The sequence below is a fragment of the Hypanus sabinus genome, chromosome 14, assembly GCF_030144855.1.
Source record: "Hypanus sabinus isolate sHypSab1 chromosome 14, sHypSab1.hap1, whole genome shotgun sequence".
NCBI lineage: Eukaryota > Metazoa > Chordata > Chondrichthyes > Myliobatiformes > Dasyatidae > Hypanus > Hypanus sabinus.
The window spans coordinates 54,333,660-54,445,054 of record NC_082719.1 but is presented as its reverse complement, the minus strand read 5'-3'; the positions used below and the strand labels follow the sequence as shown (position 1 = coordinate 54,445,054).

The window sequence follows — 111,395 nt, the reverse complement described above, 5'->3', positions numbered from 1 at the left end:
AACAAAGAATTGGGAAAAAAAAAACTTCTGATTGTCGTAGCAAATATGAGGAAATCTGCAGATGCTGGAAATTCAAGCAACACACACAAAATGCTGGTGGAACGCAGCAGGCCAGGCAGCATCTATAGGGAGAAGCGCTGTCAACGTTTCAGGCCGAGACTCTTCCTCCAGACTAACTGAAAGGAAAGATAGTAAGAGAAAGTAGGAGGGGGAAATGTGAAATGATAGAAGACCGGAGGGGGTGGGGTGAAGCTGAGAGCCGGAAAGGTGATTGGCAAAAGGGATACAGAGCTACAGAAGGGAAAGGATCATGGGATGGGAGGCCTAGGGAGAAAGGGGGAGGAGAGCACCAGAGGGAGATGGAGAACAGGCAGAGAGAAAGAAAAAAAAAGGAGGGGGGAGAAAAGTTAAATATATCAGGGATGGGGAAAGAAGGGGAGGAGGGGCATTAACAGAAGTTAGAAGTCAATGTTCATGCCATCAGGTTGGAGGCTACCCAGCCGGTATATAAGGTGTTGTTCCTCCAACCTGAGTGTGGCTTCATCTTGACAGTAGAGGAGGCCATGGATAGACATACCAGAATGGGAATGGGACGTGGAATTAAAATGTGTGGCCACTGGGAGATCCTGCTTTCTCTGGCAGACAGAACATAGGTTCAGCGAAACGTTCTCCCAGTCTGCGTCGGGTCTCACCAATATATAAAAGGTCACACCAGGAGCACCCAACACAGTATACCACACCAGCCGACTCACAGGTGAAGTGTTGCCTCACCTGGAAGGACTGTCTGGGGCCCTGAATGGTGGTGAGGGAGGAAGTGTAAGGGCAGGTGTAGCACTTGTTCCGCTTACAAGAGTAAGTGCCAGGAGGGAGATCGGTGGGAAGGGATGGGGTGGGGGGGAACGAATGGATAAGGGAGTCACGTAGGGATGGTACAAACCCAGTGCAGGCTTGTGTTCCCACCATAAATGTAGAAGGCTAGCAGGAACCTGGTGCTCTGCTGCCACGAAGATTGGAATCTCCATCTTCCTGATAGTCACAGATACCACAGCCTGCAGTTCCATACAGAACTGCTGGTAATTCTCAGGAAAATCTGCGTCAGTGTTTCCATTCTGATAAATGCCTGGGAAGTTGAATTGAATGCATTCTGGCACTGATGTGGACAATTCCAGCATTTTCTGTGTCAAATTTCAGTCCTATGCTCACTGGTGTACAAAAAACAATGCAGTAAAACAGGCTGAGGTTACACAAGTTCGTTTTATTTTACTGATAGTGTTTTAAATGGTGATATATTAAGAGATCATTAGAATCACATTTTTATTCCCACAGAATTTTACTGTTTACAGTGTAAATGATTAATTCCCATTATAAAAATTGACAACATAATGCAAATCAATGAAGAAAGCTATCAGTAGTACATCTTGAAAGCCTAAACAAGGTAGGAGGTTTGCATCAACAAAATACAAAATGTGTTTTATATTCTAAGGCATACCTACATGATAAAGGGACTTGCAGTAACAAAATTGTTTGCGCCTTAATATTCTCAGTGTTACTAAATGTATTTGCATCGTCATTCATAATGCTGATATGTGGATATTTTCAGAATGCGTGATAAAATAGACCAATAAATCACCTTTAACCAATATTTATAACCTTGCTGTTCTGCTGAAGTGGTTATGAGATTAGGTAATGTCTACATACAAAAAGTTATCAAATTATTTAATTTAATGTTGTTTATATTAAAAAAGTGACTCAAGTTGCATTTATGTCCTGAACAAATAAATCATCTTCTTACTTGCAGAAGCCCTCAAAAGATATAATATTGAAAGAATTCCAGTGGCCAGGTTTAAAGAAATAAATCTGTCAAGAGTTTTGCACTAAAATTTAGTGGCCAAATTCTAATAAATGGTCTACATTATAGATTACTACCTCAAATTACTTGAGTTTATTGTAATTAAGGAACCTGCATTGTTTTGACATCAATGTGCAATACATTAATGTTTACGTGTTTAAAATGCTAATTTACTGTTGTCACTTATATGCAGATGCATATAGAGAAATGCAAATCATTTTGCATACTTTGCAATTAGTGTTTTAATGAGTTAGTGCATATTCCTACCAGAAGCATCACAGAATAAATCTAAATATTAGATAATTATTTGATTATTAGTTAATGATTATATCCTTTTGTATTACCAAGTATGACATGTGTGTTAATGCTTGTTTCCAGTATTAGTTGGGTTTGTCCTACTCTGCTTAGCATTGCATAATAAATAACAGCTCACTTGTATGAAATTCACTGGAGGTTTAATTTTCTGCCATTCCAAAGTCAAAGCTATCTTCCAACTACTCTGTGCATTCTGCTTACTGTATGGAGTAAATATTTTGAGATTCCTGTTTCAAATATTTCTAGAATTAGAACTATTTCTTGGGTGAAATATTAAAATCTGTTTGTATCGGCTCAATTTGAATCTTCAGAAAAATTAAATTTTAATAGATTTTCAAGGAAACTTGAGCTAACATGTTGGAGTTTTACATGTTGGATTGCAGTTTACTTCATTGACTTTTGGTTCTATTCTGGGTAGATATTGTTCTTAAACATGATGATAAAATAATATTAGAGAAAGTAATCTCCTTTAAAATCACCTTCTTTAAAAATGCATTTAAGCTCAGTAATTTTTCAACAGACATGAAACTTTTTTTTAAAGGCTACAGAGAGAAAAATAAAGTGGCCACAAACATCGCTTTGGTCAGAGACTGAGCTTAGATTAATTTATGTAACATTAAGCTGTTATCTGATATCAGAAGCTGTACTTTTAAAAAAACCTGTAATGAATATGAACATATTACATTTCTTTTAAACTGGAACTTCCAATCATAAAGAAGTAACACAGAGCATCACAGAACTGCATTCCAAATTGGAAATTATTTTTGCTAATGCACACACATTAATTGCAAACAGTTTCTCTAATCTGGGCTGCTAAAGTGAACATTTTTCTAAATGCAGACAACATTAAGATGACATTAAATAATAATTTCTCTGAAAGTAACAGCCTGCAGGAATTAGCAAAGGAAATTTTATGAAAATTCTACAGGACACAGTTAACATTCACACATTTCTTCAGTGAGACTGAGCAATGCTAGAGAAATATTCCAAAATGTCTTGAATGGTGAATTCCATTGTGATCCCAGATCCAGGATAACAGCGTGCTATCAGTCCCTCAAAGTGCTTGTACTGACGAATGAATTCATCCTGCATTGAATGCCACATGACCTTTTCAGAGGAAAAACAGAGTCAACAAATGATGAAAATAAAACCTTGCAAATAAAAAAACAAATATTCCATCAAGGAAATAAAGCATGTTTAAGGCCAAGACAAATTTTCTTCCATTTAGTCCAAGTACTTCACAACAATTTGAACTGCATCACCTGTACTTGTGTAGTTTACTGCACACAAACATACGCTGAAGCAGATTTTAATTTTAATATTTCTGTGACACTAACCTGCAGCAAATTTTCCTCCTCACAGAGATGTTTGTCCACTTTTTTGTACAGATTGTCTAGTCCTTTTTTCACTTCTTTTCCAGGGTATTCCTTGATAACCTTTCTTAGCTCTTGCTTGTTAAAAGCCAGCTGATAACTCACTTCCTCTTCTCGGATACCCTGTGCTACACGGGCTTCAATCCCCTCAAAGAAATGCTGCGTACACAACAAGCTAGTTAGAGACTACACCAATGTATTCTTTAAAAAAAACATTTCTCAATGAGCCTATGTCTAATCTTGTAAAATTTTGTTCTCAGAACAGGAAATTAAATTGAAGAAACCCCCAGAGGCAGGAATCCCAAGATCTGTCATGCAGCGTATAATTCATTGCACATGTGATTCAAGTAAGGCAAACTGGGAATCTATAGTTTGAATGAATAATTCATTTTTGTTTTTAGGGAATGGAAATGCATATTGTAAATTCTTCTCCTAAAGCTTGCTGCCCAAAATCGAGCTGATATTCTTCCATGTACTTTTAATTCGACTTCCTGTTCAAGATGTTTTTATTTTGCATTCTGTTTTAAATCAAAAATATGTAATATTTCCAATTATTCTAAATTTATTTTATTTACAGTAATATTTTGTCACCTTAGAAGTTCTATAAGATACGAAAACTTCAAAACACAGAACTGAGTTTAATTCAATTTTCCAAGTGTATACTTTTTCCATTAGTTTGGAAGCACAACTCTTTTCCCCTCACTGTTCACAAGCTTCAATTTATCTGTTTATTTCTGAATGGATGATTAACATCATCAAGAGTCAAAATATCTTGATTCCCTCCAACTTTTAAAGTCCCATGCAATTGATACTGCCAGATTACTCTGATGTGATCTCACGTGAAATAGGGAAAAGGTAGAATGTTAAGAATTACTGCAACCAGTTGAAGTTAACGTTCAATCAAAACTATGTTTTTAAAAAGACTGGTACTCAGCCATCACAAAAATCTCCTTCTGTGGAACTTTAAGGTCAAGTTTGTAGTTTGGAAAGTAGAAAACTTACATTAAGTTTCTCAAGAGGTTGCCCCAGAGAATATATCACATAAGATTGCAAATGCTCCGTGTATTTCTGCTTAGCTTCTCTCCTTTCTGCCTCTAGACATGCAATTTTAAGGTGAGAGAGTGTTGAAAAAATGTGGTGAAAGTTTTCCATCATCACAACGTCTCGTGGCGTTTTCTGACTTTCGTTAGCAACTTTTTCCACTGAGAATAAAGTGCATCAGAAATTATTATAAAAGGAAATCATTAGATATGCAGAAATTGAATCTGAATTCAGTTCACATTTTAACAGCTTTTCACCATTGTTGTAAACTGCCCGAATTAGTTTGGTGTAGGCTTTGTCCAGGTCACCCCTTCGTTCTGCAGCTCTGAAGATGGACTCTGCTAGTTCAGCAAATTCTTCAAACCCACTTACAAATGGTAAAATTCCAACTTTACTCTTCTTTGATATCTTCACTTCTTCCATCTGCTTAATCTGATTCCACTGAAAGAACACAAAAATCTCAAGCAAATACAGTTGATAGATTTGAAATTTAAAAGCCTAACATCTACAAGCAATATCAGTACAATAGTTATCACTTTAGTCCTTGTAATAAATGTTATTGTTCTGTTGTTCAAGAAAGGCTCTAATAGTAAGTCAGGAAATCATTGGCCAGTTGCCTGATGTCAGTAGTGGGTAAAATAACGGAAGCTGGTTCTCTATGATTCCAAATGTCAAATGGTGTTTATTTATGGTGAAGCAAATTTTATCAATTGATTTAAGATACTCGAATAATATGTTGTTCAATGAATTCTGTAACTAGCTTGTCATTCACTGAACATGAAAGTCATAGACGGGCATTAATACAGAACGCTGTCCAACCATGAACTGTAGACCAATTATTCACTAGAGCCTTTCAATATTTTGAAATTTCTTTATTAGATACAATATCTTAAATCTTAATTTCAGTCAAAACTGCCCAAGTTCCATTCCTTATTTTTCTGGGCTACAGTGTTTAATGCAAAGTTTTCTCTTCCTAGTTTTGAGAGGTAGTAATTGTGTTCTATTATTGGACATAATAGAATCTGCACATCTCAAAACCAGACAACTGACTTGCTTGCACTGAATGAAGTGCATTGAAAATCAGTGTAAAGATTTTCAAATAACAGAAAATCTAAACAAGGTAAACAGACCTGGCCCTTGCAAAGGCTCATCTGGTTATTGTATTCAATAGTGCATCCTCTTATTCTTCAATCTATGATCAGTTTACCAAGTGTCAAGATGAACCTCAGTATCCTCAAGTGAAGGGAATAAACTGATGATAGTTCCTACTCATAAACACTATCTGGTGGTTCTTGCTGGTAATATGTGTTGATGCAGGGTCACTGAGAACAGGATCAGATTGGAAGAGATTATGTGGAGGATGCCACCTTAAGTGAGATACTTGAGTATGCTTTTCACTCAGAACACATATCCACCAATGTGTCAATATTTTCTTAACAGCAAAAAAAAGTAATGGGGAACAAATAAAAATAGGACTGGTCCTGGGTACATCAGTAGGACCACTATTATTTTCCCCTCAAAGATTCTAAGAGGACTACCTATATCAAAGCTAACTTCCTTAGCAAATCCATTTAACCCAATGGAGTAACATGTTACTGGTTAATTGGTTCATATACAACTCACAAAAAAATACTTACAATGCATTTGTCAAAATTTCTCTTGACTGTCACAAGGACATTTCCTAATGTGGTGCTGAGAAAGGATGCAGGGTCCACATTCTCTGCTGTCCAAACATGATGGCTCATCTTTACCAACATGTACAATGAGTTAAAGCTGTCAATTTTATCCCCAAGTGAAATGAGGTTGTTCAGTTCTGGCTCAATACAGCGGAAAACTTTAATCATCATTGATCGAATAATGCCTGCCTCCTCTTTTCTGCAATTATAAGTGACATGGCTTTCAAACACACAATTATAATTTAAAAATCTTCCAGCCTTTTTAACATAAATTCCACCATTAGTCTACAATTCAAAGTAAAATAAAAGATACAAAACACCGCAGTGGCTGGAAGTCTTAAATAAAAAGAGAAAATGTTGGAAATGCCCAGCATATCAGATAGCATCTATGGTGGCAGCAACAATGTTAATTTGCAAATTAAATTGGAATTAGTTAATGATGATAATACACAAGTTAAAAAATGATGCACCTCTTAAAAGTTATCTTGCACTTTTAAATATTGAAATCACTGGTAGAATATAAGCTTTAAAATTTAACAAGAAAAACTGCAAATCAAAATCAAAGTATGCTAACAATTTAAAGGAATATTATGTTTGCTGATGAGAGAATTATGAAAAAAGTGTTTGGTTCAGTTTTAAAATATTTAAAAATGTATAGAAATTTAGCATTCACTTTAGATTTTGCTGACTGTGAGAGTACAGCTCAGAAAATAAAAGCTATTATAGATAATTTTACAAATTTTGTTTGCCTTTAAAAAGGGATTGTATCCATGGAAATACATTAAGTTACAAGGCTTTTTTTTGCTGAGAATTATTTTCCATTGTATTTCTTTTGTTCTTAAGAGTGATTAATTCATCTGAACAGAACTTTGGGACTGAATTATAAATGGATGTCCAATAAACATCTTGTTGTTGTTCGTCCTTCGGAGTCGAAGACGACCATGACTTCTGTCAGGTGGAGGGTTTGTGACTGTGGGTCCGGAGGTGAATGGTGAGGCCAATCTGGGCCCTGATAGCTCACCCACATGTGGGATACGAGGGTAGGTGCTGCAGTGGAAGTGGAGGTAGCTCGAGCCTTGCGTGTGGCGTCTATAAACATCTACTAAGTTGAGCATGGTAACCTTGCAGAGAAGGGCACCTGGAAACTTTATCTATTTGTTTGATTAGCTACTTTATTTGATTTTCAGGAAGGTTTTGTTTTTGTCTCCCCTTGGTTTCAGTTCTAAGGTTCAGCTAGAGGATGAAGATAGGCCAAGTCCAACAAAATCAAAGTGGATACAGATTTAGTGTGAAAAAATTAGAAAAGTACATCTGTGTTAAGAGCTATAATAAAATTAAGATTACAAGTAGAATAGATAAAGGGGATGCAGTGGACATTGTATAATTGGACTTTCAGAAGACCTTTGATAAGGTGCCACATGAAGCTGCTTACCAAGTTAAGAGCCCATGGTATTACAGGGAAGTTACAAACATGGTTAGAGCATTGGCTGATTGGTAGGAGGCAGCAAGTAGGAATAAAAGGATTCTTTTCTGGTTGGCTGCCAGAGACTAGTGGTGTTCCGCAGAGGTCAGTGTTGCACCACTTCTTTTTATGATGTATATGAATGATTTAGATGATGGAATAGATGGCTTTACTGCCAAGTTTGCAGATGATCCAAAGATTGGTGGAGGGGCAGGTAGTGTTGAGGAAACAGGTAGGATGCAGAAGGACTCAGAAAGATTAGGAGAATGGGCAAGAAAGTGGCAGATGAAATACAATGTTAGTAAAAGCATGGTTATGCACTTGGGTAGTAGAAATAAATGTGCAGACTATTTTCTAAACAGGGAGGAAATCCAGGAATCTGAGATGCAGAGGGACTTGGGAGTCCTTGCACAGAACACCCTAAAGGTTAACTTGCAGGTTGAGTCAGAGGTGAGGAAGGCAAATGCCATGTTAACACTCATTTCAAGAGGTCTAGAATACAAGAGCAAGGATGTGATGCTGAGGCTTCATAAGGCACTGGTGAGGACTCACCTTGATTATTGTGAACAGTTTTGGGCCCCTCAGATGTTGCTGGCATCGGAGAGGGTCCAGAGGAGGCTCACAAGGATGATTCCAGGAATGAAAGGGTTATCATACAAGGCATGTTTAATGGCTCTGGGTCTGTTCTTGCTGGAATTCAGAAGGATCTCATTGAAACCTTTTGAATGCTGAAAGGCCTGGACAGAGTAGATGTAGAAAGGATGTTTCCCATGGTGGGAGAATCTAGGACAAGATGGCACAGTCTCAGGACAGAGGGGCACTCTTTCAAAACTGAGATATAGAGACATTTCTTTAGCCAAAGGGTGGAGAATTTGTGGCCACATGCAGCTGTGAAGTCCAGGTCGTTGGGTGTATTTAAGGCAGAGATTGATAGGTTCTTTATTGGACATGGCATCAAAGGTTACGGGGAGAAGGCTGGGAACTGGGGTTGAAGGGGAGATAAAGAAAAAGGATCCTCCAGGATTGAATGGCGCAGCAGACTCGATGGGCCAGATGGCCTAATTCTGCTCCTATGTCTAATGGTCTAAGATAATGCAAACTGTTTTGAGTTTTGTTTACTGTTTACTTAATATTAGTGATTACATTATTTAATAACTTAAAGCCTAAGGTAATTATCCATGTATCCATCCATCATCAGGGAAGGGCACTTCTGTATACAAAAATGTAGGGACAGAAACAAGGTAACTTGTCAGTCCCTGGGCTCATTATACCACACAGGGAACAAGGACCTGGACTTGAAAAAGAAACTTTGCTACTGATAAAATGTACAATAAGTAATAAACAGAGCAGCATTTACACCTACAGGACCACATAAGGCATATCACGTTGGTTATAATGCTGATTTGTGGAATGCTTTATTTAACCTTTAGAAAGGTTATCAAGAAATGACAACCAGTGCAAGAAAGATGACAGCCGTAGCCCACAATTAGTTTCATTTTGCTAACTATTCTATTATAAATATACAGTAACATCTGATGCAGGCCTTAAACTTCTTGCAACATGTGTCGACAAAGAGAAAGTTACAACATTGGTTATGACACAAGGATATTAAAAACTAGCTCTTTGCATTGCAGTTTGTTAAACTTCAAAATAAGCAAATAGCTAACTTGCACATTACTAGCATTTCTTAGTATACTGCTGCAAATTAAAGGAAATATGTGGAAGAATCAAATTACTACAGTAACTTGTTTTAGTATTTCTGTCTTTTTAATGAAATATATGAAATATTTGTACACTGTGGCCCCTTTAAATGTTTATATATTTAGCAGTGCAAAAAAATACGCAGTCTCTGAATCAATACCTTAATACGTCACCAGTCCTGGAATGTTTTTGATAAATATTCATGACAAATGCACTACTTACTCAGATGGCACAGAGAACTTGTCTCCCAAAAGATTGACTGACCGAGACAGATGTCCTCCATCCACCTCACTGTAGTCTGTCTAGTGTAAAGAATAGAGCATAAGTAACTTCAAGATGTTAGATTCTATTCCAATTAGAGGTAGTGTATTATAAACAACTTTAATGCAATGATTGCCAATTTAACAAGTATATCTGAAATAAGGTATAAAAATAAAACTAAACAGATGCTGCAAATCGGAAAATTGAAAAATGCTGGAAACACTAAGTTATCTTAGAAAAAGAAACCACAAATATTTCAGACTGAAGTTTCTTGGGCAGAACAGGAAAAGGGGAAAATTATATTAATATCAAACTGCAAGGCTGCGGGAAACTTTGAATAGAACAAAGGGAATGAATATCTCTGAAAGGGTAAAGCCAAGGTTACTCTGAGGGTTAAGCTGTATACAAGTTCATCTGGTTGATGGGTTAATGGTGCAGTTAGGAAAATAGAACATTGCATATTGTTCATTAAAGCTATACAGCAAATTGCAATCATACTGGCTCTCCTCTCTGCTCTGCCACACCTAGAGAACCACAAGGCATACATTATAATACTGTTTATTGATCACAGCTCATCATTCTGCACCATTTTTCCAGTTGTAAATAACTAAGTTGCAAAACCTGGGCCTCTGTACCTCCCTCTGCCATCTGACCCTTGACTTCCTTATTGTGAAACCGCAGTCAGTGAGGATCAGTAATAAATTCTCCTCCTTGCTGACTGTCAGCACAGGCATACTTCAAGTATGCATGCTGAGCCCACTGATCTAGTTTATTTATATTCAAGTCTGTATGGCCAAACACAGCTCAAATGCCATCTATAAATTCACCAATGACAGAATCTCAGATGATGATGGTGGGTGAGATAGATCTGGTAGTTGAGTGGTGTCGCAACAACAAACTCAAACTCAACATCAACAAGACCAAAGAACTGAATGTGGACTTCAGGAAGGGAAAGTTGGAAGAGCATACACCAGACCTCAGTGAGGGGTCAGTGGTGGATAGGGCGAGCAGCTTCAAGTTCCTGGGTACCATCACCTCTGAGGATCCGGTCTTGGACCAACATATTGATCCAATCACAAAATTGGCATAGGAGTTTGCAAAAGTTTGGTATATCACCAAAGACTCTTGCAAATGTCTATAGATGTACAGTGGAGAGCATTCTGACTGGTTACACTGCAGCCTGGTATGGAGGCTCCAATGCATGAGATTGCAAGAGGCTCAGCCAGCTCTTTCACAGGCACAACATTTCCACCATTGAGGTTACCTTCAAGAGGCAGTGCCTTAAGAAGGCAGCATCCATCATTAGGACCCTCAGCATCCGGGACATGCCCTCTGGTTTCTATCATCAGGGAAATGGTACAGCAGCCTGAAGTTACATACTCTACAGTTTAGGAATAGCTTCTTCCCCTTCGCCATCAGATTTCTGAATGGTCCATGAACACCATTTGTTACAAATTTCTTTTGCAGAATTTATTTATTTTTGATATGTATGGTAATCTTATGTCTTTGTACTGCAAAAGAGAACACAAATCTCAAATGATTTGATAAAAAATGTCTGAACCTGGATAAGAGTAAAAGAGGGTGAGAGCAGAAACAAAAGGATACAGAAGTTGTAAAATGCAGTTACATACAGGTCATATCCAGCCGTTAACTAAAACTGAGGTAATATCACAGACGGGTAATCTGGCTTATTCTGATACAGAGGGAAAGCAAGTAACTTGAAGTTGTAAACTTTGATTGAATCTGAAAGACTGCAATGCATGAAGACAGATCACAAGGCGCTGTTCCTCAAGGTTTGCTAAAATGTGCAGGAGGCCAACACAGAAGTGATATGGAGATTTGAAGTGGGAGGAAACAGGAAGCTCAGAGTTACCACTGAACACAAATGGTCCATGATCTTCATTTGTGTTTCCAATAAAGAGGAGACCATACATGCTTACGTTGGATGTATGTAAATCTCTGATCCACCTGCACACTGTCCGGGTTTCTGGATCATCGTAAGGGAAGAGTTGAAAGGACAGGTGTTGTTTCCATTGCAGTTGCATGGGAAAGTGCTGTAAGAAAGGAAGAGATTAGCAGAGATGGAAGAGCAAAGTGGACAGTCCATATGAAATGCCGAAAGGAGAGGAAAATTTGCCTGGTGGTGGAAATTTGTTGAAGTAGAAATTGTGAAAAATGACCTGTTGACTTTGGAGACTAGTGGGGTGGAAGGAGAGTAGTAGTTTAAAATATGCTGCTTCATCAAGGAGAGGGCTGAGTAACAGATGAAATGTGATAAAGGCTTTTAGGAATGGTGGGTGGGAAGCACCAGTTCAGAAAGGAGGAAGACATTTCAGAGGCACCTATATGCAAGGATCTTGTCATTGGAATAAATATGATAGAGATAGAGGAAATGGGAGAATGAAACTGTCATCATAGGAGACAGGGCTGGAGAAAGAATGGTCAGTATTGCTGTCGTAGTCTGTGGGCTTATACTGAAGGCTTGTCACTGGCTCTCTTAGACACGGAAAGACAGAGAAGCAATGAAAGTTCCCTTGATTGGGGACAGTGAGGGGAGCTAAAAAAGCCATTCAAAGTAAGAATTTCTACAAGGTGAAAGGATGCATTGGTAAATGGGAATTGGTTGAGTCTCTGTCAACGGAGAAGTGGAGAGCATTAGACATTCTAAGTGGTATCAATATATATTGTATATCCATGTTGAAGATGGGGGGGGGGGGGGAAGGAAATGGGAACCTGTCAAAGTGTTAGATGGCATCAAAGGCACCAAGGATATATTGGGAAGGGATCTGACTTGGGGGAGATAGATAGGAGTCAAATTAACAAGAAACAAGTTCAGTGGACACCTCCCTCAAATCTTTTTTATCCAGTCCTTTTCCAAATGCCCTCATTAACCCATTGATCAAATAACCTCATTAACTTACTCCAAAGGCAAGACTGGCCTGCCCCTTTGTCTTATCCATCTCCTTCACTCCAGTTCTGACAAAAATACTTCAACTCAAAACTATTTTTCTTTTCATGGATGTTGCTTGACATGCTCAGTGTTGTCAGCATTTTCTGTTTTTAATACAACAGTGGGTTATATCATTACGGAATGAAGAGGCTACAGTGGCACATGTTGAATGAAAATCGACCAGGAAAGAATTAGATCAGTTTTTGAGTTCATCATAATGTCTCACTCCTGAGAAGTTAATATATTAACTTTCCATTTATTCAATTAAACTTCTGTATTACCATTACACAAATCAAGTCATTATTTAAAAACTCCCGACACTTTGCTTTTATCTAAAGCAAACCAATCAATTCCACTCAGATCAATGCTGGTCAGTTAGAAGAATCAGAGCAGTCAGAAACAAGAAACACATAAAATGATTTACAGTACTCCTAAGCATTTAACTCCCAAGTCATTAAATCAGAGTAATATAATTCTATGCAAGATACCAAATAAATATGAGTTAACAAACTGTAAAGGCTGCGACATGAACAGAGGATAGCTATAAATGGCTTTGCACATTATTTTATGGCCCAAATGTAATATTGCCAGGCAGTCCAGGGAAGCCTGAACCCCTTTTCAGAACAATGTATTTAAATATATAAAATAAAATATATAGGATTACAAAATAAATGAATTATATAGAAATACAGGTATCAAAATATTTTTTAACATGGGACATAGTAATATAAGTGATTAACAAAATAGCATGCTGTAAACAATATTTCGAGATATTTTAACAACTGTAATGCGATGTGCATTTTTTTTTCCATCCAAGTTCATGGACCCCAGGAATCTATCCACAGACTCCTGTGACTTTGTCACATTTTGAATGGAGAAATGTTTCATCCCCCATTCTGTTTCTAGTCTTCCAATGACACAACTCAAAGCATTTTTCAGTATCTACAGCCATACTGATGTGGTGGTGAAGAGTGGAAAATGTTGTGGGCAGGAAAAATCACAGAAAAGGATTTATAAGCCACATCATTCATATTCATGATACGAATAAACAAAGTTACTAGCATGTATTATTCTTCTTTTCATGCATTTATAACTGGTGCAACATCACTTTCAATGTCTCAGCAAAACTTCCAGTAAAGCTTTATTATTCATAGGAAAGATTGCATGGCGCTATCTTTATTGACAAGCAATGCAATTTTAATGGTTTCAAACAACTTACATAATTCTAAGGAAATACATTAAGTCCATAAATGGCTAAATCACTAAGTTCCGTTTTAAACTGGAATGGAATGTACTAACTGTTAAATAAATTCTTTACCAGATTAATCATTTAAACATGATGCACAGTGGTAAAAAAAATGTTCTCAACATTTCTTAACAACCATAGTCTGACTGGAAGATGCAATTTTCATTAAAGCTACTGTAATCACAGTCAGAAATGCATTTTTGGGTCAAATATTAAAAACATAACAATCTACTTGGATCATAAAAAATAATGCACAGATGACTTTCCTTTTACAGAATTGAGAGCCATCTTGATACAGATATTTTTGTGCATCATGTGAATCAACTTCATGAGAAAAGGAAGCAATGATACTGGAAAGTCAGAAACTGATTTTGAGTTGCGGAGCCCACTAATTTCCCTCCGGGGCTGTGTGCATGGGGCATGGTAACACACAGTTATCCAATCAGAGTGGATCACAGCAGCAGCCACTTCTCAGATTACACTACCTGATCTTGCAAATCTGGCCTAAGTAAGATCTTTAACTCAATTACTATTCCTCAGTCTCATCCTCCTACCATCACCCCCCCCCCCCCCAACTCTAGCTCAGAAACTTTGTCCATAAGCACCTCAATCACTAGTCCAGTGACTACCGATCTGCCATCTGAGCATCTCCCACAACCATTGTTCTAACTACTGAGTGTTCATTCTGACCCCTGACAATTACTAATAATGGACCGCCTTGCCCCAGCCTCCCTCACAACCAATGGCCCATCTCTTATACCTCCAATGTCCTTTCTACTCATATTTCTAAATTCCTGACAGTTATTAAGTCCATCATTAGATCCAAAAACCCTACAATATCTTAAGACCATTACAGAATTCATGCTTTATTGAATTTTAATAGTGACCCTCCAAAATGATTTTGCTTATGCCAATCAATTTCCAGGCAGTTGCAGACCAATTTATTTACTTATGTAGCCTTACCACTACTGAGCCTGGTAAAGCTGGACTTTGTTGTAGCTTGAAGAATTTGCTGATGAAATCCTGTTCAGCCAAACAGAGAGGTTCTAATTCACTTAAGACCTGTTCAAAAATCTGCAGGAAAGGGAACAGCATTTAGTTCCATATATATTCAAAACATGCTACATCTTTTCAGCTGTGTGTCATGTTACCTGAACAGAATTCAGTGATGAATGAAAAGTATTGCATATATTTACTTAATTTACTGCTTGTAGATAATACTTATATCTTGTGCTGCAAGATTTTTATCTTCAGGAAAGGATACAGTCAGCCTTCCTTATCCGCAGATTCCACATGCGCGGATTCAACCAACCGCAGATCGGGAAAACCCAGAAGTTCTCTCCAGCACTCATTGACCATGTACAGACTATTTTTTCTTGTCATTATTCCCCAAACAATACAGTATAACAACTATTTACATAGCATTTACATTGTACTAGGTATTATAAGTAATCTAGAAATGACTTAAAAGTACAGGCAGTCCCTTGGTTATGAATGAATTCCATTCCTGAGCCTGTCTTTAAATCGGATTTGAAGTCGGAACAGGTACATCTGGTATTATTTAGTGTCAGTTAGTCAAACATTTTTCTTAGTATATAGTACACATTTCACCTTTCTAAAACACTTAAGAAACATACGTATTTCAATAATTAAATCACTGCGTTGCTTAGTAATAATAGTCGTTTTCATCGGGGCAGGGCCTTTCACATACTCCATTAAAATTGTTCAGACTGTTGACCGACTGTAGTCTAACACTTTTTTAATGACCGATGGCGTTTCACCTCTTTCCAATTGCTTTATTACTTCCACTTTATTTTCAATTGCGATTGTGATTACTTTCGTGAACAGAAACACCGCGGATTCAGAGCTACTCCGGGTCCTAATGTCCACCTCACTGAACATGTTAAACAAAGTCTGGGATTCCGCTGGGTCCTAAAGACCACCTTATTGATTCAGGTTAAATAAGGGACTTGAGCATCTGCGTTTTTTGGTATCCACAGGGGGTCTCGGAACCAATCCCCCGCAGATAAGGACTGTACTTACTATTCTTCCTGACAAATTAAAGTAGAAAATTGTTTCACATGAATCGTTGAAACATATCATATATCTATCCCTGAAAGATATTATTCTTATAAAATTATGTTGGATAAATTGCATTTTCTGTATTATGGAAGTGCCAACATCTTAATGGATCTTAATTGACTATAAAATATACGGATTTGAAAGATAAATGAAAGTACATTCTGAAACCATGATCCATGATTTTAGATACCATGATGATGTATATCTTTTCAAGTGTCCTGGGATATCCCCAAGGATGAGAAAGCTGGAGCAAACTTGAGACCAACTGGCCTCCTCCAGTTCATGTTTCTCACATTCATATTTTCCACAATTACTAATTAATTTATGCTAAAGACCTGGTTAAAAGTTTGCCACTAAGCATCTTTGGTGAACTTTATGATATATTGTAAATGTATTTTCTTTCTAAACAAGCATATAATGACACTGTCACAATCAGTTGAAAATAGTTGCTCTCAAGAAAATTGATACAAAAGGAAAGCTGCATTTATATAGCACCTTTCTCAACCTCAGGAAACTCCAAGAAATTTTATTAGCTAATTAATTAAACAGCATAAACTTATTCACAAATGCCCTTCATAAACACTAGTCACTGCAAGAATGATACACGGGATAGACTCTATTGGCATATGTATTTTTAAAAAATCTGTTTATTCAAAATACCCACGGATGGAATAGTATTACTAATTTGTCACTTCCCAATATAGAAGTATTCTAAATTCATATCTTGAACAAAATTGAGAAATCCAAGAAACATGGACCAAAAATGCCATGCAATACTCAAATCTGGCAACATTTCTGGAGCAAATCTGGAACTAGGCCTCAAGCTTGCCTGGTGCTGGTGGCCAGGAGAGAGACTCGATAGCGCTTACAGCATGGCGTCTGTGCTTCGCTGGGGCCTGGCCTCTCCTGTTGGTGCTGCCTCCCGTGTTCGGCTGGTGGAATGACAGGCTGGATTGCACTGCTGAGGCACTGATCCACTGATTGCCGGACAGTGTCTTTCATGGTCTTGGGCTACAACTAGGTCCCCTCAACAACCCCCTGAGTGAACATACTACTTTACTGGCCATTTTGAATGACGTTACTCAAGGTTTGCTTGCTATTTTGAATATTTTGCACCTTGGCCCCAGAGGAACACTGTCTCGTTCAGCTGTATCTATGTATGGTTTGAGAAATTAAACTTGATTTGATCGGATTTGAACATTGTGGAGAGAAAATCATGAAAAATTTTAGATGCCTGACTTTTATTTTTTTCCAGTATATATGTTGTTTTAGAAGTTGCTATCTATGGCTACCACTATATTTTTGATAAGTCATGGACTACATTGTAGATTTTGCATTAAATGCTTTTCTCTAGTGCCTTATGGAACGCATATACACTAAGAATTTTGCTTCCCTCTCTTTTGTTGTTGTTCAGTCACTAAGTCGAATTCGACTCTTTGTGACCTCAGGGGTCCATGAGGTCACATGTCAATATACGGAAGTAGATTCTTCCGCATAGATACTGCTGCTGCCCAGGTTGGGACCTGTCTGGGTTTGAACTCAGGACCATCTGCCTTGAAGTCCAGTGCTGATGCCACTACACCACCAGCCAGCCCTCACTTACTTATTGCTATTATGAAAGGGCTACAAAAAAAAAGCCTTTTTTTAAACCAGCCACATGCACATTGCACAAAATTTCAACAAAAATATTTAATGATAGATTTGGATAACAGCATATGGATACCTCATCTAGGTTCAAACACTAAAGAAATTAAGCTCAATTTTCAAAGCATTACCGAACTAATATATGTACCTTATCAAATTTGGTTCTATCAGCCACATCAATGTCCGAAGCAGACATGTTTCCCATGTCAAGCAGCGAGGATGACTGAGAGCGACGATTTCCTGACCCCTGAACAGACAGTTTGTTTAGGCTAGAAGTAGAACCTGTAAGTTTTCCAGAACTTCCATGAAGACCTGCAGTCCAATAAATTTAAGTTAATGATAACAACATTAACTAAGGTCTCAAAATTAAACAAATGTCACATGGGCAGAACATCAAACCCTGAAATATGGTGTCTCAATTTTATTGAAGTCTTGAGGATAACTCAATATAACAATTAGTGGTCTAGGATCATTCAATATGAATGACTGCCCACCATCTGCTACTTAACACTAGTTCAGGTACATTTTATACATATTTTTAAAACTCAGAAATACAAGACATTTAAGACTACATTAACTTTTTAGTAAAGTTTCAAAATATATTAATAAAGTCACAGACCCAAAATTAAAAGCACCAAACAAGTCAGAATTGAGAAAATCCCAGACAACTGAAACTCAGCCATTATGGCATTCCATTAATTATGTTGAAAAGCATTGATTTTAAAAAAATTTACAAACCTAGTATCAAACTAATCTTAATATTTAACAGAGCAAAGAAAGATTTTCTTAGGACAATAAAGCACAAATGCAGATGCTGTAAATCTGAATTATAAACAGATATGCAGGTCAGGCAATATCCATGGAAAGAGGAAAACAGCTAATGTCTCAAGATGAAGGACCTTTGGAAGAAATGGGAAGGAGGGTCACAAGTTGGTTTTAATTTGCAGAGGGTTGTGGAGTGCTGAATATGACAAAGGAAATATTTCTGAGAGAAATGGGACCAAGATTGTTGTGGAAAAATGACATATTTGTTACTCTTTCCACAGAAGCTACCTGACCTGTTGAGCATCTCTGGCCTTTTCTATTTTTATGAAAGATTTCCAGCACCTGTGGGATTTTTTTTTAAGTCTTCAGGTTTGTTTTTGCCCAGAATTTAAAGGAGATTTGTAAGCCTCTAAATATTCACACTCCATTCACACTCAATTCTTTACAGAAGCACGGAGGCATTACCAGCTTTTTTTTTCCTAAAGAGGTATAATTTTTACATTTGAAGAGATTAAAACAGTGATAGTTCAGAATCACACTGGATGAAGCCAAGCCAAAACAATCTTTAATAGACTCACAAGGCTGATATCCATGAAATTCCAGATATTTTTGAAAAAGTCAGCTAAAGAAAAAGTTGAGCAGTGTAAATCAAAAAGAGAAACCTCAAATAAGGAAAGAATTGGAAAGATGATAGGAAGCACCTGTGTGAATGGAGATTGAGGTGTAGTCAACAATAAATCTTAAATCTGTCACTGATACAAGTCATAGTGAGTAGTGTTAACAACTTTCTTACAAGTGTGTTCACCTCTGCTTAAGATATACTGTTGGCAAACAAAGCTGACTTTACAGTAGTTAAGTTCTACAGTGTGGTCTTAATGCCCTCTTTCATTAACTGTAAGGCAGTTTAGGATTTTGTTACATTATAAATTCATGGTATTACAAATTATGTATTTATTAGTGACAAATATTTGATTTAAAAATCCATTTTCATTAATGCTTCTTTTCATTCCAGCCTGGCTACTATTAAATGCAAAACAGCAACATTAACTGCATTTATATTTAGTTAAAAAAACTTGAATGTAGCATTCACGATATTTAAAAACACTTGACAGTTTTATGAAAAAGAAAAGCAACAATTTACTTCACTCAGAAAAATCAATAAATGATAGAAATAGCTGGACAATTTGCTTTGGTGAAGCTTGCTTAAAGAGAATTTAGAAAACTAGTTTGTTTTTTTTCTTTTAAACAAGGCCTTCAGACCTTTTATGTCCATTCAAAGGGATAAATAAAGCCTTGGCTTAGCATCTCATTTTAAAGGTGACGTATTAACATTGCAGGACTCCTCAATACTGTGATTGAGTACAGATTATGTATTCAGATCTCTGCAGCAGGGCTTAAACAAGTGTCAGCTCATTCAGGAAAAGAGGGGTACCATGACTGAACCAGAACAGCCTTGCTTATATTTTGTTGAATGCATGGAAAGCTCAAGTGAAATTCTTTAAAAAAAAAGTCAAAAGAGGAAAACTAAAATTCTAAGAGTCACAGTATTGTTGGAACATTTGCCAAAAAGCCAACACAGGATTTCTACAAGAACGATTTAGTCAGTTTCAGCTCTCCATAAGCATCATTACACTCAAATGATAACATCTGGCAGACAATGGAATGTTTTCCACTTTTGAACCCATAATTGATAATATCATAATCTTTTGTGACCATATGTTAAGTTTTGATCTATAATTTGAGAGGGAGAAGGGAAAATCGGAAGTGTCAGTATTGCAGTTGAACAAAGGGGACTATGGAGCTATAAGGGAGGAACTGGCCAAAGTTGACTGGAAGGATACCTTAGGGATGACAGTGGAACAACAATGGCATGCATTTTTGGGAATAATATAGAGGGTGCAGGATCAGTTAATTCCAAAGAGGAAGAAAGATTCTAAGGGGAGTAGTGGGGTGACCGTGGCTGACAAGGGAAGTCAAGGACAGTATAAAAATAAAAGCAATATAGTATAACATAGCAAAGATGAGTGGGAAGCCAGAGGATTGGAAGACTTTTAAAGAGCAACAGAAGATAACTAAAAAGGCAATACAGGGAGAAAAGATGAGGTACGAAGGTAAGCTAGCCAAAAACAAAGGAGGATAGTAAAAGCTGCTTTAGGTATGTGAAGAGGTAAAAATTAGTTAAGACCAAAATTGGGCCCTTGAAGACAGAAATGGGTGAATTTATTATGGGGAACAAGGAAATGGCAGACGAGCTGAACAGGTACTTTGGATCTGTCTTCACTAGGGAAGGCACAGACAATCTCCCAGATGTCATAGTGGCCAGAGGACCTAGGGTCACGGAGGAACTGAAGGAAATTCACATTAGGCAGATAATGGTGTTGGGTAGACTGATGGGACTGAAGGCTGATAAATCCCCAGGGCCTGATGGTCTGCATCCCAGGGTACTTAAGGAGGTGGCTCTAGAAATCATGGACGTATTGGAAATCATTTTCCTATGTTTTATATATTGAGGATCAGTTCCTGAGGATTGGAGGGTAGCTAATGTTATCCCACTTTTTAAGAAAGGAGGGAGAGAGAAAATAGGGAATTATAAACCAGTTAGCCTGACATCAGTGGTGGGGAAGATGCTGGAGTCAATTATAAAAGATGAAGTAGCGGCACATTTGGATAGCAGTAACAGGATCGGTCCGAGTCAGCATGGATTTACGAAGGGGAAATCATGCTCAACTAATCTTCTGGAATTTTTTGAGGATGTAACTATGAAAATGGACAAGGGAGAGCCAATAGATGTAATGTACCTGGACTTTCAGAAAGCCTTTGATAAGGTCCCACATAGTGGGCAAAATTAGAGCACATGGGGGTAGGGTACTTACATTGTTAGAAAATTGGTTGGCAGACAGGAAACAAACAGCAGGGATTAACGGGTCCTTTTCAGAATGGCAGGCAGTGACAAGTGGGGTACTGCAAGGCTCGGTGCTGGGACCGCAGCTATTTACAATATACATTAATGATTTAGATGAAGGGATTAAAAGTAACATTAGCAAATTTGCAGATGACACAAAGCTGTGTGGCAGTGTGAAATGTGAGGAGAATGTTAGGAGACTGCAGGGTGACTTGGACAAGTTGGGTGAGTGGGCAGATGCAGTTTAATGTGGATAGATGTGAGGTTATCCACTTTGGTGGCAAGAACAGGAAGGCAGATTACTATCTGAATAGTGTCAAGTTAGGAAAAGGGGAAGTACAACGAGATCTAGGTGTCCTTGTTCATCAGTCACTGAAGGTAAGCATGCAGGTACAGCAGGCAGTGAAGAAAGCTAACGGCATGTTGGCCTTCATAACAAGGGGAGTTGAGTGTAGGAGCAAAGAGGTCCTTCTGCAGTTGTACAGGGCCCTGGTGAGATCAAACCTGGAGTATTGTGTTCAGTTTTGGTCTCCAAATTTGAGGAAGGACATTCTTGTTATTGAGGAAGTGCAGCGTAGGTACACGAGGTTAATTCCCCGGATGGCGGGACTGTCATGTGTTGAAAGATTGGAGCGACTGGGCTTGTATACACTGGAACTTAGAAGGATGAGAGGGGATCTGATTGAAACATATAAGATTATTAAGGGATTGGACCCGCGAGAGGCAGGAAACATGTTCCCGATGTTGGGGGAGTCCAGAACCAGAGGCCACAGTTTAAGAATAAGGGGTAGGCCATTTAGAATGGAGCTGAAGAAAATCTTTTTCACCCAGAGAGTTGTGGATCTATGGAATATTCTGCTCAGAAGGCAGTAGGGACCAATTCTCTGGATGCTTTCAAGAAAGAGTTAGATAGAGCTCTTAAAGATAGCGGAGTCAAGGGATATGGGGAGAAGGCAGGAATGGGGTTCTGATTGTGGATGATCAGCCAAGATCACATTGAATAGCAGTGCTGGTGCAAAGGGCCAAATGGCCTGCTCCTGCACCTATTGTCTATAAATATGTAAACCTACAAATTAGTAAGGCCATAGTAAACATTGCAATAAGTACCAGAAAACAAAAAGTTGTTAATGACTTAGGCAGCACACTGACAAGGAAGCCATACTCACTTTCTATATCTTGTTTGACAGCACTCTCTTTTCGAGGAAGTGTGGCTACATGGGATTAGAATGCAGGCATCAAACACAAAAGGTAGGGTAAGTTACATGCCTTTGGCACAAACAGTACAGAAGAAATCACATTTGTTAGATACTAGGCAGACAGAGATGCACATGCATATTATTCTACTTATCAGCAAAGCCCAAAACTGTGTAAATTTACTTTTTTTATGGTTCCCTTTTGCAGATATTACCTGATAAATGCAAACTAACATACACATTACTTACATAACTATCACTAGGAGAGTGCTGGGTACTAAACTTGAAGACTAAAGAGTGAGATTTTGAAGAAGATTAATATGGTTTTTGAGAAGTGAAATGTGTGAATTTGAAAAATCATCCTTATTGATTTGCTATAATATTGACCAACAATATTCACTGTATTTCCCGATAAATATAATCACTTATTAAACCTGATACCTCATTTCTGTTTCACTAACCACCAGCTTTTGTTCTTATTTCTTTTGCTACAGCCTTGCAACACCTACATTTCCTTTGACTCTTCCAGCTTAAACAAATTGCTGGCCCTGTTAAGGACAATACACTGTCTTTATTCCTTAAGATTAAAAAAAACTGCATCAGCTCTCCTTTCTGCAAAACACCCTGCACTCTACATCTTTTTTTATGATACAGGGACCAAAGTTAACACAGCAGTTATGAAGCGATGTCATTTCAAGTCAGATACAACTGCAACCTGATCTTCTTAGGATTACAACTCAGTACTTATTTGCTTCTATTGACCACCTGGAAATATTGAGTGACCTGATTGCTTTATGTTTTATTTAGGTATATTTGCAAAAATCTTTCCTGTTGTTTGGCCTCAGACATGCTTCCTTATTACAAATCCAGTGGTTTATCTCTTCCACTTGGTATCAAAGGGAATGTCACAATGTTAGTCACTAGGCTAATGCTAGGGATAAGAAATAAGTTACAAGGACAGACTTGGGGTTAATATAGCATTTTCAGCAGACCACAGAAATCGGCAATGATTTCATCTGATAATAAAAATTATACATTTCTTACAATGTGAATTTGGACCGAATTTTCAGCAAGGTTAGGACAACTAGAAGGATCATCGATTTAGAAATATCAAGAAGGTGATAACAGGAGCTTGGGAAACAAATGTTGTTCTTAGAGAATAGGATGCATTGTTCAAGTTTGAGCAGGTATACATGTAAGCAAAAATCACAATATTGCAAAAATCAAGCAGGCTATAGTGAGCAGTTTCAAACTAGCCCAGCAAAACTGGACTTAAACATATGCTAACAACTATTTCTAGCCAGTATCCCATTACCTTGGAAAGAATTCCCATTTAAATCAAAATAGCTGAAACATTCTTAATACTATTTAATCTCAAATGTTCCAATATCAATTTTCTTCAGCTTCTTGAACCAGAAAGGCATTTTGCTTGGCAAAAATAAACATACACTTTGTAATGACAGCAGTTCTCCAGCAAATTCATTCTGATTTAGAATCAGGTTGCTGAAATTGGCAAATTTTTGTTTCTAATTTCTTCTCAATAAATCTTTACAAGTTTTAACCAAGAATTAACGAACTCATATATACTACCACGCACATTCAAAGACGAAATATTTAACCATGAAATGAACCAATAGAAATCACTGCAACAGTGGCAGAATTACACTGGAGACAAAAATAATTCAAGTGTTTTCACAGTGTGCAGCAGAATATAATTGTAATGAAAAATTTTAATTTCTCATTACAATGAATGAAGCTGTTTTACAAATAGAGCAAAATATTTAATTATTAAAAGTAAACATGAAGGTTAAAATGAATGAAGTTTTGTTGCTCAACTTATACTACACTCAAAATAGATGAATCACTCATTCTAATAAAACATATGATAACTGATTAGGAAATAAATATAAAATGAGACCTTCCTGCAAAATCTAATTAAAGACTCACTGAAAACAAAATATACCTTGAAGTCTACTGTTATGCTCTTTCTCTATTTGGCTACGTTCAAAGCATGTACTCAATACTTGACAATTCAGCTTACATTTATATATTATGTTTTTTTTCAGTCAATAGATATTATAAAAACTGATAAAGAGTAATTAAAAAATAGCACAAACATCCGTTGGCATGACTAAACAATGAAATCAAACAGCACCAGTGCCTTCCTGCAAGTCTCTTCATTTTCTACAATGCTTGTTTTTACTGACAAAAGATTTCATTTATTGAGACAATGCTTTCCAAATGGAAGATCTGACCTACCAAACTTCTTTCCTTCTTTTGATGTTCCAGTCATCTTGATCTTTGCAACCTCAAAGAACTCCTTAATTTCCCTTTCATACAGTCTAGAAATATAGTCTACATAGTTCTGCAAAGACAAAAAAAATCAGAGATTTTCACTCTTTTCTACCAAGCGATGTGTAAATTTAAATGCAAGGTAAACCAAATAGAAAGGATTCCAATTAATTGAGACACATTGGGATCAGTACATTCTGGCCAATTAAGCTGAAGTTTCATGGAAATAATTAGAAAGGTATATAAAAAAAGAAAAACTACCATTTAAATCAGTAACAAATTAGGAATGAAATACAGAACAAATTAGAACACTAGCAGTGAGGTAGATAAAACTGTATTTGTTCCTAATAGTTTTCAATAGAGAAATTTATCCAGAGTACGCTGTGTTCTTTTGATTACTGTAAAATGAACAAAATCAGCACAGACACCTCATGCTGACAGTGGACTGAAAAACAATGCTTTTCATTATTGCATTCTCCAAATTGTTGATTTCATTGTAATATTCAAGATGATTATTGATACCTTCAAATTCTTTACTGATCCTAACTTGAAGTACTTTCACTCTCAGCTGTTTCTGGCATCCTCAAGCTCGAATGGTTGAAGCTGCAGTGAGCTAAACATTCTGAATGGTTTTACTGCTGATTTCTCACCAACTATCACTGATTTCTGAACACAAACACAGGCAACTGACACTATTTAAAATCTGTTCACTCTAAGTCTGCTGTAGTGTCCAAGAACCACGCTAGTGCTCATGACTGATGCTAGTTAGAAACTGTTTGGCAACAGTCCCCTGTCCTAATTGAGTGGTACAGTGTCCCAAATAAACAAAAGGAATCAACTATTTTCTCAATTAGTTCTTATTCTTTAAGAGTTGTCCCAAATAGCAGCTGCCCCTTTTAGCTGATGGCCCAATTAACCAAAATCCACTGCATCTGAAAGACATAATATTAATCTGCTGAAAACAATTGGAATCAAACAATCATGGTCAAGAACCAGCCTATACAATAAAAATGCAAATTTTCTGTTTGGTTTATATAAAATATAGATAGACACCCTGTGGTGACAAACTCCATTTAAATATACCTGGACAGCTGAAGTGTAATTTACAGTTGGAACCTTGACTTCCAATATCTGTTGAATGGCATGCAAAGAATTCCAACTCTTCGAATAACTGGCTATTACTTTAAACAACAGACACCTGATTATAAAATAATTAAAATCAGGGTTATGGATTACTAGATGAAAAAGGAAGGAGGCCTGATAAGTGATTTAATCTTGTCTTCACTCTCTCTTGGCCTTAACGATCAGAAGTCTGCAAAGATCCATCAGGTGGTAACAATCACCTTTTGGGCAATCTTAAATTGCAGAAGTGGCTATTTTGTAAGTTAATTATTTCTTCCAGTCAAGGATCCAGAATAAAATGAATGCTTGTTGAGCTAATGGTGAGATATTTTACGTCTGCTAAAATTGACTCATTTCTGACATATATTATTGCCAAGCCATAACATTTAGATAGGTACAACATGAATTCAGAACTATAAAACAATGACATTATTTAGTAACTCATACTAACATGCTGGTAAAATAAAGGAGTAGAGCATGGTGTTCACTTATGTCAAAAGGAGGCTAACTGCAGGCAATAACTAATGTACAAATAAATTTTCATTTTTTATGTCAGAGAGAATATGCTGGGAATAGGATATTAACTAAATCAGCAAGGAATGTACATGCTATTAATAATTCTACTACCTGAAGTAGAAGTCAGAGAATAATGAGGGAATTAAAAGGCCCAATTACTAAAGCAAGAACAGTGATAATATAGGAGAAAGATTCTGAACATCTCACATGACAAGTAGCTAAGCTCAAGGCGGAACAAAGCCAATACTGTATAAAATAAAAGATGTACTGTTGATTGAAGGGATAAGATAGCTTAGGAGACCATCAGCTATCACCCAGAATGAAAGAAAAAAAAATTTACGGAATCAGAAAGTACAATCAAGGAGGAAGAGAATTTGTAGTCAATACAAAAGGAGGAAGCTGCAGTCACCTGGAGGAAATGAGTTCCAGGTACTAAATGGTGATTATCAGTTTTATTAAGAATTACTACTTTGTACTGAATGTAACTTATTCAATAAACTTCTTGTGCCTGTTACCAATAATTCCTTGTTGCAGTCATCAACCTTCAGTTAAATTAAACAGAGATCGGAAAATAAAACACAGAATAAGACAGCACAGGAAAAGACCCAATGGCCCATGGTGTTGTGTCAAACTAATTAAACATTAACTAACAACATACACAAAATGCTGGAGGAACACAGCAGGCCAGGCAGCATCAATGGCCAAAAATCCTATTGAAGGGTCTCGGCCTGAAACGCCAACTGTACTTTTTTCCACAGATGATGCCCGGCCTGTTGAGTTCCTCCAATATTTTGTGTGGATTGTGTGGATACTTGGATTTCCACCACCTGCAGATTTTCTCTTGTTTGTGAAACGTTAAATAAAATCCTTTCTGCCTACACTCTATCCATATCATACCATTCTGTGCTCATTCATGTGCCTATAAATTATAACTCACACCATCGTCCATAGTTTTGCCACTAGTGTGCAAATTCCTGTTTTTGAAATTTAGGGATAAAGTAAATCACAATGAGCTATATTTGGGATATGTCCAATGATGCAAGTTTTTTTTCTTATTAACTATACAATTCACATCCTACATTCCATCCAGCTTAACTATGGAACATTTATGCATTGAGAAAGTAAATTATATTTACTTTCCATTTAAGAACCTAGAGAACGTTGCAACTAAACTTTGAAAGACAATTGGTAGTCGGGAACTAAGGGAATATAATATGGTAGATGACTGATGGGAGCAGTGAGCTCCTGTTACTCCTTTCTCACCAAATTCACATTACTTCCATTGCTAAACTGCACAATGTATCAACCATGCATGTAAATTATTCATCAGTACAACAGCACAGCCACCATCATTCATTCACAGTGCTTAGAGGCTGTCCAGAGCCCTCACGTTACACTTTAAAAAATTATACTGCATTATCTTAATATTAAATTAACAACAGCTCAATTCTTTGCTAATCCAAATCAGCAATTCTTTAGCTGCCTGTTATGTCTTTTTTGGTAGACTGCAGAGAGAAGATAGTGGTATGAGTGGGAGTCTGGCAGAAGTACTGCCACACCCTGTCCAGCAAGGTTGTTAGGTGGTACCTACCCCTTGTACATCCAAGGCAGCTGAGGACCCTCCCAATCTGACACTTCAGGGGGAACAAGAGATTTCTCTCCTTCAGTCCTGTCATGCCATTTGGTATACAAAATTATGAAGGGTATAGATACAGTAAATGCAAGCAGGCCTTTTCCACTGAGGTTGGGTGAGATTAAAGGTCACGGGTTATGGGTAAAAGGTGAGATGTTTAAGGGGAACATGAGGAAAACCTATTGTGGAACAAGCTGCCAGAGGAAGTGGTGAATATAGGTTCGATTGCAACATTTAAGAGAAGTTTGGATGGGAAGTATATGAGGGCTATGGTCCAGGTGCAGGTTGATAGGACTAGGCAGAATAATAGTTCAGCATGGACCAGAAGAGTTGTTTCTGAGCTGCAGTTCTCTAACTTTTATATAATTATTCAGAACTTAAAAGGCACAAGTTAGCTCACTGTCCAATCATTGAACGTATCACCAAGTTTAAAAGGGATTCATATTGATGCTGGCTCTATTTAGATTGCTCATCTAAAGGATGAAGCAAAAGAAACACTGCCAAATTATTGAAAGTCACATTCCAACAATCAAAATAGATTGCAATGGTTGATATGAAACCATACCTTATTCAAACCTTCATATTTTTCACGATCAGTATTCTTCAACCATTCCATAAGTTTGGCATATCTAAGTAGATCTCGATGGAACGGAAGGTGTTTGGGGAGAGTCAGCTCAATCGAGTGCTGAGCCAAAGTTGAACTTTGATCATGCCCCTAGAAACAAAATATCATGTCAATACTGTCATGTTAAAAGCTGAAAATCCTAAATAAGTTTTAAAAAAACACATGGGCAAAAATTTAAAGTGAAAATGATTCTTTTCTACCACACTATGATATCCTGAATCATGAAATCTACTCTGAAGACTATAATGGAAAAAGTAAAGTAAAAAAAAACTGTCCACTGATACAACTATTAGAAAAGCTGCACTCCAGGGTTTCAAATCATAAAGGACATCATGTAGTCAAAAATTAAAGGGAAATCTACAGAAAAGAAAACCAGTTAAAGAAAATCAGCCTCCAATGTTAATTGAAAAAAATAAATTACATACCTATAACTATATGTCATAGTATTAAGCAAATTAAGATAGACACAATTTAGTTTAAAAAAAACTGATAATCAGATCCAAAGTTACTTTTGGCAAGTTATTTCTCTAATCTCTGAAGAAAAGGCAAATTATTTGAAGCAGAGACCTTACAATGAGTTTACTATGGATTACTAATGTGAAAAGCACCGTTAGTTTTTATTCTTGATTAAAAATCAAGGCCTAGATTTTGCCCAGTGGAGTTTTTTTGCCCATTACCTCAACTGCATTTTTTTTTCTAAGTTCAGCCACAGCTATTTGTTATTTGTAGAAAACCAGAGCATCCAGAGGAACTCTAGTCACAAGGTAAAAGCGCAGACACAGTGATTCAGAGGTCGGAATTGAACCTGGGTTGATGAAAGAGCTGTGTTGCTGTGCCATCCAATTGGCAACGTCTTACTTCATCTATCACAACAATGAATTCATATGATGTCTATTTTCCTCTGTGGAAGTACTCATTCATGGAGCCAATGTACACTTTCGGAGCTAAATTAAATAACCTAAATCTGTCACCCTAATCCTGTTGTGAGTGAGTCCTGTAATTTTGAGGTGCTGTTTCTCAGATGTTTAACTAAACCATATTCTCCTTTTTGCAATGAGCAGGTCTCTGCCTCTATGGCTCAGAAAGGAAGGGGGAAGGGGAAAGAGAAGAGAAGTGCAGTAGTGATGGGGAATCCATAGTTAGGGAAGCAGACAGGAAAATTTATGGATGTGATAAAGACACTTGGATGGTACTTTGCCTCCCAAGTGCCAGGGTTAGAGATGAATTGGATCAAGTCCACAGCATTCCAAAGGGAGAGGGTGAACATCTAGAAGTTGTGGTGCATATTGGTACCAACACATAGGTAGGAAATAGAAGGAGGTCCTGAAGAGAGAATAGAGGCAGTTAAGTAAAAAGCTGAAAAGCAGGAACTCCAGGGTAGTAATCTCTGGACTGTTGCTTGTGCCACTGAAGGATGATTTGGTAGATGAATCTATGGCTGAGGAATTGGTACGGGGGCAGGGTTTCAGATTTCTGGATCATTGGGATCTCTTCTGGGGAAGGTATGACCTGTATATAAAGGTCAGATTACACCAGAGGGTGATCAATATCCTTGCAGACAGGTTTGCTAGAGATGAAAGGGAAAGTTTAAGCTAATTTGGCAGAGGGACAGGAACCTGAATGATAGGGCTGAGGATGCAGCAGATGATAAGAAAAAATTGCAGTCAGTGGGATGAGATGAAGTGTAACGGGGACAAAATCAAAAAGGCTAATGAATACAGGACTGAAGGTGTTATACTTGAATGCATGCAGTATATGAAATAAGGTATTTGATATTATGGCGTAGTTCGAGATTGGCAGGTACGATGTGGACATCACAGAAAGAAGTTTGTATTGAAAGGACAGGCAGAAAGGCAGAGGATGTGGGGTGGCTCTGTTGGAAAAAGATGAAATCAAATCCTTAGAAAGAAGTGACATATTATCAGAAGATGTAGAATCCTTGTGGACAGAATTAAGAAACTGAAAGGGTAAAAAATTTCTGATGGGAGTTGTATATAGTAGCCAGGATGTGAGATACAATTTGCAATGGGACACAGAAAAGGCATGGGGGGGGGGGGGGAGGGTTTATAATATGCAGCTAGATGGGGAAAATAAGGTTGGTGCTGGATCCTGAGTAAAATGTTTTGAGATGGATTTTCAGAGCAGCTGATGGCTGAACCCACTAGGCAATCAGCTATGCTGCATTCAGTGTAGTATAATGAACCAAATTTGATTAGCAAGCTTAAGGTAAAGGAACCCTTAGGAAACAATCTTTATAATATGATAGATTCACCTTGCAGTTTGACAGGATGAAGTTAAAGTCAGATCTATCAGTATTACAGAGGAGTAAAAGGAATTACAGAGGCATGAGAGAGGAAATGCCTAAAGCTGATTAGTAGGGGACATTAGTAGGGATGACGATAGAACAATGGCTGGAGTTTCCAGGGACAATTCAGAAGGTGCAGGGCAAATACATCCCAATGATGAAGTATTCCAAAGGGAGGATAAGGCAACTGTGGCTGACAAGGGAAGTCAAAGGCAGTGTACAATATAAGCAAAGGAGAGCACATACAATATTGCAAAAATTAATGGGCAGTTAGAGGATTAGGAAGCTTTTAAAAACTAACATTTGCCAACTAAAAAAGCCATAAGGAGAGAAAAGGTGAAATGTGAAGGGAAGCTAGCCAATAATAAAAGAAGATACTAAAAGGTTTTTCAAGTATATAAAGAGTAAAAGAGAGACAAAAGTGGGTATCAGACCACTGGAAAATAATGCTGGAGAGTTATTAATGGGGCACAGAGAAATAGTGGAGGAACTTAATAAGTTCATTGCGTCAGTCTTTACTATGGAAGACAGTAGCAGTATGCCAGAAATTTGAGAGTCTCGGGGGTTAGAAGTAAGTGCTACTGCTATCACTAACGAGGAGGTGCTTGGGAAGATGAAAGGTCTGAAGGTAGATAGGTCACCTGGACCAAATGGGCTACAACCCCAAGGTTCTGAGAGGTAGCTGAAGATTGTGGAGGCACTAGTAACAATCTTTCACGAATCACTTCAATCTGGGATATTTCCAGATGACTAGAAAATTGCAAATGTCATTCCACTCTTCAAGAAAGGAGGCAGGCAGAAAAGAGGAAATCATAGCCCATTTGTCTCACATCAGTGGTTTGGAGATGTTGGAGTCCATTACTAAGGAGACTTGGGGACTTGGAGGTACATGTTAAAAAAAGCCAAAGGCAGCATGGTTTCCTTAAGGGGGAATCTCACCCGACAAATCTGTTGAAATTCTTTGAGGAAATAGCAGGCTAGATAGACAAGGTGAGTTGTTGGATGTTGTTCGCTCAGATTTTCAGAAGGCCTTTGACAAGGTGCTGCATACGAGACTGCTTAACAAGATAAAGAGCCTATGGTATTATGGGAAAGATACCAGCATGGACAGAAGGGTGTCTGAATGGTAGGAGGCAAAGAGTGGAAATAAAGGTTGGCTTTTCTGGTTCGCTGCCGGTGACTAGTGGTGTTCCGTAGGGGTTGGTGTTGGAATCACTTCTTTTTATGTGAATAATTTGAATGACCGAATTGCACCCAGGGCATGCCCTTTTCTCACTGTTACCATCAGGTAGGAGGTACAGAAGCCTGAAGGCACACACTCAGTGATTCAGGAACAGCTTCTTTCCCTTTGCCATCCGATATCTAAATGGACATTGAAGCTTTGGACACCACCTCACTTTTTAAAAAAAATATACATTATTTCTGTTTTAGTACTTTTTTAATCTATTCAATATATGTAATTGATTTACTTGTTTGTTTATTATTATTATTTTTTTTTCTTCTCTCTGCTGGATTATGTATTGCATTGAACTGCTGCTGCTAAGTCAACAAATTTCATGGCATATGCCGGTGATAATAAACCTGATTTTGATGACTTGGGGCCAGGTTTGTGGACACTATGGAGATAGGTGGAGGGGCAAGTGGTGCTGGGGAAGCAGGGCTTCCGCAGAAGAACTTAGACAGCTTAGGAGAGAATGGGCAAATAAGTGGCAGATGGAAGTGTAGAGAAGTGTATGGTCATGACTTTAGTAGAAGAAATAAAGGCATAAACCATTTTCAAAATGGGGAGAAAACTTTAAAAAATTAGAGGTGCAAACGGACTTTGGAGTCCTTAGAAACGTGGAAACATAGAAAACCTACAGCACAATACAGGCCCTTTGGCCCACAATGCTACACCAAACATGTACTTACTTTAGAAAGTACCTAGGGTTATCCATAGCCCTCTATTTTTCTAAGTTTCTTGTACCTATCCAAGAGTCTTTTAAAAGACACTATCATATCTGCTTCCAACAGTTGCCAGCAGCCCATCCTTGTGCAGATTTCCTAAAGGTTAACTTACAATTTGAGTCAGTGGTAAGGAAGGCAAATGTAATGTTAGCATTCATTTCAAGAGGACTAGAACACAAAAGCCAGGATACGATGCTGAGGCTTTAAGGCATTGGTTAGACTGTACTTGGGAGTATTGAGAGCAGCTTTGGAGCACTTATCCAAGAAAAGATGTGCCAGCTTTGGAGCACTTATCCAAGAAAAAATGTGCCAGCATTGGAGAGGGTTCAGAGGTGCAAAAGAATTATTCCAGGCATGAAAGGGTTAATGTTTGAGAAGCACTTGATGGCTCCAAGTCTGTACTCTCTGGAGTTTAGAACAGAGAGTGTTTTTTATTGAAACATATCAAATATTGAAAACTCTAGATAAGGTAGATGTAGGGTATAGGTTTCCTATGGTGGGGGAATCTAGACCAGAGGGCAAAGCCTCAGACTTGAAGGATGTACATTTAGAACAGAGATAAGCAGGAATGTTTTTAGTCTGAAGGTAATACACCTGTAAAATTCATTGTCACAGGCAGCGGTGGAGGCCAAGTCACCGAGGATATTTCAAGCAGTGATTGATAGAATCTTGATTAGTTAGCATGTTAAAGGTTACAGAGAAGGCAGGATAATGGGATTGAGAGGGATAATAAATCAGCCACGATGGAATGGTGGAGCACACTTGATGGACTGAATGGCCTATTTCTGCTCCTATGACCTATGGTTTATGGTCTGAAGCAATTTAGATGGCAATACAATGCAAATATGGCAGAATTCTGTAGGCATTCATGCATTATTTTTGTAAATCAAATGAACATTTAAATCAGATTTCTGGACGTAATGATTTCCAAATGACCCAAGTAGTATCTCAGCAATGTGTATGCATGGACTCAGTAATTTGACAAGGAGCAACGTATCCTACTGATCCAAAATACATTGTTTATTTATTATTAAGAAAAGGAATCGACAGACAAGTGGTTTTTCAACATTAAAATTTGTTAGTTGGAAGCTGTGTCGGAGAAACTGCAGCATATAAACCGGCATTGAACTGTAGTCAGAATACACCTTTAACTTAGTAAAATTTGCAGCTGTGAAAGTCCATCAGGATGAGTTTTAAAATATTCTGTTTTTCAAAAATGACATCAATATCTCACACAAAATATTGAAATAAATACAAGGACAATTCAAAGTTTACAGAAGGGAAAGTGTAGTGAAATCTGGATTTATGATGGAAGATCACAAGTGCTAAGATTAGGAAGCCGTGCTGGAAGACAGCAAGCAGGTATCAGCAATTACTAAGCCTTGAAATTACTCCATTTAACCTTGGACAAATGCAAAGCCATTCCAATTTTTATTTGCTGAAAGGAAGAAAGTTTGTTGTTCAAAACAGGAATTACTTTATGAAGTTGCAGTAAAAAAGAACTACTCATTGAAAACACGTAGAAAGCTGCATTAGTACTGAAAAATTTAAAAGCCTAATGGGCAGCAAGAGCTGAAAAGGTATCTCATGCTTAGAGTACTCACATAAACTGAGTGGTACGAAGCTCTGCGATAGAACAGGGTGAGAGTCTGAGTAAACTGATTAAAAACAAAATAAAAATGAAACGAAAGAGTGACAGACGAGAACTAATGTAGAAATTTACCAGTACCAGGATACTGACAAAGGCACATATATATGAGCCTCTGTAAAAAACCTATGTTTAACAAATTAGTTGAAGCTGCAACATTACCAATGATACCAGTTTCTTCTAAAGTTCAGTGCCTCAGCCAAACTTAACACTGTTTACAAAGTGACGAGAATCTAGAGATTTTATTTGTAAGATAATCCAAATTCACTGAACATATGCTTGTGTTTATACCATCAATACACAAAGGTGTACACACATTGACACATTTCTCTTCAGTATTTGAGTTATTTCTTTTAGACAAAGCTCTTCATACTCTTTAGTTTTATTTCATTTATTTAAAATTTTCCATTTTAAATAAGTGATATATATTTTCAAGACACTCCCATTGAATCAACCCTTAAAAATATTTTATTAGGTGCATCAATGCAAGACCAAAATAAATGAAAATACATAAGAAAAACAAAAGTAATTGAAGAAAAATCCAGCATGTGCAAAGCATTAGATAAAAACCCTTGCTATTTCAGGAAAACATTAATTGTTGCAATTAATCTGCCATAAGAAAACAATGGAGTCTCTCCTTATCTTTGGCACGATTTCCTGCATTTCTTTTAAAGATGAGGCGCAACTGGCTTCCACTTCCAGAATTGGTTGAGCCATGACAGGCCACAAAGCCACTTCTTCAAGATAACAGCTGAAAATTCCTGACTAAATTGAAGTTTGAATCTTAATACTGATATCCTACTCTTGTTACACAGAACATAGAATAGTACAGCACAGTATAGGCCCTTCAGCCCACAATGTTGTGCCGACCCTTAAACCCTGCCTCTCATATAACCCCCCACCTTAAATTCATCCACATACCTGTCTAGTAGACTCTTAAATTTTAATAGTGTGTCTGCCTCCACCACTGAATCAGGCAGTGCATTCCACACATCAACCACTCTCTGAGTGAAAAACCTTCCTCTAATATCCCCCTTGAAATTCCCACCCCTTACCTTAAAGCCATGTCCTCTTGTATTGAGCACTGGTGCCCTGGGGAAGAGGCACTGGCTGTCCATTTTTATCTATTCCTCTTAATATCTTGTATACCTCTATCACGTCTCCTCTCATCCTCCTTCTTTCCAAAGAGTAAAGCCCTAGATCCTTTAATCTCTGATCATAATGTATACTCTCTAAACCAGGCAGCATACCTGGTAAATCTCCTCTGTACCCTTTCCAATGCTTCCACATCCTTCCTATACCAGAACTGGACACAGTACTCCAAGTGTAGCCTAACCAGAGTTTTATAGAGCTGCATCATTACCTTGCAACTCAAATTCTATCCCTCCACTTATGAAAGCTAACACCCCATAAGCTTTCTTAACTACCCTATCTACCTGTGAGGCAACTTTCAGGGATCTGTGGACCTGGGCCCCCAGATCCCTCTGCTCCTCCACACTTCCAAGTATCCTGCCATTTACTTTGTACTCTGCCTTGGAGTTTGTCCTTCCAAAGTGTACCACCTCACACTTCTCTGGGTTGAACTCCATCGGCCACTTCTCAGCCCACTTCTGCATCCTATCAATGTCTCTCTGCAATTTTCGACAATCCTCTACACTATCCACAACACCATCAACCTTTGTGTCATCTGCAAACTTGCCAACCCAACCTTCTTACCCCCACATCCAGGTCTTTAATAAAAATCACGAAAAGTAGAGGTCCCAGCACCGATCCTTGTGGGACAACACTAGTCACAACCCTCCAATCTGAATGTACTCCCTCCACCACAACCCTCTGCTTTCTGCAGGGAAGCCAATTCTGAATCCACTTGGCCAAACTTCCCTGGATCCCATGCCTTCTGACTTTCTGAATAAGCCTACCATGTGGAACCTTGTCAAATGCCTTATTAAAATCCATGTAGATCACTTCCACTGCACTCCCCTCATCTACATGCCTGGTCACCTCCTCAGAGAACTCTATCAGGCTTGTTAGGCACGATCTGCCCTTCACAAAGCAATGCTGACTGTCCCTGATCAGATTATGATTCTCTAAATCCCCTTAGATCCTATCTCTAAGAATCTTTTCCAACAACTTTCCCACCACAGACATAAGGCTCACTGGTCTATAATTACAAGGACTATCCCTACTACCTTTTTTGAACAAGGAGACAACATTCGCCTCCCTCCAATTCTTCGGTACCATTCCCGTGGTCAACAAGGATATAAAGATCCTAGCCAGAGGCTCAGCAATCTTTTCCCTCGCCTCGTGCAGCAGCCTGGGGAATATTGCATCAGGCCCTGGGGACTTACCTGTCCTAATGTATATTAACAACTCCAGCACCTCCTCTCCCTTAATATCAACATGCTCCAGAGCATCAACCTCACTCATATTGTTCTCACCGTCATCAAGTTCCCCCTCATTGGTGAATACCGAAGAGGAGTATTCATTGAGGACCTCGCTCACTTCCACAGCCTCCAGGCACATCCACTTTTATCTCTAATTGGTCCTACCTTCATCCTGTCATCCTTTTGTTCTTCACATAATTGAAGAATGCCTTTACCCTACTCACCAAGGCCTTCTCATGCCCCCTTCTTGCTCTCCTCAGCCCCTTCTTAAGCTCCTTTCTTGCTGCCCTATATTCCTCAATAGACCCTTCTGATCCTTGCTTCCAAAACCTCATGTATGCTGCCTTCTTCCACCTGACCAGATTTTCCACCTCACTTGTCACCCATGGTTCCTTCAACCTACCATTCTTTATCTTCCTCACCAGGACAAATTTATCCCCAACATCCTGCAAGACATCGACCACATGTCCATAGTACAGTTCCCTGCAAAAACATCATCCCAATTCACACCTGCAAGTTCTAGCCTTACAGCTTCATAATTTGCCCTTTCCCAATTAAAAATTTTCCTGTCCTCTCTGACTCTATCCTTTTCCATGACAATGCTAAAGGCCAGGGAGCAGTGGTGACCCGGTTCGTTACCTAATACTAGATCTAGTATGGCATTCCCCCTAGTCGGCCTGTCAACATGCTGTGACAGGAATCCATCCTGAACATACTTAACAAACTCCGCCCCATCTAAACCACTGGAACTAATCAGGTGCCAATCAATATTAGGGAAGTTAAAGTCACCCATGATAACAACCCTGTTATTTCTGCACCTTTCCAAAATCTGCCTCCCAATCTGCTCCTCGGTATCTCTGCTGCTACCAGGGAGCCTATAGAATACTCCCAATAGAGTAACTGCTCCCTTCCTGTTCCTGACTTCCACCCATACTGACTTAAAAGAGGACCCTGCTACATTACCCACCCTTTCTGTAACTGTAATAGTATCCCTGACCAGTAGTGCCACCTCTCCTCTCCTCCCCCCCTCCCCCATCCCTTCTAAAACACTGAAATCTGGGAATATTGAGAATCCATTCCTGCCCTGGTGCCAGCCAAGTCTCCGTAATGGCCACTACATCATAATTCCATGTATGTGTCCAAGCTCTCAGTTCATCACCTTTGTTCCTAATGCTTCTTGCATTGAAGTACACACACTTTAGTCCCTCTACCTTACTACCTTTACACCCTTTATTCTGCTTCTCTTTCCTCAAAGTGTTAGATCTGGCTTTACTCCATGCACTATACTTGCAGTTCTCGAATGACCTTTATCCTCCTCCACCTCAGTATCTGCTCTAACACTCTGGTTCCCCTCCCCCTGCAAATCTAGCTTAAACCCTCCCGGAACTGCACTAGCAAACCTTCCCGCAAGGTTTATCTCAGTGCTAAATCTTGGTAATTTGATGAATTTGTCTCATCTCTATCTGTGCTGCAACTATGCTAAGATTCTATGGTATCATCCTGGATTGGAAGACAAATGGAAGGTCTGAGGAATGGCTAATGGATTGCAAACTGATCCAAGTGTGAGATACTGAAATTTGGACAGTCAAACTTAGACAGAATTCACATATGTAGAGAATGGGAAGGCATTAATGAGTGTTGTGGAATACAGGGACCTGAGAACACAAGTGGAAGTGGCCACACAGGTAGATAGGGTGGTAGAGAAGGTGTTTAACATTCTAGCCTTCATCAGTCAGGGCATCAGATTTAGGAGTAGGAACATTATGTTGCAGTCATACAAGTTGCTGGTGGGGTGGTTTGGTGAATTGTGTGCAGTTTTGGAAAGACAATATCAAACTGGAGAAGAGATTTTTGAGAATGCTGCCTAGACTAGAAGGCCTGAGTTATAGGAGGAGGCTGGCCACACTGGATCTTTATTCCCTGGAGCATGGGAGAACATTAATGAAATCATGAGGCGTTTAGCTAGGTGTATGCTCATAGTCTTTTCACCAGCATTAAGGAGTCTAAAAATAAAGGGTACAGATACAAGAGATTTAAAAAGACCTGAGAAGTAACTTCTTTACATACAGAGTAGTAACTAAAATGAGCTACTGGAGTTAGTGATCAAGACAAAGTTCGAAGTTTAAACATTCAAAGGAATTTTATTATCAGAAGTACATACACGTTACCATATACTACCTCAAGATTTATTTTCTTGCAGCAACTTATGGGAAAATAACTACAATAGAATTTAAAGAAAAATTATACCTAAACAGGCAAAGACTGGTGAACAACCACTATACAAAAAACAAGGTATGCAAATAAAGCTATTACCGAGAATGTGATTTGGGTAGAGCCCCAGAAAGTGAGTCTGTAGAGAATCAGTTTAGAACAGTGGTGAATGCAGTTATCGACATAGGTAGATACAGTTACAACACTTAAGAGACATTTGAATAGGTACATAGAAGGACGGGACCCGGAGGGTCGGGGCAACAATAGCAGGGAAGATGGTGTAGTTTGCATGATCAGTTGGGCCAAAGAGCCCGTTAACTTGCTATGTTACTCGATGATAGATCATTTGTAAATAAAATAATGCTTTTAATGATTTAAATATGATCAATAAAAACAAACTAATGATGAATATTTTTGCAGCAACAAGATAGAGACCAATATTTCTTTCCCAAGAAATGTTTTCTTATAAACAATCAGCCCATGACATACCTGCTGAACAAAGACATTATTAAGATGATTGGTCAGTCTCCTAGCAAACTGTTCACGCAGATCCCTGAACTGCTGTTGCTGCTGTCTCACTGCATGAAGCTCCTCGTGTCCTGGAATACATTACACAAAAATCAAAATAAATTGTTGAAGAAACATTGCAAAATGCATAAATTAAACAATTTTACACATTTTGCAAAAGCGAAGTAAGTGACATTAGCAATATTGCAATTTTTGAATGCTTCCTTTCCCCAAACCACAGGATTAACCCTTTACAGGTGTTAAATACTCAGTGGTCACTTTATTAGGTACCTGCTGTATCTAGTAAAAAGGCCACCAAGTATGGTCATGGTCTTCTGCTGCTGTAACCCATCCACTTCAAAGTTTGACATATTCTGCATTCAGAAATACTGTTCTGCACACCACTGTTGTATTAAGTTACTGTTGGCTTCATGTCAGCTCAAACCAGTCTGGCCACTTTCCTCCAACCTCTCTCATTAACAAGCCATTTTTGCACACAGAACTGCTGCTAGCTGATGTTGTTTTATTTACTGAACCATTCTCTGTAAGCTATAGAGACTGTTGTGCTTGGAAATCCCAGGAGATCTGCAGTTTCTGAGAAACTCAAACCACCCCGTCAAGCACCAATCACAGTCAACATCACTCAGATCACATTTCTTTCCCCTTCTGATAACAAATTAACCTCTTGACCATGCTGCATGCACTGAATTGCTGCCACATGATTGGCTGATATATGCATTAACAAGGTGTACAAGTATGCTTATTAAAGTGGCCACTGAGTGTAAACTATAATTTGTTCAATGCAACCTTGATTTCATTAATTCAGTCACATTACAAGAAGCTGCTTTCAGAGTTGTGTCCCAATCTGGCTTGATACAAATGTTGTGTGGACTTGCATTTTTGCATTGAATTGTACTGGCAGCCAACATGTCAAACAAAAGTAGTATAACACAGAAATGGTCAGTTAAGAATTATTCAAGTACAAGATGCACTGAAAATTGTCAAAAGTATTCTCAGGATTACAGAACGATGACAACATCCAAGAAGGCCATTTGGCAGGATGAGTCCATTCCAGATTTATACAAGTACAATCTGCTCATCGTAACTTCCCACTCTCGCTCCAAGTCATAGAAATTCTCTTTCAGAGATTATCCAGTTTTATTTTGACCAAGACAACTGAAACTGCCTCTACTATATTCACTAGCTATTCACTTTGTGTAATATTTTTTTTCCTAATGCCACCTTTCATCCTTTTGCCACTGACAGATCTTGATCATTCTTATAGAAAATTCAAGTAAATTCAGCATTAAAGTGCAGCAACAGTACCTGGTCGAAGGGCCACATTCATACACTGTAGAAGGGCCTCGGCAGCATTGGTGCAAGCTTCAATACCTTTAGAAGAAGAAAGATCCCCATCCGTGAGGGCTTTAATATGGCCTTTGGATAGGTCCAAATAATTCTGCAAAATAAATACAGTCTAAATCCCATGGTATACAATCTCATGAAAACAAAATGCATGATTTCATCAACGATTCAGTATCTGAGTTACTGAATTTTGCAGCTGATGCTTCAGGTTTTATCATCTACATTAATAATTTAAATACAGTGAACAAGTGTAATCCATTCAGGTTAATTGATGCTACAAAATAGGTACAAATTGTGAGAAGGGTATATACCCAAAGGACGATGTGCAGGCTGAAGTTTTCTCTCTTTATGACTCTAAAGCTAGAACTTCTGTCTATAAATATTCCAAAAGCTCTGGATTTTAGTTAATTGGGCCATCGGTTAATTGGGGCAGATGTTTATTTGGGAAAACTCAAAGAACAAAAGCAACATTAAAAAAAAGAGCCAGGATTTCCTTCATTTATTTCAGACTCTATGTTGCTTAATTAGGATAGAACGCTGCTGCCGAACAGTTTCTAACTAGTGTCAGACATTATGTTCAAAAACCAGTGATTTTTGTCACTGATAGTTGGCAAGAAATAACGAAGTAGGTTCTCAAAGCTTGCAGAGAGATTTAGGCCAGTTAGAAGAGTGGGCTGAAAGATGGCAAATGAAGTTTAATGCTGATAAGTGTGAGGTGCTACATTCTGGCAGGACTAATCAAAATAGGACATACATTGTAAATGGTAGGGCATTGAGGAATGCGGTAGAACAGAGTGATCTAGGAATAATGGTGCAGAGTTCCCTGAAGGCGGAATCTCATGTGGATAGAGTGGTGAAGAAAGCTTTTGGTATGCTGGCCTTTATAAATCAGAGCACTGAGTATAGGAGTTGGGATGTAATGTTAAAGTTGTACAAGGCATTGGTGAGGCCAAATTTGGAGTATGTGTACAGTTCTGGTCACCGAATTATAGGAAAGATGTCAACAAAATAGAGAGAGTACAGAGGAGATTTACTAGAATGTTATCTGGATTTCAGCACCTAAGTTACAGGGAAAGGCTGAACAAGTTAGGTCTTTATTCTTTGGAGCATAGAAGGTTGAGGGGGGACTTGATAGAGGTATTTAAAATCATGAGGGGGATAGATAGAGTTGATGGATAGGCTTTTTCCATTGAGAGTAGGGGAGATTCGAACAAGAGGACATGAGTTGAGAGTTAGGGGACAAAAGTTTAAAGGTAACATGAGGGGGAATGTCTTTACTCAGAGAGTGGTAGCTGTGTGGAACGAGCTTCCAGTAGAAGTGGTAGAGGCAGATTTGATTTTGTCATTTAAAAAAAAATGGATAGGTATATGGACAGGAAAGGAATGGAGGGTTTTGGGCTGAGTGCAGGTAGGTGGGACTAGGTGAGAATAAGCATTCGGCATGGACTAGAAGGGCCAAGATGGCCTGTTTCCGTGCTGTAATTGTTATATGGTTATGTAAGCAGTAAGACAATTCACAACTGTTTAGCTTGAAGATGCCAGAAACAGCTGGGAGTGAAAATGAAATGATTTCACTACTTTCAAAAACTAGGAACTATAAAGAAATGAAAGTATCGACAATTATTTTGAATATTACAATGAAAAAAATTTAGAGGATACATTCGGCAAAAGTACTGTATGAAGGCAGTTTATCTGCACGAGGTGTCTATATTGATCTTGTTTATTTAATCATTTAAAAGAACACAGCTGCATATATTAGCTGAATTCCTCTATATCTATAAGGAACTAATACAGTTTTATCATATTGAAGAATTGGTAGTGTACTAATTTGGTCTGATTTCATTTAAATCTGTAATTTAACAGTGGCTTGTCTTTTTTTTAATACATTTTTACATATTCTGGTTGATTGGGGAAGCTGCTTAATTGAGCCAAGATGTACTGGTCCCAATGTGTCCCATTAACCTGAATCAACAGTATTTTCCAAATGTGCACCAAACTATAACAGAACACAATGCCACAGAAGATGAGCTTTATGTAAGAAAGACCATAATTAAGCAAGTGCACGCAGGTGCAGCTGCTAACAAACTGTGTGAAGGAGCTGGAACTGGATTTGGATGGACTTAGGATCATCCAGGATGCTGACAGCATTGTAGATAAGACTTTTACAGAGGTAGCAACACCCAAGGTTTAGGCTTTAGAAAAATAGGTGATCACCAGGAAAAGAAAGAAGATTAGGCAGACCGCGAAGGGCTCTGCTGTGGCCTAGTATAAGATGGCTGCTGGTCAACGGAATCCAAAGATGTATACCAATTATTGAAATTGGTCTATTATCATCACATGTACTGAGGTGCAGTGAAAAGTTTGTCTTGCATACTGTTCATACAGATGCATTTATTACGCAGTGGATTGAAATAGTAGAAGGTAAAAATAACAAAATGTAGTAGCTACAGAGAAAATGCTGTGCAGGTAGATAACATGGAGCAAGATCATAATTGTTAAAACAAATGAATTCCACTAGCTTGCCAATCAACAAAAAATCATTGTATGAATGCAAGGAAATGAGGAAGAACATTTCACATACCACAAGAAATTCTATTTCTTCCAAAAGCTTCATATTATTAGTATTACTAAGTTGTATGAGGTCATTGCTTTGGGAAATGTGATCCATTTGTTCCTTTACACTTTGTAGCATTTCTTCATAACTGCTCAGCTTATACTCAATCTCATCCACTTCTTTAAGAGCTTCATCCAGCAATTGCATTAGAATGTTCACCTGCTTTTCTGAAGCCATAATGGATTGGATGTTGGCCTGGTACGAAGCAGATTCTGTATTAGACAAAGTATTTTATGGTAATGTAACAATTTTATCTTTTTACACCACTTATCAGAGATCATTTTGAATAATTTCTTAAATCGTCCTAACTGACAGATTCCAATTCAAAATCTGTGAGCCATTCTTCTCTTAAGTTCTTTTATTAACTTGCTCAGAGTAACAAGAGGCAATAACTATAATTGAACTCTGTTCAGTAACTATATTTTGACATTGCCCTGTGTTAGCTTTCTGTCAGATCTAATACATGAAGGTATTAGAAAATTACATTGAATGTGATCTAACATTGTTACAGGAAGCATGCAATAAAAATAAAAGTTAGATATCTCAAAGAATTGGCCTTCTATCTCTCTGACAGAATAGGTTAAACAGTGAATAACGTTGCTTGCAAAGCTACCCCAAATCTTCCTTGATAACATCTGAAGTTCTCAAAATTAAACGTTTCTGGAAGAAAGGAACAACCTTTTTTTAAGTTGTCACTGCACTACTTTGAAACTGCAATGCTTTCCAAATGCCCCAAGTCAAATGAAGCACTCCTATAAAGTTACTATTTGCTGTTGAGATATCCTTCTGCTACCTCCATGTGTAGGAAAACTAAGTGGGTTTGCCCAAGTACCATTGGTTATGTAAATCAAATCCTCCACAGCATCATCCAGTACATTTCAATGACGGCAGGTGAACAGTGTGCTAAAGGGATACCTCTCCATCTTGGACCATTCAGTAGCAGATAGCAAAAAGCTACACAGCAGGCAGAGTACAGCAATGAACCAAGTTGTGATGAGTTATGTTGCTTAAGGCCAGATAGTAATTTTAATATCCTTGAAAGCTGATCACTAAAGTCTGTACACAATGACCTGGAGTTAAAGGGGCAGCCAGCAAAGCTTTGCAAATAATCATGTTGCTGATCACAGCTGGTAGTCATGATCTTAATATTTCCCAACAAACCATAATTATACATTTTACAATTTACCAGACAATGAATGTAATATTACTCAATAACCATTTTTGATACGTCTGAATCAAAATGGTCCAATCTAGCATTAGTTCTTTATATATTCTACACTCACCCCATCTAACACTTGTAATTCCCTAGACAATTTTTCTGCAAAGGCTTCAGCATTTGAGATAGCATATTCACAACCATCCATCATTATCTCAATATCTTGTTCTTCTCTTGCGTTCAACTCTTGGTATTCATCCAAGGATTCTTCATCCCCACCAGCCACACTTTGATTTTCGCCACTTGGAACAGACTCTTTGGAGAAATTTGGTAAAATGAAACTTGGTTAATCCTCAAGGCATTAAAATACTATTAAAAAGTTAGGTAGTGAACATATTTTACAATTAAATTTAAAAACAATGTACAGAATCATTAAACAGGTGAAGTAGTGTGATAGCCAGAAAGACATTTTATCTGTAATTTACACAAAAAACCAGTGTACCTTTGGAAGCCTTCCTTTTTCTCTAAGCAATTTGGTAACTTTGCATGTTTAATATACAGACTAGCAAACCTACAATGAATGATTTTCTTTAATATTTAAATATGTAAGGCAGATCTGGCATAGTTTACAGAGTTGCTGACTTTGCTTATCAAATTGCTCTCACAATAACCAAATTTATGCAGTGCTGTTGTGTTATGCAGCAAGTACACTTTTGGGAATTCTGGTCAGTACTGTGTTAACAAATACCAGATGGATTTACAGTTGGCAAGAAAACTACATTTGGGTCTTAAGTTAATTATAACGAAGGTTAACTAGGTTTCATGCATACCCCTGCCTTATCAAAATGTATAGGCTTATGCCCAACTGTAAAATTATCCACAATATGAATATCCTGCTAACAATTATAATCAGGATTCAGAGATCCAGGATGATTACAAAACAGACTATAAGTCACCAGAATCTGTGAACCACAATGCCAATTTCTGAGTTAAATATAAATGAATACAGCATGCCTAGTTGCTTGATTTGGCAAATTATGGAATTGCCATAGACTCAAATAGATGCAGGCATCAGGCTCCCTACTGTAATGTGTAGGTGTGGAAGGCCAAATGTGCCCATGCGTGCTGTACGTATGTGGTAATTCGCTATGGAACCTCCAGTCAGCTTGCTATTACTGCATACCAGACAATTGCTATTAGGTACACAGAGTTCTTTTGAATATAAAGCATGGTATACACAGGAGGGTTCAAATTCAAAACTGATGACAATTCAAAAGTTATTAACTGCTAATTGATCTAAGCTTAAGTAGATTTCCACATTGCTATATTATTCATGTATGCATATTATAAAAAAAAATGTGCACTATAGATTAATCACAAATGCTGGAGGAACTCAGCAGGCCGGGCAGCATCTATGGAAAAAAGTGCAGTCGACGTTTCCAGCCAAGACGCAGGAAAAATTCCCCATCATGTAAACACTTACAGGTTTAAATAAATGGCCAGATTTTAAAAGGGGCAATATGGTGAAGAAATAAAAAAAACAAAGATAACATGATAACAAATTTTGCATTTCTGTGCATTACATTCCGAGGAAACTTACAAAAAAGCAAATAACTTTTGCTCAAAAACAGAGATTATTCTTAAAATTTTTTAATTTTTTAAGTACAAGATTTACAATTCTTAACAAAACTTTTTAAAAATTAATTGATGAAAAAGCTAGTGTGATTGAATTATCTTTTGAATACATTTTTGAAAACATGTAGTTAAAATCTTTAATCTGGTTAAGAGTATTTAAAGGAATCAACCCTCCATCTTCCTACTTGTGATGAGGAAATTTGACGAGGCAAATCATGCTTTGCCCCAAAGTGACTGGTTGCTGACCCTGGACCATGCTGTTTCTTTCAGTGTGGTGTTAGACACAGTCTTCCAGTAGATTAGCTCAGTGAATTAACCAGTTATTTGCTTACTGACTAGCTAATCTGGGCAAATGCTCTATCACAGCATTCAGAGCATAAATCACAGCAAGGGATAAGAATGCCTAAAATGAGTCAATTACATTTTGCTGAAAAGCTGTTCCAAGTTACAAAGTCTAAAATGCCATAGAAAATACTAAAACCATTCAATATATTAGGAGTTAAGTTTACCATATCCTTGCACTTTTCTTTTCCTCTATAGAAATAATAGAAATTTGACCCAAGGCAATTATTGATAAAAAATTAAAGCAGGAATTTTGGCCTGGAAAATCATTTCAGTGCTGATTTTAGAAAGGAAGAATAGATTAACATTATAATTTTGAGATTTATGAAAACAGGATTTTTTTCCCACCATATGATCAGTTCTTCCAAAGAGAACATGAATTTTACATTCAAGATAATGGCTGCTGAAAGGATGTTGAATAAAGTCAGCGTTAGTTATAGGATAAATATATGTTACAAGAAACACAAGGAATTCATGTACATCAAGAATGTACATCTACCAAAGTGATTTTTGTAGGTGGGTAAATGAAAACTGAAACTTATTTAAAATGCTTATTCGGAAATGAACAAAGCTCCCAACACTTTTATAAATACATAAGCCAGTTCACATGTCAACTGGATTATCATAGGACGTTGAAGCTTTACACAGACGGGTTTAGGAGGTTTACCAGGATGCTGCCTGAATTAGAGAGCTTATTTTATGAGGATTGGTTGAGAGATCCAGGGCTTTTTCCTTTGGATGGTAGGAGGGTGAGTGGTGACTTGATAGATAAGATAGCATACAAATGATAAGAGGCATAGATCAAATTAATAGCCAGAGATTTTTCTCAGTACGTATATAGCGAATACCAGGGTCATAATTTTAAGATGATTGGAAGAATATATAAGAGGGTGGGAAGATGTCAGATGTAAGGTCTTTATACAGATTGTCGTCAGTGTGTGAAATGCCCTTCCAGGGATGCATTCAGAGCATTTAAGCAACTCTGACAGGCATATAGATTATAGAACAATGAAGGTTATATTGGAGAAAAGGGTTAGATTGACCTTTGTGGGCCATTGGGCCTGTACTCTGCTGAAATCTTCTATGTTCTATGATTATGAAGAATTCGAAAAGAAAGAACAGCCATGTCTTTTACCATGTGATGAACCAGAGAAAATGATGAGAGCAGCGTCAACCATTAGAAATGGTCTTTTCAATTATCACTAAATCCTCCGACTTCTTCACTTAAGAGTCTGAAGAGCACACTCCTTAAAGTTATCTCCCCACCGAAAATTGCCTTACACTTTGTTAATGATGACATGCAAGCCACAAATCAAACCAATGAGTCCATGATTCAACCAGTCTTGGTGAAGGCCAGAATCAGATAAGGCTGTGTTAGTAGCTTAATACTTTTCATTTCTTCAATACAGCATCTCATCTTACGCAAGCTTCTATCTAGAGTGGAATTAAGCTGCAACTCCGGAGGGAAACTGCTCAATCTGCATGGTCTCCACTTCACAGCCTAGGTCACCATAATCTCAGCAAGTGACACAGACAATGCTTCAGTAGGAGCAAGGATACCTTGTTGCAATTGTACAGGGCCTGGTGAGAATTTGTCTCGAGCATTATGTGCAATTCTGGTCTCTTTACTTGAGGAAGGATATTCGTGCTATGGAGGAAGTACAGCAAAGATTCATCATACATACACCTTAATAATAGTATTACGGTATGGAGAGAGATTGGGTGAATTAGGTTTATGAGCTGAGAAGAATGACAGGGAATCTCACAGAAACCTAAAATATTCTAACAAGTCTAGACAAATTAGATAGCAGGACAATCCAATCCTGGGATCACAGTATAATGATACCTCAAATAAGACTGAGATGAGCAGAACTACCTACTTCTGGTGAACCTGCAGAAATCTACACCACAGTGGGCAGTTGAAGTCAAATAATTGAATATTTTCAAGGTGCAGTGGGACATTGTTTTAGGGAAATAGAGATAAAGTTACAATTCATTACTGAACTTGGATGATCAACCATGATGATATTGAACAGCAGATTTGGGTAAAAGGAGTGAATATCCCACTCCTGCTTCTGTATCATACACATTTTTCAGCAGTTGAGTTCTAAGTCTCCAACTTTTTCACTAAGTACACAAGAAAATGGGCCACATTCTAAACAGCTGAAAAACAAAAACCCTCCACCAACATGCCAAACTTGACAACACAACCCTTGAACAATAAAGGTCTAAGGCAAGACCCTGGATTACATGGACTAAATGCAGAAGGAAGCCATTAAGCATATCAAGAACATACCAGCTCTCTGTAGAAAAATCCAATCTTATTTCTGCATTTCCCTGTAGCCCCGCAATTTATTCTCTATCACATTCATCAAGCTGCCATTTATTTTCACCAAGATGAATGATATTGGCAAAATAACCTATCAGCAGAAGGGAAGAAACCAAAGCACCCAGAGTAAACCCACATAGTCACACAGAGAAGATGTAATTAACACAAAAAAGACACGCAAGGTCTGGACTGTTGCTGGAGGTCTGAGGTAGCAGAGACAACTGTTGTGCCGCTATTCCATCCTTGCACAACTTGAACATAGACTCTACTGTATTAGGCAGGAGAGCGGGTAGCTTGCACTCCTCTTCTATTTATGCTGAGCTGTTGCATGCTTCCAATTCTCAAATGCCTTTCTGAATGCTCCTTTTCCAATTGGAGCAGTTGGTGGCCAGGGATCTCAAGGAGTGGGTGTGGATGTTGTATACCCCAGCCCCTCGCCCCTGAAGTTTTGAAGACATACTTGATTTTTAAAAATTTAACTGTTAGCTGATCAGTGCAGATACAGTGGGCTAAGGGTCAGTTTCCATGCTGTATAACAAGAGTCTCGACTCCTTTCATGATCCTTAAAGCAATCAGATATTCTCTATGAACCATTAAAACCATAATAGTAACTAAGTTATTCCTATTAACTACAATTTCCTTTGTACTTCCATGAAAATAGCATTCAACAGAGTTCTCTTGCTCTGTACAAATGAACAGACTGCTGAGTCATGCAAGTTCCTGATAGGTACAGAAATCAGAATATCTCCTTGTCCCGTCGTCTAAAATTGTATATGGACCCAGCTTAGTAAATAAATACCCCCAGAACCAGCATTACACATGGATTTAATTTCAAATTCAAGATGCAAAACCCAATTTTCAAGAGAAAAAAAATGCAGCCTTGGATAGCATTCTTGAAACAGAAGGGATGCAGTTGCTCATTCTCTATAGTGACCTGCAGTAAACACCTACTTGCTAGATATACACAATAGCTTCCTCAGCATCTGAAAAGGAAGGTTAAATTCCAGGTTATAAAATACTGTGGAAGTAAAAAGAGAATGCAGGAAAACTTCTTTTAAAAAACAGCTAAAACATAAACAAGAAAAAAAAGGTATATAATTCTTTAAGGATTTTTAATGAAGATCACCTTGCAGAGTCTTAATAATTAATTCCTAAAAATCCAGTGTGCTTATATTCTTAGCAGAGGAAAATGGTCAATATCATTTGAACAAAGGAAATTAGGATTATCTTAGGAGTTCTCCAAAATACAATGGTGTAGTCTCAAAAAGAAATATTTATGTTATTGGATAATGACATAATGAGATCTCTAATACTTGTGAACACTTCTAATGACATCTATACAATAAAATCATAAAGCCTCTTTTTACACCCAGAAAGAGCAGAGGTTCTGCCAATTGTGCGCAAAATGCTTTGGCATGTGCTGAAGTTATAAAGTGCAAATTTTAAAACAAGTAACACACACAAAATGTTGGAGGAACTCAGAAGGCCAGGCAGCTCTATGGAAAAGAGTAGGGTCCCAGCCACAAAACGTCAACTGTACTCTTTTCCATAGACGCTGCCTGGCCTGCTGAGTTCCTCCAGCATTCTGTGTGTTGCTTAGACTCCAGCATCTGCAGATTATTCTCTCATTTTTAAAAGTTAACAACCCATTTCTTTATTTGAACCCTTTATTAAAAAGTTGAACATCAATTATAGGTATACACCAGAACGACAAAAATAAGAAAACATTACCAACCTTCTGTGACCTTAGGAAGTTCTTTGCAGAGAAAGAATAGAGAAAGAGGATTAAAGGAAGATAAGCAAAGAAACATTATAGCAACAGGTAGCAATACAGATTAAAAAAGGCAGCATTTTACAGTGAATTCCCAAGACTGCCGCCAGGCTTGCCATATCCACCATTACAATGTGCTTTCAAGAAATGCCATCGTAACAGAAATATTTTCCAAAGATGTAAAAAACAGAAATCAAAAAATGTGTTTGCAGAAGTGAAAATGCTAGCCACTAAAATACTCATTTACAAAAAGGTTGAATTTATCTTATAGACTGACCACAATGCATACTGTAATTTTGAGGCCAAGATGAAATACACAAAGTAATATGGTGAAAAAACATAACAAGTCACTTTGATGTGAAGCAATTATTAGCATACTAATGACTATATTCTAATATTATGATAAGCCTGCAAAGAAAGCTAAAAAATTTAATTACATTCAGCATTGTTGCTTACATAAATATTTTGATTTAATTTTCATAAGAGCCATTAAAATACCGAGCAAAAAAGATAATGGGAGTTGAAAAGATAGATGGAACAGACTGAGATGTGTTATAAAGAAACTGAAAGAAAAAAAATTAATGTCTGGCAAGCTGTCATATAACTTAACAGGAGGAGGACAATTAAATCATGTGAAGACTGTCATTTCTACTAAAATGAGATGTTTATCATCACACTGAGACTCACCTTCCAATAACTGTGAACTAACATTGACAAACTCGATCTTCTTTCTAAGATATCGCTGATTAAGTTTCCAAATACAAGAAATGAAAGCATTTTTCTCTGCTGTGCTGCTAGCAAGCCACTTGTACACTTTATCAAAGTGCAAATCAAACTCTGGATTCTCCTGCAAGAATAGATAATATAAATTCATTTAGTTCAAGTATTTGATTTTAGAAAAAAATTAATATGATGACAAACACGAGAAAATCTGTTGGAGATTCCAAGAAAGACGCACAAAATGCTGGAGGAACACTGCAGACCAGGCAATGTCTATGGAAATAAATAGTCTACAATTCAGGCCAAGATCCTTCTTCAGGACTGGTATGATGAAACAGTTCATCATGAACATCAAAATATACAGAGTTTGGGACCTAACAGTATTTTCAAAGTGATAACACCCCTATAGTCAAAATACTAAAATCAGAATTTCTAATTGAACTTCAGTGTGGGAATCTGGACCAACAAGTGGTAAGGGAGCAAGGCAGATATCACATAGTAAACCAGATGCAGAACCATTGAATAGCCAGACAGCAAATTACTGGTGTTTTACTGTACATTCTTCAATCACAAAAAATAACTATTTTTGGTATGTTTCTCAATTTCTCCACCCATCAGTGAAGGTACATTCACATTATTTTTTCACATGCTGATCTAACTTCTTCAAAGTAGTCCTTCCAATTTTCCACTCTCCATAAGCATAACTCATCCAAAGTACCCTTCCCATACAGGCACTGCTCGAGTCTTCACTGAACTACACTTAAATATTGGGAGGCAAGATGTGAAATCCTTATTCTCAAAAGGTTCTGCTTTCCAGTCTTTTTATCCCCCATTCTCCACTGCTCTAACTTTTCCTTACATTCCCTCACCCAAACTCAAAATTTGTAAATACTATACTCTTGTGCACTTCTTGCCCACTATGTTGGTTTTTTCTTTCCTAACCTCCAAGTTCTTTCAGCCTTTAGTATTTTTAGCTTGCAGTAACAAAATTAATTTATAGCTATTAAAACCATCTTAAACTCTGCAAGAAAAATAACTACTGCATGTCTGAAAATCTCTAACTCCTCACTCCTTCTCTCCCACTTACACATTTTTATGCCACAACGTGCTGCAAGTTGAGACTTCTTAGGAGCACAACTGTCACATTATAGCAGAATTACCTGTTATGAGCTTTCTCTGATATTGGATTCACCTTTCACCTGGGATATTTTTATGTATTAAATTTACTGTATTCATATAAATTGTTAGTCATGGCTATAAAGTTGTCAGCATCAATTAAACATCAGAAGTGATATCCTTTTTTAATTCTTATCATTATTTAGAACATGGGGAAACTGTTCCAAATTTTTGGAGCCAAACTCATCTACTTTCTGAAAAATAAGTGATGCTCAGAGGCAACAAGAAACACTTAGCAAGATCTGAATCTGTGTTTCTGTCTGATCAACTTTGAGCTGTGGCAGTGGCTGTATTTCAGCTCTAAAGGCCAGCCTAATAGAGTTAACAATTGCTAAGTTAGAAGGACTAAAATATTTTGGTTCTATTAATTCTATCAATATAAACACTAGAAAAAAAATACAAAAGTTCTGGATTGCTCTTTTGGGAGATGGTTCCAAACTTTCAGCTCAATACCCAATAAGGAATCCTGAAAAGTAGTATACTTTCAATTCTGGATGTTAGCTCTCCGGAGGAAAACTTTCATTCCAACTAAGCCATTTGTGCACTTTCTCAAATATTATTTTGACCATGAAAGGCACCCCCTCAAATGTAATATAAAATCAGAAAAACAAGATACCCTACCAACATTTGAGATTACCCATCCCATTCCTTTGGGGTACTGACTCACCTTGAAGAATGTACAATTTAGTAGAGATCGATGGAACAGAGTGAATAGCAGCTAATAGCCTCTACAAGAGGGTTTTGATTTCTTAAAATAAAAGCTTTTGGTGGGGAGTGGCAAGAATGTACAGCTGCTTTCCATGAGAATACAAGGAAGTACTTCAACATTATTCAGATTTTGCTTCTGATCTTCCCTTCCCAATTTTAGTTTTATTTTGGATTTTTACCACATTACAATTCTACTTTTACTACAAGGATTGGTCACAGGGCTATGAACTTCTGTGCTCATCAATGCTGCTACTTCACAATTAATTGACAGGATGCACACTTTGAAATTGCAATTTGAACTCCAGCCAATCCATGATCCATAACCCTTTCCATCAACCCTTATTTTATAGCAAATGTGAATGCTCATTCAGTAGAACGCAATGAAATTACTCCGCATTGAGAGTCCACTAATGCACCTTTAAGCTCCAATTCACATTTTGATTAATTAGCATATGAAGGAAACCCAAAGCAAATTTTCTACATTTGGACAGAGAGACAATGGCTACTACAGAGAAGGACAATGTAGTGAGGGGGGTGTGGGGGAGTAAACCAGTAATGTTAATGGTCATGAAATAGAAGACATTGATGGAAAGCTGTATCTTATTGATCATGAACTTCAGGAAGGGGAGGTCAGAAGAACACATACTAACGCTTATTGAGGGGGTCAGCGGTGATCAGCTTCAAGTCCCTAGGCATCAACTTTTCAGAGGATCTATCCAGAACCCAACATATCAGTGAAATTATAAAGAAGGCACACCAGTGGCTAAACTTCCTTAGGGGTTTGAGGAGACTCGAGCAAATTTCTATACATGTACCATTGAGAGCATTCTAACTGGTTGTATCATCACCTGGTATGGAGGAGCCAATGCAAGAGGATTGTAAGAAGTTGCAGAGGGTTGTAGACTCATCCATTCCCATTATGGGTCCAGCCCTACCCATTGTTGAGGACATCTTTAAAAGACAATGCCTCCGGAAGGTGGTGTCCAACATTAAGGACCTTAAACATCCAGATGGTTCCCTCTTCTCATTACTACCATCAGGGAGGTGCTTTTGGAGTCTGAAGACACACACTCAACATTTTAGGAACAATATCTTCCCCTCTGAATGGTTCATGAACACTACTTCATTGTTCTTCTTTTGCATTCTCTAATGTTTATTGAATTTTTTATGCCTTGCACTGTATTGTCGCCACAAAACAAATTTCATGACAGATGCCATAAACCCGATTCTGATAAAAAAAAAGCAAGTAAACTAGATCAAATATAGTAACAAACAAAACCTCAAAAAATTCTCCACAATTTAAAAATATTTAGTACTTTCATTATTAGTAACAGAAACTTGCAACATTCAGAATAATATTTCATTCCTCATTATTAGTGTAATCAATCTGACCGAAACATCCAAGTTTCAGTGGCCTTTCAGACCTTTTCGTTTTACCTTGTTAGCATCTTTAGCATCGACAACAGCCAAATCTCGCAATGCCCATGCTGTCTGCCGTTTGTAGAAATCCCCCTTATCTGACTTCTTCACCTTAACAACATTTACTTGAACTGGTCGCTCTGTTGTTACTGCAAAAATCAATCAAAGTTAATAAATCAATGAGCAATAGAATAAAGAGGCTGAAAACAAAGTATTATTAACATAATAAAAGGGCTGAAATAGCGATCTTAAAGACTAGTGCAGAACTAATGTTTATTCGACCCTTTAGATAAATATTGCACAGAACCTCAAAGAGTTCAGTAAGGCTCAATTCTTCCAACAATACCCTTAATAGATATCTACCTTTTTAATTACACTTCCATACAATCTTTGACACATTTTTCTATGAAAATTATTTCGATCGCAATAAAACTTTTCATCTCAGATAGTTAAATTTCATTAGCTATGAGGACTTGATCCTCATGTTTATGAAAGTTGGTACTGTGTTTTGCACCTTGGCCCCAGAGTATGTAAAAATGCTGTTTCATTTGTCTGTATTCATGGGTATGATTGAATGACATTTAAACTTGAACCTGAACTTCATATTCATACATTTATACCAAAGACCAAAGAGAATATAATTTTGATCAAACCTGTTATGTAAAGGAGAAGCTTCCAATTCATCAACTGACAATGGTAAAAAATAAATAAATAAATGCTGACTAAATTGCACAGACAATTGAAAAGGTAGAAGCAATGCAGAAGGAATAACAGTGTCAGAGGAACTGAAATGAACAATGTCAAAAAGACAATGAAGAATAGAGGGACTCATGATTTATGGGGTAAACATGATGAGTCAGTCTACAGGGGTGAGGAAGAGCATTTGATTGAGCAGTTACAACTTCACACTCAATGTCAACAAAACCAAGTAACTAATTGTTCACTTCAAAAAAAAAATGGAAGTTGGATTCCACCTTTCAGTTCTTATTGGTGGGTCAGAGATGGTAAGAATTAGCAGCTTTAAATTCTTGGGCATTAACAGCTCAGATGACGTATGCTGGGCCCACCACAAATATCCAATCACAGAGAATATATGCCAGTACCTCTACTTTCTTATAAGCACAGGGAGATTTGGCAAGTCACCAAATACTCTATCAAGCAATCAGTAGACCATTGAAAACATCCTGACTATACATCATCTGGTACAACAAGTCCATGCGCAGGATTGTAAGAGGCTGGGGAAAGTACTGGATACAGCCCAGCCCACCATTGAAAGTATCTACAGGAGGCGTTGCATCAGTGCCAGAATCAATCACCAATGACCTCACCACCTGGGTCATGCCCTCTACTTCCTGCCCAAGTACAAAAGCCGCCCAGTTCAGCAACAGCTATTTTCTTACAGCCATCAGGTTCTTGAACTGACCTAGCCAACCCTAATCTTCTCTCTGCAAAACTCCTAAAGAACACTTCTTGCACTGCCATGGACTTGCCTCTGGTTCATTTTTGCACTTATGTCTTGCACAATCTTTTTCTTTGCTGTCACAAAAACTTTATGCATAATCTATGTACAGTACAGCAGTTTCGTGCAATATCTGAATCTTTGTGCCAGTCATGCTGTTGCAAGTTCTTCATTGTACCTATACCACAAGACAATAATCTAATTTTCAAGAACTACTTTATAGAGGTTGGGGCTATTCATGCAAGGAAATTAACAGTAAAAAAAAATAACCAAAGTTCAGTTTATTTTCTGGTATGTGACCTGCCAAATGTGCTGACTATTCAAAATTCTTATCAGCAACTAGAAAAGGTTTTCATAGAAAATTGTATTATATACTAGCATGTGAAGTGAAGTGACAGATTTTCATGGACATGGATAGTATCTGATAATAGAGATAATCATCTGGTGAGATTCTCCAGCATATACAGTCGGCCCTCCTTATCCGCGGGGGATCGGTTCCAGGACCCCCCCCCCACCCCCCGCAGATACCAAAAAATGCAGATGCTTATATAAAATGGTGTGATATTTATATATAAACTACGCACATCCTCCCGTATACTTTAAATCATCTCTACATCACTTATAATACCTAATACAATGTAAATGCTATGTAAATAGTTGTTCTACTGTATTGTTTAGGGAATAATAACAAGAAAAAAAAGTCTGTAAATGTTCAGTACAGATGCAACCTTTGTAGCTCGTCTGGAAACACTGATGCTGCCTCGGCATCAGCCGATGATTCTCCCGTGATCTTTAAGTTCTTGAGGCTGTAGCACTTTACACAGCCAGCCAGCCATCCCTTATTAGCTTTAAATTCCTTCCTCTCGCTCACAACACAAGTACTGAACGAATGAGATGCGAGGTGAACAATGCTCAAACAACAAGTAATACTTTTAATCATCTCTAGATTACAGTACTTATAATACCTACTACAATGGAAATGCTATGTAAATAGTTGTTACACTGTCTTGTTTAGGGAATAAGGATGCTTTGGAGGAGGCTCAATAACACTAAAGTCAGGAACCGTGGAGGTTGAGGGCTGAGGACCACGTTGACAAGCCACTTTGCAAAAGATCTAAGATTTCTACTTCCTTGGTGAGAGAAAGCACGTTACACTCCCTCTTAGCTTTTGAGGAATTGCTTTGACCACTTAATTGCTTTTTAGGAGCCATTTTTTTCACAGAAACAAGGTAGCGACCGAACAAGACGCGAAGCGAACAATGCTCAAACAATGAGTGTTGGAGAGAGAACTTCCAGCTTTTCCCAATCTGTGGTTGGTCAAATTTGCACATGCAGAACCCACGGATAAGGAGAGCCGACTGTAATGCATTTCACTCCATCTCAAACAGACAATGAAATGGCAAATGATAGAACAAGAATCCACTGTACAAATCAAAATTTTAAATCCTGCTGTTCGAATCATATCACAGCAAAATGCCTAATGTCAGATATAATTAGACTACAAAGCAACTGGATAAATCATAAAAATACATAAAAAATAACATAATTAAATTGCCTCTTAATAGGTTAACGTCCCAGAGTGCTTTATGGAAAGGATGTAATTTAGGACAGATAATTAGCATTAAGAAAAACAAAAAGAGGCAATACACAGCAATGAAATGGTGAACAGCATAATGACAAAGAATAGAACAGACCTACAAGTGGAAATGTTATGGTCCAGAAGAGTGGAGGAGGAATCTGTAAACAAACTCTATTCCTGAAGCAGCCCTTCATGACACAGGTGCATCTCAGCGGTGTGTGCTTAGCCCACTGCTCTACTCTCTGTGTGACTAGGCTTAGCTCAAATACCATCCATAAATTTGCTGATGATACAACCATTGTTGGTAGAATCTTAGATGGAGACGAGAGAGCGTACAGGAGTGAGATATGCCAACTATTAGAGAGGAGTCGCAGCACCAACCTGGCACTCAACGCGAGATGATAGAGCTGATTGTGGACCTCAGGAAGGGTAAGACAAAGGAACACAAACCAGTCCTCATAAGGGGATCAGAAGTGGAGAAAGTGAGCAGTTTCAAGTTCCTGGGTGTCAAGATTTCTGAAGGCCTAGCCTGATCCCAATATATCAATGCAGCTATAAAGAAGGCAAAACAACAATTATACTTCATTAGGAGTTTGGAGAGATTTGGTATGTCAATAGTAACATTCAAAGACTTCTATAGATGTACCATGTAAAGCATTCTGACAGGCTGCATCACTGTCTGGAATGGGGGGTGGGGGGTTACTGCACAGGACCAAAAGAAGCTGCAGAGAGTTGTAAATTTAGTCGGCTCCTTCTTGGGTACAAGCCTACAAGGGTACACAGGAAACCTTCAAGGAGCAGTTTCTCAGAAAGGCAACATCCATTATTAATGACACCCGGCACCCAGGGCATGCCCTTTACTCACTGTTACCATCAGGCAGGACTTACAGAAACCCGAAGGTACACTCAGCAAATCAGGAAGTTACTTCCCCTCCGCCATCTGACTCCTAAATGGACATTGAACCTGTGAACACTACCTCACTTGTTATATATTGTCTCTGTTTTTGCACGATTTTTAATCTATTCAATATACAAACCCCATTTCCAGAAAAGTTGGGATAGTTTCCAAAGTGCAATAAAAACAAAAATCTGTGATATTTTAATTCACGTGAACTTTTATTTAACTGACAAAAGTACAAAGAAAAGATTTTCAATAGTTTTACTCACCAACTTAATTGTATTTTGTAAATATACACAAATTTAGAATTTGATGGCTGCACACACTCAACAAAAGTTGGGACAGAGTTAAAATAAGATTGAAAAGTACACAGAATATTCAAGTAACACCAGTTTGGAAGACTCCACATTAAGCAGGCTAATTGGTAGCAGGTGAGGTATCATGACTGGGTATAAAAGTAGTGTCCATCAAAGGCTCAGTCTTTGCAAGCAAGGATGGGTTGTGGCTCACCCCTTTGTGCCAAAATTCCTGAGAGAATTGTTAGTCAGTTCAAAAGGAACATTTCTCAACGCAAGATTGCAGAGAATTTAGGTCTTTCAACATCTACAGTACATAATATTGTGAAAAGATTCAGAGAATTCAGAGACATCTCAGTGCTTAAAGGGCAAGGTCGGAAACCACTGTTGAATGCGCATGATCTTCGAGCCCTCAGGTGGCACTGCCTAAGAAACCGTCATGCTACTGTGACTATTATAGCCACCTGGGCTTGGGAGTACTTCAGAAAACCATTGTCACTTAACATAGTCCATCGCTGCATCCAGAAATGCAACTTGAAACTGTATTGTGCAAGGAGGAAACCATATATCAACTCTATGCAGAAACGCCTGCGAGTTCTCTGGGCCCAAGCTCATCTCAGATGGACCGAAAGACTGTGGAACCGTGTGCTGTGGTCAGATGAGTCCACATTTCAGCTAGTTTTCAGAAAAAATGGGCGTCAAGTTCTCCGTGCCAAAGATGAAAATGACCATCCTGATTGTTAACAGCGAAAGGTGCAAAAGCCAGCATCTGTGATGGTATGGGGGCGCATCAGTGCCCACAGCATGGGTGAGTTGCATGTACATGAAGGTACCATTGACTCTGAGGCGTATATTAGGATTTTAGAGAGACATATGTTGCCATCAAGGTGATTTCTCTTCCCAGGACGTCCATGCTTATTTCAGGACAATGCCAGACCACATTCTGCAACGGGCTACAACAGCGTGGCTTTGTAGATATAGAGTGCGTGTGCATGACTGGCCTGCTGCCAGTCCAGATCTATCTCCTATTGAAAATGTGTGGCACATCATGAAGAGGAGAATCAGACAACAGAGACCATGGACTGTTGAGCAGCTGAAATCGTGTATCAAGCAAGAATGGACAAAATTTCCAATTGAAAATCTACTACAATGAGTATCCTCAGTTCCAAAACAATTAAAAAGTGTTATTAAAAGGAAAGGTGATGTAACACAATGGTAAACATGCCTCTGTCCCAACTTTTGTTGAGTGTGTTGCAGCCATCAAATTCTAAATATGTGTATATTTACAAAATACAATTAAGTTGGTCAATAAAACGATTGAAAATCTTTTCTTTGTACTTTTGTCAGTTAAATAAAGCTTCACTTGAATTAACATATTGTGGCGACCCACTTCCTAGCGCACTCGAACCGGCTCACAAATAGCCAACGCGCTGGCACAAAGGCCAGTCCCAAAAGGGTGCCAGATCTGCTTCACCAACAAAGGAAAAAGCCTGTGAGGGATTGTGAGTACTTGCCCCTAGAGCATCCATGCCCGGGGAGGGCGGGATCAGGGAGGCTTTAAAGCAAGGCTGTGAAGTTCGAATAAAATCTTTCTTTAACTGCAGTTTACCGACTCCGTGTCGTTATTTTAGCGCTGCATGTAGCACACCACTACAATTGATGACCCGACGGTCCAAACAATATTTGGACCAGAGATGAACGACGCCGCATCTGTTCATGCGGTTTCGTTGAAACTGCCAAGCTTCTGGCTGCTGCGACCTCACCTATGGTTCCAGCAAGCAGAAGCCCAATTCCACGTTCAGCAGATAACCTCAGAGGACACACGTTACTACTACGTGGTGAGCTCCCTCGACCAGGACACAGCAGCCCAGGTTGAGGAGTTCGTACAGTCTCCCCCAGCGGATGGCAAGTACACGGAATTCAAAGCCCTGCTCATGACTTTCGGACTCTCATGGCGCGAGCGGGCTGCCCATTTACTGCACCTGGATGGCTTGGGAGACAGACCTCCATCGGCTTTTATGAATGAGATGTTTTCTCTGGCCGGCGGACACAAACCCTGCCTCATGTTTGAGCAGGCATTCCTGGAGTAGCTGCCCGAGGACATACGCCTGCTGCTGTCCGAAGTGGATTTCAGCGACCCCTGGAAGGTGACAGCCCGGGCGGACTTGCTGTGGAATGCCAAGAAGGAGAGTGGGGCATCCGTCGCACAGATCACTCGGCCACGCTCCCAGCAGCAAACCAGACCAGGCCCGGCCACAGAGCCCGCTAACCCCAGAGGCAGGGGTGGGGAGCCCAACGAACAATGGTGCTTCTACCACCAGTGGTGGGGCGCAGAAGCCCGCCGCTGTAGCCTGCCCTGCAAGTTCCCGGGAAACGCCAGGGCCAGCCGCCGCTGATGGCTACGGCAGCTGGCCATCGGGATAGCCTCCTGTATGTGTGGGGCAAGAGGTCGGGACGCCGTTTTTTGGACGACACCGGTGCCGAGATCAGCATCTTACCTCCAACGAGTTACGACCGACACCTGCAACGGGGCACCGGGCCCCCCCTGAAGGCCGTGAATGGCAGTACGGTAAGGACCTACGGCACCCGTACGGTGCAGCTACAGTTCAGCTCCAGCAGGTTCACGTGGGACATCACACCGGCCGCCGTAGCCCAACCGCTTCTGAGTGCGGATTTTTTGCGGGCTCACAGCCTGCTGGTCGACCTGCCGAGGCAGAGACTGGTCCACGCCGCGACTTTTCAGACGTTCTCCCTTGGTGCAGCCCAGTTGCCAGCCCCACACCTCGACTCCATCACGCTGTCCAACAACGACTTCACCAAAGTCCTGGTGGATTTCCCATCGGTTCTGGCACCGCAGTTCACGGCAGCCATACCCCGACACGGCGTACAGCACCACATCCCCACCCAGGGACTACCCCTCCACGCCCGTGCTCGGCGGCTTCCCCCGGACAAGCTCCGACTGGCGAAGGACGAGTTCAAGAGGATGGAGGAATTGGGGATCATCCGGCGGTCCGACAGCCCATGGGCCTCCCCCCTGCACATGGTGCCCAAAGCGACAGGGGGCTGGAGAACATGTGGCAACTACTGCAGGCTGAACAAGGCTGCCACACTGGACCGCTACCCTGTGCCGCACATTCAGGACTTTGCAGCAAACCTGCACGGTGCACGAATCTTCTCCAAGGTAGACTTCGTCCGGGGATACCATCAAATCCCGATGCATCCGGACGACGTCCCCAAAATGGCTCTCATCACCCCGTTCGGCCTTTTTGAGTTCCTCCGCATGCCGTTCGGCCTGAAGAATGCCACACAGACGTTCCAGCGGTTAATGGACACGATCTGGACTTAGCATTCATCTATTTGGACGATATCCTCATAGCCAGCAGCAGTCGTCAGGAGCATCTGTCCCACCTCCGTCAACTCTACGCCCGACTGAGTGAGTACGGTCTAACAATCAAACCGGCCAAATGCCAGTTCGGGCTCGACACCATTGACTTCCTGGGCCACAGGATTACTAAAAACGGGGCGATCCCTCTGCCCGCTAAGGTAGACACGGTCCGCCACTTCCCCCGACCCACCGCGATCAGAGGACTTCAGGAATTCATAGGTATTGTCAATTTCTATCACCGCTTCCTCCCTTCAGCTACCTGATGTCGGGTCCGGGCAAGGACATTACCTGGGACGAGGAGTCCGCCGCCGCTTTCATTCAAACGAAAAAAGCCTTGGCAAACGCCGCGATGCTATTGCACCCCAGAATGGACGTCCCTACCGCCCTCACAGTGGATGCCTCTAACACGGCAGTCGGTGGGGTACTGGAGCAGCTCATTGCGGGTCGCTGGCAACCCCTGGCGTTTTTCAGCAAACACCTGCGGCCACCCGAGTTCAAATACAGTGCTTTCGACCAGGAACTGTTGGCGTTATACCTGGCAATTCGGCATTTCAGGTACTTCTTAGAAGGTAGGCCCTTCACCGCGTTCACAGACCACAAGCCGCTTACCTTTACGTTCACGAAGGTGTCCGATCCCTGGTCGTCCCGCCAGCAGCGCCATCTGCCTCTACATCTCTGAATACACGACGGATGTCCAGCACGTCTCGGGTAAGGACAATGTCGTGGCGGACGCACTCTCTCGCCCTAACATTCATGCCCTTTCCCAAGGGGTAGACTTTGACGTGCTGGCAGAGGTGCAGCAGGCAGACGAGGAGATCCCGCGTTACAGAACCGCAGTCTCCAGTTTGCAGCTCCAGGACCTCCCCGTAGGCCCAGGTGAGAGGACCCTACTCTGTGACGTCACCACCGGCCAACCCCGTCCCTTCATCCTGGCACCTTGGTGGCGACGCATTTTCGACTCCATTCATAACTTGGTGCACCCCCTCCATCAGGACAACCATCCGGATGGTCTCCAGCAGGTTCATTTGGCACAGACTCCGCAAGGAGGTCAGTGAATGGGCCAGAACGTGCACGCACTGCCAGACGGCCAAGGTGCAGCGGCACACCAAAGCTCTGCCGCATCAGTTCCACCCCACCCACCGGCGTTTCGACCACATTCATGTGGATATCGTGGGCCCCCTGCCAGTGTCGTGAGGAGCGCGGCACCTCCTGTCTATCGTGGACCGGTTCACAAGATGGCCAGAGGCGATCCCGCTCACCGACACCACCTCCGAATCTTGCGCCTGGGCACTGATCGCCACCTGGGTGTCCCAGTTTGGTGTACCGGACCACATTCCCTCCGACAGAGGCGCCCAGTTCACCTCCAGCCTGTGGTCAGCTGTGGCCAGCCTTTTGGGGACACAGCTGCACCACCCACCGCCTACCACCCACAGTCGAACGACCTGGTAGAGCGTTTCCACCGTCACCTGAAGTCAGCTCTCATGGCCCGCCTGAGAGGAGCTAACTGGGTGGACGAGCTTCCCTGGGTCCTACTCGGCATCTGCACGGCGCCCAAAGACGATCTGCACGCCTCGTCGGCCGAGTTGGTGTACAGCGCACCCCTGGTCGTCCCCGGGGAGTTCATACCAGCCCCAATGGGGCAAGAGGAAGAACCCGCAGCAGTCCTGAGCAGACTATGCGAGAGGCTCGGTGACCTGGCCCCCATACCCACTTCGCAGCATGGGCAGAACCCGACCTGCGTACCCCAAGACCTACAGAACTGTAAGTTTGTGTTTGTACGAAGGGGCGGGCATTGGCCACCGCAGCAACGGCCCTATGAGGGGCCGTTTACGGTGTTCAGGAACAACGGGTCCACGTTCGTGCTGGACGTTGGGGGGAGAGAGGAGATTTTCACGGTAGACCGACTCAAACCGGTCCATGTGGACTTGGCGCAACCGGTCCAGTTTCCGGTACCGTGGCGCAGAGGCCAACCTCCCAAACAGGGTCCGGCCCAGACTGTGGACATGTTTCCGGTACCGTGGCGCAGAGGCCAACCTCCCAAACAGGGTCCGGCCCAGACTGTGGACATTGGGGGGTGTATTGCCGGTTCTGGGGGGAAGGGGTTATGTGGCGACCCACTTCCTAGCGCACTCGATCCGGCTCACAAATAGCCAGCGTGCCGGCACAAAGGCCAGTCCCAAAAGGGCGCCAGGTCTGCCTCACCAACAAAGGAAAAAGCCTGCGGGGGATTGTGAGTACGTGCCCCTACAGCATCAGCGCCCGGGGAGGGCAGGATCAGGGAGGCTTTAAAGCAAGGCTGTGAAGTTCGAATAAAATCTTTCTTTAACTGCAGTTTACCGACTCTGTATCATTATTTTAGCGCTGCGTGTAGCACACCGCTACAATATCACAGATTTTTGTTTTTATTGTATTTTGGAAAATATCCCAACTTTTCTGGAAATGGGGTTTGTAGATATACTGTAATTGATTTATTTATTATTTTTTTCTTCTATATTACGTATTACATTGAACTTCTGCTGCTAAGTTAACAAATTTTATGACACATGCTGGTGATAATAAATTTGATTCTGATAATGGATGATGGACAGCAAGATGCATACATCAGGATGCTCATTATCAACTATAGCTCAGCATTCAATACCAAAAGCCCCTTAAACTAATCAATCAGCTTCATAACCTTCGCCTCAATACTTCCTTGTGCAAATGGATCCTTGATTTCATTACTTGCAGACCCCAGTCAGTTTGGATTGGCAACATCTCCTCCACAATCTCCATCAGCACAGGTGCACCACAAGGCCCCCTGCTTTCCTAACCTTACACTTATGCCTGTGTGGTTAAGCACAGCTCCAATGCAATATTCAAGTTTGCTGATGACACTACTGTTGTAGGGTGAATCAAAGCTAGTGATGAGTCAGTATAGAGGATCGAGACTGAAAATCTGGCCGAGAGGTGCCACAACAACAACAACCTCTTACTCAATGCCAGCAAGACCAGGAGCTGATTACTGACATCAGGAGGAGGAAACCAGAGATCCATCAGCCAATCCTCATTGGAGAATCAGAGATGGAGGGGGTCAACAAGTTTAAATTCCTCAGTGTTATCATTTCGGAGGACCTGTGCTAGATCCAGCACACAAATACAATTCCAAAGAAAGCATGCAGCGCCTCTTGGGAGTTTGTGAAAATTTGGCATGACATCTAAAACTGACAAACTTCTATAGATGCGTAGTATTGATCGGCTGCATCACAACCTGGTACAGAAACACCAATGCCCTTGAACTGAAAATCCAACCAAAAGTAGTGAATATGGCCCAGTCCATCATGGGTAAAGCCCTCCCCATCATTGAGCACATCTACATGAAGTGTTGTTGCAGGAAAGCTGCATCCATCATCAGGGACCTGCACCTCCAAGGTGATGTTCTCTTCTCTCTGCTGCCATCAGAAAGAAGGTACAGAAGCCTCAGGACTCACACCACCAGGTCCAGGAACAGTTATTACCCCTCAGCCATCAAGCTCTTTAACCAGAAGGGATAACTCCACTCCACTTCATTCGCCCCATCACTGAACTGTTCCCAGAACCTGCAGATGCAGTTTCAAGGACTCATCTTATGTTCTCAATATTTGTTGCTGATGTTTTATTTTTATTTTTGTAGTTGCACAGTTTGTTGTCTTTTACACACTGGTTGAACACCCAAGTAGGTGCAGTCTTTCACTGATTCTATTATGGTTATCATTCTTTTATGGATTTATTGAGCATGCCTGCAAGAAAATGAATCTCAGGGTGACATGTATGTACTTTGATAATAAATTTACTTTGAAACTTGAAACATAAGGATAAAAAGATTAACTTTAAAAGTATAGGTATGACTACTGAAGGTAAGAGGCCTCTCTTTACATCGGCAGCACAGCAGAGGAAATGGCGAGCAGTTTCAAATTTCTGGGAGTGCACATTTCACACAACCCCTCATGGGTCCAGAAAACATCCTACACAATCAGGAAAGCTCACCAACATCTCTACTTTCTGAGGAGGCTGAAGAGAGCTGGACGATGCACCTCTATACTGAAGTCCTTCTACAGATGTGCAGTAGAGAGCATCCCAACAAGCTGCATCAGTGCATGGCATGGAAACTGCACTGCAGTGGGCAGGAAGACTCTACAACAGGTAGTCAAAAATCGCCCAATGCATCGCCGGCACCAGCCTACCCACCAAGGACATAAATACAGAAAGGTGCCATTAACACCATGAACGATCCCACTCACCTTTTCATGGACTCTCTGTACCACTCCCATCAGGGAGGAGACTACATAGCATTCAGCCCAGGACCACCAGACTCAAAAAGAATTACTTTCCCCAAACAGTAAGGCTGGTCAATACATTCACCCACTAACCCACCCCCTCCACTATTTTAACACTTCCTGTCAGAGTCACCTAATGTACAGACACCCCTGTTCCTACCATTAATTTAAGGACTATGGACTATATAAGCTATCTATGTATTTATATTTATTGAGTTTATATTTTTATCATTCTGTCCTTTATCTTATTGATGCTTTTTTGTGCTGCATCAGATCCAGAGTAACAATTATTTCACTCCCCTCACGAGCACTGGAAATGGCATTAAACAATCTTGAATCTTAAATTAACAAAAAAAGACTTTGATTAATATAGAAATATGTGCTTAAGAAACACAAATAAAAACCACTTTGAGCTGTACCTGTAGCACACAGAAAGCAGTTTTTTTTCTTCTTGCCTGCCTTGCATACATTGACAATGCTGAGCAATCGTTCATCATTTGGAGTGAAAATATCCCTCTGCAATGCGTGCTTGATTGCTGTCATTCTGAACACTAGCAAGAGAAAAAAAAAACTATTCATCAATGCAAAATGACTTGTAAATTAAACTTCCACGATACCATAACTTATGGAGTACAAGCAATAGATGGCACAGTGAATTTGAGAAATAACTATTCACACCTTGCACACTGAGATTGGGGAGGAAGTTACGTGAAATGTACCTCACTTACATCAGGGAATTCTCCACCAGGTCTGAGATACAACAAGTATTCTCCCTTTGATGTGAATGGAAATGATCTGGGTACCAGTTGAACATTTTAAAGACATTTTTAAAGATTAATTATTATTGTAAAAATACTTTTATGTCTCTCCAATAATGGTTCTTTAACCAGGGGCCAAACCTGACATCAGAAGTTTGGAGAGGAAAGGACTTCAATCAGGTCCACTGTCTGAGGATAAAAGGCAGTAGCAGGTCACGACAGTGTAATAGAGCCTTGACCAGTGACCTGGGATTGATTAGTAAAAGCATATTAAAGGAAGGCAGGGGCAAGCAAAGAGACCATCGTCACTGCATCCATCATCTGAATGGACGCAGTCAGATGGTGATCTTGAAGCTTCAGCTCTTCGAGGCTTCAGTCAGAGAAAGTAAAGGAAAAAAAAAAGCTCATTTTCCTTCTCTTCCTTATATCTGCTGAACTAGGGCAGTAGAGATGCCAGGCAGGATAGCTGAATGCTCCTCTTGCGGGATGTGGGAAGGCAGGGAGACCTCCAGTATCCCTGACCACAACTGTGAGAAGTGCATCCAGCTGCAGCTTCTAAAAAAACACATTAAGCCGTTGGAGCTGGAATTGGATGAACTCTGGATAATTTTTGAGGCTGAAGGGGGCGATAGGACACATACAGCGGTAGTTACACCTAAGATGCAAGACATAGGAGACTGGGTGACAGTCAGGAAGGGAAAAGGGGTTAAGGAGCCAGTGGCGATCCCCCTCAACAACAGATATACTACTTTGGATGCTGCCCGGGGGGTGGGGGGGGGCAATACTGAGTCTACCTCTGTGATTCAGAAAGGAGGGGGGAGAAGAGGCATGCTGTGTAGGGGATTTGTTCTTTAGGGAAATGTACAGGAGGTTCTATGGGCCAGAACAAGGTTCTCAGATGGTATGTTGCCTCCTGGGTACCAGGAGTGCAAGGTATCTTGGATCGAGTCATCAGTATTCTTAAGATGAAAGGTGAACAGCCAGAAATCGTGGTCCATGTAGGTACCATGACATGGGTAGGACGAGTAACAAGGTTCTGCATCGGGAGTTCAGGGAAGTAGGTGCTATGTTAAAGGGCAGGACCTCCAGAGTTGTGATCTCAGGATTGCTACCCCTGCCACATGCTAGTGAAGCCAGAAATAGGAAGATGATAGAGTTTAACATGTAGCTAAGGAGTTGGTGCAGGAGAGAGGGCTTAAGATTTTTTTGCACCTGAACTGGAGGGGGACTAGTATCCTAACGGGAAGGTTAGTTCATGCTGCACAGTAGGATTTAAACTAGAGTTGCAAAGGGACAGAAACTATTGTGCCAAAACAGCTAGTGGAAAGGTTGTGAAGGCAGATATTGGTAGTACCTCAGACCAAGTTAGGAATCAACCAGTTGAACGTGGTGTGACTAGCTTCTTGTGCTGCCTATATTTCAATGTAACTAGTGTCATAGGAACAGTGAATGATGCTGAAGATGAGGTAGCTGGTTTACAAACAGAGGCAATGTGTAGTGAGGGGAGGCTGTTGATCAGGCAAAATTGTTGTCAACAGGATGAGTTACAACGTAAAAAAAGCAGACAAAATTGAAAAGGATGAGTACAGGACTGAAGGTGTTGTATCTGGATGCGCTCAGTTTATGGAAGATAGATAAATCTGTAGCACAGTTGCAGACGGGCAGATATGATGTTGTAGACATCACTGAAACATGGTTGAAAGATTAAAGCTGGCAGCTTAATGTCCAGGGATACACATTATATCAAATGGATAGTCAGGAAGGCAGAGGGGGCAGCGCTGCTCTTTTATTAAAAATGAAATCAAATCATTAGAAAGAGGTGACATAGGGTCAAAAGGTTTTGAATCATTGTGGATAGATCTGAACTGCAAGGATAAAATGACCCTGATGGGAGTTGTATACAGACCCCCAAAACAGTAGTAATGACATGACCTACAAATTACAATAGGAGATAGAAAATGCATGCCAAAAGGGCAATGTTACAATAGTCATGGGGACTTCAATATGTAGGTAGATTAGAAAAATCAGATTTGTGCTAGTTTCCAGGAGAGCAAATTTCTACAGTGTGTATGAGATGGCTTTTTAGAGCAGCTCGTGGTTGAGCCCACTAGGGGATCAGCTATTCTAGATTGGGCATAGTGTGATGAACCAGAATTGATTAGAGAGCTTAAGGTAAAAGAACCCTTAGGGGTAATGATAATAATATGATCGAATTCACCATGAAATCTGAGATAGAGAAGTAAAGTCAGATGTATCGATATTACAGTAAAGGGAATTACAGAGGCATGAGAGAGGTGTTGGCCAGAATTGATTGGAAAAGAACACTGGCAGGGACAACAGCAGAGTAACAATGGCTGGAATTTCTGGAACCAATTTGGAAGGCCCAAAATATTTACATCCCAAAGACGCAAAAGTATTCTAAAGGCAAGATGACCCAACTGTGGCTAACAAGTCAAAGACAACATAGAAGCCAAAGAGAGGGCATATGATTGGGAAGCTTTTAAAAACCAACAGAAGGTAACTAAAAAAGTCATTAGAAGGTAAAAATGGAATACAAAAGTAAGCTAGCCAACAATATTAAAGAGGATACCAAAAGTTTCTTCAGATATATAAAGTGTGAAAAAGAGGCAATATCAGACTGCTGGAAAATGATACTGGTGAGGTAGTAATAGGGGCAACAAAATGGTGGACAAACTGAATTTGTATTTGCATGAGTCTTCACTGTGGAAGACACAAGCAGTATGGTAGAAGTTTCAGGTGTCAGGAGTCATGAAATGTGTGAAGATACCATAACTAGAGAGGACGTTCTTGGGGGAAACTGAAAGTTCTGAAGGTGGATAAGTCACCTGTACCAGATGGTGTTCACCCCAGGGTTCCAAAAGAGGTGGCTGAAGAGATTATGAAGCCATTAGTATTGATCTTTCAAGAATTACTAGATTCTGGAATAGTTCCAGAGAAACGGAAAATGGCAAATGTAACTCCACTCTTCAAAAAAGGAGAGAAGCAGAAGAAAGGAAAATATAGGCCAGTTAGTCTGACCTCAGTGGTTCAGAAGATGTTGAAGGCGATTATTAAGGATAAGGTCTTGGGGTTCTTGGAGGCCACAGTCAGCTTGGCATCCTGAAGTGAAAATCTTGCCTGACAAATTTGTTGGAGTTCTTTGAAGAAATAACAAGACAAAAGAGAATCAGTTGATAATTGTGTACTTAGATTTTCAGAAGGCCTTTGACAAGCTGCCACACATGAAGCTGCTTAACAAGCTACGAGCCCATAATATTGCAGGAACAATTCTAGTATGGATGCAGTAGTAGCTGATTGGCAGGAGGCAAAGTGCGAATGAAGGGACCTCTTTTCTAGCTGACAGCTGGAGACTAGTGATGTTCCACCGGGGTCTGTGTTGAGAATGATTATTTTTATGTTATATGTCAATGATTTGGATGATGGAATTGATGGCTTTGTTGCAAAGTTTGCAGATGATATGAAGAAAGGTGGAAGAGCAGGTAGATTTTTTTTGGTAATTCAAAATTTTATTATTATTTATTCTTATTTTACAAAGCAGCACAGTATATCATAGAGCAAATACAGTATAGCATATTTACATAGCCATCCCATGACAGGAAAATGTATAAAACTAAGAAACAGAAAAAAACTTCTGATAGTACACAGATATTATTGGACACCAGCTAGACTCTACAAAATTGGTATTGGTGATAATAATTTACGCTGGAAATGTAAAAATGAGGTGGCTACATATTTTCACATAATTTGGGAGTGTGCCATGGTTCGCCAATTTTGGTGTAAAGTTTTTGATTTGTTGGGGAATTGGTCGGGTCCTATATTGCCCTTGTGCCCATGGTTTTATCTCCTGGGTGATAGGACAATGATAGCTAATGTAAACAATAACAAATGTACTATTTTAAAGGTGGGCAAGTATTTTTGAGGAAGTAGAGGGACTATGGAAGGACTTCAACTGATTTGGAGAATGGACAAAGAAACGGCAAATAGAATACAGTGTCAGGAAGTGTACGGTCATGCACTGGTAGAAGAAATGAAAGGGCTGACAATTTTCTAAATGAAGAGAAAATACAAAAATTTGAGGTGAAAGTTGATTTGTGAATTCTTGTGCAGGATTCCCTGAAGGTTAATTTGAAAGTTGAGACCATGGTGAGGAAAGCAAATGTAATGTTAGTATTCATTTCGGACTAGAATAAAAAAGCAGGGAATGGTGAAACCTTATAAAGCACAGGTGCGGCCTCACTTTGAGTATTGCGAGCATGTTTGTCCCTCTTATCTTAGAAAGGATGTGCTGAAACTGGAGATTCACAAAAATGATTTTAGGATTGAATGGCTTGTTATATGAAGAGCATTTGCTGGCTCTGGGGTGGTATTCACTAGAATTCAGAAGAGGGGTGACCTCATTGAAACCTATCGAATGGCGAAAGGCCTTGAAAGAGTGGATGTGGAGGGAATATTTCCTACGGTGGAAGAGTCTAAGTTCAGAGGACCAAGCCTCAGAATAGAGTATGGAGTATAGAGTATGGAATGGAGATGAGGAGGAATTTCTATCCAGAGTGGTGAATCTATGGAATTCTTTGCCTCAAGCAGTTATGGAGGCCAAGCCTTCATGTACATTTGAGGCAGTGGTTGATGGATTTTTGATTGGTTATGGCATAAAGCGATATGGGGAGAAGGCAAGAGATTGGAACTAGAGGAAAACTAGATCAGCTGTGATTGAAATTGTGGAGCAGACAGGATGGGTGGAGCAGACAGGATGGGTTGAATGATGTAATTCTGCTCCAACGCCTCCTGGTCTTAAAATCTCAAATTAACTTGTTAATTTATATATTCAAAAGATCTTCATGAAAGTGAATTGTTTAGAGGAAGTCTTTAAAAAGTATTTTATTTATAGTTACTCAATTTTTTTTTTGTTGTGTGGTTTTAGAATTTTCTAAATGCTTCCGAATTTCTCAGAAACATTTAGCAGTTTGTCAAAAAAAAACCCCATTTGGTAACTCCGACTTAGTTACGGGGAATTACTTTACTGCTTTTAAAAATTTTTACTCAACACACACAAAATGCTGGAAGAACTCAGCCGGGCAGCATCTATGGAAAAGAGTAAACAGTCAACTCTTTGGGCCAATACAAGTGTGTGCATTGCTTTGGATTTCCAGCGTCTGCAGACTTTCTTGTTTATTTTTATTCATACAGCTTGCAAACCTGATTTTGACATGATGGAATTTAATCTGGGAGAACCCTCCTCAAGGCTTGTACCTTTCTACTGGGAAGAACTCCCAAGGCAAGCTTGTTCTTTTGAAGATAAAAGTTCAACCCTGAACAAATAGTGCTCACTAATGGCTGCATAACATAACCAAATTACATCTCTCAAGATGCTGCACTGAAAACTAGCCACAGAGACTTATAAAACTGTGGCATTAATTGAATGGTTTTGTATTCTGGCCCTTAAGATCAATGCTGACATCCATTACTCAGCCATTCTTTTTATCCTTGCCTATTTGACTTAATTACTTCTTTTCAGAGTTATTTAAATCTTGCTGTTGTTCTTCCTATCTTATCAGGTGCTTTAAACCCATAACTGATTATCTCACTCTGCCTCATGTTTAGTTCCAACTGCTAGAATTTCTTCTTTCACAATTAATATCCCTTTGAACCTACAAAATTTATTTCTTGGCAAACTTGTATAAGTATCTTCATTTGAACAACATCACCACTAATTAATATGGTAAAACACCAATGCCCCAATACAGTTTCTTTCCTTTCTTGAAAAGTTTCAAACTGTTGAACAATTTATTTATTTTGAGATACAGCGCAAACAAGCCTTCTGGCCCAACAAGCCACACGACTCAACAACTCACTTATTTAATCCAAGCCCAATTCCAGGGCAATGTACACTGGCTAATAATCCTACAAATACTTAAAACGCGAGAGAAAACTATCAAGAGGAAAGCCTCACTTATACAGGGGGGTGGACCTACAAATTTCTTGCAGATGCCAGAACTTAACTCCAAACTCTGATGCCCTGAGCTGTAATAACATCAGCAGCTATGATATTGTGGCAGCTTTCAGGCAGAAGAACAAACTCCTCGAAGCAAGCACAAAGCCACCCAACACAAAGAATCTTTGGTTCAAATGAATATTACAGTACAATATAGTTGAGCTACTCATCAACAAGACAGAGCAAATTCATTTTAACTCATATTTTGCTTTGATTAGATAAGATAGAAGCAATAATAGAAATGAAACATCTTTTCACTCAGTTAAGGGAAAGGAAAAATTGCAGATGCCAGTGATCTGAAACAGGTATAAATTACAATCATACAGCAATACAGCATGGACACAGACCTTTTGGCATAACCTACTAGCACAAATTTCCTCCAGTCAGTACCCCTCTGAGCCCTGGCCCTGTCTGTACCAATCCAACTGCTTCTTAAATGATACAATTTGATCTGCCTCAGCCACTTCCTCTGTCAACTCGATCCATATCCCTGGCTTGTCTTTGCTACCCTTAAATAACAGAGGATCACTAGCCACCTTCCAGTCTTTGGTAACTTCTCTACTGGCCAACAATGAAATTTCTGTGCAATTTCTTCTCTAGCTTCCCAGCAAGTCTGAGGATGCACTGGGAATTTAACCTGCTGTATGGTTGCAAACAACTCCTCTTTGGTATTGTGAGTGTCCTTCAAAACATCTTATTTTTCTTAACTCTAGAGCTACCATAGTTTTCTCCTCAATTAGCACATTGGAGAAATATCCATTATAAGTCCCACCAATTTCTTGCAGCTCAAGACATAGAAATGTAGGTTCTGTACTGATCTCTAAGGGGACCGACAATCTCCCTAGCCATCGTTTTTTTTACACTTAATATGGCTATAGAATCTCGTGACCTTCATTAACCTTACTGGCCAGGTCCATCTCATGTACTCTCTTTGCCCTCCTAATTTTCCTCAAGAGTATTCTTAACCTTTTTATAGTCATCCAGTGATCTACTCATCCCTGACCTCCTAAACCAAATCAACATTTCCCCTTTTCTCGACCAGAGCCTCAGTATTTCTCATTAGCCAAGGTTCCCTAAACTTGCCAGGTTTACCATTCATTCTAATAGAAACATGCTGCTAGTGGGCTCTTGATATAACACTCTTTAAAAGCCTCCCACTTCCCCTCCTTTCCCTTTAAGTATGTTCACTCAATTGATGTCTGCTAGCCCCCACCACGTTCCCCCAAGATTAGCCTTGCTCTAGTTTACGACCCTAAATTGTGAACCTACTCTCTCTTTTTCCATCAGTATCTTAAAACTAGTAGAACTACAATCAATAGAAGCAAAGAGATTTCTAAATGTCACTTCTGTTACATGACCCCATTTCATTCCTTAACAGGAAGTACAGTATTGCACTCTCGAAGTAAGGCCCTCTATGAACATATCTGCTTCCTCAAGTTCCCACTGTCTCCTGGGGTGGGTCTATAAATACTGCCCTACTAGAGTGGCCCTCCCCTGATTATTTCTATCCATATGGTCTCCCTCCAAGAATACCATCTAAGTAATACTGCTATGTCCTTCCTTATCATAAAGCCAACACCCCCTTCTTACTTAACTGTTTCTTTACTATGCTTGTAGTAACTGTATCCTGAAATACTGAGCTACCAGTCCAGCTCTTCTTTGAGTCAGGTTTGCTATGGTTATAACATTCCAGTTCTCAGAGCCAATCTATGCTCTGAGTGTGTCTGCCTTATCCATTAAACCTTGTGCATTGAAATAAACACAGTTTAACTGAGTATTCCTTCCCTTCCCTTTACTGTGCCCCTGGCTATGCTGATTACTAGCTTCTACTGGCTTTCGCTTTATTGCACAAATTGCTCCTGCGCAGAGTCCCATCCCTCTGCCAATCTAGTTTAAACTCGCCCATGTAGCACTAGACAATTTTCTGGGAAGACACTGGCTCCTCTGTTCAAATGTCACTTTTTCCCTCTTGTATAGGTCACCTCTCCTCCAGTAGGGATACCAATCGTCCAAGAACTGAATTGCTGCCCCCTACACCAGCTCCTCAACCTCAAATTCATCTGGCCTATTTCTCTATTTCTAAGCTCATGAGCACATGGATCTAGGTGTAATCTGGAGATCATCACTCTCGAGGTCCTGCTTCTTACCTTACACCCTATGCTCATTCTGTAGAACCTCATTCGCTTTTGATGTTGTTTATAACAATATGTACCCTGACATCTGGTCATTTGCCCTTCCAATTGAAACTTCTCTGCAGTGAATTGGTGTGAAAGTTTGTGTTAAATTTCAGCAAGTCAGGCAGTATCTACACAGAAAGAAAACGGCTAAGATTTTAGCTTGATTACCTTTTGCAAAACTAGGAATAGTTAGAAATCAAACATGTTAAAATTGCAGAGAAGGATGAAGTTTGGAGAGAACAAAGATAACATTTGTGATACAGTGGTGACCAAGAACCAGTTAAGGATTGTTGAATTTATTTAAGTTGGCACTACCTCTTGTGTCAATTCTTCTTCATCCTATCATAGACATTCCCTTTGTTCCTCCCAGCTAGTCCCCTTCTCTGCAATGTTCTCCCCTTCTCTGCAATAACATCATGAAATAACATCAGTCTGAAATGTTGCTCTATCCATATTTCCAGCTCAAACAGCTGAGTATTAACAACATTTCCTGTTTTTATTATCTTCTCATTTGGCAGCAACAGTGTCTTTTTGGATTATTGACTCGTAACCACTGTACCGATGTTGCTCAATTATTTCCTTCCTCTCCATTTGATCTGTATCACTTCACTGACCTCTTATTCTGGTTGACCAATACACTATCTATGCGAACACATAACTCCCAATACTATAAGCTCTTAGCGTTTGCAGTGACGTCCAATGAGACATATTATCAAAAATCTTTGAAAACTAAAATTACACATCTCCAGATTTCCCTTTATCCACTTTACTCATTATATCTTCAAAGGAATCTAATAAACTAATCAAACATGATTAGCATTTGTGGGTTTTCAACTGCTAAGACCTTGGTAGAATCCAGAATATTTTTCAAGATCACATAATCTAAGACTTTAGACAGCAAGCAATTAGTTCAATGGGCATTGTCAACCTGTAATACCATTAATTTACACTGCAATTGTGTGATTCATTTAGGTTCCTCCTCTGTTTTCCATTGTATTTTTGACTGTCATTGCCATTGTCAAGTTTTCAACCATGAAAGATGCAGAAAGTTTCTATGACATTCCACGATCTCCTTATTTTTCCATAATTAATTCCTCAAAATTTTCACCTCAAGGGAACAACACTTACCTACTTTTTGTATACTTATCAAATTGCTCACTGCATGCTTTCATAATTCTTGCCAGATTATGTTTGTAATCTATTGTCTCCCTTTTTACTGGGTTTCTAATCTTCCCCACATTCTGGCCTTCCACTAATTTTTGTCACAGAGCATTTCAATATGAAATTATCCTGGTTTCTTTGTTTTACCTTGTAGAGTCTTTATTTCTTGAAAGACTACAAATTTACTGTTACGTAATTCCTTATATCTATGCCACCGCTGTCTTTAATTTCACTCAAATCCACGTCAAACAATCTTTAATTTAAAATATTTGTTTCAGATTTAAGTTTTATATTCTCAAAAGAATGTCAAGTTCCATTATATGATCGTTCTTCCCCTGAGAATCCTGTATTACAAAATTATTAATTGATTATCTCTCAATCTAAGACAGTGTTGTTCCCTGTTATTCCATAATGAGCAATACACACACCATCTCTTGTGTCTGTGACAAATAATGCTTGGTTCCAAGAAACTACAGTACACAGGATGGATCATACTTGAAGGTTACTTTTCTCAGTCGATAACAAGATTAAAATTGCCCACAATTAGCTTGCTTGCATGTCCCCCTTTTTTTTGCTTCATGTTGTTAGGTTTGCACATGGTGTTAGGTGGCTCGCAATTTCTTATCAACATCTTGTTATCCATCTAACTATTCCACCAAAATATTAAGTATTCTAGACCACCTTCATCAATTTTCAACATTTCCATAGTGGCTAACAATTCACACCAATTTATATCTGTCTGAGCCATCAATTCATCTGTCTTGCTGTGAATGCTACATGCACAGACTTTTCATCACTTTACTCTACCCTTTCTCTATTTCTCGGTGTACTTTTTTATGCTTCTATAATTTGTCCTACCCATTACACTCCTGTGCATCATTACACGTCTCTGTAACTAGAACACACTCTCTCTGTCATTCGCCCACCATGGCTCCCCCTTTTAATTACAAGCAATTTACGTTAAGTCATAATTTTTTAGGTACAACTCATCTTATGCTGTCCTGAGCTGGTCTCAATTACCTGTATTTGGTCCATATCCCTGGAGACCGTCACTGTAATGTTGATTATCACATCCAAACCACTCATACGCTCTCAATTTCTACTTCTAGGCGATTCCAAAACAGTGCTAAATGACCACCTTCATTTTTATCGCTTGTAGTAATTATTATTGCTCAACTTTGCTTAGTAATATTCCACTGGAGCGTTCTGAGTCATTAAGCTAAAATTAAAACTGATATCTGAATGACCATGAAAGGTGCCGGTATATCCATAAAGGCCTAACCAGTCAATGAAAAGGAACTAGTGTTTCGCTGTATTTAACATGTAAAGCAGATATCAAACAACATTTCCCGGTTGCACCTTATTATCACAATAAGGTACTGAGGTTTGGGCTCGGCCATATCAGACAAATAACACTTCCAACCATCCAGTCACACAGCCTCCGCCCCGTGCTCCCTGAGCCAACAGGAGCATGGGCCAAATCTCGCCTCCCCTGCTCTTTCCGCCCCCGACCCCATACCCCCGCTTCCAAATTGCAGACTCACCTTAATTCGGAGTCCAAAGCGCCGAGGATCAGACAAATTTCATCAACAGCAGCTCATCTCGGGGCAGCAATATCCGTCAGTTCCGGCCATCGCCGTTCGGCCGCCCGCCCCTTCCTCCCTGCCTGCCTGCCTGCCTGTCCTGTGACTACTTGGAAGAGGCCATGATTGAGACTGTCTGATCTCATCCTCCGATAGGAGATTCACGATTCTATACTGTTTATTCTCATTCGTCGGTACACAAGTGTAAAAGCGAACGAAATGTTTGTTACCCTGATCCGATGCAGCATAAATATAAATACATAAGATTAGTTTATGTACACAGACTGTATTGTACATTAAAGTGATGCAAGGCACAGTACATAAGGTGACTGACAAGAAATAGTATAGTGGTGGTGGAGGTTTTGATCAGACTGACAGCTTGGAGGAAATAAGTTTTTCAGTCTGGTGATGGATTCTGCGTAGCCTCTTCCCTGATGGGAGTCGGAGAAACAAGACCATGAGCAGGACAGGTGGGATCCTTAATCATATTGCTGACCGTTTTCCAGCATCTTTCCCGATTCTCATTAATCGCCGCACCCGCTTATTTTGGGACAATTCTTAACAAACACTAATCACAAAAATAGCCCTGATTCATTTCGTTTAGTTGGGACGCTATACAGCTTAATTGGGCCAGGAGACTTGTTGAACAATTTTTAACTAGTGTCATTCGCGTTACTACACCGCACCATCTTTAGAGCAGGTTTTAAATAACATCCGTTGTGTTGGTTTCTGTTCAAAAAGCAGTGATTGTTGTAACTGTGATGCACCATCAATAACTCACTCTGAGACGTAAGGCGAGATATCAGCTTTTATTGACTGGAAGAAGGAACAAGCAGTGAGTGACCACCATACCACATCCTGGAGACTGAGAGGCCGGGCTCAGGCCTCAATCGCCTTTATACAGGGGTCTGCGGGAGAAGCCACAGGAGCAATCAGCAGGGGGCATATCCAGACAGGTAGACGTAGTTCACCACAAACTGAGAGTAAGAAATAAGCAGTAAGACAATTCAGAACTTTACTCTCTGCGGTTCAAGTTTGGCGTTGCCCGAAAAAGCCGGGAGTGAAAAATGAAACAATTTCACTACTTCAGCAAACTACGAACCACAAGGGAAGAGAGGCCAGGGATGGGCCGATTCAGCTCGCTACAACCTGACATTTACTCGGTTCTCCGCTGATCTGAGGCTGTGGATAGGTTTTCTTTCATCGACTTCAGTTCTAAACATTATTTGCTTGCTTTATTGTTTGCATGATTTCCTTTTTCTCTCTCTCGGCACATTGGGTGTTGCTCATTTTTAAATTCGTTAGGGTTTCTTTGTATTGTGGCTGCCTCTATGGGGGCAAATCTCAAGGTTGTATAACGTACACATACTTTGATAATGTACTTTGAACTTAATTACATAATTTGTACCCAGTTAAACGGTAGCTTGTCTTTTTGTATACCTTTAAAACTATTTTCATGAAGCTTTGGCTAATTGGGGCAGCCAGTTAATTGGGCCAAATGACAGATAAATAGATACTTTTTAGATCCCAAAGGAAATTACAGTGTCCTGGTAGCGTTACAAGTGCACAGACATACAAATATTAGAAGAGAGGTAAGAATAAAAACCAAGTTACCTGGAACAGTCTAACAGGAGAGGGTCATCGCTGATGTTCCCTAATTAACCCGAGTTCACTGATGGTGGGTAGGCTGGTGGCGGTGATGTATTGGGCATTTTTAACTACTGGTTGCTACTGACTTTCAGTAGCAGAGGCAGAGTCCACTTGACGTCTTTATCCCTGGAATATCAGGATTTTAATACAATATTTGGCAGATTTTGTTATTCATTTTGTTTCGTTATCATTACTGAGATAACTCAGTTGAAGGAGACTATCCCATCTATCACCTTCTTTAAAATAATGGACAACCTGTCTTGAAAATGTAAAAAAAAACTGAAGATGCTGGAGATACTCAGCATCAAAGGAAGGAAACAATGTATCAGCTTAAAGCCTCTTCTGTCTGCCCACGTGTGTTTATTATCCATAAGAACAATAAATACTGGAAACATTCAGCAGGACAGGTACCAACTATTTAGAGTGGAATATAGGTAACATTTCATGTTGATGGCCTTTCATATGAATGGCAGGACAGATACTGTTTGACCAACTGAGCAATTCCAGGATTTATTGTTTTATATTTATGATTTCAGGCAAATGTAGATTTTTGCTTTTCAACCAGTGTTCATTAGTCTCAATGATAGATTCTGTTCTTTCACTGACACGCTCATCAAGTCCTGGATGCAATTTTAATCATGTCTGCTTCTTAACTTGGATTGCAGGAGATCATAGGTTTCTTTGAGCAGAGGAGAATGAGGTGCGACCTCATAGAAGTTTATACAATCATATGAATAAGGTGGATGGTCAGTCTTTCCCAGGGTTTGGGGAATCCAAAACAATAGAACACAGATACAAGATAAGAGAGGAGAGATTTGAAAGAGACCTTTTTTACCCAGAGGATGGTGAGTAGTGAGTACCTGAAATGAGCTTCTGGTGGAAATGGTCAAGACAGGCACAATTGCAACATTTTAGAGGCATTCGGATGGGCACCTGGAGGGGAAGGGTGTGGTGAACTACATTTACCTGTCTGGAAACGCCCCCCCCCCCCCACTGACTGCTCCTGTGGCTCCCCCCACAGACCCCTGTATAAAGGCGATTGGAGGCACTGCTCCTCCCTCAGTCTCCAGGATGTTGTGTGGTGGTCTCTTGCTGCTGACGGTGCTTTCTTCCAGCTAATAAAAGCCTATCTCTCGCCTCACGTCTCCGAGAGTTATTGATGGTGCATCAAAGGGCTTGAGTAATTATGGGCTCAATGTGGACAACTGAGACTAGTATTGAGGATGCCCTTGGTTAGGATGTACAATTTGGGCCAAAAGGCCTATTCGCATGCCACATTACTCAATGGATGAATATTTATTTCTTCATGGCAGTGAATGCTTCATTGTTTTAACTTTTTTTCCTTTTTCAAATCCAATGGAGAGGCTTAAGTTTATTGAACTCACTTCTCAATAGATTTCATTAATTTTGTGAAACAGAATTACTTTTGTTTATGGAAAATATCAACAGACTGCCAGGAAATTCACTCCAAATCAAAAACTGAGATTCTATATTACAAGTCATACCTTCTGCATCTAACCTTTAACAAGGTGTTTGCCACCCAAAATAATATTTTTAAAAACTTGTTTAATTTTGTTAATTCCCAAAAATATCATAATAATTAATGCAGCATATAATTGTGTGACATAAACTTTTAATTCTAGATCAAACCATTTATGAAAAGAAATGATTTTTTTGAAGTGGCAAGAATGAGAATGTGAGATTATAAAGAGACAAACATTTACTATGGGACATTTCCTAGTTCTAACTATAGAGGACATTTATTTTGTGTTAAAATGCATATTCTGAATGATGTAAAAATGAGATTATGTTTACCGTGCTTTTCATGTGAATTATGTGGGCCATGTTAGGCAGATCTGACCAAGAAAAATTACACACAAAACATGTATTGTGCTCGTTTGGAAATGTATCATCATCCTTGAATTATCACAAAATCTAAAATCAAGAATTGGAATTGGTTTATTATTGCCACGTGTACAGTGTGGCAATACAGTAAAAAGCTTGTCCTGAATACTGATCATACAGATCAAATCATTATGCAGTGCTTTGAGGTAGAACAAGGTAAAACGATAACAAAATGAAGAATAAAGCTACAGAGATAGTACAGTGCAGGTAAAGAATAAAGTGCAAGATCATAATGAGGTAGATTATGAGATCAAGAGTTCATCTTATTGTACTAGAGAATCATTCAGTAATCCTGTAACAGCAGAGTAAAGGCTGCACTTGAGACCAGCAGTGTGTGCATTCAGGAATTTGAATCTTTTACCTGATGGGGTAGGGGTAAAGAGGGAATATCCAGGGTGGGTGGAGTCTTTGAATATATGATCTATTTTACTGAGGCTGCCAGATGTATAAACTGAATCCATAGAAGCAAGACAGTTTTCCATGATATGTTCACTACTCCCATCCTAAGGACAAGAGCTTGGTATTAAATCTGATCTTACTTACAACAATCCCATATCAACTAAAGACAGAATGAGTGAGAGATGAGCAGTAACGTCTAGGGCACTGTATTGAAACAAATGGCTGCTCAGAGTTATTCCCCTTCATTCAGAGACGCCATTTCTATCTTGATCCATGGTACATTCTTCGAGGAGGGGAAATTAAAGTGTCTTCAGAATATGGCAGTATTAGAATGGCCATCATTGTAAGAAATTTACAACTGAGGTCTATAATTCCAAGGACTGATATTACATTAATTACAGAGTTGTTAAGATGGATAACAATATGCTTAATTGAAATCTTTAAAGATTCAAACACTAAATGCCACACGGATATTTTTCACCTCCTGGATTGATAGGAAACATATGAGTCACTTAAGCGCTTTTTCGTAAGCAATATTAAGTTATCTAGTTTGACAAGTGAATCTAGAGTGCACCACTGTATTATGAGAGAACAAAAGTTATAAGTCTCAGTTGATGCAAGATTGGGACTGGTTATGAATCTATCTTAAAAGTCTTTGAAAAGCAAAGCCATATAAGCTGTGAAGATATCTGGGGCAATAACAATTAAATGCTGGAACAATGCTCCATTTACTTTGATAGACAAATGATATGTTTATATTTTTGAAAGTTTCATGACATCAGGATATTAAATTTACAACAGCCCAGAAGAATGCAAACTCTACACAATATTGTGGAAGCAGGTCTAATTAAATTAATCCTAGGATGACCTTGATACAGTTTGTTTTGCACATCCTTGGAAGTTTACTTTTCAGATAGTTTGAAGAGTTAAATGCTGTAACCAATGTAGCTTAGGTTCTCTATTATCAGGCATGTCCAGTATATTAAATCTATCAAAGCATGAGTTCAATGATACTAAATTCTCAATCACACATCTGAAGGTGGTAAAGGTAGTTGTGGTGAAAAAGTAAACATTTTGGAAAGATAAGTCGATTTTATTGTTTAATTCAAGACACAAAGTTGATCCTGAATTATTCATGTTGTTGAGTAGCACAGGACTTTTGGCCAAATGCATCCATGCCAATCAAGATGGCCATTTGTGTGTATTTGGCCCTTATACTTCTAATTATTTCCTGTCCAGTTCTATCATATATTCTGTACACTGTGGAAAACTAAATATTGCTTCTAGTTCAAAAAAATTGAATCATTGCAGATGTTAAGAAGTTCCAATAAAATTATTCTGTCATAAATCTCTGCTCAGATTCAAGAGTCCGCAAGGTTTTAAATATACAGTGCTAAATATATTTTCTAATGCAACACCCATATGAAATGCTGAGGAACTCAGTAGGCTGGGCAACATCCGTGAAAATGAACAAACAGTTGACGTTTTGTGCCAAGACCCTTCATCCGGACAGGAAAGGAAAAGGGAAGATGCCGGAATGAAAAGGTGGGGGGAGGGGAAGGGGGACAATGTAGAAGGTGAATGGTGAAGTCAGGTGGATGGGAAAGGCGGGAAAGGGCTGTAGAAGAAGGAGTGTAATAGGAGGGGAGAGAAGACCATGGAGAGTCGGAAGAAGGAGGGTCACCGGGGAGGTGATCAGCAGGTGAGGAGAAGACATAAAAGGCCAAAGTAGGGAATAGAAGAAGAGGGAAGGGGGAGGGGAAAAGGAAAAAGAGAAAAAAAATTAACAGAAGGATAAATCAATGTTCATCTCATTAGGTTCTAGGCTACCTAAATGGAATATGAGGTGTTACTCCTCCACCCTGAGAGTGGCTTCATCGTGGCAAAAAAAGGGGCCACAGAATGACATTTCAGAATGTGAATGGAGATTGGAATTAACATGGTTGGCTACTGGGAAATTCCATTTTGGTGGATGGAGCAGAGATGCTCAACAAAGCAGTCCCCCAAATTTTGTTAGCTCTCACCATTGTCCATTGGAGCACCGGATGCAATAGATTTCACGGGAAATGTTGCCTCACCTGGAAGGACTGTTTGGAACCCTGGATGGAGGTGAGAGTGAGGTGAATGGGCAAGTGTAGCATTTCTCTCATCTGCAGGGACACGTGCCAGAAGGGAGATTAGTGGGTAGAGACGAGTGAACAAGGGAATCACGGATGGAACAATCCCTAAGAAAAGTGGAGTGTGTGGGGGAGGGGGTTAAGTAAAGATGTGTTTGGTGGTAGGATCCCATTGAAGATAGTTGAAGTTGCAGACAATGATGTGCTGGATGCTGAGGTTCATGGAGTTGTTAATAAGCGTGGATGTCCAGGAAACAAAGGAGATGCGGGTGAGGGCAGCGTCAATGGTGGAGAAAGAAAAACCTTGTTCTTTGAAGAAGAAAGTCATTTCTGTTGTCCTGGAAAAAAAGCCTCATCCTGGGAGCAGATGTGGTGGAAATAAAGGAACTGAGAAAAGGGAATAGCATTTTTTCAGGAGACAGGGTGGGAAGAGGTGTAGTCAAGATAGCCGTGAAAATTGAGAGGTTTATAAAAGATGTCAGTAGACAGTTTATCTCCAAAGACAGAGAGATCAGGAAAGGGGAGAGAGGTGTCAACAATGGACCAAGTCAGTTTAAGGCAGGGTAGAAGTTGGAGGCAAAGTTGATGGAATTAGGGAGCTCAGTATAGGTGCATGAAGCAGCACCAATGCAGCCATCAATAAATTGCAAAAGAGTTGGGGAGCATTACCATTGAAGGCTTGGAAGACTGACTATTCCACATAGCCAACAAAAAGGCATGCCCAGGTGCCCTTGAGTTTGGAGAAAGTGGGAGGAGTCGAAGGAGAAATTATTGAGTGTGAGGACCATTTTTGCTTGACAGAGGAGGGTTGGGGGGAGGGGAAAGGGGTGGGTCTTTTGCTGAGAAAGAAGCAGAAAGCTTTAAAGACTTCTTAATGGAGGATAGAAGTGTATAGGGACCGGACATCATTGTTTAAAATCAGGTGGTCAGGACCAGGGAATTGAAAGTTGTTGAGGAGTTCTAACCCATGTGAGGTGTCACGGATGTAAGTGGAAAGGGTTTAAACCAAGCCGGACAGAGTGAATTGAATTGAATTGAATTGACTTTATTGCTTACATCCTTCACATACATGAGGAATAAAAATCTTTACATTACGTCTCTGTCTAAATATGTCAATGTATATGAACATAAGTTCAGTGGGGCAGGAGCAAGCAGAGACATTGGGCTTACACGGACAGTCAGTCTTATGGATCTTGGACAGGGGTAGAAATGAGCAATGCAGGGTAAGGGAACTTTTCTAATGCAGCAGTGTTTATAATTATTTAATGAGATACATTTTCCACTAAGCAGTTATTCAATTAAATAGCAACATATTGAACTATCTGAGTGAATGGTGTCTGTTCCTTTAGGAATCTAGGGCTTTAATGTTATTTTTAAGTTGTTGTTACAGTCTTGTACATTTTCTTCTGAAATGTTATCACTGAGAAAATTCAAACATTTTAAAAAACGACCATAAGCAGAAGTATTCAGGTTTCATAAAGAGTGAGTACTGGGTTACAATAATCATAAAAAAATCAGAAATAACTGGCTACATCAGAAAGATTAATGAGTTTTATTACTCAATGGGTAATTGACTCATGTATGCTGAGCTATTTGATTGGTATTTTGAAGCAAATGAAATTGCCAATGAGAAACGACTCCCAATTTTGCTCAGTAAATTGTGTTTTGCTTTGAAGTTTGACTGCTCTAACCGAGCAATCAGAAATTAACTTTGCTGCTATTGTAAAGGTGATGCAAGAACACTTAGAACTGAAGCTATTGTTGATTTCAGAATGCTTTAGGTTTCATAAAAACCTATGTGAAATCAAGAAGAAGGGGAGTCCATTTCAGCATATGTGGCTGAATTGAAGAGAGTTTCTGAACATTGTCAGTTCAGTGATGGTTTTAATGTTGTAATGAGATTGTTTAGTTTGTGGAATCTCACAAGAAAGCATTCAAAAATGGCTCTTAACTGAAGCACAACTTACATTTAAGAGTACATTTGAAATTGCTGTTTCAATGAAAAACACACGCAGAGAAGTAATTCAGTTGCAGTCAGCAATGAAAGTGAGCAAGAACAAAGTTGCAGTGTCGGAACAGAAACCAGCTTGGCTGAACAAATTGTGTTACCGTTGTGGCAGGGGTTCACATACACCAAAACATGTAGATTTGAAGGTAAAACTTGCAGAAAATTCAACAAAGTAGGGCACATACAACAGTGGTCCCCAACCACCAGGCCGCGGACCGGTACCGGGCTGCAAAGCATGTGCTACCAGGCCGCGAGGAAACTATATGATTTGGCGATATGAAACAATATGAGTCAGCTGCACCATTCCTCATTCCCTGTCACACCCACTGTTGAAGTTGAATGCACGCGAGGTCATCAGTCGCCTAAACGCAGTGGTATCCTAGCACCAGGGATCACTGGTTGGCCTCGGATAATGAGCAGCCTCATGCAGCTGGCGAGAAGTGCCGATGCTACTGGCCTGGAGCGCGGACAGCTAGGCACCGCCTCTAATCCTGTTTAGCGCACTGAATGTTCGTGGGGAACCCGGTGCTGAAATATTCGCAGACGACCTAATTCGGGCTCAGGGGTTCATAAGTAGCAGAGCAGCTACCTCGCTGCGATCTACTGAAAGTCATCCCTCGAGCCAAACCTTTTGCCGGCCGATAGATCCTACCTACCTACAAGGGGGAGGGTTCGTGCTCTGTCTCAGTCCTCGGTCGGTCGGTCACTCTCTCCGGACTGTGACTGCTGCGTCCCCAGTACAGGGACCTCAGGCCCTGACCTTGCCCTTTCACCCCAACCACGACCAGCTGCACCAGGCCAAGGCGTCTGGTGGTGGGCGGGCGGAGGCTGGAGTTCAGGCCCAGAGGCTGTCTAATGAGGCAATGAAGCACTCAAAACTGCTTCGGCACCTTGAGTCCAAACACTTAAAGACAAACTCGTTGAGTTTTTTGAGCAGAAAAAATGTGAGCAAGCGGGACAAAAGCAGGTGCTGAGAGCCATGAAAACTAAATTGCAGAATTGACTAGACATAAGGAACTCCCTTCGAGTATCGCTAACTCCCATCAGCCCACGATGGGGCCGTCTTGTTGCAGGCTCCCACTGATTCACCAATATTGGTGTGTTGCAATGATTTTATATGCTCATACAAGGAAAATATGTGCTGTGTGTTTAATATCCAAACGTTACTTAAAATGTTATGATGCGATTGACTTATAAGTGACTTACAATTGACTTATCACTATATTCATGCGAGGAAAATATGCACTGTGTGCTTAATATTAAATTCATTAGAAAAACCCTCTTAGAAACAAAATTGAAAGAATTAGCCACTTATAAGCGATTTATAGTTGACTTATCACCTATTTTCCGGTCGTGATTAACACCCCTCCCACCCATTGGCTGATCTGCAAGAATATTGTCAATATTAAACAGGTCTGCGGTGCAAAAAAGGTTGGTGGCCCCTACGTACAAAGAGCATGCCAGACAGACGGAAATAAATGGACTGCACAGAGAAAAGAAAAAGATAAAATTTCAAGTTGCACTAATGTGCATGCTGTTGATGAAAAATCTGATGGTGATGAGAGGTACAGGGGATCATGTAGCCTTGAGATTTACTATGTGAAAGATAATAATAGACAAACAATATGGCTTACACCAGAAGTGGATGGCAAAGGGACACTGGTTCAGCTGTTTAATTCATTCCACAAAATGAGTTTGAACAGCATTTCAAAGATACCAAACTGAAGCCTGCAGATATCCAACTAAGAACTTAGTGGTAAACTATGTATACCTGTCTGGACACGCCCCTCTGCTGACTGCTCCTGTGGCTCCTCCCTCAGACCCCTGTACAATGGCGATTGGGGCACTGCTCCTCCCTCAGTCTTCGACGTGTCGTGCTCCCTTTTTGCTGTTAATAAAAGCCTATCGTTCACTTCCAGTCTCCTAGAGTTATTGATGGTGCATCAAACTTCTAATGGAGAAAGATAACTCCTGCGGGAATGACATTTGTAACTGTAAAATACAACAACCAACAAGCCACATTGAGCTTGTCTATGGTAAAAAAAAGGAGGACCAGAATTGTGGGGACATAACTGGCTGAAACAATAACAACTTGATTGGAGATCCATACACCCCTTTACATGACAAATCTCCAGCCATGAAGCCAACTGAGTGTGAACGTAGAAAGGTACTGGATGATGCCAATAGTGTCTCCATGTTCTTCTAAATAATTCTGATGCACCATCAATAACTGTTAGATGGGAGGCGAATGATAGGCCTTTATTAGCAGCAAAATGGAGCACAGTATCTTGGAGACTGAGGGAGGAGCAGTGCCTCCAATCGCCTTTATACAGGGGTCTGTTGGAGGAGCCACAGGAGCAGTCAGCAGAGGGGCGTGTCCAGACAAGTATACACATAGTTTACCACATTCACCCCCCCCCCTTGTTTTAAAAGAGAGTCCCCATGGGGCGAAGTTTCTTACAAGTATATTTACAGGTCAAGTCTATCAGGTGGTCGAATCTGTCGCTGCGATCTACGTAGCACCGGTGACGGTGGTTGTGCTGGCTCTGGCCTGACTTGAGGTGCCAGCCCATTAGGCATCAGTAATCCCTCATGTGTGTGCGTGGCGCCCGTGTGCGTGGGAGCGTCGTGAGGAGTCTGTGTAAGGCTTGGTGTGTGCGGTGTCTCGTGGGTATATACATCGGTGGGTACAGGGTTCATAGTCACCGTGGAGTGTTCAGGGTAGGGGTCTGGTGCTCCTGCAGGCGCCAGGTCGCGGACGGAGACCGTGTCCTCCCACCCATCAGGTAAGACCACGTAAGCATACTGGGGGTTCACATGTAGAAGGTGAACCCTCTCGACCATCGGGGAGTATTTATTGCTCCTCACATGTTTCTGGAGCAGCACCGGCCCTGGGGATGTCAGCCAAACTGGTAGGGTGGTCCCAGTGGCAGACTTCCTGGGAAAAGAAAAGAGTCGCTCATGAGGAGTGGCATTGGTGGACATGCATAACAGGGAGTGGATGGAGTGGAGTGCCTCAGGGAGGACCTCCTGCCATCGAGAGACCGGCAATCCCTTTTGACTTAAGGGCTAAAAGTGTGGCCTTCCACACTGTGGCATTCTCCCTCTCCGCCTGTCCATTTTCCCGGGGATTATAGCTCGTGGTCCTACTAGTAGCAATGCACCTAGCTAGCAGGTACCGGCGCAGCTCGTCACTCATAAACGAGGACCCTCTGTCACTGTGGATATAGCAGGGATATCCGAACAGAGTGAAGAGCTGGTGCAGGGCTTTTATGACGGACGTGGCAGTGGTATCGGGGCAGGGGATGGCAAAGGGGAACCGTGAGTACTTGTCGATTATGTTGAGAAAGTAGATATTGTGGTCGGTGGAGGGAAGGGGGCTCTTAAAGTCAACACTCAGTTGCTCAAAGGGGCGGGTGGCCTTGATAAGTTGCGCCTTTTCAGGATGGTAGAAGTGCGGTTTGCACTCAGCGCAGACTTGGCATTCCCTGGTCATCGTCCTGATTTTCTCAAGTGAGTAAGGCAGGTTCCGGGCTTTCATGAAATGGTAAAGTCGGGTGATCCCTGGGTGGCAAAGATTTGCATGGAGGGCGTATAGCTGGTCGAGCGGTGCGCTGGCACACGCTCCCCAGGACAGGGCATCAGGGGGCTCATTGAGCCTTCCAGGCCAGGACACGATGTCATAGTTGTAGGTGGAGAGTTCTATTCTCCACCTCAAAATTTTATCGTTTTTGATTTTGCCCCACTGTTGGTTGCTGAACATGAACGCAACTGAGCGCTGGTCGGTCAGCAAGGTGAACCTTTTGCCGGCGAGATAGTGCCTCCAGTGCCTAATAGCTTCCACTATGGCCTGGGCTTCTTTCTCCACCACAGAGTACCAGATTTCAGGGCGAAGGCTACAAGAGAAGAATGCTACCGGCCTTCCCGCCTGATTGAGGGTAGCAGCCAGCGTGAAGTCGGAGGCGTCACTCTCTACTTGGAAGGGAATGGTCTCGTCCACCGCATGCATCGTTGCTTTGGCAATGTCCCCTTTAATGCAGCTGAAGGCTGCGCGGGCCTCGACTGAGAGGGGAAATGCGGTGGACTTGACCAGGGGGCGGGCCTTGTCTGCGTAGTGAGGGACCCATTGGGCGTAATAGGAAAAGAAGCCCAGGCACAGTTTGAGGGCGCTGAGGGTGTTGGGAAGAGGGAGTTCCAATAGGGGGCGCATACGGTCGGGATCAGGGCCAATGACCCTGTTCTCCACGACACACCCAAGGATAGCGAGTCGGGTGGTTCTGAACACACACTTGTCCCTGTTATAGGTGAGGTTAAGAGCTTTGGCTGCTTGGAAAAATCATCGGAGGTTGGTGTCGTGATCCTGGCGGTCGTGACCGCAGATGGTGATACTATCCAGATATGGGAATGTGGCCTTCAGTTGGCACTGGTCCACCATCCGGTCCATTTCCCTCTGGAAGACAGAGACACCATTCGTGACACCGAAGGGGACGCGTAGGAAGTGATAGAGCCTGCCGCCCAGCTCGAAGGCGGTGTAGGGGCAGTCCTCCGGGCGGATGGGGAGCTGATGGTAAGCAGATTTCAGATCTATGGTCGAGTACACCTTGTACTGAGCTATCTGGTTGACCATATCCACGATGCGGGGTAGGGGGTACGCGTCAAGCTGCGTGAACCTAATGATGGTCTGGCTATAGTCCACGACCATCCTGTTTTTCTGCCCAGTCCGAACAACGACCACCTGGGCCCTCCAAGAACTTGTACTTGGCTCAATGATCCCCTCCCTGAGCAGCTGCTGCACCTCCGACTTAATGAAGGCCCTGTCCCCCGTGCTGTACCTCCTGCTTTTAGTTGCCACTGGTTTACAGTCAGAGGTCAGGTTGGCGAACAGCAGTGGGGGAGGGATCTTGAGGGTGGAGAGGCTGAAAGTGGTGTCAGTAGCGCGGCCGTTGGCATGGTGTTGGGTGGGATGTGCGGGTCGGTGTGTGTGTGTGTGGTCAGTAGCGGGGTATATGACGAAGTCCCACAGAACTGAGGATTGCTGACAGTGATTGGCGGGAGGGGCCCATCATAATCCATTGTCACACTTTTCAGGTGGCTCTGGAAGTCGAGCCCCAATAGCACAGGGGCACACAGTTGAGGCATGACCAGTAACGCAAAGTCCCGATATTCTGTGTCCTGCACCACCAATGTCGCTACACAACCCCCCCAGATGTCTGTGGAATGCGATCCAGAAGCCATGGTGACTCTCTGGCTTACCGGCCGTGTCACGAGTCCGCAGCGTTGCACTGTGTCCGGGTTAATAAAACTCTCAGTGCTGCCCATGTCAAACAGGCAGCTAGTCCTGTGCCCCTCCACCAGGATGTCCATCATTGACCTTGCGAGCTGGTGTGGAGCGCTTTGGTCGAGGGTCACGGAGGCAAGAGTTGAATCGCCGTCTTGGTGCCCAGTAAGCACCTGTGGGTCGGAGGCGGGGCAAGGTGGTGCCCACAAAGATGGCCACCCTCATGCGTCGCACGCAACGGGCAGGCAAGATGGCAGTGACCAAGATGGCCGCCCCCATGCCTCGCACGCGGCGCTGCTCAAACCCATTTGTGGTTTGGACTCACAGGCCTTGGCGAAGTGGCCCTTCTTTCCGCAGCTGGAGCAAGTAGCTTCTTGGGCCGGGCAGCGTTTTCGGGGGTGCTTTTCGAGTCCGCAGAAGTAACACTGCACGGACTTGAGAATGGCTGCAACTGTGGTCGATTCTCCGGCAAGTTACAGGGAGTTCATGGACTCACGACTGGCAGCAGCCGAGGTTGATTCTTTGGCGGGTTGCGGGGTCTGCAGCGTCCATGGGACCGGCGGGAGATTGCGCGGCTGGACAGCGTCAGCGCTGTGCAGAGCAGCCTCCAGCATGTCGGCCAGCTCAATCGCCGAATGTAAGGTAAGATTAGCGTGTTCCAGCAGCTGCTGGCGCACGTACAATAACCTGATCCCCGTAATGAAGGCGTCTCGTACCAGGAGCTCCGCATGTTGTTCCGCTGTCAGTCCCCTGCAGTCGCAGGCCTGCACGAGTGTCTGTAGGGCCCGGACAAACTCAGCACTCGACTTTCCGACCCACTGCCGCCGTGTCGCTAAGTGATGTCTTGCATAGACGGTGTTCACCGGTCGCAGGTATTGTCTTTTGAGGGTGTCCAGTGCCCCTTGGTAGGTCAGCAGGTCCCTGATCAAGGAGTAGACCCGCGGACTGGCCCTGGAGAGGAGAATTTTGTGCATTGAGGCAGACTCAGTCATACGAATCTCCTCCAGGTACGATTGGAAACATGCAAGCCAGAGTTCAAAAGCGATGTCAGCTTCCGGAGATTGAGGGTTAATATCCAATCTGTCGGGTCATAAAATGCTCTCCATGTTTTAAAATTGCTGCTAATAAAATTGATGCACCATCAATAACTCTCGGAGATGGGAGGCGAACGATAGGCTTTTATTAGCAGCAAAACAGAGCACAGCATCTCGGAGACTGAGGGGGCAGCAGTGCCTCCAGTCGCCTTTATACAGGGGTCTGTGGGAGGAGCCACAGAAGCAGTCAGCAGAGGGGCGTGTCCAAACAAGTATACATAGTTTACAACAAATTTATTACAGGTTATATGCAGAAATACTTTAATAGCACACGTCATCACACTACCATGTGATACGTGCGCACCTCGCTTAAAGTAAAGACAAAGCTACACCTACATTCCCAGACTCCCATGTCCTCCTTTGAATTAATTTAATGCTTTGAAGGGTCAAAACATAACAGATGCAAGTCTACCTTTGTTTTTACTTTAAGCAACATGAGTGTGTATGACATATCCAATTCACTTATTTTTACATATAACTATAATTAATTATTTAAACAACAAGAATGCTTAACTAAACAATACATTTACAATATTACTCAAATATTATTGGAATATTAAATACACAACACTCCTCCCTGCTCAGCTATAAACTCTAACTCAATATGGAATGCATCTCAACTATATTCACAATGTACGCATAATACAACTACTTTACAGACATCCACAACACAGAACATTTTAAATTGCCCCATTCAGGCCTAAAGATTCAAACACTGTGGAGGACTTCTTATTCCTATGGAGTAATGTCTTTCCTGACAAGGGGGGCCGCTCTGCTTGGCTGGTGGGGCCTGTGGCTGTGAAGCATTCTCAGGTTCTGAGACCTCCCTCCATGGTGCTGGTAGGGGTTGACTCTGACAGCTCTGGGCACCTTGTAGGCTGTTGTATCTCACTGTTAAAATGTCATATCCACAGGAATTATCTTCTCTCCAGTTTGAGTTCTCAGCTGGATATCTGTAGGCTTCAGTTCAGTATCTTTGAAATGCTGTTCAAACTCATTCTGTAGAATGACTGAAGTAGCAGAGAGAGTGTCCAATTCCTTTATAATTAATTTGCCATTCACTTGTAATCGGCTGGGTTGATCAAACCCAAACAATTCGAGTGTCCAGGAGATGTGGTAATAAGTGTACAAGCACAACAAAGCAACTTAAGTTTAATTTATTATCATAAAAATAAAAAGCACAAAAAATACACAAAATAAGTCACAAGGACTTCAGTACTCATGATGCTTAGTCACCACTTGATTGTTGCTTTTGTCAGGGGAAATCTGAATTCTGACTTACTTGTGAAACCACCCTTTAGGTTGCGATTTCCTGTCTAGGTGAAGTTCAAAGAACCCAGGGAAAGGTACCTCAATAAATACGAGTTCCACAAGCATAGAGAGACACACAGAGACAGACAAACTCTTTGATCTTTTGCTCTCCTGCGATTTACTCAGCCTGGTTTCTCGCATTCAAACAATATGTGTGTTCATTAACACAGAGTTCAGCATACAGTTTTAAATCAATTGGACACTTTAATGGCCACTCTTTATCAGTCAGTCCGGGAAGTGAGCATGCACTCGGAGGCCTCAATGAGAAGAAACTGTGAAGACAGGGTGCAAGCCAATGTTTGACTCCAATTTACTGGTTTAACTGTCTATTAATCACCAATTAAAGCATCAAAGAAGATTGAGACATTGAGGTAAATGCAGAAAGCGAGCAAGAGTTCAGCATCAACTGCCTTCCTTTTGATCAATGCCAGGAGAAGTGAGCAGTCTGCCACTGTGTGGCTCACCCTGGCGGACAGGTAGACCTCTCTGTTTTGTGTGGCGTTCCTCTCTTTCGAAGAATGTCTGTGATAATCATTGGATGGTATCGTGGTTTTGCTTTTATGGATTGGACTGATGGATTGATGGAGTTTTATTGCATTTGCAACATACAAAGGTATATAAATACTATTGATAACCCATGGGTGAAATGGACTCTTAAAATATGGAAAACTATTATAAAAGAATATAAACTAGAGGGAGATATTGCAATTTTTAAATGGTGTGCCTATGGCTCGGATTTTATGCTGAATAAACTGGATGCTAGATTTAAGGACTTGACGGCTAAAGGAATAACAGTTCTTTGCAATATAATGAAAGAAGGAACGCTGTTCAGTTTTGAAATGCTTAAAGAGAAACACTTATTAGAAAAACAAAACTTTTATCGGTATTTTCAGATGTAACAATATGTTAACAGGACGGTTCAAAATGTAACCAAGGCAAGTACACATGTTTGATAGAGCTATTTAGAAAAGCATATAATTCAGATAACAATAGTCGAATCATTTCAAGCGTGTATAAGGGTTTGTCAAATCGTAAAACACATTTGACTTCATACATTAAAACAAAATGGGAGAAGGATAATTATATCTGAGGAAGAATGGACAATAATATGGAGATATCAATGGAAGTGTACCAGTTCACAGAAATGGAGGGAGTCTGGTTGGAAAAACTTCATAAGATATTTTATTACACCCTCTCAGAAATCCCATTATGATAGTAACCTCCCTGCTGGAGAAATTGTGGAAATCAAAATGTAAACCATTATCATATTTTCTGGGAATGCCCCATTATCAAAGACTATTGGAGTGGGATACACAGTGCCCTACAAGACATCTTTAAATGTGAAATACCCTTAGAAATTAAGACCATATATTTTGGAAATATACCTCAAGAATGGTTGAAAAGAGATAAACATTTAATGAATATACTGTTGGTGGCTGGTAAAAAGAATCTTACTATGGCATGGTAATCACAAGAGAGCCCAACCTTAATTGCATGGATGGAAATTACAATGGACATTTACAAAATGGAGAAGATAACAGCATCTGTTAATCATAAGCTGGAGCAATTTGATTCATACTGGGGAAAATTGTTTAACTACATAATACCTCATAGGCCTGATTTTATTCTCACAAATCAATGAATATGTTATAAAAAAAAAGATCACTCGCTACTTGTACATAGTTTTCATCCTTTTGCTTGTTTTTTCTTTCCACTCTTTTCTATAAGTGTATACCTCAGATAAATACTATGTGGAGATTTGTGGCATATATGAATATATGATATATATGTACAATATCTGAAATACATCTTATGGAAATGTTTGTTTGATGATGAACTTCAATAAAAAATAAATTACCAAAACAAAGAAGTTGCAATTTTGCTCTATCTCACTTTCATTGCTGACTACAACTCAGTTGCATCTCTGTCTGCATTTTTCACTGAAACAGCAATATCAACTGTTTTTTTAAGCATAAGTTGTATTTTGGTTTGGAACCATTTTTGAATTTCTTCTTATAAGATTCCACAAACTAAGCAATCTCTCAGTGTCTCATTAAGCCGATTATCAAACTGACAATGTTCAGATAATCTCTTCAATTCGTCCATTTACGCTGAAATTGATTCACCTTCCTTTTGATTCTGCTAATGAAACCTAAAGTGTTCTGTGATCAACAATGGTTTTGGTTCAAAATATCCCTGCATTACTTTCATGACATCAGCAAAGCTCATTTGGCTGGTTTGGTTGGATCAGTCAAACTTCTAAGCAAACTGTGTGCCTTAAAAATCAATGCACTCAGCATAACTGGTACTCATTTCTCTGGCTATTTTGTTTTGTTAAAATGTAGCTAAATCCATTCAGTATACAAAATCCAGTTATCTCTTGTGCAATCAAACACATCTATCTTCCTGATGTAGCCAGCTATTTCTGATATTAAAAAAATTGAGATTATTACACACAGTACTCAATGTATATGAACCTGTGAATTTCTCCGTTTTCAGCCTTTTTTTAAACTCGATCATCTTTTGTGAAGGAAATGCGCTATTCTGAAGAAAAAGAATGTACTGCACCTTTTTTTTAAACTCAACCACTTCTTGCTGTGCTTTTTTATCTCAAACATCTTGCTGCACTTCAAAAGGTAGGTAATTATTTCGGGATTATTTTAAAAACAACTCACCACCACTGTTATGTTTCGTAACTCTAAAATATTAAACTAACTAAAGCAAGACATAGAACCAGGGATATGAGTCTAACTTCAACTTCACTTTAAGTGAGGTGTGTGCATATGATGTGGTAATATCATGACATATGTAATTCACTTATTTTAACATAAGCCATAATGAAATATTTAACTGAACAAATATGCTTAAACAATATATTTACAATATTACTCAAATACTACTGAAATATTAAATACACAACACTGAGGCCATTAAGTATTACACTGTGCTTAGAATCAGAATCAGGTTTAACATCACTGGCATATGTCATGGCATTTGTTTATTTAGTGGTAGGAGTATATGTCAATACATGATAAATATAGAAAATAATTAAATAAATTACAATGGGTGTGGGTGTGTGTATATACACACACACACACACACACACACACACACACACACACACACACACACACACACACATATATATATATATATATATATATAAAAGCTAAATTAAAAGTGGTAGTGCAAAAACAGAAATAATAATAAAGTGAGGTAGTGTTCATGAGAGAAAACATTTTTAAAATAGCATTAGCTGTGTGTATTTTCATAGAATAGAAATAGAATAGTACAGCACATTATAGGCCCTTCAGCCCACAATGTTGTGCTGACCCTCAAACCCTGCCTCACATATAACCCCCCACCTTAAATTCCTCCATATACCTGTCTAGTAGTCTCTTAAACTTCACTAATGTGTCTGCCTCCACCACTGACTCAGGCAGTGCATTCCACGCACCAACCACTCTCTGAGTGAAAAACCTTCCTCTAATATCCCCCTTGAACTTCCCTCCCCTTACCTTAAAGCCATGTCCTCTTGTACTGAACAGTGGTGCCCTGGGGAAGAGGCGCTGGCTGTCCACTCTGTCTATTCCTCTTAATATCTTGAACACCTCTATTATGTCTCCTCTTATCCTCCTTCTCTCCAAAGAGTAAAGCCCTAGCTCCCTTAATCTCTGATCATAATCCATACTCTCTAAACCAGGCAGCATCCAGAACTGGACTCAGTACTCCAAGTGTGGCCTAACTAGAGTTTTATAGAGCTACATCATTACATCGCATCTCTTAAACTCTATCCCTTGACTTATGAAAGCTAACACCCCATAAGCTTTCTTAACTACTCTATCTATCTATCTGTGAGGCAACTTTCAGGAATCTGTGGACATGTACCCCCAGATCCCTCTGCTCCTCCACGCTACCAAGTATCCTGCCATTTACTTTGTACTCTGCCTTGGAGTTTGTCCTTCCAAAGTGTACTACTCCACACTTCTCCAGGTTGAACTCCATTTGCCACTTCTCAGCTCACTTCTGCATCCTATCAATGTCTCTCTGCAATCTTCAACAATCCTCGACAATTTGTGTTGAAAAAGCAATGATTTTGTCCCTGATAGTTGGCAAATAATAAGCAGTAATACAGTTCAGAACTCTTGCTCAAACATTCAGGCTTGGAGATGCCAGAGACAGCCAGGAGTAAAATTGAAATGATTTCATTTCTTCAAAGTTAGGAATTATGAAGAATTGGAAGGTATCAGTAATCATCTTGAAAGTTACAATGATAATGAAGATTAGGAGGATGCAATTGTCAAAAGCATTGTTTAGTGGCAGTCCATTATCTGCACTAGGTATCTGTGCTGAATTTGCCCATTTACAGTCGATTAAAAGAACATGGCAGATACAGTGGATTAATTCCTCCGTTAATAGCTATGGAGGAAGCAATACATACAGTTTTATAGTACTGTGCTAGTGTTCTAATTTATTCTGTATTTCATTTAAATACATAATTTGTTACTCAGTTAAATAGTAGTTTGTCTTTTTTTATACTTTTTAAACTATTTCCAAGAAACTTCAGCTAATTGTGTTGGTTGCTTAATTGAGCCAAAATATGTGTCCCAATTAACCAGAATCCACTGTACAATCAGCCCTCCTTATCCACAGGGGATTGGTTCCAGGACCCCCCACAGATGCCAAAAAATGCAGATGCTCAAATCGGTGGACTTTAGGACCTGGCAGAACTCTGGAGCTTATTTAACCTTTCTCAGTGCGATGGACTTTAGGACCCAGCGGAGCTTGGGACCCACTGCCTGCAGTGTTTCTGTTCTGGAAGATGATCACGATTGAAAATAAAGTGGAAGTACTAAAGTGATTGGAAAGAGATGAAACACCATTGGTCATTGGAAAGTGTTAGGCTATAGTCGGTCAACGATCGGAAAACTTTTTAAAGGATAAAGGAAATGGAGCATGTGAAGGCCCTGCCCCGATGAAAGCTACAATTATTACTAAGCAAAGCAGTGGTTTAAGTATTGAATACATATGTTTCTTAAGTGTTTTATATGTATAGAAAGGTAAAATATATACTACTGTATATACTAAGACAATTGTTTGACTAACTGACGCTAAATAATACCGGATATACCTGTTCCAACTTAGAGAACTTCCATTTTTTTCGATTCCCAATCTGCGGTAATCTATGCACATCCTCCCGTATATTTTAAATTATCTCTAGATTATTCTTATAATACCTAATACAATGTAAATGTTATGTAAATAGTTGTTATACTGTATTGTTTAGGGAATAATGACAAGAAAGAAAAGTCTGTACATGCTCAAACAACAAGTGTTGAAAAGAGAACTTCCGGGTTTTCCCGATCCGTGGTTGGTTGAATCCATGCATGCGGAACCCGCGGATGAGGAGGGCCAACTGTAATTGTTTTTCAGCTTTGTGTTTTTCACTTCTCTGTTGTCTGAACAGAGGTATTTTGCTATGAGTCTATAGTCACGTAGTTACAAGTTGTAACTACTGTATATTGCTCATTCAGTAACTGATAGATCTAAACCCAAAATAAATGAATCTGAATCCTGGTGTTCAATTTTGTCATGCCATTAAAGCTATAATGGAAACATAGTTCATTCTATGAAGTAAACTATGCTTTGCTTCTTAAAGTCTGTAATCTAATGTACAGCCAATAAATAGTTAATTGTGTTTATAATGGCATAAGATATACAAATTATCTTGTGCTACTGTTATTTGCATATAGATAAACAGAGACAGTTATAAATATATAGCACAAACATATTCAAAGCAAGCATGCAGTCCCCTCTATTCATACTTGAACTGGTATCAATTAGAAAATCAGCGTCAAAATTCACAAATGTGATCTTCTTGCCCAGGTAGTGATGATTAAGCTCCTGCAAACAGCGGACAAATGTATACTTGGAAGCTGTACTTGAACTTTCCCAGCCATAAACTTTATCAAAGTGCATATCAAAGTGTGGATTATCCTAGTAAAACATGAAAAAAATTGCTATGTTTTTTATCAAAATACAATAATTCAGCTCACTTCATTTTAATTAAAACAACATTCTTCAAAAATGCTTCTCCTTCTTTGTTCATTTTTTCAAAAGGAGTTTTCTGCCCTCTCCAACTTTACTATAATGAAGACTATGAGCACAATCAAATTCTGGCAATTACATACATTGATCAGTTTGTACAACATATTTGTTAGCATTTCTGAGAAAAGTTGGTCAGTCTCCTTCCAGAAATTCAGTCAGAAACCAATAGAACTACAGGGAATTTCATGGAAATTCAACTGTATCAGTCTTCTGCCATACCTATGCACAAATTCATTGCTGTCTTGTTTTATTTTTCAGTCTTTGTCCTGAAACATTATGCTTGCTTCTTTCTGACAAACACTGTCTGAATGCAGAGTATTGATCACATTCTTCGTTTTTATTTTAGCATGTGAAGAAGTCCTTCTTGTCCACCATAACTCCGAGATTGCAATATCTCCATGGTTCTTTCACTGAAGTTACAATGACTTATGATGGTGTAATTGGTTCTGATGCTTTGAAATTAAGGTACATACATGGTCGAATCCCTGTAGAAACTAGAATGAGACAGCCAAGAAACAAGCCCTTCGGCTCTCTCCCCTCAAATATGCTACTATATTGGCTAGAGCTAGACCCTTAGTTGTTCCTTTTGTATTCATTGACAGCATTGCTCTTAATTCTATTGCCTCAACTTATCTTCCATTATTCTAAAAAACTTCCATAAATCACTTCTTCCAATTGTCAGTGAAGACTTGAAGTATATTTTAAATCAAAAGTATTATGTAAATGCATGTCATACCCATCACAAGTCACAGCCTCCTCACCCTAACCCTCTGTACTATATTTGCCAATGGACAGCACACGAGCAGTTTCAGGTAGGAATAATGCATCCAAGTGAGGTCTGACTGAAGACAGAGGAACAGGAAATTGTTTCCCTCCATTAGTGTTCTTCCCCTTAGGGCAGATGTCTAAACCTTCATCTTTGGATGGATGGTTCAAAGAATTAGAGAAAAATTGACCATATGGAACAAGCAAACAACACATGAGGCATAAGCAACACACACAAATTGCTGGAGCAACTCAGCAAGCCATGCAGCATCTCTGGAAAAGAGTACAGTTGGCAATTTGGGCCGGGACCCTTCAGCAGGACTGGAGAAGAAAAAGAGAGGAGCCTGTTGTTTATTCAGGAGACACAAGGCCAGTTAGTGAGTGTTATGTGTTGTATAATGAAAACAAAGATGAATCAGGTCGACACACCAGCCACTTACTTGATTTGCTTCTTTTCCATCCACAAGTTTAAGATCTTCAAGATACCATGTGGTGATTTTTTCAAATTGTTCGTTTTCACTCGAGATCGTATTTTTCACAAATGTTATTTGCACTTCATTGCAATTTGTAACTAGAATGAGAAGATAGTGCATTTAAATTTCTTAAAATACAGGAGGCATGGTAAAAGAAATGTCAGTCAGATCCTGCTGAAGGGAGAAATGATGAAAGCAAGGCTAATCAAAATACATAGGTGTATTGTCTTGTATTTCTGGTTCATATGCTCTTCAATTCATGGTCTCCCCATAGTTTTACACAAATACGCCATCCAAAGTGGTCAGATACAGTATTTATTGTACACCTCCATGAGCCATAATATTAAACTTGCTTTATGAATAACAAGCTATAAAAAAGTAATATGAAGTCAAGTTTTTATTCAATGTTTTGCCCTTAGGCTTATACACCCTCAGCCAGACTTTGACTGAAGTGAGAGTTTAAATTGCTAAGATTTGTGGACTGTTTCAAACAAAGGGAAAGATGAACATTCATTAATTCCAAAGGAAAATTCTACAGATGCTATAAATCAGAAATAAGACACAAAAGTCCTAGACATACATCATTTTCTGTGATCTACAAGGCAGAAAACTAACCATATATATCTTGCTTATGAAAAGCAGGGTAAATCTGACTAATTACCACCAATCTGTCTCTCCAATCTCAATCATTAGCAAACTGATACTGTTTCTTTTCTCTGAATCTTGCTGATATATTTTGAACTAGAATTTCAAAGTGCAAAGTAAATTTATTATCAAGGTACATACACATCACCATATACAACCCTGAAATTCATTTTCTTGTGGGCATACTCAATAAATAAATAGAATAATAACCACAGTCAATAAAAGACCACACCAACTTGGGTGTTCAATCAGTGTGCAAATGCAAAAGGAAAGAAATAATAATAATAAATAAAGGATAAATATCAGGAACGCGAGATGAAGAGTTCTTGAAGGTGAATCCATTTGGGAACATTTCAATAATGGGGCAAGTGAAGTTGAATGTAGTTATTCCCTTTGGTTCGAGAGCCTGATGGCTCAGGGGTAATAACTGTTCCTGAACCTGGTGGTATGAGTCCTGAGGCTCCACCTATATTTAGAGAATTATCAATAAGTACTTTAATTCCAATTGTCTTGGTTGTCAGTTCCAGTTGCATTTTGCCAGGACTGCTCCATTTGAGAATTCATCACAAAATGAAGCGCGGTAGTGTCGGGATTAACACAATGCTTTACAGTACGTGTACAGGTGACATGGTTCAATTCCTGCACTGCCTGTAAGGAATTTGTACACTCTCCCTGTGACCGCGTTGCTTTCCTCCAGATTCCTCCCACAGTCCAAAAACATACTGGTTGGTAGGTTAATTGATCATTGTAAAATTGCCCTGTTATTAGGCTTGGATTAAATCAGGGGATTGCTGGGCAGGGTGGCATTTCAATAAATAAACAATAAACAAAGTTGGTTCAAACATGAACCTAAGTGCTGAATTTCAGAGAGGAGGTGAGAGTGACAGCCCTTAACATCTGGGTAGAATTTGACTAAGTGTGGCATCAGGAACCCTTGGTAAAGCTGAAGTGAATGTGTATCAGGGAAATTGCCCCTGTGATTAGAGTCATATCTTTCTCAGAGGATGATGGTTGTTGGTGTTGGAGGTAGTTCTCAAGGGCAGAGACACAGGCACAGTCATTCAGCTTCTTCAAGAATAACTTGCAAATATTCAATTCATTATGTAATATTGCAGTAAAATGAAACAGTTCATCCATGTAGCAAGACCTAGATGAAATTTCAGCATAGTGGTAAATACAGAAAGTGCCTCAAATATGCCTGGCTGTGGCAATTTCCAAGACGAATATCTCTAACCACTGGCTCTTGACATTCAATTGCATTAACAATGCCTGGTTCACCACCATCAACATTCTGAGGTCACCATTGACCACAACTTCAACTAGGTCAGTGACATAAATACTGTACTACAAGAGAGGGTCGTATATTCATTTAATTGATTGGGAATAGGAAGAGATCAATCAGGTTTACAGATTGTTGATCAGTCGTGAGATAATGGTTTTTAATCAGGGGAGTCAGTGGAAGTTGTAATCCACGTTGAGTGCAGCAGTTGGTGAGGATGAAGAATGCAGTGGCTAGTGAGAGCTGCATTTCAGGTAAATGTATTTTAAAGTCTTACCTTGTTGATTTTGGTAGGTCTTTTCCCATACCAGGTACACTTGATCTTCCTAAGAGCATTATGTTAGCTATTTCAGTTCAATCCAAACTTGCAGATTTGTCAAGAACACTAACCTTCTTATTTGTATACTTTTGTCTGGTGTGTTTCTTGATTTGAAAAATAGGCCTTCTGCTTCCTAAACACAAGAGATTCTGTAGATGCTGGAAATCCAGAGTAACATGCATGGACGCTGGAGGAACTCAGGAGGTTAGGCACCATCTATGGAAATGAATAAACAGTCGAAATTTTGGGCTGAGACCCTTCTTCAGGAATGGAAAGAAAGGGGGAAGATGCTTGAATAAAAAGGTTGGAGGGAGGGGAAGGGGGACTAACTAGGTGACAGGTGGAGCCAGGTGGGTGAGAACAGTAAAATCCTACTTGGCTTGTTGGAGGGTTAGGGAGCTTATTAGCATTGAAAATGGGCATTGCATAAACCACAGAATCTGGATGGCTGCATATTGGTATTTTATTTTTGTTATTCCAAGAAGTGTCCATTGGGCAAAGTGCAGTGAGGAAAATTATTTGTGGAGATTAGCTTTGCCTATGGTGGAACTTTTAAAAAGATTTGCATGTAAACAGTAGGAAACAAAATCAGTTGTGGTCAATTCAGGATACGTAATCCTGCTCTGCACAGTTTTTCTACTTTGCACTTGCAAGAAATAAAGCATTCATATCCTAAATGCCAATTCATGAATATAAGATGTACTCAGAAATAAATCAACAACCATGAACCAAGGCAGTAGTATGTTTTTTTTAATTAACCCTCTTTGCTTCTGATTCTGAATTAGTAAATAGCATGAATTTAAACTGATATATTAAATTGATCAAGACTGAGAGCTTCAGTAGATTTTCAGAGTCTAGTAAACTCTGATGAAAGGAGCGTGTTAGTTGGTGTGCATTAGCTCACTTCTAGGGTGTTACATGCAAGCACTGTGCATTCATGAGCTTGCCATGACAGTCCGGTACCTGAGTCTAGCTCATAGCTGCAACAATAGTTATGCTTGACTGCAAGTTTGTTTTGCTACTGATTTCTTATGCTGCGGTGAATCTCTTATTAGTACAAAAAGGCCTGACACAAGTCGTTAAGAATCTCCTTTACTGACACAACGTAATAGTTAAAAAATACTTCTTCACTGCACCTCATGTGTTGCCCTTAAGGCATTTGTTTAGCTTTATTACATTTTCGCTTTAGTAATTCATTTGTAATTATTTTCTAGTTAAAGTTAAGGTTATTGAAAGTAAATTCGTTGTCTGTGATGTATCGCAGCATGGGATGATGTCACACCCGGTTTTGCTGCATCTTGCGGGAAAATACTGGTTTCAAGAAACGGGAAGGAGGGGGCTTGTGTGTGTAGGATCAGTGCGAGAAAAGTTTTCATTCTACGCACTAAGAAACATCATAGAAGCAACGCCTTTTCACCACACTGTTACGAATGTGCCACAACTCTGAGTACAAAGTCGTACAAAGTACAAAGAGTACAAAGTCGCCCCCTCCTTTTTGAGAATCGCAAGATTGCTATTAATTTGGATCTGGGACCCAGAAAATGAGAGAGAGACACACAGAATCCTCAAGGTTTGGAATGTGTCCTGGCCTCAGCGAAACAAAAACCCCTGATAACGGCTATTGTCTCTTGGAGACAGAATTGTGTATTGAGTGCTGTACTATTCATTGAGGCCCTCAGGGGATGACCAGAGTGGGCTGGTTGAGGGATTGCATCATCCCAACCTGATTGACATCTGAGACCCCGTGAGTGAGGATAAAAGAGGGTCTGGGGAACAACCCCTTTAGACGCACCAGGAGAAATGCTGGAAAGTCAGTGACAGCGTTTTATAGCGAACGCCGGTGAGGGCCCGTGTGCTTCCTCCCTTGCCAGGGATTGGTGGGCTCACCATGAAAGAATGGCTTAGCTAAAGGAGAGGCCACAAGTGAATGGCCACACCAACGAGACTCTGACGGATCGAAATCATAAAAAGGAAAGCCAGCAAGTTTCTAAAAATCTCTGTCTCTCCAACAAAGGTTGCAGCCTGAATGAACTGAGTGACTTTTATATTTCCATCGGACAATACATTATCCCCCTAGACAACGATAGAGCTATTTCTTATTGATTATTATTATACCCGCACTTTTAGATTTAGTATTGATGATGTATATTATCTGTATGTTTGCATTGATATTATTTTTGTGTATTTTTACTAATAAATACTGTTAAAACTAGTACCATCGGACTTCAACGGACCTCTCTATCTTTGCTGGTAAGTGACCCAGTTACGGGGTTCATAACAATACGTTAATGTGGAAGAATAAACAGTAAACGGTTAATCTTACTGTGATCCTGCCCTCATTGACTGCGGTTTAAACTCAGTGTTTAGTTCAGAATTCTTACACCTGTACGAGAACACTGCAATGAAAAGGTGGCATTACCAGGTATTTCAACAAGTGGTACGATGGCATCGCGATCCAGCATTAAGTCATTGCCATCCAGTGCCAGGAGCAGTAGGGCATCAACAAATAAGGTTGCCCACACAAGAGCTAAAGCAGAAACCACCAAAGTGCAAGTGTCATACGCTGAACAGGAAGCAAAACTGAAAATGGAAAAGGCTGCCAGAGAAGCCAAAAACAAAAGGGAAAAGGCTACCAGAGAAAAGGAAGAGGCTTCCAAAAAATCCATAAACCAGTTGGCAAAGGTAATGATAGAAACAGAGTTAGAAGTGCTGACGCTATGCCAAGAAGCCAAAGCTGCCAGGGTGGAAGCAGAAACATAAGAAAGTGCTGAAGAAATGCACGTTCTAGATGAAGTAAAATCTACTTCAGAAAGGACCAGATTGGAACGCACTAGCGACTACATCCGATCTCAAATGGACCCGAAGACTTGTTCTTCCTCTCCATACTTATATGCTAACATCCCATTTCATGAGGAGTCACAGAGAGGCCCAATTGCATTGCATCCATCTGAGGAAGACAATTTACCCTTGCAACTTTGCGATGAAATCGAGAATGAAAGGGCTGACAACAAATACTTCTTGACGCCAAACTTACCAGATTTGACAAGAGAAGACGCAAAGGCTGAAGTCAGAACAGCAAATCCCATAAAGAACTTACACACTCAGTCATATGCCCGCTGACATATTCCCCCAGCCAGCATGCCACTAGCAGTTGAGCCCATGGCACAGTATTTAGCATGATGAGATCTCGTCACTTCAGGACTATACCAGTTTGATGATAAGCCTGAAAATTACCATGCATGGTACTCCTCATTCACTAATGCTACTGGCGGAGTCCAGCTCAAAGCAACCCAAGAGTTGGATCTTATGACAAAATGGCTGGGAAAAGAATCGTGCGAACAGGTGAGATGCATACGTTCAGTGTACATTAACAACCCTAAGCTAGCCTTACGCAAAGCATGGGAGAGACTTCGGGAGTGCTGTGCGGCCCCTGAAATTATTGAAACGGCACTATTCCGACGTCTGGAAAATTTTCCTAAGGAGTTAGCCAAGGACCACTAAGCTAAGAGAGCTCGGAGATCTACTCATGGAGATTGAAGGCGCTAAAGAAGACAGCTATTTAACTGGTCTGTCATATCTAGATACTTCCTATGGAATTAGACCAATCATGGACAAACTTACATCTGAGCTGCAGGAAAGGTGGATGTCTGTTGGCTCAGAGTACAACGAAGAGAGCGGTGGTTGATTTCCTCCCTTTAAGTATTTCACTAGGTTTGTGTGCAAGGAGGCGAAGAAGTGAAATGACCCTAGCTTCATGAGTCCAGGCAGCAGTACAATTCACACCAAGCCAGTCAAATCCACTTCGAATAATTTTAACATCAATAAACCTGTCTCAGTGCATAAAACTGAAGTCTTTACAACTAACAATGACCCTAGCAAGAATTGTCCATTGCACAACAAACCCCACCCCCTCAAAAAATGCAGAACATTTAGGAGAAAACCCTTTGACGAGAGAATGGCCCTTCTCAAGGAGAAAAAAATATGTTTTAAATGCTGTTCCTCTACCTCTCACCTCGCAAGAGAGTGTACGATCCCCGTGAGGTTCTCGGAATGTAATAGCACTAATCACAATGGGGCCATGCACTCCGGCCCGTTATCGCAAACTAACAAAGCTCCTTCACCCTCACAAGAGGGCAGCAGGGAGGGAGAGGATCATTCCAAGACAACTGTTATCAGCTCGAGCTGCACAGAAGTTTGCGGTCAAGGTCAGTCAAACCTTTCTTGCTCAAAGATCTGCCTCACTAAGGTGTACCCTAAGGGAGCCAAAGACAAGGCTATCAAAGCCTACGTTATTCTGGACGACCAGAGCAATTGCTCATTAGTCAGACTAGAGTTCTTTGACTTGTTCAACGTAGAGAGTAATCAGTTCCCATACTACCTTAGAACTTGCTCAGGCAGTGTAGGAACATATGGCAGGAAGGCAGAAGGCTTCCAGCTCAAGTTTCTGGATGGTAAAGTTGTCCTCTGTCTCCCTCCGCTCTTAGAGTGCAATGAAATTTTGAATAACGCACTGAGATCCCGACGCCAAGTGCAGTGTGACACCAGCCCCATCTCCACCACATCACCAAGCACATCCCGGAACTGGACCCAAAGCAGAAATACTCCTGCTATTAGGAAGAGATGTTCTCCAGGTGCACAAGGTAAGGCAGCAGGTCAATGGACCACACAACGCCCCCTTTGCGCAACGCCTGGATCTGGGCTGGGTGGTGATAGGAGAGTTGTGCTGTGGCAATTTACACAAACCAACAGTAACACACTCAAGACCAACGTGCTTGAGAGTGGCCCCCAGTCAATTTTTCAACCCTGCACGAGCTTTATGTGTATCAAGGAAGCACGACAAGGCTTTAACAAGTGTCGTAAAGTAACCGACAAGACGCTGGGACAGTCAGTCTTCGCTCAAACTGAGCATGATAATAAACTTACTCCATCAGCACAAGATGCCATTTTCTTAAAAATAATGGACAGCACAGTCTTCAGAGATGAAGCAAATAACTGGGTTGCCCCGATACCTTTCAGAGAACCACGCCAGCGCTTGCCAAACAACAAAGAGCAGGCAGTCAAGCGGTTCACGTCTTTGCAATGAACCCTGAAAAGGAAACCTGAGATGTAGCAATAATATGTAGCATTCATGGAGAAGATCTTCGCTAATGGACATGCTGAAGTAGCACCACTGCTGAGAGAAAGTGAGGAGTGCTGGTACCTCCCAAAGTTTGGGGTTTACCACCCACAAAAGCCCAATCAGATCAGGGTGGTCTTTGACTCCAGTGCTCAGTGCACTGATATCTCCCTCAATGACCTGCTCCTTACAGGTCCCGACCTTAACAATACCCTTCTCTGGGTCCTGCTGCGCTTCCGGAAAGAGAAGGTCGCAATCCTAGCGGACATCCAGCAGATGTTCCATTGCTTCTTAATACAGGAAGACCATCGCAATTTCCTCCGTTTCTTATGGCACAAGGACAATGACATCAACAAGGAAGTCATTGAATGCCGGATGAAAGTCCATGTTTTCGGCAATAGTCCATCACCAGCCGTGGCCATCTATGGGCTGCGAAGAGCCATCAGAGAGGGCGCACAGGAGCACGGTGATGACACAGTTAAGTCTGTGGAAAGGCACTTCTACATCAATGACGGCTTGATATCGCCACAGAAAGCAGACGAAGCAATTGACCTGCTCCGACCAACACAAGCCTCACTCGCTGAGTCAAACCTCTGCTTGCACAAGTTTGCATCAAACTGTCAGGCAGTAATGGAGGCCTTTCCACACGATGACTGTGCTCCGGCAATCAAAGATCTAGATCTAGATGGAGAAACCATACCCACACAAAGGAGTTTGGGCCGCCTTTGGGAGATTGCAACTGACACATTCACGTTCTCCATGCTGATCGTGATCAAGCCATTCACCCGCCGTGCAGTTCTCTCCACTGTCAACAGTGTTTTCGATCCCTTGGGTCTACTGGCGCCGGTTACGATCCAGGGAAGAGCCTTTCTCAGGGAACCTACCTCTGAGCTCTCCGACTGGGATACTCCTCTACCAGAAGACAAGCTAAACAGATGGGAGGCTTGGAGAGTTTCACTTCAAGATCTAAAACAGCTTCATATCCCATGTAGGTACACTGCGACCTCACTCACCGAGGCAGCGATCAGAGAATTGTGCGTGTTTTCAGATGCGTCAACCAAGGCCATCGGTGCTGTGGTTTACTTGAAAGTAGTCGGGAAGGATGGTCAAGTTGAAGTAGGATTTGTAACTGGTAAGGCGAAGCTCACTCCTCAGTCTGAGCCGACAATTCCAAGGCTTGAACTGTGCGCAGCTGTCCTGGCTGTGGAAATGGCGGATCTTATCCAGGACAAGCTAGACCTAGAGCTGGATTACACCAAGTTTTATATGGATAGCAAAGTAGTGCTTGGCTATATTTATAATGAATCAAAACACTTCTAAGTGCACGTTCAAAATAGAGTTCAACGTATCCGCCAGTCTTCAAAGCCTGAACAATGGCATTATGTACGTACCGAGGATAACCCTGCAGACCATGCATCGAGATCCTTACCTGCATCCCGTCTGGCGCAGACTTCCTGTATCAGCCACCAATGGAAAAAACTCAAACGAGTGAGACATTTGAGCTGATCGAACCTGAAAGAGACTCGAAAATTTGGCCACAAATACAAACAGGAGTCACCTACCTGGAAGAATCAGTACGTATCACGGAATGCTTTCAGCGGTTCTCCACTTTGAATTCTTTAGTGAGAGGACCTGCGTTCCTCATTCACATGGCCAGATCTCAAAAACACTCATCCCAAGATAGTAAACGCAAGGGATGGCACAAATGTAACTTACCTCGCACTGCAGATGAATTGACCCAGGCAAAGGACGTCATCCTTAAAGCAACTCAAAGAGCAGCCTTTGCAAGGGAATTTTTGGCCCTCCAAGCTAATAAACCAAAACCAAAGGACAGCCCTTTAAGGAAACTCAGCCCGATCCTGAAGAACAATCTCATTTGCATTGGAGGCCGGTTAATACACTCTCACCTTTCAGCTGCAGAAAAGAGCCCAGTAATCCAGTCCGAAGACAGCCACGTGTTCTTACTGCTCACTTGCAATAACTATGAACAGGGAAGGCATCAGGGTCGTCGCCTGACAGAGGGAGCAATCAGGGCAGCAGGACCTTGGCTCTTGGGAGGCAAAACACTGATCAACTCAGTACTCCACAGATGTGTAACGGGCTGGAAACCGCAAGGGAAGCTGGAAGTTCAACATATGGCGGACCACCCACCAGAACGCCTCAATGCCTGCCCTCCTTTTACATATGTGGGGCTCAATGTATTTGAGCCATTTGAGTCATCACTAGACATAGTAGAGGAGGACAAGCAGAGAGCAAACATTGGACCATCATGTTTAGCTGCATGAGTTCAGGAGCGGTGCACATTGAGGTAATTGAATCTTTGGATACATCCAGCTGCATTAATGCTCTCAGGCGCTTCTTTCACTAAGCATCCCTGCAAAACAGTTAAGGTCAGATTGTGGCATGAACTTTGTTGGAGCGTCCAAGGAGCTCAGGATG

At 40.3% G+C, this 111,395-nt stretch overlaps 1 protein-coding gene across 3 annotated transcripts; it reads right to left on the bottom strand.

Annotated features, from left to right (window-relative positions):
* Positions 1-1,235: 1,235 nt before the first annotated feature.
* On the bottom strand, positions 1,236-101,679 carry exoc1 (exocyst complex component 1). Of its 3 annotated transcripts, none has more exons than XM_059989230.1 (19): positions 101,565-101,679; positions 67,217-67,348; positions 54,904-55,034; positions 51,550-51,709; positions 44,913-45,100; positions 43,597-43,824; positions 40,977-41,109; positions 39,633-39,742; positions 28,589-28,738; positions 24,720-24,825; positions 22,434-22,478; positions 17,749-17,912; positions 14,838-14,948; positions 9,640-9,719; positions 6,216-6,453; positions 4,836-5,019; positions 4,540-4,739; positions 3,502-3,696; positions 1,236-3,271 (listed from the first exon to the last, which is right to left on the bottom strand). In XM_059989230.1, coding segments are annotated over exons 1-19 (2,709 nt in total). In that variant the 5' UTR covers positions 101,566-101,679; the 3' UTR covers positions 1,236-3,118. The 3 variants fall into 3 exon arrangements, with proteins under 3 accessions (XP_059845213.1, XP_059845214.1, XP_059845215.1); XM_059989231.1 differs by lacking the exon at positions 101,565-101,679 and adding an exon at positions 78,451-78,557; XM_059989232.1 differs by lacking the exon at positions 22,434-22,478.
* Positions 101,680-111,395: the final 9,716 nt, after the last annotated feature.

What these genes read in the sequence shown, in the direction of transcription:
- exoc1 (XM_059989230.1), bottom strand. An exon ending in GAATGTGGCCCTTCGACCAG is followed by an intron (nt 39,743 to 40,976) that starts GTACTGTTGCTG and finishes AATGTATTCCAG; the next exon opens with GACACGAGGAGCTTCATGCA. An exon ending in AATATGAAGGTTTGAATAAG is followed by an intron (nt 24,826 to 28,588) that starts GTATGGTTTCAT and finishes TTGTCTTTGCAG; the next exon opens with AACTATGTAGACTATATTTC.